The following is a 144,179-nucleotide window of genomic DNA, read 5'->3' as shown; positions in this document are numbered from 1 at the left end:
TCTCACAAAGTTGAAATAGTGGCACCAATGAAAGAGGAAGAAAAATAGTTTCACTCACTTGGTTTTGCACTTTGCATGAAGCTTACATATTCACAGCTTTCTGTGTGCTTTGCAGCAATTTTGTTTTAAACTGAAACTGTCTGGATTGGATTTGAAATGAAAAATGTCAACTCTCTAAAGAAAATGTCAGAGTTTGTGTAATGGGAGACCAGATTTTAAAATCATTTGGTTAATGGGTTGGAGAAATGCAGGACCCATATGGGTTCCTTTAATCCCAGAGTTGCTCTGCAGACCTGCTGGTTGACCAGATATTTCATATCCTCCAGCCTAAGTGACATGAGCAAGCCTCCATCGCTGGATCTAGTGCCTAGCTAGAGTATTAAAAATATTTGCAACATAAAATGTATGTTTTATTGCTCTCCAGAAGGTATCCATTCCCCCCCCCACACACACACACACATAATTGAGAAATCTGGATGTTCTGTGCTAGGGCCCTTGAAGTACACATCCACCACTGATCCTTGTTGAGGCCAGAGAGATATTACTGTAACCTCAGTCTGGGTGACCTTGTCATAGGAGCCTGCACAATGATAAAAGAAGTGAAACCCATAGAAGTCATCTCTGGTCTGGTGTCTAATGTAACCAGTCTGGGTGAGCTGATAGTGGTGTGAGGAACTCAGCTTGACAAATTCTTCAGTTTCTCTCCATGTGATTGCTGTCTATGAGGACATTAACAAGGGTGATTGTCTCTATGCCCTCTCCAGTTTACCCCAGATTGAGGGGTTTGGGACAGTACAAACCCAGGATATTTTGCTGCCTGCAGCAGAGCCCATAGAGTAGTCGCCCAGCTACCCTGCTCCACCAGGAACAACACATGGTAAAGTCTTGCTGCACCATACCTACGCCAATTCCTGCTACTTCTATCCCTGCCCTCCCTGCCAATAGTATCACTGCCTAAGTGGATTGCTTGGCATGACCAAGCAACCCATTGTCACATAGCATGACCAACACTGGTTTGTAAACTTGCCTTTGGTGGTGGTGTGGATCACCTCCTCCTCCCGTGTTATGGCTCGAGCGGCATTCTGGACCTCAGGCCAACTGGACAAATCTTTAGCAACTGGCTGCCCTGTTTCCCCAGGCTGGGCTTCTCCCTCTTATAGGTGGCACATTGCTTTTTCTTTCATGTTTTCTTAAATATTCGCCACAATCATTGGTCTATAAAGTGTTGTGGTAGTCGTTTTTAATTAAATTCAAAACCTCAGGATTCCAGCCAGAGTCTTCATAAGAAAAAAAGTGCTCCAGGGATTGTGTGTGGCTTATTTCTTCCCACTACTCCTGCAATCTAAACACCAGTTAATAACATTACTTTTCAGGTTCTTATATTTAGTACTTTATAATGAATTTTGCACCAGAGACCTCCTTGCTTACCAATCTCACCTATCCTTAAACAGCTGTATAACGAAGGTTCTCAGAATGGGCGTCCAGTTATTGTATTGGCATCTCCTTTCTAGCCTGCCTGGAGCAACCCCAGGTGGAAATTCTCCCTGCCCCAAGAACATTTTTACAAAGAAATCTGTCATTCTTTTGTATCGCTTGTCCTGCTCTTGGCTTGACCACATCCAGTGGCTAGCCATACTTTCCATAGGTCACTGGACTGACTCTCTTGAGGGCAGTGGTGCAGCTAGGAAATTTTGGACCTGGTCTTATGGGGACCCCCATTTAGATGGTCATTGGTATGACTTCATTTATGAAGTGCACAAATAACATTCTCTGCCTTGAAACCCCCCTGCCATTCTATGCTTCACAACTGCTTCTACAATCCTGATCATGTTAGAGAAAGAAAAAGAAAAAAATGTTTACCATCTCTGATTTAAAAATAATAATAATACTCTGAGGATCTGCAGTTTGGTATTGTAAATTCACATAAATTAGAGCACCATCATGAGTATAGGGTTTAAATGGAGTTTGCTTCAGCTGCCCTGATGCTAAACTCATCTAATTAAGAATAAGCACCAATTTGTTGAAGAAAGGAATAAGATATACTTAAACTAAAAATAATAAAATCATAGAATAGCAGAGTTGGAAGGGGCCTACAAGGCCATCGACTCTAACCCCCTGCTCAATGCAGGAATCCACCCTAAGGTGGATCTGTAACCATGTATGAGGATCTGTAACCCAGCCAGTCACTCCCAGACTAGAAAACTTTTTTTAAAAAAATGAAGGGGGAAATGATGCTGTCCCGACATGTTCATCGACTTCTATAATGAGCAATTTATAGCAAGTGGTTCCCGAGTCAAGGAGATAGGCTCATTGCCTGTTCTGGATGGGGTTGCACTCCCTCTGGAAGATCAGGTTTGTAGTTTGGGGGTACTCTTAGATCCATCTCTGTCGCTGGAGGCTCAAGTGGCCATGGTGGCTTGGAGTGCCTTTTACCAGCTTCAGCTGGTTTGCCAACTACGGCCTCTTCTGAACAGGGATAGCTTGGCCATGGTGGTATAGGCATGCCATCGGATGACCTGAAGATTGGATTACTGCAATGCATTTTATGTGGGGCTGCCCTTAAAGCTGCTCCGGAAGCTGGAGCTAGTGCAGAATGCTGCAGCTCAGCTGTTGTCTGGAACTGCCCCTTTTCAGGATGTAACTCCTCTGCTGAGGGAACTGCACTGGCTGCCTATTTGCTACCAGGCCAGGTTTAAGGCTCTTGTACTTGTGTACAAAGCCCTAAACAACTTGGGACCAGGATACTTGAGAGAGGGCCTTCTCCCTTACCAAGGTCATCCGAGGGCACACTCCTGGTGGTTCCACATAGACCCATCCTCCAATTGGAGTCCACCAGGGGAAGAGCCTTCAGAATGGTATCCCTCCTCCTATGGAATTCCCTGTCTCTGGAAGTCAGGCAGGTGCCAACTTTTTATTCCTTTCAACGCCTCCTGAAAATGTCATTATTCCAGGAAGCCTTTCCTTAATGACTAGCCATGGTTTACTGTACATTTTGCATCTTTTAAAATTATTTTAAATTGTTTTATTCTGTTTTTATTTTATTTTAACTTGTACACCACTCTGAAATTTTCAATGGGGAGTGGTATATAAATATTCTAAAGAAATAAATAAAATAATTAAGTTTGTGACTTGCCGCTCACAGAGATTTGTAGGTCGATTAAATGATGTTAGCAACAGCCAGGACATATCCTGCAGGTCCCCCCTCCCTTATCCAATTTTCAAAAAGATTAGACATAACCTAGAATAAACCCTGAATGGCACAAAACTGGCAGTATGTAAAGCTGGCGTTCCACTATGAACTTGCCAAGGAAGGACTTTCCTTGTCTGCGATCAGAGGGAGAAGAGGGTGAAATGCCTCCCTGCAACAAAGGGAGACAGATCTGATCCCCCACCCCACCAAGAGGATCCCTTTAAATTCAATGGGGCTTAATCCCGAGTAAAAGAGTTAGATTTTCAGTGTGATCTTATGTCTACGCTGAAGTAAGTCTCATTGTGTTCAATGGGGCTTACTCCCAAGTAGTAAATATGCCTAGAGTTGCAGACTTGCAGCACAATCTTACATCTACTCAGAAGTAAGTCCTTGATTTCCTGGGGGCTACAAGGAAACAGACAAAATAACAACCCTCCTTTACACACATGCCAGGGAGGGAAGGCGTCATTCCCTCGATTCAAACCATGTGTCTGCCATATTAAGGAGCCCATCCTAATACCGCAAGAATCAGAAAGCAAAAAGACACAGTGGGAATGTGGGGTTTTTACTTAATGTACAGACACCCTAAGTTGCCAGGCCTATTTGCCACTGCCCCAACCACTTGCCGCTTGCTGGGTAGTCATTTGAGTGGGTTGGAGGGGGCCAGGACTTTGGCCCCAATATCCACCCCCTTCTTGCACTACTACACAAAGGTCCAACAGGACATTGGGCCACTTGCTGAGTGGTGTATTTCTCCTGTAGTTCCACAACCCACATCGCTGCACTACGCATAGACTGGAGGGGGAGCAAATTCCATTTCCAATTAAAGTCAGCTCTTAAATGACAATGATTGCCATATTTACAAATATTACCAAAATGCAGCAAAACAGATTTCCTTTGGACTCCTTGAAATAAAATGCAACTCATTTCCACTGACATTTAGACATTTGCATTGCCATCGAACCATTTCTGTAGTTGGAGGGATATTTATTTATCAAGCATGTCAGAAATGGTATTTAAAGGAAAGATTTGTTTCCATAAATACTGATCATCTTGATGTTTTAATAGCCCCATGAAACGCTCTTAAAATTGGAATATGGGGGAAACTGTGAAAAGATGGTTGTGATTGTATTGTTTCAGAAAGCAAACCATACTCGGGCAAATAACTGTTACATATAAGTGCCAACCCCATAGTCTGAAGCCGATGAAAGAGATGTATTTGAATTAATATGTTTCCATTAAGACTCTGAAAGAGCAATGTTCTTATGCATCAATGCTTAAATGCATTCTCCTTCAGCAAAATGCTTAACCACATGTTTCCCTTTAAATACATGTAACTTTCCTCATCACCTGGAAGAACAAACTTTTTTTTCTGTCTACACTGGCATACTAAGAACATCACCCTTGCTTCTCTCACAGGATTTAGTTATTCCATACCCCAAAACTGGACATAGTAATGTTCCATGCCTTTGTGAGTCTGCATGTTGGATAAATTTTCCAAGCAGTTCTCCTTTAAATCTACAGGAGTGGTCCACGGAACTGACTGCTAGGTTCCATACTTTCCCTAGAATTTGACAGCTACTTCTACCATTTCTGTTCTATGTAAGGAGAAATATTGTCACCAACATATGAACCCACTAATAAATTCCCCTAATCTCATGCAGAATTACATTTGATGAAATGGCATTCTGCATTGATTTGTTATTTGCTATTTACTTAGAGAATTTACCTCACTATGCCACTTAAAAGTGTTCTCAAGCATTACAAACATTAAGACAACAAAAGTAACATACATACATAGACACTCTCTCTCTCTCACTCACACACACACACACACACACACACACACACTGCAGGCCAGGGCTGCCTTAAAGCCGCAGCTCTCCATTTCCTGCTCAGCAGTCTTCTGCTTGGGGCTCTTGGCAGATGCCGGGAAGCCTCTGAGGGCGCCTGGGTTGAAGGCCTGCACCTGCCTCGGCCTGTTCTTCGCACCATAAAAAGTGCTCCAGCAAGGAGGCTGTACTGAAGCACTGGGGACCGCAAGTGTGGCTGAGCTGGTCCACGCTGCACTTGGTCCCCATAGGTAGGCTATGAGGGAACCAGCCGGCTGATTGACTGACAGCTCAATCATTGCTGTTGGTGACAGGACCAGAGCTGCACCTCATGGAGCCTAGCAACTGAACCAGTCGGCCCCAGACACTCTCCCTTCAGGCCCAGGATGGTCAGCCACTTCCAGATGATGGCTGCCAAAGCCCGATTAATCTTCCCTCCCACCCATGTTATTCAGGGAGTTGTAGGCACAAGCCCCACCCTGCTTGTGGATTTCTTTTTCCCAGGCAGGCTTGCCTAGTGACTGCATTAATGGCTTTTAAATGCGAAGTGATTTTTTTTATTACTATTCTTATTTTCAAGGCCTTTTAACTTGATGAAACTTTTTATGCTGTTTTTTTCCTGTTGTAACTGAACCACAACATTCTAAGAAAGATGCAGGAATTACTGAATAAAGTTTATTATTTTCATGTAAAAGCCTGACTATACCATTGAACAGAAGAGTGAAGGGAGGAATGACTGATAGCTGAGGCTAGAATGGAATAGTGAGCAGTTGGAGAAAGTGAGGTAGAAGGAGAACAAAGACAGTGAGAGATCAGGAAACTGGGGGCTGAGTTAGAACTGAGAGATAGTGACGTGGCTTGCTAACACATGATTTAAAATCAGCCACTCTACATGCCAGTACTATACCTCCCAGCATGCCTTTGGCAGCCCGCAGGTGCCCACCTCCTCTGAGACCTCCTCTTACTGCCAATGCTGCTCCTCACTAGAGCATTGAGGAGTAGCATCACCAAGGAGGCAGCTGTCAGTGGATGCACCCAGCTCTGGCCAATCCTGCTGGGACTGCCTTGGCCTGCGCTTCTCACCCACCAAGTGCTTTCTCAAGAGCCTGTACTGGAGGGCTGGGCCCAGGCTGGGCACTTGCCACCCTTCATTGGGCCTATTTCTGGGCACGCGCAGAGTGCCTCCCGTTCCTCCCTCCCTCTTAAGGGCAAAGGCTGTGCACTTGTTTCCCCCCAGATTCTGAGAAAACAGCGATATCAGGACGGAGTGCCTTTGATCATGTTTCCCCTGTTGTATCTAGTTACAATTTTAAAACCATGCAGAAGGCAGGATGAGGCACTGCAAATGGACACAGCCCGTTTATGTAGGTTGTTTCCTTTTGTGTGGAATTGGGTTGACTGCTCAAGACCAACCTTAGGAGTCAGGGTTGTGAAAGACATGCAGTGACAACCCACCTATGCACTCACAATGGCTGTCAAAGACCAGTAAGTCTGGCCTCCTGCCCAAGGCATGCTGGGAATTCCACCCAAGGCATGCTGGGAGTTGTAGGCGTAAACCTAGATTTTTATTAAATTCTTTAAAAATACTTAAACCCCCAAATTCTGTGTTCTTAGAATTTCCTGGTAAAACCAGACCTATCAGCATGCCAAAGTCTATCTCATGTGAAAGTGGGTAAACATTTCCGGACATACTTCACACACACACATACTTTCCGCTTTATAGGTAAAGTTAACCTTGGGTGGCTGATGACGATCAGGAATAGGATTGGCTGAGTTATGCCAGGAGGTTGCCCTAGGATCTTCCCAAAGAACAAGATTATACAAGCAGCCAGACAATAGAAGGAGCTTTGGTGTCAGAGGCTGGAGTTTGCTATGGTGGAAGTTTAGGTAAAAGAAGTAATTAAGAAGCCTGCAGTAGCAACAGTGACTCTTGAGTCCTTAAAAATTGTTACTAAGCAGTCTTTTGAAAATTCCAAAGTAAATATTACTATTCCCTCATGCCCAAAATATCCTTTTAATAAATAAATAAATAAACTAGTTTAATAATCCATCTTGCCTCTGGTGTTTGTACCCATCTCATGCCTAGGCCTCTTACGCCAGCTACAAGGAGGTTTTTAAGTAGTCTATCAGAATTGGTAGCAGTGGAAAGGAGGCAGCTTTTGGAACTCTGATTTATTAGTGGCAGAGAGTTCCATAGGTCCTGAAATATAAGCATTTGTCCTAAAAAAAAAAAACATAGATGGGACTGCCCCAGTGAAGGAGCAGTTTCCCCATAGGTGGGGGGAGTGATGGGGAGAGGAAATCCCCCATAATATATCACAAAACCAACATCAGCTTAATATTCTTTCCTCAAAAAGAAAAGGCTGCTCTGGAACGCACTGGCATTCATGGAAGTGGGAAAACAAGGAACAATACTTAGGACAATATTAAAAAGAAAACTATTTTTCCCTTCTCACATTGATGTTCATAAAATATTTAATTTGAAAAATCAATTTATCCCACCCGATGCTAAAATCTTTCAGGATCAGCCAGCCAGGCAGAAAGAGAGGCAGCCTCAGCCTTTATTTCAAGTAGCAACTTAAACAAATAGTCGATAACTTTTATATATATATAAAGGCACACAGGAAGCTGAAGACGGCAGCCCAGAACAGCCGGTCCAACTTCCCAGTTGCACTTCTGCCATGAGACAAGGTTAAAGCTGAGCCCACTTGACTGTTATACAAATAGCTTTGCTTCAACATAGTAAGCAAATGAATAAAAGAGACTGTGTATGTATGGAGGAAATAAATGTGATGTTAATTATTAATTTTGACAAGCCTGAATTCCTTGATAATATTTTTTGTCAGTGCTGAGACTTTGGGGATGGGGGAGAGGGAGTGAGGAGAAACCCTGAAGCTGAATGTGTAGAACTTGTGGCTTGGACTCTCACTCCGCAGCATATAATCAAATGGGCTTCGCTAATAAAATGGGTTGTGACAGACCATGATGAGTGTGGTCTAGCTTGGTGTGTTTAATAAAAGGGTTTACAAATGCGGTATTAAAAGTGGGATTTACAAGTGCAAAATCAGTTTGAGAAGATATTAACTAAAGGTTTCTGCATCTTTACTAACCTCACAGACACGTGTAGGCTGACCATATGGAAAGGAGGACAGGGCTCCTGTATCTTTAACAGTTGTATAGAAAAGGGAATTTCAGCAGGTGTCATTGTTATGCACGCAGCACCTGGGGAAATTCCCTCTTCAGGAGCTCTGTCATCTTTTGTATCTGGTCAAGAGGGCAGGGCTCCTGCAGCTTTAACTGTTGTGATGAAGAGGGAATTTCCCTAGAGATGCCTGTGACAGAACCTGGAAGCTCTACCAGGAGGGTATAGTAGCAGGGCCCTGTGTTTACTTGGCAATGATTCTCAGAGCTGGAAATAGGTTGGAGGAAGGAAGTGGGAGGTTACCTCAATTCCACAGAAATTCTACAGAATGTATAGAGATACAAGTTTCATAAACTTGCAATGAAGTATTCTCAATATCCTAAGAATCCCGCAGGTTGTTTCTGTAGTTCAATATATATAGAAAAGCCTCCATACACAAATGATATTGTTACAAAAGAAGGTTCGCTCCACTTCTCTGATTGGTAGGGCATCCCTGGAGAGATCCCTTTACAGTAGAGATGAGTAAGTGTGGCCCTCCAGATGTTGCTGGACTGCAACTCCCAGCATCCCTCACCATTGGCTATGCTGGCTAGGGCTAATGAGAGTTGCAGTCCAACAACATCTGGAGGGCCACACATTCCCCCCACTGCTTTGTATGCTGAATCCGATCCTTTGTTGTGAGAGATCATTGGAGATCTACAGTTACTTGGTTCTCACAAAGAAAATAAGCCAGCGTGGCTTATTTAAGTTGCAGCACATACCATGCCTGATTTCCATAATGACAACCCAGGCACAGCTTATTGTGTGGTCCACATCCACCGTGGCTTGTTTTGATCATGTGAACTGGCTCAGTGGCTCTGTAAAATCTGTTTATTCACAAGGAGAGTGTTCAATTTACAAGCAGAATCTATTGAAAGCGATTAGACTCTTAAAGGAGGCAGAGCAACCCCTGCTCCTGCATCAGGGCAGAGAAACAACATGGACCTTCCGTCCCCTTCCCCCATGCTGCATTCCAGCTAAACTTCCAGCTCTCTGTGTCTCGGCCCATATTCAAACTGCTTCAAGCTGTCTTTCTGTTCCTTTTCCGAGCACTGATGGGTATACAATACCAAAGACTGGCAAGAAATTTCAAGTCATTGAAGATCTTTAAAGTCTTTGTCAACCATCAGTGCCAAGTTATGCAAAACTGTAGTGCTAGGCCCATTTACAATAAGTGAGAAAGACAACTAAATTCTTATATTAGTAGCGGGGTGGGGGAAGTAGTATAAATCTTTTTTGCAGATGAAATACTGTGAGACAAGCCCTGCTATCTGTAGTAATATGGAGATATATATATATATATCTTTAGAAAATATGTCAGTACTTCAGTTTTCCAGAAAAAACAAAAAAACAGAGAAAGCTAAAGGTTATAGACAGACACTTTATGTATCATTCATACCTTCTTCAATACAGTGGGCAGCCCACTATTAAAATTTCCCCAGCTTGTTAGTAGACCATCAAAACAAACCAATTTTGGCATCCCAACTATGGGAAGCTTTAAAGAATGCAACACACTCATAAGAACATAAGAAGAGCCATGCTGGATCAGACCAAGGGTCCATCTAGTTAGCATTCTATTTACACAGTGGCCAACCAGCTGTCAACCAGGAACCCACAAGCAGGAGACAAATGCAACAGCACCTTCCTGCCCATGTTCCCTAGCAACTGGTGTACATAAGCTTACTGCCTCTGATACTAGAGGTAGCACATAGCCATCAGGACTAGTAGCCACTGATAGCCGCCTCCTCTAGGAATTTAGCTAATCCCTTTTAAAGCCATTCAAAATGGTGGCCAAGTTAAAAAAAAACACCCACTCATAAATGGGTCAGACACAACTGAACACCTGACAGACCACCTAATATAAGCTAGGCTCTGTGCTACATCCAACATTGTTTGAATGGACTTCCACTTTTGCAACACAGCCTTCCCATCCTCTCCTCCCCTCTGGAGCTCCCCCCACCAGGTCCCCACCCCTCTAGAACAACCTTGGGGGGCAGGTGCATGTCAGGGAGAGGGGGAAATCTATTCCACTAACGGATGCTGTTTCATCAGCAGATGGATACAATTGGATGTTGCCTGCTGTGTGTCAACCTCATCGCTTCTGTGATGTCTGAAAAGCATTACATGATGTGCTTAAAAGCTTCAGACAATTGGAAATAGCATCTTCCAGACCACCCTTCCCCAACCCGGTGCCCCCCAGATGTTTTGGATTTCAACTCAAATCAGCCACAGTCAGCATGGACATTGGCCAGAAATCCTGGGAGTCATAGTCCAAAATATCTGGAAAACACCAGCTTGGAGAGGGCTGTTCCAGTCTCATTAAAAAGGTTTAAAATTGGAACAAAGTAAAAACTTCTCTTAGAAAATATGTTATTTTATATTTAGATGTGAGTGGGTGTTCAACGCAGACCCTCAAATCCTTACTACTTTAAAAATGGTCTGCAATATATGCACCAATTTTTCTGTGACCTACCACAGTTTCCTATACATTCCAATTCTCTCTTATACAAAGGAAATTGTCATTCAAGTGTGTTTGTGCACGCTCACACATTCAGTTAACAGCAATTGTTAATTCACAAATTAAGCTGTAGTTAGTTATTATAAAGACTCCCTAACAAAACAATTAATTTAAATGTGAATTTGTTTATTTATTTATGTATTTTCATTTTGGTCATAGCAATAACATTCTCAAACCCATCTGTGAAAAATACACTACAACTGAACTAGATGCATGTTCATCTTTCTTGAACAATGCAACATTCTTCTGATGTTTTCAATCATGCTTCAAACATGTCGTGTGGGGTGGGGCAAGGGGGGAGACTACTCACTCAATAAAATAAGAGTGGTTTTTTTTCTTTAAATATATTACATAAAGAAAAAGAAAAATGAAATCACAGCAGCCTGTGGTATACATTAAGTGACTCATATTCGATTGAATTATATCCCACACATGAAGAAAAATGGTCTCCACTTGTACATATGAACCACAGCTCACAAAATAGTAAATACTGCCTCAGATGGTAGATAAATGTGTTATCCATTACTATTACACATAGTGCTGTTACCATAGCGTCATATGAACTATGCCTCTTACCCCATGCTGTGAAGTACAAGAAATATCACCTCAGCTACCTGTCTAGCCTTTCGCCTCCTTTATATATATATATTAGTACAGTTGCCAATATCACTGACTTCTCTGAGTCTGTTATTTTGGTTCTTCTCTCACTGGAAACATCTTCTGAGTGGTTGCAATTATCTGAGGTATGCCATCAAAATGGTGAGATGGGGCAAAGAAGAGCCAAGATAAAGCCTTCTACTAATCTCATAACTGCTAGGTTGCACCCCTAAATTCCCAACTCTCTCCCAGCCCAATGTAAGTAGCCAGGACAGGTGGGCTACAGATGGCTCAGCTGTATGTCATGCCCTGCGCTTTGTCTATACCTTTTACAGGTGTTTCATTTTGTGCTGCAGTTGGCCAGCCGGAAATCCAATTACTCTGTTGGAAGGAGTCCCTACTTTCTCTTTGAAAATGAGAAGAGCATTTACTGATGCTCTTCCCTTTCCTCTCATCTCTCCCTTATTCAATTTCACTTTCTTCCTGCTCTGTAAGAAAAGTTTGACAGTTATTAAAATGGACAAGATGGGCAATCCAATCTAAAAATAGTAGAATGGGGACAGGGCCCACCCAAGTTTCTCATAGATAAGACCCACTATTGGTAAAGGGTTGTAGCACAGCTTCTTTCTTTTATCCTAAGGGTTTTTGGTTTTTTCTGCTGCCACTACAAGTGTTAAGGCTTCCAATATGCCACATCATTCTCAGGGCATTTTATAATTTATTTTGGTGGTGTTTTTGAGGTTACCTATTCACTGCAATGTGCTGAAGGGTGCTGTGTGCGTAATTTCTTTCTATTACACATCTCTCAATTGTTCTGCAGTTTCCCAAGCTGCCTGTGCTTGCTGGTGTGAAAAAGCCCTATGGGAGGAATTACCTCATGATGTCTTCCCTTGGGCTTTAATTGAAGAGTGGGAAGCCCGGGAGGCTGCAGGCTGCTGGAGAGATGATTGTACATTGAAAGACAGGACACTTGTGCCCACTTCTGGGCCAACCTTTTAAGTAAGGTAAGCACAAGAATTCTGAACCCAACCCATGAGAATTTCTCTGAAATTTCTTGTCCTTTGAATCTCTTTTCAAAAGCAATTTCTTTTCTGTAAATTGAATGAGAACGGTCAAAAAAAAAAATGGGAGAAATTTTTGGCACAGCATATGTGTTAGGGATGTGCAATCCACACTGGAAAGATCTGATAGCTGCAAACATCCGCAGAGCATTCAATCTTCCAGAGTGGAGATTAACCCTCCTAAACCCATAGAATAATTTCAGAGTGGAGCTTCTAATGTCTCTAAAATTATTCAGCCGTTTAATGTGTGTGTGTGGTGTGTCTAATTGAAAACCTCCCAACAAGGAACATGGGGTGATGGGGTGGGGTAGTTTTGATAATTGATATTGACATCTGTGGCTAACCAATTAGGAATAGCCACAGCACTGTCCATGACCTTGTTCTTCTCCAATCGCAGTGTTCAGGGGAAGGGATGCCAATCATTGTCCTCATGGTGTCCTTGATTCTGCACTCATTGGGGTTCTCAGACTGGTGGCATTCATTTCAGTCAGAGAGAGAGAGAGAGTGTGTGTAAAGATACTGTTTGTTTAGCATTTGTTGCAAATTGAATATATTTAGGAGGGGGAGAGAAGGACCTGTTTATTTTTTCCGTTTGGCTGTTTTTAATGCTTCGTACGTTTGAGATGTTCCACCCCCAGCATGTGCGCATCCAAAAAACTTGAGAAATCCTTTTTAAAAGACTTTTCTTTGAATTGTTCCTTCAAATATTCTTTTAAGTCCATTCAAGGCAGCTGTGTGCATGTCTCTGTTCTGTTCTTTAACTTAAAAATCAGGGGGTAAAGAAGCCATTTCAATTGAAATCCTGTCTGTGTGACTGTTGTTTGATTTACTTCCCCCATTACAAAAATCTTGTACTTGTATGTTTGTGTGTTTTAGGGTGGCACAGTGCACACAAACAGTACACAATTAATAAAGCACACTTTGATAACATTCCGTGAGGTGTGGGAAATACTGACTGCTGGTGGTGGTTCTGGCTGTGGGGGGAGAGGGGGAATGCAGGGCTGGTTGGTTGCATGTTTCTGCTTGGACTCATAGAAGTCATCCATAGTGTGAAAGTGCTGTTCAGCTGGCATCATCCGTGACTAAGCTTCTACACCTGAATCAGGAAGGCTCTTTATTTCAGTTCAACTATAACTCCTATTGGATGGCTGGGCTTCCAGTGCAGGGGGAGTCATCATCATTGCCATCCTCCTCCTCCTCCAAGTCATTGTTGCCTTGACTGGATTTGTTCCAATGTGCCCAACCAACAGTGTGTGTGAGGTGCCACCTCCTCTTTGTCCTCTCCAGTCATCTCTGAGAATGGGCAGGCTGTGTGCTGTTGTTGTGGCATTTATTAATTTAAATTTACTTATTTATTATTGTGGTAAGCACTTATCCCACTGCTTCATTTCCCTCTCCCTTGCCATGCAGATCAAGCCACAAGAGGTGCCTGAGAGGACATTTGAGTTCAGATTTTAAAATGTTCCTATAAATCACTGCATGAAGGGATCTGTTCCAAAATTGGTGTGCCTAAGGCCCTCTTTAAAAGCTGTCACTGCCAATTTTCACATGTTTGTCTTTAAAATTGAGGGAGCCGTAAGCATCTCTGTTAATTCCCATTGACAATAATGTAGCGGTTACTCAAAAATGGAATGGTTGTTCGACAGGTAATTCGACGGGGTGGAGAGAGGGACCCACTCTGGAAATTAGGGCAGAGAATCACCTCAACCAAGCTCCACCCTGAATTTCAGGGTAGAGAATACCCGCTCTGCACATCAGTATATATAACAGCAGAATAGGGGGCAGATGGTAGTTTGGGATCTACTGATAGATATCTGGGTGATTCACAGTAGCTTGGCAAGGGTCCAGCTTCCAAATTTTTAACAATAGCAACAAAAATATTTTTCTCACCTAAGTTAGGCTGCTGAAAGAAGAAATCTTAGGGGCACTAGGAGTGGGCTTCTGCGTGAAAGGCATGTGAGCTCAGTACAGTTCTAGCACTAAAAGCAAACTCCTAGGCTCAGAATGTGCTCAGAGTTCACCTGGTCTTTCATTCTAAGTGTATGTCTTTTGCTCCAAGCACTGGTTGGTGGAACTTGGGGTCCTAGTAAAATAACAAAGTAGATCCTACAAGCCTGACATCTGCCCACCCTTGATATATAACATCCACATTGATGAGGAACAAGATAATATTTCTGTGGTCCCCTGTGCATACAAATATGCCCTCGTGTGGGGAAAGGAAGATACAACAAAATGCCATGTTTGCTGTGGTGGTGTGGCACTGGATTTCACGTGGTTGGATTTTACCACATGTGGGTGCATTTATAAGAATGAGTCACCATGGAAGAATTGCAGGAGAGAATGAAATATGCTTAGGCTACCACAGCACATGGCATTCTTGTCCCATGGCCAAGAAGACAACCTTTTCCTCCATGGAGGTCTCTGAATCCATCACCTTTATAAGCAATGAACATAACTGAAAAATAATGACAATGAATCGAACTTAATAACTGGCACTCAGATAAGTACTTTCCAGCTGTATCACAGCCCCTGGAGGCTTGATGTGCATTTTGCTGGCAGAATTTGCAAACAAGCTCAGAATATTTGCTTATTATAGGGGGAAGAAATCAGATTTTCCAAATGCTAATATGTTGCCTGATGCAAACCAGAGTCTTGTTTCACAATGAATTAGCCAGCAGTCACTTAAACCTAAAGCTTGTTTCCACATTGCTTTGTTTATATTGACTGCATTTATGATGCTTCAGAAGTTGCCAGTAAAATATTTATTTAGCAGTTAAAGCGTTCTGCAAATGATTTTGCTGTCTCAAAAGATAAATATTCTCAGCACGCTAAAATGGGGCATTAGCGTGCTTGTTAAGGAAACTGCGTTTTGACAAAATCCGCTCAAATTGCAAATAGTCCGTTTCTTTGTATTTGAAGTGGCAGCACTGATTGTTAGTGATAGTTGTTGTAATTAGAAGTTACCCTAAGATGAGAAACATTAAAAGGTAGTGCAGAATATACAGTCCCAAAATCAAGCATAATAAAAGATTTTGAAACCAGTCTGTCAAAGGAAATGTTTGGCCTCAAGGAGGTAGTTCTAATAAATGTGCATAAAGGAGAGTACAGTAAGTAATACTGCATTACAAAGTCTATTTAAAAACACTAACTAGTTGAGCTTTGGCTAATGTGCTCCTCTCTTGCCAGACCAACCAGAGGGGGAAACATACAGCTGTAGCATTATGGTGACAGAAAAGGGCTGTGACCAGTGTCAATGGTGGAGATGTAGCAACACAACTAGCCATGATGCACAAGATCTGTATTCAGTATCTCCCTCATTAAAAAAAAACCAATTGCTATCAGCCACAAGAAGAGGAGAATTTATTTATTTATTTATTACATTTATATACCACCCCATAGCTGAAGCTCTGGATTAGGGTTAAGAACATGGTGTTGAGGAAGGGAGTTAATCCTTCCCCTCCACACACCTTTTTCCTAATTAAAATCTATGGGGGGTGGCATATGGCGACTTTTATCTTCATTCATTTTGGTCTCAGGATGACTTTTGTCATAACAATTATTGGGTAGATGGGTGTCCGTGTGTGTTATGGTGACAATTTCATTTGAATGAACCCCAGTGTAGAAAAATCTAGTATTTGCCACATGAGGAAAACCTATTAAAAACTAATGTATTGCTATAGTGAAACTATTGCCTGTCATCATTTGACTGCATAGTCAAACACAGTCTTCATTGTAGTAAAATAATGTGGCAAAACCTCCTAGAGATAAGTTTAGCCACATCAACAATAACTTTGACAGCAGTCATAATTATTTCTACTCAAAGATAGATCTGGATCATCGTCATCTTCTTTTCTTGCACATGGCAGTTTTTCTAGACAGACATGATGGCCTTCTTCTTCTTCTTCTTCTTCTTCTTCTTCTTCTTATTATTATTATTATTATTATTATTATTATTGGGTGTTGTATAGCCTGAATTAATTAGCTGCTGCAACTATAACTGTTATCCAGACCCTAGCCTAGTTAACATGATGTACATGGATATTAAGCTGCTTAGTTCAATTGGAGGATCTATTACTTAGCCACCCTTTCTGTAAGAGTGAGGGAAGATCATTAAGAGGCCAAATCTGCCTTACCTAAATTGGAGTATTTGTTCTATTTAGAGATAGGGAAATAAATATTTAGCCCTGTTACTGATCATATCTTGTTTAGAATTGACCTAAAGTTAGTATGCAGTAGTTATTAAAAGACCATAGGGCCCTGCCCACTGACATATAATCTTTTTTTTAAAAAATCCAAGCCAGGCTCCACTGCAGCTAAATAGTTCTAAATAGTACTGGGGGTGAATACACTTTGTCCCTATCATGCCAAACTATTTTGCTCAAACTTGGATAATAGCTCTATTTATTCAAAGCCCAATTCTGAGCCAAATTGGACCCCCAATGATGTAATCAGGAGCACAAGGGGACACACGCCACCTCTGGTGAGCCTCCAGTTCCTTTCCCTCCACACAGTCTCTTTACCTGTTTTACAGCTCCAGTAATGAGGTGGTAGAAGGGAGGAAGGGAAAGAGGAAGCATCCTTCCCACTTTGCCACTTGAGGTGGGTGGGACAGAGTCAGAGAGGAATGATTTAGGCTACAATCCTATACATATTTACCTGGAAGTAAGTCCCATTAAACTCACTCACAAGTAAATATCCATAGGATTGTGCTGTCCAGATCATCACCCACCTGAAGAAGAATTGGGGCAGGGGGTGGGCATAGTGCTTGTATTCTGTTTGAAGCAAGCATTATGAGCTACTGAGATGTGTATTTCCAAGCCAGGAAATATGAAATGCAATGACATCGCTAGTCCTAAATCTTAGATCACGAATAAAACCACTTGTGCTACTTCAGAAATGCAAGCATATCATTGGAATACTGCCCGCTTGATGACTGACAGCTGAATGGGTAAACTGGCTCCATTGAAAGCATTGCTGGTTGAGTTGATCCATGGGGATATGGGAGGTTTATTTCTGGCATTCTGCGAAGGCTCATTCCCACCACCTGATAGATACCGCAGTCATCAAGTGTTAAATGTGTGTATGAACCACTCCTAAAACAACCAGGATGTTGTTTCTGCCAAGTCGAAAATAGCTTCCTTTTCAGCAGTGGGAGGGGGGACAGCTTCAAAATACCCTCCCCCATCATTTACCCCAGTCATTTCAAAAAATATTTTGATATCTGGCTTTGCTGTGATTACTTAGGCACAAATGTCCTTTGGCAACAGTGAGATTTCTACATGAATAAGGATTTCATAGTTTGCTGCAAATTCTTCCCAAGAAATGTAGTGTCCTATTTCTGGTTTGTATCTGAAATGAGTCCCTTTGTATAGCATGATGACTTTTGGGCATGTATGCTGTTCTGTATGCCCCAAAATTGAATACAACCCTGTAGAATGTATAGTGGAGAGACTTTGTAGGACAGACAAGGTCATGTTTACCAAAAGCACACTAATAAAAATATCACTGGTGAAAGTGAGATATGTAAACAAAGGGTTGGAGAATGGGATCTTTGTCGATGGTGGATGGCTGAGCCCAGGGAAAACAGCTTTGTACATTTTAAAAGGAAGGAAACGCAGCAATGTGCCAATGTCTCTGGTGCAAAACTGGTGGCCTTGCATTTGAAGCTCTCTGGTTTAAAGGCCACATGGACCTAAGGAAAGCGCATACTGACAACATCTCTATCTTTTTCTCCAGATAGCATTGGGAAGGGAGAGAGAATGAACATTTCCCCCAGAAAAATTACCTTGATTTAAACAATGTTTAATAAAACTGGCTCTTGCAGGTAACAAAGTTGATTGAATGGCGTTATAAGCTAAAGGGGAAAACATGTTTCAAAATGCCCCTGCACGTTGCATTACTTCATTCTGGATTCAGGCACTAACTGGCTAGAGCAGGAGTAGGCTAAACTTTTGGGTTGTGGTCACATATGGGAATTTGAGAAAGTGTCCTGGGCACACACACCCCAAAACAGTTCCTATGGGCATGGGGATGGCAAAGCATAAGAAACCTGTCAGTCCCAAAGACAGAGTACAAGACACAGGTAGGACCTGAGGCCCCAAGTTTTGAATCCACAGTTTTCAGCACCAACAGAAACCTATTTCACAGTCATCTCAGCTGCTGGTAAGAAAATGTATTACATTTTTCAAAAAAATGGGAGGAGGACACATTGGCAGGTGCCAAGAAAAATGCCCAGGGGCACAGTGCTGTCTACCCCCTGGCTTAGAGCCTTAGAGTCTAAATTATTGTGTACTTCCAAAATGGTTTCACATGTGTGTGTAAACTTGGCTGCTTGCAACTGAAAGTGAAAACTTCTGTTGGTGTCTGATGCTTGACACATACATCCTGCCAGTGGTGTATTGATGCTGGATGGTTGTTTTACAAGTAACACAAGTAAATTGTCTGATATTGCAGTCACCAGGTGATGGACATGAATATAAGAACATCTTGAGGTACTATCTCTTGGGTGTCCAGGCACATTTATTTAAATGCACATCAGTCACTTTCCACCTGAAGTCTATATACAACATATATTTATTTATTTATTACATTTTTATACATTTTATATATCGACGCCTGTCACAATTATGTAGAGTATCTGGTCTGACAGAGATACATGGAATCAGGGCTGTTTGCAAGACCTTCAAAGCCCAGTGTTGTGTGGTGTAGCAGAGCCAGGACTTGCAGGGACTCCTCAGCAGGCACTTATTGATTAGCAGCACCACTCTTCCAATGTCCTTGTTCCCTTTGACCTGAACTGCATTTCTTACAACAGCTGGGGGATATGAATTTTCCCAGCAACAATATAATGTTCCATGTTGTAATGTAAAGTATTTGGGGGTGGTTCAGTCTTGAATGGGCAATTAAGACCCATTAGCTTTACAAAATACCTGCTCCAGAGGGGTATAAACCTGCTAGAACTGGTTTGTTGATATGAATCTACCCAGCAACATGAAGTTTTGGGGGGGTGGCTATGGCGACTGTCATGATGAGCGCCTGCATCTCGCAATTTACCATTACACCACTGCTTGTATTCTTTTTTGGATTCCAGCCAGTGGTGGCCACTGAGTCATTTAAAGGCAAGAATCACCTCCACAACTGTGGGGCAATAAAAGCGGAAGCAGAAGAACACTCTTGCCAGAAGCTGATGGGAGGCAGCCAGGGAGGCAGCGCAGTTCCGTCTACAAGTCCATGGCTGCTGACTAGCTAGGAGTCCCTGTTGCCATCAGTGGGGCTTCTCTAGCCAGTCATCAGCCATGTGATTTCACTTATCTTCCTTCCTGGGTTGCCTGCTATTTCCCAGTAGGGATGTAATTCCCCCACCCCCTTTGACCATCTTGCAGCAGTCTTGAGCAATTCCTTCCAGTGAACTGTGTCAACTGCTACAGCTCATTCTCACCTTTCTCTTGGGAGCTTGGCAATGCAACCAGCTTTGGACAGGTGAGCAGTAGTTTTGTTCAGCTTCCTTCTCCCCCCCCCCCCATCTGTGGCCCTATGACCCATTAAGCCAATTGCCATCACAGACAAGCTTTTCCTAAACTGGGATGGGCAACTTCCAGGGTTGGGGGGCACAATGCCCCTGAACCATTGAGGGTTGCTCACACTCCAGTGATTCCACCCCCACCAAAACTGCTGCTGCTCCCAAAAATTAACACTGAATTTGTTATTATTTTATTTATTTATTTATTTATTTATTACATTTCTATACCGCCCAATAGCCGGAGCTCTCTGGGCGGTTCACAAAATAATTTAGGAAGCATTCAGCACCAACAAATAGAAATAGTTTGATCCAGGATAGACTAGGAAGTGATTTTGCTGAACATGTAGGGTCACGAGGTTATGAATTAAGCTTGCTATTGACAAATGCTGCAGGAAATTATTTTGAATGACTTCACCCATTTTCAAATCTAAAGAAAAGATGGGTAACCAGACCTAGAGATCTCATTGAAAGGGAAAAACCAGAGTGCCATCTCTTCCACTTATACCAGCCAGCTTTGTTCAGAAAGCCATCTAAATGGGACAAAACGCAAAAGTCAATTTTGCAGACGTCTGCTCTCCGGGAAGCCTTCAAAGCTTAGCAGCCTAGCCAAGGATCCACACGATTCTTCCGCATTATTGTGCCCCCCTCCCCCACCAAGTGGCAATTTTACAAGGCAACATTGCACAGGCTTCCAAGAGTGTGATTTTGCTTGCAAATGAGAGCTGTGCTTCCACATATCTTGTTTCTTCACAAAATTGCTGTTGTGTGGTTTTGCCGTTGCATATGTGGGAGCAGCTCCCCTGCAAAAACAGCCACGGGGCATGTTGCTCACTGCTGTCCTAAAGGATCCATTAGAAGACAGACATAATTGTTCATCTTCACAATAATGAAATGGCACAGATGCAACAGATTCATGCTGGAAATTTTGGAAAGCAGTACTGAACCCATTTCCCAACCAAATGTGAACCAGGTGCTTCACCCTTTCAGCCATAAAGAATAGATGAGTGTGCAGGATGGCTTTCAGGGTGAATTATCACCTCAGTTCCCTTTTACCTGATTTGCAGCATCAGAAGGCAGGAGGAGGTATGCAACTCATTTTATTGTTCCATTTGAATAACTACTGATCTGGTTCTAAGAAATACCAAGGTAAGAAGAGAGCCATTGGGATGTGTATAAAAACGTGGAAGTTATTTTAAACAATTTGGTATGCCAATAAGTCATTTATCTGAAGGCCTTGGCAGAGATGAATTGGAAGAAATCTTTTATCAGGAGCAAGAGGGGAACTAGAAATAAGAGACACAAAAGTCATAGGAACACAGAAAAGCTGCCTTATACACAATCAGCCCCTTGGTCCATCTGGCCCAGTATTGTTGACACTGACTGGCAGCATCTCTCCAGAGCTTCAGGCAGGAGTCTTTCCAGCCCTACCTGGAGATGTTGGGGATCAGTTCTGTGACCTTCTCCATGCAAAGCATCTGCTCTACCATTGAGATGGAGTCCTCCAGACTATATGTTCAAAAGGAGCGACAGCTTTTAGCTTTCCCAGCTTTCTCCAAATGAACTGGGATTTTTGAGACTGAAGAAGGCAAGTAATTTCCTTACTCTACAATTCACCCATATTTTTCATCTAGATCTGACCCTCTCTCTGATTTATATGCAGCCTACATACACTTGCACATCTAAAGATGTGTATTATTGGGGAAACTGAAGACTTTGAGATACATAATTCATGCAAAAAGGTTGTGGTCATAAAAGCCTTTCAATTAAATTGTGAGGCATTTGGGAATACAAGTTACGTGCCTGGAAGAAAGAAGAAAACCTAGACGTTTAATGAAGCATTCTAATAGGGTGACTCACTGAGTACTTACAATGGTGTAAGGCTATGGAAGTCAATGGGACCGTGTCTGCATACATGGTTAGTGAATCAGCCCTGAGGTTTTGTACTTTGTGAATAAGTATTAGTCATCTGAACTTTCCTTGATCAGCTTTGTTTACTTTTGTTTCTTTTTATCTTGGCGGAATGCGTATGAGGTTTGGGACACTGCACCGAGCATATTTTAGACCTGGTGTGTGCAGTCAGAATGGAAACAATTTGGGGAGAAATTAATTTTTGACATTGAATCCATAATTCTTCACATAAGTGGTGCTTAGAGATCCCTTGTGGGAGGGGTGGGGAAACCAAGATAAAGTTACAAGTCTCTGTTTCAACCATCTCTGTTATGGGCTCCTTAATGGTGTTCCCAAAAGTATCCTCAGGATACATGAGTGCTCCATATAAATTAAAGCTGTCCAGGGATAGTAACATTTTGGTGTACATATAATTATTTGAATAAATTACCTACTGCCCTACACTTTCTGCTATCAAGTCAGACAACAATGGTGCAATTGTTTATGGAATTGCTAATTAAATGTTTTTTAATGATGCCCTTCTTCAAAGGTGTTTATGCTGAGTCCCACCCATTATACCCTCACAACAATCCTGCAAGACAGGTCAGACTGAGAAATGCTTTCTGCACGTACTCAAAGACACTGTGTCTAGTACTTCTTCCCATGTTTCAAGGCTGCACCCTGGCACGGGAAACAGGCTGAGGATTATGCTCTGATGCACCCTGGCACAAACAAGCATGGCTGGAGGGGTGGGGGGAGAGCCATGGCGGTTGTGCAGTTATGCCTTTCCCTCCTGTTTTTGCTCACACGTGAATGTTCGCTATGTACACCTATAAAAACTAAAACGAACAACTGGTGCCTGAGTTTTGCTTTTCTCACCCTCCCTCCCAATCCCTTTTCCTTTAGTGTCCTGTCTTTTAGATTGTAAGCCTGAGGGCAGAGACCTTATTAAGGTTTGTAACCAGCTTTGGGAGCCTTTTTTAGGGAGGAGAAGGAGAATCCAAGTGGCCTTCTTCTACTTTCTCTTTGGTAGAAGAGAAACATCATTCGCTTTCAGGAACCTTGCAAAGCATAGACCAATCCTACCTTTACTCAGGCGTCAAGCCCCCTGAGCTGCAATCCCACATCAGGATTGCAGCCTGAAACCTAAAAAGGAAAACAAAAGGGAGTGGGGAAGTTCTTGCAGATTCTCTGAGTTTTCCCTGCAGGCGGGAAATATGGAAATGTAGGATGCGATTTTGTCGACAGCCCGGATTCTAACATTCTAAGTAGGGTTATTTTTTTCTTTTTCTTTACTTTCCCCTTTCTTCTCTCTCTCTCTCTCTCTCTCTCTCTCGTGGCAGTAGGTATTTGTTTTTGTACCATCAGTTAGGGCTCAGAGAAGTCGCGTCTGAAGCTGTTTGGAACTTACCTGTCCATTTCTGTTCAAGCCGGATGTGGTTTTGTTTTGTTTTTTGGTTTGGGGTGTGTGTGTGCGTGTGCGTGCGTGCGTGTTTGTGTGTGCTTGGGTGTTGTTGTTGTTGTTTTGGCATTTCAAAGATGTCCCCAAACCGAAAGCGGAATCCTTCGCGTGGGCCACGACCCCGCTCCAGCCGCACTCGGCCAAGAGGGAGGGCGAGGTGAGAGTAGCCGTGGTTCTGAACGTCTCTCTCGCAGAGTTTACGCTCAGGAACCCTAGAGAGGATTCCCTGGACTGCGGTGCGCCCTTACCATATTAGGGTGCATATTCCGGGTTCTAGATGGAATGTCAGTAGGGTATTTGCAGGAACCGACGCCCAAGGCTACGGCAGCCAGGAGATAAGATCGGTCGATCCCGTGCATTGCAGGCGACCATCCCAAGCACATTTACTTGGACGCAAGTTCTCCTTTACTTCTGAGCAAACCTGCACAGGACTGCACTGTCAAGTCTGCAATCTCATACTCAATGACCATGAACTCAAGGGAACTTACTTCCGAACAAGCAGAATAGGATCGGGTTGCGGGGCTGCATTTCTGGGCATCCTCCCTTGAAAGTAAGTCTCACTGAACTCGATGGGCGTTGTTTCCGAGTAGCAGCTCCCGGCTGCATTGGGTGAACTCTGCCTGGGGAGTAAGTGCCATTAAAGCCAGCGGCATCTACCTCCGGGTAAACATCCATAGGATTGGGCCGCACAAATTCTACCAGGGGAAAAGACACCCTGGGAGAGAGGCGAGAAAGGATCGCGGGGCTGCAGTTGCTCCCGGTCTACGAAAGAGACCGAAAGAATTCGGCGCCCCCATCAGCCACTTGCGCTTCCGTTCTTGGTTTCGGCTCTATTTTTGTTGGTCTTTTCTCTTAGACAAGGAAGATAATTGCCTGCTTCCTCAGCCACTCTATAATTTGATATCGAAACAGGAAAGAACGAAATGAGAAGGGGGGAGACATAGCATAAATCCACACCTCCCCCAAAAAGTCGAAGTTGAAATACCTTCACAGATAGCTGCAGATTTCATCTGTAACTACCCGATTGTTGGAAAGAGAGCTAAAGGTGCTGGCGTTCTCCAGGCATCCTGCCTCACGCTATACTGTAATACTCCAGTATCAGAGGCAGTAAGCCTGTATACACTAATGGTTGGGGAAGATGGGTGGGAGGGTGCTCTTGCACCCTCTCCTGCTTGTGAGTCCCTGGTCGACAGCTGGTTGGCCACTGTGTGAAGAGAGGACTGGATTAGATGGACCCTTGGTCGGATCCAGCAGGGCTCTCCTGACGTTCTTACTCATTTGGGGTTTTTTTCTCCCTGACGCCTCTGGTCAAACAGATTTTGCAGGGTTTGGGGTGTGTTTGCACTTCGAAAACTTGCCTTACCTCTTTGACCAGAACAGTTGGCAGGATGGGCATGAGAACAACAAGCCCGCTTTCATGCCACCTTCGGGCGTGGAGGGTGGGGAGAAGAAAGGGAGAAAAAGAAAACACGCAGGCAACGCACATCCAAGCGCAGACAGCCATTCGTCCCCAGGCCGAGAAGTGTAGGAGTTCGATTCGCAAGATCTCTCTCCACAAATGAGTGGTTTGTTGGATGTCAGCGAACCCCCCTGGGCCACCGGCCAAGGCAGACTGAAGTCTCTGCTGCTTTGTGGCCATGCCTTGGAAGTCGATGCCATTGATACCATGTGTGTTTTGGAGGAGGTGCAAAGCGGATTAATCTGGGTGGTGGATCAGGCAGATTGAAATAATATAGGTGCGTTGATAGCGCCAAAGTGCAATTCCAGATTTTAAACGGCCGGCTGGGTTTATTTTTTTTATTATTATTTTATTCCTTTAGTTTCTTTTTCTTTTTTTAAGGCTCCGATTGCGAAGCTCAGTTCTCATTATCCGTGAATAACAAGGGGCCTCGCCTGCCAAACCATGCCATCCAATGAGGTGGACGAGGTCTCTCCCGTTGGGAATGCAAAGGGGACCCAAACTTGCGGGAAGGCAGGTCCCGATTGCTCGCAGGGGTTTTAAGGAGCCTGGGAATTATGGGGCGACCAACAAAATAAAGCCAACATGCTTCCCAAGTAGGATCGAAAAACAGCACCAGATTGTTCTTCCCGGAAAATCGGGGGGGGGGGGCCGTTACTCAGCTGTGTGAAAATGCACTCTGTACATGCTCACCAGCAGATTAAGTGTTCCGGGACTAGGGTCTGGTTCGGAAAAGACATTCCAGAGCTCGTAGCAGCTTGCTTGGCTTGATGTTTCAGGTTGCTTTCTCATAGCCTTCAAGGATAAGGTGAGTTTAAAATTTCAGAGGAAATATGAGTCTTAAATATCAGTGAGCTCTGGCTATCTACCACCTCTCCTCCCCTCCTCTGCATTTTAATTTTCTAGGTTTGGGAATTTTGAAACTTGCCTGTTGGGTTCTTCTGGACTTTTGTTAAAACTATATTGTTCTTCTTAACGTATTTAATATATTTTCCAGCTCAGGAAAGCCACCAAATGGGTGGGGTCTTCTGGATGGCTCATGTAAAGGCTGGGGTTTAAGCGCCCCACTCTACCCCAGTTTCCAGGGAAAAGGTGCTGGGGCAAGTAAGTTCCCATTGATAAAACAGCAAGTAGGCAGTGTGTATTTTTGCCCATTCGCCTCGCTGAAACTGGTGTGTCTCGAGATCCATTACCAGCAAAATAAGCTTCCAGGAGGGTGAGCTGTATGAAAATGAACGGCAGGAATGCCCGCTGAAAACCACGGCAGCTTTTCTGAAGGCCCCATAAGAAACCATGGGAGCTTCGAATGCCCCTTGACAAGACTGGGCTGCACTGAAAGAAATGCAAGCTGCAGGTAAACTACAAAGAAAGCAGGGAATGGATTCCCAGAGGGAATGGAATGGCTAGGAGGTACGGCTTAATTGAGCCAAATAAAATTGCAAGAGAGGAGTTTTATGAAAGCCGACAAGACTTCCAGTAAACGTGTTTCGGCCAAGGTGCCAAAATATAGCTAATAGACCTGCCCTACGGTTCCGTCCGTCAACAGCTGGTGCAAATATTCCACTGAGTTCATGGAAGAGTTCGTGGGGATCGCTTTTCAACTGTGCAGCTAACTGTTTCAAAGTTTGCTGTACAACTCAAGTCCAGGAAGGAACTTACTGCTAATAAGAACTGCCAAAGGCCCTCGCAGTGTAATCTGCTCGGAAATAGGCCCCATTGAATTAAACGGGGGGCTTACTCCCAGGTAAATGCGTATAGGATTGCACTGTCGGTTACTCCTTCCCTCCTCCAGCAAGAAAGGGGTATCGGGTCTTTCTAAGGAATGCTGGAGTGGGGCGCGCATTGGAAATAGATAGCCTGGAACAGGGTTCCAGAGCAGGAATAACTGTTTAGAAACACGAAGTCGTGATCGTTTCTGATGTAGCGCAACAGAAGTAATTGGTGCAAGTAGGTTTTGCTGCAACTCACCTCGACCAGGAGTTCACATACACACCCTGATTCATTCGGAGGCACAGTCTCTGATCTCTTTCCTCAATAAAATCCACATTCTGTTTATCCCCTCTTATTTAAAATGAACCAAGGCAGGATCTACACTACCGCTTTGAAACGGTTTAAAACAGTTTTGACAGGACACACTCCATATACAGTTTCCAAAGCGTTTCCAAAGTGTTTCATCCTGTTTGGTGTAGATCTGGTTTTGTCAGCCCAAAGAGGCAACTTAAATCCGACTCTTCCTTTTCATAAACATGGCTTGTAGGAGACAGGCAGGCAAAAAAGGGGCTTCCACTAACAATCTTTGCTAAGTGATCTTAAGCATGCACCTTCAAGTCAACTGCCGGGACTTTTCCCTGAGTTAGGGAGAAAATCCTTAACCTTCCCCCACCCCGATATGCTCCCACCAAGGCCACAGCTAGACCTAAGGTTTATCCTGGGATCATCCAGGGTTCGCCCCTGCCTGAGCACTGGATCCCCTGTGTGTCCCCTGGATGAACAGGTTTGACCCTGGACGATCCAGGGATAAACCTTAGGTCTAGCTATGGCCCAAGTTTTTCAACAGTCCTGTACCGAGATCGAAAACTTAGGGAACCGTGTTGGTCCATTGAGAACAAACAATTCAAAAACGACAGCAGGAGCACAATACTTTGCTAAGAATCAGTTTCAAGGTCACAAAGGAACGAGCAAGCGTGCTAGCTTCACGTAATTCTTTCTTAGGGTGGATATGAACAGAAGTGGGGAAGAGTTCTGTGAAACTCGAAATCTAGCACTTTTTGCACGCCTACTTTGGGACTTCAGTTGATTGTAATAAGCTATTCTGCTACAACTGTCCTTTAGATTCCTCCATGCACCAAGATGGTACAAAACTGCGTTTTCCCCTCTGCTTTGGAGAATACCAAATTTAACCATCCAGCATGAGAAGAGTACTTTCTACCACCTTATGATGGGGCTTTGTCTAAGGGTTAAACCAGGGGAGGGGGATGTACTCCAGCCTCTAAGTATTACTCCCCAGTTTGATTTCTTTTAAGACTGTACCTGATGTTTCCTCAAAAACGAATCTCCAGCTTTACGACTATAAGGGCTACCACATTTTTCTCTACTTCTGCTCTCGTCTTTTCGAGGAGACCTGCAGTTTTATTACTTTATTTATGTAGTGCTTTAAAACACTGCCCTATACATGTTTAGACAGAAAAAGTCCTACGACTCCCAGCATCCCCCGTGCTAGGCATTGTAGAGCTTTGTTCTGTCTAAATAGGTATAAGATTGAGCCTTTAATTACTAGTCCTCTAGAAGCTTCCTGGATCACTTCCTTAAGGGCACAAGCCAATGCCTGTTTAGGCCGTGGGAGGGGGGGGGAGTCCCACAACTCCCAGCATGCCCCAGCCAGCCTTGCTCCCTAAATCTGTTAACATATTGCAAGACCTCACCATCACCAGCCCTTTACCAGCAACTGCTTTTACTCCTCTTCTCTCACCCAAACCCCTTTCTGGTTCAATATCCAGTTGTGAGAAAGCGTTCTGTGAAACCCGAAAGCTAGTTAGAAAGCTACTACAGTTGTTTCTAATAAAGCTGTTATATTGCTGCTGCTGTGTGGATTTTTTTTTAACCTTAAGCAAGATTAGAAATGTCTTGCTTAAACTCCATGCTTCCACCTCTTCTGCTCAGACTGAGCTCCCTCGAAAACTTTGATTTGATTTGATTTATTACATTTATATAACGCCCCATACCTGAAGCTCTCTGGACAGTTTACCCATTCTGCTCAGAAGTCCCTGTCTTTCGCAGGAGGCAATCGCATCTTTATTTTCCTTCAAAGTTACAGGAATTCAGTGTCCGTTGTGCTCAGCAACAAACTGTCTCCATTAAAACCAAAGTCCCTGGATTCAAATTGAATTCCATCACAATTTTAATCCATGGAATTCATATTAGTGGTCACCGGCAAGCGGTATTTCGCTTTTCAGCAAACGTGTGCTCACCTGGGATGCCAGTTCAATTGAAATCTACGTGAGGAGTGTCCTAATTCTAGAAGCACTGATTTCCCAGTAAGCCTTTATCTTAAGTGCACTTCATAGGCAGTAAGTTTCAAAGGGCTCAAGGGAGCTTTATTCCGAGGACATACTTAGGGGACCAAGCTGCGGGTTCACTGAAGGGAGCCCCATGCAGCATAACAAAACTTCCATGTAAAACTGCCTTAAAGCCAAGTATCTCGATTTAACTCATTAGCCTGTGACCCTATGCACACTTACTTAGGAATCAGACCCATCAAACTTAGTGGAAACATGCATAATCAGAATGCAATTTATGGTGCTCCAAATAAAACGAGATCACTAGCAGTTAACCATTCTACCACAGCAACTACCAAATTGCCATTGTAGGCCCCGATCCAACACGAGAAGGAGGAATGGAATGGAATGACTGAAATTCTCAACAGCAGCACTTTGTGCTGCAACATTTTGTTGCAGGGCCCACTTGTTAGTTATGCACCTCCACTCATCTAATGAAAAGTTCTGGCTTCAAAGGCACAATCCTTTGCATGTTTAGACAGAAGTAAGTCCTGCAATGCCCAGCATACCCCAGGCAGCAGGACTGGCCCAATCATTCAGGGAGTTTTAGGACTTTTCCTGTGTAAACATGCATAGGATTGCACCCGAAGGCTAGGCTAAGAAGTAGAGCCAGAGTGGTGTAATTCACCATGCAGCTCACTGGGTGATCTTGGGCAGGTCACTATCTCTTAGGCAAACGAACCTCAAAGGGGTAGCCATATGGGTCTGCTGCAGCAAAGGGTCTTGTGGCACTTTAAGGACTAACATCCATTTCCAGCATAAGCTTTGGTGAACATCATGCACTTCATCTGGGGCACCAAAGCTCAGCCCAGAATAAACGTGTCTTGAAGGTGCCACATGGTGGGGGTAAGGAGAACTATCTAGGCTGCCTTCAGCTCCTTAGAGGAAACCTGGGATAAAAAGAATACTTAAAATAAAATAAAAGTGTTTAGGATCGGACTGTAAGTCAAAATAATGCAGCTATGGCAGCCCGATCTCATGCACTGGTTTCAACAGGGCTTACTCGCAAGTAAGTATGTTTAGGAATTCAGCCTTATGGTTACACACCGGCTGCTAACTTTCTGCAGTGCTAGAAATCCCAACTTCCTTCAGAACTGGAATGAGTCACATGGTGTCAGTCTATTTCTTGGGTATCAGCTACAGGGCACAAGCGACACAGAGACAGGGTTCTAACTTCCAAACCTGCCCTGCTTGGAGCTTCAGAAGATAGCTGGCGGGTGGCTGCCCTGGAAGACATGGCTGGACTAGGTCTGACTCAGCCAAAGACTTCACACGATCCTTCCATTCCACCGAGTGCTGCCTTTGCCACACAAAACTGATACGGGGCCGGGCAACTCAAGAATAATATACACTTCAGAAGTGATATATGAACGACTCGATTTGGGGAAGCTCAGAACCAGCCAAGGGTACTAGAACTCCCCAGGCACATCCCAACCACAATTCCTTGGAAAGAAGCCTCACACTGTCCCAGTAGAGCTGGGTAGAGCTTCACGCAGTCTGGTGCCTTTCAGACTTGTTCAATAATCTTGTTCAGACTTCCATCATCCCCAGACAGAAGATTTTAGTCCAACATGTCCGGAAGGCACCAGGTTGAGCACAAGTACAAATATCACTTGAACAGAAATAGTGCATCTTTAAGACAGACAGACCACTAGGATCACAACACTCCTACAGACTCAATGCTAAATATAATTCAGGATCATAGATTTCAATGAGGAAAAAATTAGGCGGACTTAAGGCGAAATCCTATGCATGTTTAGACACACAAAAAAGTCCGACAACTACCAGCATGCACTAGCCATGGCTGGGGCATGCTGGGAGTTATTAGACAAAGCAAAAGGTCCTACATATATAAGACTGCCTTTTTAGAACTCTTTTGACTCTGGTTCATGATGTGGAAGTCAATTCCACCAATTAACAAACGTTTACAAAACACTCCAAAAAACTACTAAGAGGGTAGCTTTGTCATTGGGCTCCCTTTTTCCTTGAAATCAGAGAGCCTTTCCCAACACGGTATCTTCCAGATATGTTTGACTACAATACCCAGCATCCTCCAGCCTGTGGTACTACAGAAAAACTAAAATGGTAACCGCTTCTCGTTTGGAGAGACTTGGCCCCTTGCTCATGCTGAGGGAGGAATACTGGAAGTTGTAGCCCCACACAACTGGAGGGCCCCAGGGTGGGGAAAATTGCTATAAGGGTATGCCAGTCTTAGAGTGGCACAGAAGTCTGCAGCAGGTCTTCCCCTTGAAAGTGTGCATAACCATGCGTTACAGAAAAGACCCAACCACAGACATCGCTGGGGAGGTATTTTGTGTCTCTATATTTAGTCAAGCTTAGTGCTAGAACCACTTGACTTGTTTGCTAGCATTTAGAAGTTCCGAAACTCAAGCTGGAGAACTGGGAGACAAAAGCTGGTGTGAGCAATAAGAACTCATCTCTTCAACCGGCCCGATGTACCACAAGGACCGTTCAATTCTGCATTGTGCTGGGTTGCAACATTCTCAGTAATTTGAAGAGCACAGAAAAGCAGCAATACACTGGCCCGGGATGGGAGGCATATATACCTAAACAAGGAACAGTCTTATGGCACCTGAAACATTAAGGCTTAAAATCTCAAAGAGATTGGTTGTGTGGCAGAAGCTATTGTGGACTAGAGCCCATTTCACCAGAGATTTATACCGCAATAAATCTGAGGGTCCCCATCCTGAGGCCTCACAAGACTTGTGCAGCACAGTCCAATGTAAGTACACATGGTAACAGGTTCCTTTGTGTAGCATCCAAAGTTAGTCCTGCATAGAGTAGACCCATTGAAATGAATGGGACTTAAGTTAATTGTATTCATTTCAGTGGGTCTACTCCATGTAGGACTAAAACTAGATACTACCCATTCAAATCAATGAAGGTAACTTAAGTACTATCCATTTCAATGAGTCTACTCTGCATAAGACTGAGTTTATATACCACCTACTGTGTTTAAAGGTATTTATTTACTTCCACATAGGTGGGCATAGAATTTAAATTTTGTGTGTGTTTTTCTAAGAAAGGTGTCTATGAAATTTAAATAGCAGCAACAATAACTTGTGCTTCTGTCCTATATATGCACTTCAATCTTTACCTGAGAAGTCGTCCTATTGAACTCAATAGGATTTACTTCTCAGTAGACATGCATGGAATTGTACTGAAACAGTACGGTATGCACATGTACTCAGAAATAAGACCCGTTGAATTCTATGAGACTTACTTCAAGGTAGGTTTAGGGTTTAGGCACAATCCTATTCACGTTTAAACAGAAAAATGTCCACCAATTCCCAGCATCCACCAGCCAGCCATGCTGGAAATTTTAGGACATTGCTCTGTCTAAACATACGTAGGATTGCGTGGGTTGCTGCTTTCTGCAACAGGCTAATTCAGCGGTCACTCTGAAGCTGTTACTGTATAAGGCTAGTAAGTTCGCACGAAATGCTGACTTCGTGCGTTCGTGTAGGTTCTACAAAATCTAAGAGCAAATCTCTTATCTTTTAAGAGCTGTCTTTATTTTATTTTATTTAAGTCTTGTTATTAATAGTAACAAAGGGCTTTTTCACTTGGCTTGTGCGCCTTGCCTACAGAACAAAGGGACCCCAAAGAATGTGGGAGCTGAAAGATCAACTCTGACGGAGGCGGATTCCACGGGGAGAGGTGCAGTCGCGACCGCAAGATCGGACGAAGCTGCCCGGGTAGGTTTCGGTTTCAGGCCGAATTGAACCGACCCAGGTCCACTGCAACGCTTCTCCGTGCGTAAACGTTACGGCCAGCTCGAACGACTTCCCCTCGCGCCCGCTCCGAAAACCACCAATCGCAACGCAAAGAAAACCAGCCGCTTTTTACTCCTGTGGAATCCGTGGTGGCACCTTCCCACGACGCCCTTGACCCACTGATTTTAGTGGGGCTTGAAGGCGTCCGGGCCGGGACCATGCAAAGGAGCATTTCTTACTTGTGGCTAGGCGGTTTCATTTAACTCAATAGGACTTACTTCCGGCTGAATCTGGAGAAGGTGATCAACTTTGCAAGAACAATTAAAAATATATATCAAATTACACTACTGCCCAATGGTCACTTTTAACACTCTAATCTCGCAGTGCAGCGAGGTCAAGGGAACAGGCGTAAAGGGCAGGTTCTGAGCTGATCACTTTTCATCCCAATTTTTCAGTGGGAGAGGCTTTAAAATAAGGGACGGACTCCCACACCGAAGTCAACCTCATGTAAAAAGAATCTCCTTCCGGGTTTAACATCCACGAGTTTAACATGAAGTTTGGCTAGATCTCGCCTAGTGTGTTTAGGAGAGGGAAATACCAAACATTAATATAGTGAATTAGTTTAAGGCACAATCTTATATGCGTTTAGACAGAGGAGGAGGGAAATCCTACAACTTCCAGCAGATTTTCCTCCGTCTAAACAGACATAGGACTACACTCGTAATGTTTTGGTTTTCTTCTTTTTCTTTCATTTCTCCGCAGTCACAAGCCGTTCAGCCCCTCGGTGTAGTTGCAGCTTAATACCCTCGCAGTCTGAGCCTGGAAGGCAAAAACCCATTGCATGCTTACCTGAGGGTAAGCTCCATTAAGCACAGCAGGGCTTACTTCCGAGTAGACACGCCTAGGATCGCGCTGCTATAATGGATCATTAGGCTGGACTGCTAGGTGGTCTGCGGAAATGAACGCATTGCACCGCTCAGGCCAATCTCATTCATAAAATACTTTATTGAAATAAAATCGTTATCTTCATGTTAATAAAAACCGATTGTAAAATGCGTTTGTCGAATAATCTGGGGTGGGAGCGGGGGACTCCCGGATCTTAGACAGCAAAAGAACAGCCAGAACTCTCTTCTGCCCTGCCAGGCCAAACAAGAAACAATCAAACAAGGGGGGGGGCAAAACCTCATCCTTCACAATCCACGCCCACCCAGAGAGAAGAGGGGGCGACGTTTGACTTAAGTATGTACACGGAGGGGGGTCGGGGTAGTTCAAACGCATAGTAAATACAACGGAATCAAGTGGGAATAATAGTCCACTAACCATTTTGCCACCCATCTTCTTCCTCTTCCACTTTGCAGTTTCTCAAAAACAAAACCAGCCTCACGGCCCCTCGTATGGGTTTACGCCTGCTCCTCTTTACGTGCACAAATGCAATCCACGTGGTGGGAATCGAGAGAGGGCCTCAGCGAGGTCTAGTCGATTAGCGAGCCTGGAGGTTAGTCCTAACGGCCAGAGGTCCCAACAGTGCGTAGCGTGAAGGGTGGTGGTTGGGGTGGGGGAGATAATTTTGAAGGATTCTTTATTTCCTCGCGAATCCAGCCTCTAGTCTGGCAATAGAAAAGGCACTTCGGTCGACGCGGTCTTTGCAGTACCGTAAGTCTCCGCCTTCAAGGGCACTCCCGCGAGGCCTCGGGCCTGGGCCGCTTTGTTATTCCTCCTGGCTGACTTGACAGGGGGAACCGAGGCTTTCCGCTTGTTTCTCGGCTTCCTTCGCCCGCTCTTGCTCTGTCAGCTGTTCGCTGGTAGGAATTGAGTTCTTCTTCGGGCGACCTTTGGGCTTGGTGGGAGATTCCAGCCCTCCGCCTTGCAGGACCTGCAAAAATCCAAAGGCCTGAATGTTCAGGAAAACGCAAACAGGCCGAACGCATTTACCCAGCTGGAGAAACTACAGGCAGACAGAAAACCCATTTAAAATCATAAGGTTTTTTTTTTTAAAAAAATAAAAGCTCACAATAATAACGATCAAGAAAACATCGGCTCTTCCTTGAAATTTCAACAGCAAGCCTGCGGGGGCGGCCAACGAAAATACCTTGCAGCTGCTCTGGTGCTCCACCTGCATTTTTCCTGGCATCGCTTCTGTGCTTTTAACGTGACAAGCAGAAATCTAACAGGTAACCCTTCTTCCAGCAATGTGTCTACATGCGGAGGAAACCTCACCTGTTGAATTCTTACCTTTCATAATGCTAGTTAAGAGCACTTGAGGTCTATCAGAAATAGGGGAGGTAGCCCTATTGCCAACTTTTTACCCAGGGAACAAGGCCTTGGGTGGCAACCGTCTTGCAGGGGAGCGAGCTGGAAGCGGATCTCTTTGGTTGCTGGATCTCTACAGTCAAGAAAACAAGCGCTCTTCTAAAGATTGATTCTGGCTGGTGTTGCCCCTGGTGCCGTTTGTGCTCCTATTCATTAACGCGGTTTAGAAGCTCCATTTCACCCATAGGCCTCACTGAAAGAGTAAAAGCACTTATAACGACCCGCTTGAATGCGGTCCATTAAGCTGGCTAATGGTGCGATCCTATACACTGTGTAGGACTGCACTGTTGGTTACCTTAATGCGTAGACAGGTCTACTCAGAAGTAAATCCCATCGAGTTCAACGGGGCTTACTCCCAGGCAAGGGGCCATAAGCTGGCAGCCTCAAGGATGTAAGAGGGCCCCACTGTCTTTATTCAATCATCTCGGACAGATGCTGGATTTGGGTAAGGAAGAGATCCTGAGTTGAGTTCATAAAAGTATATTGCAGCGCAATCCTATACATGCCAACTTAGAACTAAGTGGCAGTTGAACTCGCTTAAGGGAATATAGAATTGCAGCCTTACTAGAACTATCAGAATTGCCAATCCCCCACCCCAAGCCAGCGCCTAGTTACATTATGTTCCTAAACACTTACTTGGAAGGAATTCTCATTAGTTTCAACAAGTCTGGCTTGGAAGCAATTTCCTGAAATGGAGTCTACATAACTGCGTTTAGGCATATTCCTGCCTCTCCTTTCCTCTAGTGTCTCCCCAACTTATTTACTGCTGCTTTGTAAAGCTCAGAACTCATTTGATGCACCCTCATCTTCTGGTCGTTAAACACGCAATAATCCTGACTGTGTGTCAGGTCCCACTCATTTCAACGAAGTTTGCTTCCAGGTACCGTGATTAGAGTTGTGGCAAGTAAATGATTGCGTTACTTCCAAGTAAATGTGGTTACGATCAGCATATAAGGGACTGGCTTTAACGAACCAAAATAAACATTACATCATCTCATTAAGGTTAACAAGTCCTATTTAAGGACGATTACAGTCTCTCCCTCCCCTGAATACCCCAGGAAAATCATTGCATTGTTTTGGAAAAATCAGCTTCACATCGCCTGAATCAAGTGGAACACGTTGAAGGAATTCGTATAAACAAGCCACACAGATCAACATCCCTTTAAAACTCCACATATAAACCTGCCATTAATTAATGGATGTGCAGCAAGCCCAAAGGCTGGGTCCAGACCAGTTAGGCAGTCCGATTGAAATCCATGAGACTTAGGTTAGGTATAACGCACTTGTTGCCTTATTGAACTCAATGGGACTGAAGCATGACTAATTTACCGTGCATCCCTATACATGCCAACTCACAAGGTGGTGGCAAGGAGTGCATTTGCACAATAATGCTTAATGCACTAGCTGCGACCATCCTGTCGGTCTGACATGGTAAATGCCTTGATTACACCAGATTAGACTACTGGCCACTTCCCTGAAGGGAAATTGTATTTCTGTTAGTGGGGAATGCAGCAGCTCAGCTGTTAACCAGTGAACGGTGTTTAGACTATATTATACATGTCTTGAAAGAACTTCAGTGGTGTTTTCCATGCTCAGTTCAAGGTGGTGGATTTAACCTTTAAAACATGAATTGGCTTAGCACCTGGCTATCTAAGGGGCTACCTGTCTCTTTATGAACCTGTCTGGTTCTTAAGATCTCTCCAGGGCACCATTTGCCTGCACTGGTCCATTTATCTGGGACCCTGAAAGGGCTTTTCTCCTGTCTTCTAAAAAGGGGGTGAAGACATGTCTTCTTAATATAGACTTTTAAATTAGATAATTAATACTTTAATATTTTCACTGATTTTAATGTTCTTGGTTTGTTTACTGTTTTAAAGTTTTACTGTTTAAAATTGTGCATTATCTTGATGGCTTTTTTTTTTTTAGCAAATAGGGTGTATATAAATGATAATGATAATGGTAATAATAAATTACACTGAGTTCAATAGGATTTACTCCCAGGTAACTGTGTTTAAGGTTGTAAGCTTAGACTGGATCTCCTATCTCTATTTATTTATTTATTAAATTTATATACCACCCCATAGCCGAAGCTCTCTGAGTGGTTTACAAAAGTTAAAAACAATGAAGATTAAAAATTATACAAAACTTAAAACCGTCAGAAATATAAAAACAACAGTATAAAACAGTACTTCTTCATGGTAGCTGAAATCTTAAATTAAATTCACTTAAATCTTGATCCAAATCCACAGGATGAGTATTCCAGCCCAGTCCATGCCACAGGACAGGTGGAGTGGTTTTCTCTACAATGGATTAACTCCACACTTGACTCAACCACAGGCTTTCTGCCAGCCCCAGAAACAAGGCTCCTTGGCTTCAGTGGAGGATCCTATTTAACTCCAATGCTCTAGTCCAACCTGGTGCCCTCCAAGTGTTTTGGACTACAATTCCCATGATCCCCAATCATTGTCCATACTGATTGGGGCTGGTGGGAATTCTACATCATCAACTGGATGTTCATGAGATGAGCTTGTTATCACCCGACTTTTCCTGTGGTTGCCTGTGTAAATATGGGGTGGAAGAAAAACATGATATAAGTTAAAGTCCATACTTACTATTTTCTTCCATTTCATTCGCCTATTTTGGTACCAGGTTTTCACCTGCAATTGACTCAGGCCCAGTGACTCTGCCAGGTCTATCCTGCAGGGAAGAGAAGGCCGTTGATGGTTGTCTCTCCATTCTCCCTCCCGCTGCTGTCTCACCCTGAGTGTCCCTCTGGATGCTTACCACCACCCTACCTGCTTAAAATTGTTCCTTCTCTTGTTTTTGTAGCCCAGAATCTTTCACACAAAATGGGTAGTATCCAATGTTAGTCCTACTTAGAACAGACCCCATGAAATGAGTGGGACTTGTTAGCCATGACTAACTTAAGTCCCGTTCATTTCAAGGGGTCTACTCTAAGTAGGACTACCATTGGATACAACCTGAATGAATTTTTGTTCTCAGATATCCTTTTCATTGCTTAATGAGCTCCATGGCTGTGTATTTCAGTTGTTGTTTAAAAGTAGAGATGTCTGGGGAGTAAGAATTTGACACAGGTAAACCTGGGATTTTCCCAAAAGAAAAAATGGCACAAAAAACATTTGCGCCTGATTTCACAAATTAGGGGGAACTCCTGTGTCTCTCTGCACCCAAAGAATGGTCTTCTGCAGAAAGGATGGATTGCATGGAAATGGGCAAGCTGTGCCCGATTCCCAGTTTGGATTCTCACTGGGGGGGGGGGGGTCAGTAAGGCCAAGTGGCTCACTCTGGCAGGGTGCCGCCAGTCAAAGTGCATCCTACCCAAGGCCAGCCAATTTTGGTACCTGAAGCAGAAAACGCCTCAAACACCTTTCCCCCTCCGAGGCAGTAAAATAGAGTAAGGGCTCGATCTTATGCTTGTTTAGACTGGGGGAGGAAATCCCCTGGCTGGCTGGGGAGTGCTAGGAGTTGTAGGGGTTCCCCCCCCCTAAACATGCCTAGAATCCCCCCATCTAAGAATGCCTAAGAATATATTACCTGTGCAATTTTAGGCATGTCTACACAGAAGCTCCACTGACTTACTCCTGGGTAAGTTTGTGTAGAGGCTTGCAGTCTAAGGGCTCAGTCCTATACATGTTGAGGCAGAAAGAAGTCCTACAACTCTCAGCAATTCCCAGCTAGCCTGGGGGATGCATGGCCTGCTTGGAGTTGTAGGACTTTTTTTCTGCCACAGCATGCATAGGATTGAGACCTAAATCACTAGCTGCTGCCTGAGGCGGCTGCCATGCTGGAACAGGCCAAGGTTCCATCTAGTCCAGCACTCTGTTCACCTAGTGGCCAGCCAGACCAACAAAGCAGGACATGATGCAACAGCACCCTCCCACCCATGTTCCCCAGCAAATAGTGCATACAGGCTTACTGGAAGCAGCCATTGACAGCTTTCTCCTCCAAGAATTGATCCAACCCCCTTTTAAAGCCATCAGAATTGCATGTCCAGGGCAACTCAGGGTCAGGGAATAGTCTGCCGAACTTTGGGAGCTTGAGCCCCGAGGGGAGAAGGCTTGTGAGCAGGACCAAGAGTTGGCAAGGAGGATGTCCGAGGCTGCCCTCTCTGACCCCCTTCCCTAGGGAGAGCTGGCCGGTGGGCTGGCGGATGACGGCCCCTCCACCTCGGCGTGCTCTCGCCCTGGGCCGCCGCCGCCCTCCCGCTCTTCTCCGCGTGGCCCCACCTGTCGGGCGTGGAGAGGTATTTCTGCTTCTCGAAGCGCTTCTCCAGGCCCATCAGCTGCAGCTCGGTGAAGACGGTGCGGCTCCGACGGCCCTTCTTGGCTTTGCTGCCGGCCTCGGGCCCTCCCGGCTCCAGCTTCCCGCGGAGGTGCAGCTCGAGCGGCAGGTGAGGGGGCCCCGCGCCGCCTGGGAGCCCCGAGCCGGCCGCCAGCAGCGCCGAGCTCAGGCCCGAGCAGCCCAGCGGCGCCAGCGGGAACTTGAAGACGGCCGCCTGCTCGGCCTTCAGCACCGCTGCGGGAGAAAGAGACACACAGGCACAGGCGGTGACCGAGCGAAGGGACGGAGGGAAGCCGTCCCCCAGCTGCCCCGCCTCGGGGCTCCCCGCCCTCGCCTCGCCGTCGAGCTCGGAAGCAAAGCCGAGCAGGCCCGCAGCCAGCCTCGACGTTGTGGGATGGGGGGGGGCAGAGGTTCCAAAACCCGGAGGGGGGCAGTTCATCTGGTTTGCAGGCCTTTTAAGTACAAAATGGTGGTACGTTTTTTAATTGTTTGTAAAAATAAATAAAATGGGGGGGGGGGAGGCAGAGAAAATTAGGGGGACAGGCCCAGCCCTCCCCGCCCGGCTCTGACCTGAGGCAGAGCCCTGCAAATACATTCAGAAAGTTCACCAGGATACAAGGTCGTTCAGGAAGGAAACTTGTTGGCACCTTGGCCCTTCTCAGGCCGCCAGAGGTCCCTCTTTGGGTGTGTGTGTGTGTGTGTGTGTGTGTGTGTCAGTTAGAAATACAGGCGGAAGGAATCTTGGGGCACCTCAAGGGCGAGCAGATAGATCAACATCGTCGTTTATTTTATTTATTTTATTTGTAGGCTGCTTTTCTGCAGAGTTGCGCCCAAAGCGGCTCACATTACAAATGATTGAAGTGAACAGCAGCCAAATGACATCCTTCGTCCCATCATCATCATCATCATCATCATCATCATCATCTGCATCTGCTTTTAACACAACTGGGGTCCTAGGTTGAGTACACCCATTCTGCAATGAATGAAATTTAAGTTAAGTCATAACTATTCATTTCAATGGATCTTCTCTACCTAGGACCAGCGCTGGATACTGCCCTTTAAGGTGTATCAACAAGACTCCCACACAACCCTGGGACACAAAGATGGAGTCCCCTGCCCACTGCGATCCAAATAGGCTAAGGAAGCAATCCTATGCATATTTAGACAGAAAGAAGTCCCGCATTTCCCTTCCAGAGTTGCTGGATTTTTCTCCCTGTCTAAACATGCAAAGGATTGGGCCCTAACATACTTGGTCATTTGTGTCTTACCCTTTCTACCAGGATGGCATCATACATGGCCTTTGCTCCCCTATCTCCCAATTTAACCCCACAATGATCCTGTGAAGCAAATGACTTCAGTATACAATGTAATCCTACATAAACTAGGGCCATTCACGTCAATGGGTCTACTCTGAGTAGGACTACCATCGGATACTGTCCAAAATCTCTGAGGAAGCCTCCGGCTTGAGGAGGGATTTGAGTCTGGGACTCTACGGTGTAAGGCTGCGCTTCTACACGCAGTTCCCTGGAAATCTGTCTGCCTGAACAAAGCTGTCAGCTCAATACTCGGTTCGCTCCAGGGGCTCTTTTGGCTACCACAGTGCCAGGAGGTGGCAGAGAGAGAGAGAGCTCTCCTAACAGCTAGGGGATAGGGAATCTGAAACGCGTTTTCCTTGGCAATGATTCTCACTAAAATAAATAGGACTTACTTCCGAGTAAACGTGGTTGGGATTAGGCTGCAGAAGTTATCGAGGCACGATCCTGTGCATGTTTACGCGGAAGTCAGACCCGCTTGGACTTCTTCCCAAATCAGCCTGCGAGGGAAGGCTGTACATGGGGGAAAGCGCCATCGAAGTCTATGGGCTTTAGTTCTGAGTAAACATGCCGGGGTTGCGAGGATCGAGGGTCCTCTGAAGGAAACCAGAAGAGAAAGCTGCGCGAGGATCCGAAGCAATCGCTAGTGGGAACAGGAGGCGAAGAAACCTCCTGGTCTTTTGGGAAAGATTCCTTTCCTACACCCCTCCTCAACCTTCCTGCTGATATTAAAACAAAAAACAAAAAAACTAACAGCGCAGTTTAATGGATGCCTACTTAGAAGTAAGTCCTACTGAGTTCCATTGGATTGATTCCAAGGAAAGTGTGAGTATAGGATTGCTGTCTTGAAGGATTTAAACTGCGATCCTAACTAGTCATTGGGAAACAACTTCTCCGTAAATCAATCGGTGGGAGGGACATCTCAGGCTTAAATAAATTATAACAAATATGAATTGGACCTTTTCGGTGAGGTAAATATGTCTTGATGACGCTAGTAGAACTTTGGTCCTGTCCTAAGTTACTGGCGTTACAGAACCTTACTCTTTTCGTAAGGCGTGTGCGGTGGGGGGCGGGGGGGGGGAGAGAGAGACAGTGCCTCCTTAACCCTTTAAAAACAGCAACAAAAATTGGCTATTTAAAAGTGCAGCTATGTTATTAATCTACTCCAAGTGATCACATTTTATATTTTGTCCGGGATACAAAAGATCAAATCTCGCACTTTTGGAAAGCAAATAAATACATAAATCATTTTAAACTTCCCTTTTACTTGTACTAAAATAGCTGCAAACGAAAATATTTTCAAATCATATGGGTAATCTGTTAAGAATTTTTAAAAATTCATTAAAATTTGGGAAATACTCTAGCTTGGTTCCAGGTTTAGACATTTAGAACCATGACTAACTTGTGTCCCATTGATTGTAATGGGTTTACTCGAAGTATAACTAAATCTGGAACCAACCCACTTTGACAATTAGGCAGAAATAGTTCCTTCGATTTCACAGGAAAGGAATGTTTTTAGGAAATGGGTATTAACTTATTTTCAATCAAGACTCTATATGCAACCTCTAGAAATTGCCCTGATTCAAAACCAGTTTTAATGTTTGTGGAAATCTACTACTGAAGCATTGACAATTTTTGCAGGGAATGCAGAATAAATATAAGAAAATGTACAGTGTAATACTATGATTTTTGGACAGACTTTTCTGGTGAGCATGCTTTTAAAATGGAGTTTAATTTTCAGCCCTATTTCATAGACTGATCCACAGTGTAATGGAATTGTAATGTAATATTTCGATTAAATGAATGATAAATCTGTTTCTGTGTATATACTCAGATGTACCAGGGTGTGTGGAGTGAGCCCCAAAGGGAATGGGAGCAGCATGTATTTCCCTCCTAATTAAAAAAAGAAAAGAAAATTGATTTAGATTTACTTCTGTGTAAGCATGTATAGGATTGGGCTGTAATTTTCAAACTCCATTATTCTAGTAAACAGCATTTGTTCGTTTTGAGCCATCCATTGCTTGATCTCAAAACATCACTGCAAACAAAACAAAGCAAAACAAAAAGCCAAGGACAAGATCCAGTCAAAATTAGCAATGTAAAGTCCCACTGGTTGGAGAGAATTCAACATATACTTAGCATATACTTGGATCTTGGACTTAGAAAGCATCCAACCCAAACTCTTTGCCCTATACCTATCTCTCTGGAAAGCCCCATCTTAAGCAAGTTTACTAAGAAACGAGACTGAGTTCAATAGAGATGACTCCCTAAGAAGTCATGCGGAGGATCGCAGACTCCGACTATAGGATGAAGTTGCAAACTGTGGAGGAATCCTCACATGTTTCATCCAGGTAGGAAAGAAATATTAATCTCGGTGAGGAATTCACACCGGCTTGCACATAAAAAGCTCCTTCGGACAACTCCAGAACATTTGTAAGGGAGGAGGGAGAATCTGATGGAAGCACCCGAGAGCCAAAATCTACTTGCTAAAATAAAATTAAAAAGTGTGGGGGGGGAGTCACTTAAAACGCAAACTGCTTATTATTTCAGGTCTTTCTCTCTGGCAGACAGATGGTAAAGTCCAGCGCGAATGTTATGAGCGACGATGCTTTCTTCCTTTTTCTTTTTGTGGTTTCTGGCTCCAGTTTAGGAATATCTCATGTTGAATACTGGGTCCAACCGTTGTCCCCTTCCTTGTCCAGGCAAATATCGCCTCGAAAGCCCAGTTCCTTGGTGGCGCATCCAAGAGGAACTGACACGCCGGCTGAAACGCACGGCGTGGGGCATCGGCCCGGCCGCTTTCCGTGGAGTTTCTTTCCGAGTGCTCTGGGGTCGAGGGCGGGGTGGTGCTGAGTAACCCCGCGCAGAAACCTCTCTAGACTCGGGATGAGAGTGCGAGTTGAGAGCCCATCGCCCCGCATGGCTCGCCCAGAAAGAGGCAGAATCTCCATCCGGAGTGCCCGTAGCCTCTGCTCCGGGCCTCTTCCCGACCTGGGCAAACAGAATCCGTTCCATTTCTTCTGGCCAACCTCCAGCAGGTCGTTACTGCTAGGAGAGAGGCTGGATGATGGGCCCCGACCGCAAACTGATGGGACGGCGATCCAATCTCACGTCCTTGTTTTTTCTGGCCAACGCTCGCCGGCCGTAGATTCCGAAGAGCTCCTGGAAAGGTCTTCCTCGACTAGAAGAGGCCCCTCTCAAAACGCACGGCCCGTCGCCCACCGGCAGAAATCCAGGGGAAACCTGCGATCTGCTTGGAGCCACAGGGCCGTGCAGATCCAAGGTACGGCCTGGGATGGCAGCCCGACTCTAGGCTGGAGTTTCCTGCATCGCGAAGGCTAGGCAAAGCCAGGCGCCCTCCGGAGCGCCCTGCTGCTCTTCCAGAGCCAGAGGAAAAACTCCCGCGTGGAGTCGACATGCAAACAGAAAGGCAGAAGGGAGCACACCTACTGTTAGCGCTGGACGATGCTTTCGAAATTGTGTGTCCAATATTTATTTATTTATTTATTTATTTATTTATTTATTAAATCTGGTTTAAAGCAATCGTGTAAACCTTTGACCGTGGTGTTTCTTCTGAGTCCCGATCTTTTGAAGGCTCCTCGTTTATGGTTTCGTTCCCCGCCCCTTCCAAACAAGCGTAGCTACACTGAATCTGCTTTACATGCCCCCAAGGTCATTCCCCAAATATTTTGGGAGAGAAAATCCCACCGATGGCAGCCGGGAGGAAAAAAACACACCAACAACCTGCCCTGCCCGTTCAACCCCATGTTAATTCGGATTCTAAGTAAAACGGAGGCTAGAACAAAGAAAGGACCATGTGAAACGCTTTGAAAGAGATGTGGTTTGTTCTAGCCTCAAACGTTGTTAAAACTTCTTCCGTGTAAACGGGGCATCGTTTACACGGAAGTCGGGAGGCAAAGGCTTTCTCCCTCTCCGCTGCCTGTCGGGCTTGAGAACTGCGGGTAGGCCTCAGGCCCACACGCGCCACCGAGCTTGCAAGCAAGACGGCCAAGGAATCCCAAGGCGAGGTCCTTCCTCGCCCGCCGGGGCACTGCGCTTGGGGCACAGCGGAGGGGCTCCTGCGAGCACAATGCGCGCACGGCCCTTTCCCACAGGGGCGCCGCTCCAAGGGTCGGAAGCGGGGTGGGGGGGGGAGAGGAAAGATTTCGGGAAGGTGGGGGCAAAAGGTTCCCCGCCCGGCTCTCGGGTTCTTGAGCGAAGCTTTTAAGCGTTTGATGGGCTCCTTTTGACGCGGCTCCTGATTTGATGGGGCTCCTCCCCCCCCATTTCTTTTTAAAACGGGATTCCCCTTTTCCCCTTTAACGGGGCTCTTACTTTGTTTTTAAGCGTTTGGTGGGGCTCCTAGTCTCCTTACACAGGCTTCGAGGCCCTTTGGCTCCAAGCAAGGGAGAAAGGCCGTTTTGCCCCTCTTCGCCCCTCCTCCAGTCCCTGACCCACACCGGACCAGTCTTTTCGGGAGCAGCGCCCTGCCTTCTGGGCCCCTTTCTTCCTTGGAGGCTCTGAAGGCTCATCAACTGCCAAAACCGGAAAGCCCGAAAATCGGAGTTTAAACAGGCAAAGGGACATTGCAAAACACACGCGCACCCCCCCACCCCGAAAACCCCTCAGCCACCAAAAAACGGTCTCTCGGGAGGAAGAGGTCCGAGAGGAAAGGCGTGAGAACGCCCTCGTTAGTGAGGCGCAAATGAGTGGGGGGAACACCTTCCCCGCTCCCCCTCGCCCTCTTGGAGCTCAGGCCTGGGAACTCTGGGTCCGAGGCTCTGGCAGCGTTTCGTCCGTCGTCTGGGGGATCTCTCCCTTCCGGCAGGTCCCGTCAACAGAAAGCACCGGTCTCCTTGCCTGCACTAGACTCGTCTACGTCTCCATTCAGCTCAAGACAGCAAGGAAGCCGAAGGACGGCTTGCCCCCTGTGCAGTCCGAGCCTGGGCGACGATACTCGCGAGTAAGCCCCGCCGAGGCTTCTCTCCTCCCCCCCCCCCCCACCTTCGGGCCCCAGAGGACGATCGCAGCCCTGAACTCTGTTTGGCTTCTTTGCTGCCAAAGCGGAAGCGAACTCTTAGGCTGAAGGCGTCGGGTGAAATGGGTGCTGATCGGGCTCTGCCTTGGCCTTGCAGGCACCACACACGGAATACCTCCACGACACAAATGCAATCCTGAAATCATTCATTCCGGCAGATGATGATGATGATGATGATGATGATGATGATGATGATTTATTTATATAGCACCATCAATGTACATGGTGCTGTACAGATAACACAGTAATTAGCAAGACCCTGCCGCATAGGCTTACAATCTAATAAGTTGTAGTAAACAATAAAGAGGGAAGGAGAATGCAAACAGGATGGGACTACCCCCAACTTGTATTAAGGCTATGAGGGAATATGGTATTCACGCTGTCCCAAGGCCTCATCTTCTGGAGCCTAACGTTATTTTCCAATGTACAAGATCACGCTCGCACGATCAATTTAATCCAGTTTGCTAAGGAGTCACTCCCGTTCAGTACTCGGCGGCTCGCGGGCTCCCCGCGAAAGAGTAGGGGCTGCTGCCTGCCGCAGGGCCGGATTGCCCAGCACCCAAAAGGCGCACTCGACGGCGGGCCGGAGGCGCGGACGCACAGCCCGCGGGCACCACCCGACGCCTACCCAAGGGCGGGTCGGGGAGACCCAGGACCGGCGGAGGCCAAGCGGAGCTGCCGCGCCACTGTCTGCAGGGAGAGGCGGATTCCCCGTGCAGAAGCGGCCACCGCCACCCGAGGAAGGAAGACAGAACATGAATGGAATTGCCCCGTGGGGGGTTGGGCCTGGAGGGAGGGAAGCTCTTTGCCAGCAGACCCAAATGGATAAATGAAACCACAACGCCCCTCAGGAATTCCTTTCCGCTTGAGCTGCACCCCACCCCCACCCCTGTCCGGTTCCAGGGAGGGACTCGGCGCTGCCCCCTCCCCGGCCCACCCCTGGAAGAGCAGGCGGCACAGAGCGCCCCCTCGCCGCCGCGCCTCGGGAAGACGTACCTAGGGGGCTGTGGTAGGGCCGGGCCGAGAGCAGCGCCTTCACGCCGAACTTGAGCAGCTCCCCGGCCGGTGCCGCGCTCTTGGCGTCCGGGTGATCCGTCAGGATCTCCTCGATCATAAAGCTCCGGTAGCGATGCGATCGGTGGTCGGCGAAGGGGTCGGCGGGGAAATAGTGGGCGGCGGCGCCCAGGTCCAGCGGGTGCTGCATGGTGCCTGGCGGCCGGAGGGACGCCCCGCACCCACCCCGACCCCGCCCGGCTCCGCTGCCCGAAGCTCAGAGCGGCTTCTCGTCGGGCGCGGGGGCCAGGGCGCGGGGAGGCCTCCGCGAGGCCGGGGCCATGGCCGCGGCCTCTGGGCGCCGCTCCCTCGCCGAGCTGCCTTCGGCGGCGGCAGGCGGGGCTGGCTGGATCCCGGCCGATCTCCCGCCCGCCCGCTCGCCGGCCGCTCCCCTCCTCGCGGCCGCTGAAGCGCTCCCCGCGGAGTGAGGCCAGGCGGCGGCGCGGTGTGGCGCGACCTCCGGCTGCTCGAAGGGGCGGCCTCGGAGGAGTCCGTCTGCTGCTGCTGCTTTCTCCGCCCCAGCGCCGCTGCAGACAACAGCCTATTATAGGGCTGACGCTGGCCTGAGCACGGGGGGCTCGCCATGCCGGCGGGGAGGGAGGGAGGGAGCGAGCGAGCGAGCGAGCGAGGGGGAGCGGCGTGGGGCGGGCAGGGGCGGAGTACCTGGGAAGGGGCGCGGGATCCGGCGCCGGAGCCAGCCAATGGGCCTCCGCCCGGGCCGGCTTCAGCGAGGCAACACGCGCACGCCCGCGCACGCGCGTCACCCCCGAGAAAGGCCCAGCTGCCCGACCTCCGGGCCCGCCTGGAGCCAAGACCGACGGGGGGAACCACCAGCTGACATCCACCCGGGAGGAAGGAGACGGGGATGGTCCGGCAGCCTGGCGCCCACGTCTCCGCCTCCGCCTCCCCCTTAATCTGAAGTCAGCACAACACCGAATCTTCTTCTTGGGGCACCTTAAAGACAGAGACGTTCATCCGGGGAGAAGCTCTCGTGGATGTAGTCCACTTGGTCAGATGAGGATGCTGTGGCACTCACGCCCTGCTTGTGGGTCTCCCGCAGGCAGCTGGCTGGCCACTGTGAGAACAGTGGTGTGATCCAGCAAGGCCCTTCTGATGTTCTTATGATGTGAGCCCCCGTTTCTGATGGGCAATCGGGGCAGGACCTCACGGGCAGCAAAGCTTGTGAACGTAGTAGTCGTCGCTATACAAGGAATCCTTCCTTCCTTCCTTCCTTCCTTCCTTCCTTCCTTCCTTCCTTCCTTTCTGTTGTATCCCATGGGCTGTATCCAATACTAGTCTGCTGCTTTAAGTCCCATTCGTTTCAATGGGCCTTCTAGACCGTGCTCTTCCACTCGTTTCCTAGTTGTAGGCTTCCCACTGGGGCATCTGGCTGGCCACTGGGTGGACAGAACGCTGGATGATATCGACCCTTGGTTGGATCCAGCATGGCTCTTCTTAGGTCCTTAACCTTCCTTCCTTCCTACGTACCTACCTTCCTACCTACCTACCTTCCTTCCTTCCTTCCTTCCCGAAGCAGCTAAGGAATCTTCCGAGCCCCAACTGCCTTTATCACCCCCGAGGGCCAAACCTTCTACTCACACCTTTCCCTGAAACCGGAGAGCGGCCCTTCCTCCCTTCATTTCTAGTGTGCACACGAGCACACGCAGGGGCTTGAAATGAATTAACTCGGATGAGCAATTTTGGATGATCGCGAATTCGAAAGAAAATGTAGCTCCTTGGAGTTATTTTTTCATTTTGTTTAAAACATTTCTCTCCCCCTCTTTCCGTCCAGAGTCCCCCTCCTCCCGCAACACAAAGAACTCTCATTTTAAACTAAATGCAACATTTGATTTTTTGCAATCTCTTCTACTTCTACTCTCTACTCTACCTTGGGTGATAATTCAGGCAATGTGCATCCAAGGTAGGGGGATTTGGGGGAAATCACCCCACCCCCCAAAAGAAGGGGGGAAGCAAGAGCCTTTTGCGGTGTCCTTGATTTTAAAAACAAACACATCCTGGCATTCAAATTAAGTGACACGGAAATAATAATGTAGGCCTATTCTTGCCCCCTGTATGCTCTTTCTTTCTTTTTTGTATCCTGTTCGTTTATGTAAGAGATTCAGGCTGCAGTCCCATGCACATTTACTTAGAGTAAGCCCTATTGAACTCTGGGGCTTACCTCTGTGCAAACATACAGAGGTTTGCACTGCCAGTCTTGCCAAAAGCAAAACGAGTAGTCTGGCAAAATGAAACAGTTCAAGTCACGATCGAGTTCAACGGGAGAGAATTAAGCAGATGCGTGAAACCCTTTCCCGTTGCAATCGAGGAAAACGTAAGGAATCGAGGACATGTTAGGCTACAGTTCTCTGTACTCTTGGCGGGGGGCGGGGGAAGCGCCATTGGATCAACCGGGCCTTAACCATGCATAGAATCCGAGCAGGGTGAACAAGTGCTTAATTTAAATGAGATCCTGCAAAATAAAGCACATAATTAAGCATCTATCGAACTATCTTCAGGGCAGCATACAATGAATTTAAAAATTCATTTTACGTGGCCCAAAGTGTTTTTACTGAAAAGGAGAATATACGTTTTTTGAAAGAGGAAGGAAGGAAGGAAGGAAAGGAAAGGAAAGGAAAGGAAAGGAAAGGAAAGGAAAGGAAAGGAAAGGAAAGGAAAGGAACCACTCAGTTGCTGGCCCTGCCAACACTTGTTGAGCCTGGCATTGAATTTCCAAGTTTTTTTGGGGGGAGGGGGAATTACCCCACTCATGGACGCACAGAGTTCTTTAGTAATAGAAGATTTGAAAGCATATTTTTTAAAAGAAAAAATGGAAACATTTAGCACAGGATCCACCAGTTAACCAATTTACAGTGCAATCCTGTGCATGTCTAAATTAAATAGGGCTTACTGCCAGGGCAGTGGCCTATAATCAGGTACTCGCTTTCCTAAAAGTAAATGCCACTGAATTCAACAGGGCTTACTTCTGAGTAGACATGTACATGATTGTTTGGCTAAGCTCTTATTGGTTCTAACTGGGGATTTCAGCTGGAACTCTTTCTTTCCGTATTAATATTTCTTCCCCACTATATGGTTTCCACAGTACTATAAGTTGGAAATGAATAACAAATACCAACGAAATGGCAATACCGTGTGTGTGTGTGTGTGTGTGTGTGATTATATTTATATCCCACCTTTTTTTCTCTTGCAAGGAACACAGGGTTCTTACATGGTCCTCCTCTCCATTTGTATCCTCACAACAGCCCTGTGAGGTAGGTTGGGCTGAGAGTTAGCGATTGGCCCAAAGTCACCCAGTGAGCTTCATGGCCGAGTGGGGACTAAACCCGGGTCTCCCAAGCTCTAACCTCCAATCAGGTACTGAATGGTACCAATGATGTAACTAATAACGTCTCACCACTCTAATTGAAAATGGCAGTCCCAGTTTCTGCAAAATCCAAGACGCAATGAAGCGGCAGGCTTGGAGTGGGGGGGGGGGGGGAGGTGCAATGGGCGTGGCCTAAGCTTGAGAAGGGAAGGATATCAGGAATTCTATTCCTATCTGGCTCAAAGTCCTGGGGGAAAGCCTCTCCTCTGGGTGTCCTGGGGCTGGTTCACACCTAAATGCTCAGTACTGGGTGCCTGCGACTTCCATATTTGCCTTAATACCTAAAGGTGCGATCCTATGCATGTTTAGACAGAAAAAGTCCTTCAGCATAGCTGGGGGGGGGGAAGCTGGGAGTTGTAGGAGGGGTGTGTGTGTGTGTGTGTGTGTGTGTGTGTAGGCTGGCTGGCTGGCTGGCTGGCTGGCTGGCTGGCTGGCTGGCTGCGGGATGTAGGACTTTTTCTGTCTAGACATGAATAGCATGTCTGGCTGGTGGATGCTGGTAGGGCTTTTTTCCTGTCTAAACATGTATAGGACTGCGCCCTAAGTGGATGGGCCCTAGCAGGTGCAACGGGGCAAGCCATGCCCGCCTTTTCAGCACAATCCGTTCCCACCTTGGGCCGCCAGTCACTTAAGCAGCACCCAGAGGCTTCAGCCACACTGGCTCTGTTCGGAGGTCAACAAAGGCATAATGAAACAACCCATCCACCCCTCCCCTGCCAGCCTCCAGGCTTCGAAGGACAAGAGGTGCACCTGGAATTTCTCCAGCACAAACTCCCCCGCTTTGTTCCTTTCTCTTCTGAGGCGGGGTTACTCGGTGGTATTTTAAACTGGGGGTGGGTGAACCTCTTCCACAGAAGGCTCCGTGGCACTCCCAACCAAGGGTGATTTAAAGTGTGGGGTTTGTATTGTTCTTATGGGTGCTCTGCTCATCCTTCCACCGCGGGTTCAAAAGTTGAAGCAGAGGCTCGCAGCTCGCGATTGCGAGGTAGAACCAACCTCGGGATTAATTAACGCGGAGCACGAAGCTGGTCTATGCGGAGTGGGAGATGTACAATTGCAGGCCTCTGCAAATCTCTTTTCGAGTAACAAATCTTCCCCAGCAAACTACGGAAGAACCACATGTCTATTCTTATGTACCTCTGTTCTTGCACAAGAAGGACCTAATCCTCAAGCGATTTGCTACTCCTGACAACTGTGGCTATTTAGTCATTGGGAAGTGGGGGCGGGGGAGCCAGACAACTATTTGGGTTGTGTGGTCAGAGATCATCCAGCGTTAGACTGGACAAGCTAGATCAGAAAGGAAGGAAGGAAGGAAGGAAGGAAGGAAGGAAGGAAGGAAGGGCTAGATAGAAAGATGAAATCATGTTGGATATAGATGAAAATTGTTGATACCTCTGTGGCTGCAACTCTGCCTGTCCCTCCTTCCTCCTGAACAAAGCGTCTCGTGTAACCTGTCCTTGAAGGGACTCTTCTTAACATTTACACTGCTGTAGTCTTACTGAGATTCATGAAGTCTTACTGAATGGCTCCTTGGAACCACGATTCATTAACTACCATAGTCCACAACCATCATATTTTGGCCTAGATCCACTGACTTGAATAGGACTACTTTGGGGAAACTGGATTGCTGTGCACAGCCGAGCATCTGGGAGTCGGTTCCAAGGATTTCCTCGGAAGGTAGAACCGGGATCGCACCAGAAACACACTTGTCTGGAAGTCAAAAGCTTAACCCTAAAGCTTTTAAAACTTGATGTTGTGCAGACTTCTACTGTTACTTTCTACTGTTAGTTTTTCCCTACCCTGTGCCTGCTTACCCTTCCCTGTACCTGTTTGCATTCTCTTCCCCTCCTTATTGTTTTACTATGATTTTATTAGATTGTAAGCCTATGCGGCAGGGTCTTGCTATTTACTGTTTTACTCTGTACAGCACCATGTACATTGATGGTGCTATATAAATAAATAAATAATAATAATAATAATAATAATAATAATAATAATAATAAGTCGAATCCATTGCCCTCAGCGGGACTTGGTGTGAATACAAACGACCATTTTAGAAAGTGCATTTGTATGCCCATTGCACACGTTGGTAAATTACTACCTGGCAGGCCTGAAGCTAGGGTTGGGGGGCTTCCTCCCCTAATTTATTTATTTGTTTGTTACAAATAAACAATTAAAAACAGTTTACTATTTTGTCTTTGAAAGGCCTGCAAACCAGATGATCTCCCCCCTAATTTTTGGTTCCCCCCCGCCCCCCCCCCAAAATCCCTTTAGGACCTGCCACTTGCAAATGACCATGATTCATCAAACCAAGGAACTGTGTTTAGGAGTCGTGGAGTGTCAGATGCGGGCTGAAGGTTACTAAATTTTGCCTGAAATCGATCTTGGCTCCTCAAAAATCACATCTCAGCGAGGGCTGCGATGAACTCCATGTAAGACATTTCTGCACCTGCCTTTTTCCCAGGGATCATCCCAGGATCATCCCTGTGCATGCAAATGACACACAGGCGATCTCGGGAGCAGGCATGGAAGATCCCTCCATTTTCCTGGGATAATCCTTAGGTGTAGAAAGAGCCGCAGTGTAGACTAACCCGCGACGACAACTACCCAAATTGCCTCAAGCCCAAATCGCCTCAAAATGAAGCATACTTCTGGTTTCAGGACTGTGGTTTTCCCCACAGGCAAATGTAAATTGCTGGCTCGGCTAAAACTGATACAATTAATCGACTACATTTGTGCATTATGCAACACAACCGTCCCAGCTCCTGTGTGTGTGTGGGGAATAATACTGGGACGGCGAGGTGTACCTCCATAGCGATGGGCATGTGGCTAATTAGCCTGGGATGAGGAAAGCTGACCACAGATTTCCCGAGTTTCGGGGGACACAAACAATCCTCTTTAAGTTGTCCTACCCGGAATGGAGAGCACGCCCTCGTTCCTCCGCCTTCCGTCTGGAGACTCGTCCTAGAGTAGCGAGCCAGCCCAGAAGTCCCTTAGTCCTTGGAAGGTGCCAGGGCCACTAGAGCGATTCGGCAATGGCCTACAGATGTCCTGCAGTTCAAAATGATAAGGCTCATCTGGACCTCGATGGGATTTACGAGAGGGTCATCCAAAGATGCCCGTTTGGCTGGCCTGGGCATCTGGGGTGAAAGTCCAACATCACTTCTACTCAGAGTAGACCCACGGAAATGAATGGAGTTTTTGTTAGTCGTGATTAATTTATTTCCTATACATTTCAGTAGGTCTACTCTACGTAGGACTGGTGTTGGACTTTACCCGTGGTCTCAGTATTAGCCAAGAGAAAGACAGAAGAGGCGAAATACAGATGGAGCAACCTCGGCTCTCGGCCTTACCTATACTAATAGCTGGCAAGCAATACGCTGCGCCCCCCATTTATTACTCGAGGGAGATCCTCAGCCTGCACGTTCTCCATCTCCTTTAATAATCTGCGGAACCGTTTTCAAAATATATCGCTGAGAACAATGACATTCTTTGATTCTGCTCCCCCCACTGACAAGACTTTCCACAAGACAGCATATCATTAATAGGAGATTTATACACAGGGATTCAGGGCGAGATTCTTGCCCCGGGGAAGTCAAAAGCCAGACGCTGAGAACTTGGGTTTGTTTTTGTTTATTACAGATAAGATCAGCAACAGTTTTTCTCTGGCAAATCCTTGGATGGCAAAGCCCCTTCTTACCTAATTCGAATCCTGCCCCCCCCCCCGCTAGTCCCGATCAGGATTCTAGGGGGCAAAGAGGCGGGGTGAGGGGTGGGGTGGGGAGAATGGGATTATGAGTATATCAAAGAATCCATCTCTGCTAACAAGCTGTTTGGATGCAGTAAGAAGCTTTGAAGTGAGCCACTTCGCTGTAGAGTAAAAGAGGGTGGGACTTGATAGGTACCATCCTAGAGAACTTCGGCTACTGGGCGCTAGAGAAATGTCCAATAAATAAATTGGTTCCGAAAACTTTTTTTAAAAATCAAAACAATCCCTTAGCTGCGGTGGTAAAATTTGAAGTTCAAGAGTTCAGCATGACAGCCCTGTAATTACTGGACGGGATATACCTATAACCAGGATCTCTCTCTCTCTCTCTCTCTCTCTCAAGATAGGAACATAGAAAGCTGCCCTATACTGAGTCAGACCATTGGTCTGTCTAGACCAGAATGGTTGAAGCAGAACTGGGGACCTTCTGTGTGCAAAGCACGTGTTCCATCACACCGAGCTATGGACTCTAATTTTCTATATTCAAAGGAGTTAAGCCTCTGGTCTAAAGCGTCATCATAAAACACAAACAACCAAAACAAGCAACCACTACTAGGGGCATGGTTGTAATCCTAGAAATAGTAACCTGGGAGTAACCCCCATTGAGCTCAGTGGTGCTTAATTCTGGCAGCATCCTTTCATTTTATAAAACTCAGGAACTTTAACCATAGACGTTCAACTGGCTGCAAAGTATCCCTTTAGAAATGCAAACAATCTTGCAAAGAAGTGTTACCGTTCAAAATGCTTGAGCGGAGTAGGAACTCTATCAGTGAAAAGAGAGGTATCCAGTTTGATTATTTTCTTTATTCTCCGACTTCCTCTGTGCTAATCTGTCACAGCAATGGGGGAGGGGGAATGGTAAGCCCCGTTATCACCCCATTCACTTTCCAGCGCAAGGAAGGCCCGCCAGTTACCGTGGCGTTCTGGCAGATGATGTCACGGCTCCTGCTCTGGAAAAAGTCCTGGCGCTGCTCTCCCCTGCGTTTCCCTTCCATTACACCAGTTTCCTGCATATAAAACATACAGGCACTCCACGAAGCACCCAAAGGGCAAACCCTGACATGTAAGAAGAGATACAGAGCTCAGCTTGGTTATCAGCACCAGTAACAGGGAGGGGAATTGACTAGAATGTCAGTTTCCTAGTTGTGTTTATTTATGGTTAGCGAGGAGTATGCACATTTTCTTGGAAGTAAGGGGAACGGAAATACGTGCCACTTACTTCTTATTAAAGTGGTCGCTCTAAACTATAATATAAGGACGCACAAGATCTTCTTGAGATCTGATGATAGGCAAAGAAGCAGAGATTCTACTTAGAAGCAACTTCCACTGATTCCGGTGGACTTTCTCTACGGTGTTCTAGGGTTACTAGGGCTCTAAGATTACCAGGTAAGCCTGTTTAAAATCCGGAAGTCCCATTGATTTTGATGGAAATGGTTATTTTTCAATAAAGGCGCAGATTTGTGTGGCGCATTAGGAGTGTGGAACTAATTTGTTTAGGGCAGATTAGAGAAAGTTCCTTTGAAATCAATCTCCTGAACGTGTTGACGATCGGAATGCAGCGAGAAAACTTGCTTGGATTTTCAACAACCACTCTCTGATTTAATTGGAATTAAGCCCTAGTGAACTTGAACTCATTCCCAAATAATTATCCTTGTTTAGGATCCCGCTCTACAGAGGACCTGCGTGGCATGTGGCTTCATGAGCCTCCAAATCAACGAGCGAAGCACCCCCCACCCGGATGAATTGACTTAGAACTTAAGTCCCGTTGGTTGTCAGAATATTTACTTTCAAAGCAGAGTGCTAAAGATCACAGCAGCAGGATAATAGGAAGCAACAGCGTCGAGTCCAAGGAAACTCCTAGTCTGAAGTGGGAAAACAAACACCCACACAAATGATTTACGAAAAATAATTGTTTCTTTGTTTGATGGGGACTGAAACAGTCGGATTCACCCTTAACAGGATAGTGTGCTTAGGATGGTCGTCTTTAAGTACAGCTTAATAAAAAGTAAAATTGAATCGTCCAAACACGAACTTGACTTCACGTAGGGCTATTTTCTTAGCAACGGTTTCATTTCCCCATATAACAGTGGAAGGCACCTTGTGAGCTTGTTGAACTCCAGTTCCCACCAGTCCCAAACAGAATAGCCAGTGCTGATGGGCATTGCAGTCCAACAACATCTGGACGGCCAAAAACTGCCCCCCCCCCAATTGAAATAAATGAGAAACGCGGCAGGTTTTCTTTAGGGAAAAAGCAGAGCAGCCTTTGCCAAGGAAAGGCTTCCCCCCTGCTTGTGCTTTGGGAACGAAAAAGTGGTCGTGTGAATGTCACTTCCCCGGCTGAGGCTGCTATCCCCTCTGTGCTCCCTTACCTACGAGATAGCGCCCCACTGAACTAAATGGGGCTTACTTCTAGGTAAGCCAGTTTAGGATTGCACTAGATTGTCTTCTAGTGTACAGAAAGGATCTTACACTGGGCACATGTCCAGGCAGAAGAAGGACAGGTGACGGGGGTGAAATAAGTAGGTCAGGTGGGGCTCCACCACCTTTTCTGCTGCTTGGAGGGAGAATCTCACAGGCACAACGAAGTGGGGAGAGAGATGAAAGGGCAAAGGGATCACCACCACCTCCGGAAAAGGCGCCCGACAGCAGAAAATGTTCAGGGGCGCTGCGGGGCACCCAGAACCGAGCAAGCCTCTAGGAAGCGAAAGCCGCGAAGTGGGAGAAGTTCGCCCATGTACTCTTCCCGCCTGTGAACAGGTGCTGGTTAAACTAGCCCCGTTTCTCCAAAAACTGGTTGATATAGTCGCCTTGGGCGAATGCTAGTGGAAAAGAGGGGTGCAAATTTAGTGATGTGTCCAAAGTTAGTCTAACTTAAGTTCCACATTTAAAGGGGTCTACTCTAAGTAGGGCTAAGACTGGATTCAATCCTTAATAAATAGTGGTCTATTTAAGCAAATGTACATAGAAGGAAGTTCCACTGAGATCAACGAGAATTTTAAAATTACCTAAGGACACTGAAAAGTAGTGATGCTAAATAATGTTAATTCGAGTATGAGTAAATATGTGTTTTTTATTAATAATTTTAAAGCTGTCACTTTTTTAAAAAAGACCCATTGAGATCTTTTTAAGGTATGCTGGAATTGTTTATGCTGCACTGGATTTTATTGATTTGGTTTTTTTTTTGTAGCAATTATATTGATTTTAACTGAACTGTACAATGCCTGGAGAATTTATTTCATGAGGCTTATAATAAATGAAATTAAAGAATGATTTAAAATACTAATAAGTGGATAAATTAGGCTGTCCTATCCAGACTCACAAGGGAGTGAGTCCCATGGAACACAGTGAAATGTATTTTCGGGTAAACGTGCATAGGATCCTGTTGCATGTGTGCTTAGGACAGCCGTGGGCAATGTGAAGCCCTCAAGAAGTTTTGGCCTACAATTGCCCTCTACCTTAGTCAGCATAGCCAATGGTGACGGTGGGAGGAATATATATATATATTCTCAAAAAACGTTTTAATATGATTACCAGTATCTCACTCCACTGTAGACCAGTAAATCAACAGTTCCAAATACCCAACACTATATAAATAAATACAGAGGCTGCATTTATTCACAATATTAATATCCCAGACAGGTTCTGATCTCTCTAGTGAGATATTAGTATTCATACGAATACCTTTTTATATTTTTTGGATACAGATGTTCCCCCCTCCTTTAATCTCTTTTGTTTTTGAGGTTTTGTAAGTGGTTTAGGACAAGAACTGTTAGACTGCTTGAGGGGGGAGCTGAGTCTCTCCAAATATTTCAGCCTATAAATTGGCTATGCCAGCTTAAGATATCAACTATTTGCTGTAACCCAATAATATCCATATTTCCCTGGAAGTAATGCCTCCCTGCGCTCTCTTACTCCCCAGTAAGGATCTGCGTATAGGGCCACAGCTTTAGCCTTGCTCTGTCGAGACTTCCAGCTCTCTGCAGTAGGAGGAATAGTCTACAAACGGTACGATTATCCTGCCTACATCACAAACATCTCATCATATTCCACCCCCCCCCGGTCAGTCTTGTATTTTGCATGGCATTGCTGTTGTCGCCATATATATATATATATATATATATATATATATATATATATATATATATATCCTATACATTAAAAAAATAAATTACTGAATGCCTGGACTAACACATGTAGGGAGGCAGGAGGAGGAAAATAATAAATTTTAAAAAATAAAAAGGGGGAAAAGAAAACTTTAACACTTGGGGTGTTAAAATAAAAGAAGCAGAACCAAGAAATCTACAGTCCTGAATACACTAATCGGTCGGGAGCAAGCCCTATTGAACTCAGTGGGACTTGCTTCCGAGTAAATGTGCCTGCTATCGAGGTACACGAGTTTTCTTCGCAACTCCACACAGTGGACAGACCGATCCGAAGCATGATGACAAAAGCAAGTCCCATTCCTTAACGACTTCCCATTCCTTAGACTCCCCAAGTTAGGGACCAATCCTAGGCACATTTACTTGGAAATAAGCTTTATGGAACTAGCGCAGGGCTTGGAACTCAGCGGCGTTCTGCACTTCGGTGCTGATTTCCACCTGGGTTTTAGGAACAGAGAGGGAGGGAGGGAGGGTACGATCGATATGTCCGAGACAAGACCGGTTTGAGTCCAAGAACTTAAAGTGCAAATGAACTTGGCCGAAATGTGCCCCAAAGCCAGAGAAAGCATTTTTTCTTTAATTCAAAAATACATAAAACTCGAAATGTCACTCGGTTCCCTCCCCTTTCTTCTCCATTCCAGTCATCTGAGCTACTGGGCGCTAAACTGGTTTGCAGAATGGAGACATTAGAAGATGCAGAAGTTTACAGGGTGTGGTTTGATGTCCAGGACTGGTGAAACCGATACATCTTTATCCGATGTCTTCCTTTTAAGAAAATATCTCCCAATTCCCTTCGTCCACCATTCGCCAGCTGTTTTAATTTGCTTCCCAGAGCAAAAGTTTAAATAAAAGTCCGTCTGAGTTTAAAGACCCGACAACCCCGAAGGCGTTCTGCAAGTCAGAAGGTTTCATAGCATTCCTCTTCTAAGCAAGGGTTTTAAAAAAACTAAAACTAAAACCCACCCACCCAAAACAATGCATTTAAGGCTGCAATTCTACTTACATTTACCTGCAAATAAGTCCCACTGAAAAAGGGCTTACTTCCGAGTAAACACGCAGAGGATTGCTCTACTAGAGGCAGAATTCCTTCTCTTTTGTTACAGGGGGCTAACTTGGGGGAGGGGTGTTAATGAATCTCTAGCACAATAGCCCCCCCTTCAACTTTCTCTTTTTCTGTGAAAAATATTTCAAGCTTTTAACTACAAACTCAGGAGGCAACAAAAAGTAAACTCTCAGCCCTGCTGTGTAGAATTTTGGAACTGAGAAAAAATGTGGGCGCATCTCCCCCTCCCCCCCCCACTATCCGGATCTGTCGGTTTCTTGCCAAGGAGATGTGTAATTGCGTGTGGTTTTCTCATTTTAAACGACCTAAATATTCTGCAGTTTTGTTTTATCCACCCACCCCCAAAAGCACCAAGTATAGGGCTAGAAAGGAATCCGGAGCGATTTCCAACAGAGGATCCGAGTGGGACTCCTCTTTTCGCCCCTGAGACAGAGCAGAGGATCGGGCCTTTCCTGAGGCGAGCTGGCCAAGGCGGTTGCCGATGTCTTTCCGCCCTTGTCAATTTCACTGCAGCTGCTGCCTGAGCGGAGGATGCCGCCCATCCAGGCTCATTTCTGCTGCTTGTGAACAACACAATCCCCCCCCCCCAAAAAAAACACGTTCGCGATTGCGCCCCCTTTTTCTGCCTGTCTTTCTGCTTGATGAGGAGGCGTGGGGGACGCCTTCTCAAGAGGACATCCGCCCTTTGGCTCGCCCCAAACTGCTTCCCAATGACAGTCGGTGCCTGATGAAAACGGCCCATTTGGAACAAAAGGTAGCAATTTGCAGCCTTCCTGAAAATCCTTTGCAGATGGCCAGGCCCGCTCCGCCCCGCCCCGTCCCCCCGCCCCGTCTCGAGCGAGCAGCGCACGCTGCGGAGCCCCGGCGCGCTTGGCCAGGACGCGACGAGGCCGCCAGCCTCCGCCCGCGCCCTTCCTATGAAGGAAGCAGCAGCGCCGGGGATCGGAGCCCGTGGAAATGGCTGCTGAGTAACGTGCTCGGGATCGGGGCGCGGGTCACGGGCGGGGGAAGCTGGCCTAGGCCTTGAGCGGGGTAATTGCTCGCAGAGGGGGCCCCACGATCCCCCGAGCCTTTAATGATGGGAACCTGGGTGAACTCGTGTCAGTTTCAGTTTCTATAAAGGCCCTTTTGGATGGCTGTTGAGGAAGGATGAAGTAATTGACAAATGCGAGGGGGAAATTGTGTTAATGGTCCCCGCCGAGACGCGCCAGCCGCGTTTGTAGCGCCCTTGAGCACGACCGATCCGGCCAAAATTAACCACACGCCCCTACGCATTTCTACTCAGAAGTAAGCCCCGTTGAATTACTCCACACGGTTGCAGCCTAAGCCATGAAAGCTCTGCTGAGTTCGGCCTAAGAGTCAGCCACGGATGTAATTCTCTCCGCTCGAAATCGGTGGGTCTTAGATGTGCTGAACTTCGGCCTCTTGTTATCGTTCCTTCAAACCTGTCTGGAAAATCAGAGATCTGAGCCCAATTTCGATTCCTTTTCTCACTGTATATATTCATAGTTGTATGTGCTCAATTAACACAAATAAATATCACATCACACATATGCACTGTATGTGTGAGATATCTATTTGTTTTGTGGAGGAAAACAAACAAAAAACCGTATGTATCCTTGGTTTGCACTGTACATTTACCGGCCTTTTTATAACTGGTGTCCCTGGAGAAGAGAGCAGAACTCCGTAAGACGAACGCTATATAATGATGGTGTTAATTATAGATGTAACATTTTGATTATCATCATTATTACATGAGTTACATTGTGGTTAACAACATCATTACACAGAACTCATCACCAGGGCCCATACAGGCATCTGATGTGTCTCATATCCGGAGACAGTTCTAAAAAGACTGTAAAGTTGTTGTTGTTGTTTAAAACACACACACACACACACACACACACACACACACACACACACACACACACACCCCTGAAGGGCTGAAACCCCTCTTTTCCAATGCACGTTTACTCGGAAGGTATCCCTTCGGATTTCAGAGGGACCTGGCCGCAGTCTACAGCTTCTCTTTCAGCCCAAGAAACCGGGTTTCGTTGGACCCCTTCGCGCCCTCCCGGTGATCCTTTGCATAGTCAGCCTGGATTGGGGAGGGATGGGATCCCAGGGTGGGCACTTCCACGTTGTTTCCGTGCAAGCTTAGAAGTGGGTGGGTGGTTCTAAAGCAAAGGCAAACTCAGGCGTAGTAGTCATTCCGCCTGCACTGAATCCGAATTACAAGGATTTGATAGTGGGTGGTCATATTAGCGAGACGTCTAGAAAATGAACTGATGAGTCGTCTCTCTCTCCCCCGCCCCCGCCCGCTCTTACAGAAAGAGGGGGAGGGAGACTTATTCCAAACCCCCCTCCTGCCTTTTCCCAGACGCAATCATCTTATTACCCAGGGATTCCTCAAGGAAGAAACCAGAAGACGGCAGGAATGCTTTCGCCTCCTCCGAAGCTAGACTTGGCTCCTTGAAAGCTAAGCCGTGTCATTTGCAGTTGGACAGGAATGGCCAGCTGGTTGCGAGACAGACCCCAAAGTGGACAATTGTTGAAAATCAAATCATTTTACATTAACTCCCCCCTCCCGTTTCCTGTGTAGCGCACAAATAGCGCACTCTTCGCCCAGGGAAAGGGGGGCTGCAGCAGCGGAGAAAGCGGCAATAGCCTCGATCACCTTGCGTTGCAACTCGTCCTCCACTGGAGTCGCCTCCCCGGGAAAGAGAAGGTAGAAACTAGCGAGGGCAGTCTGAGCATTCATGAAAACATCAGACGAGCCCTGCTGGATCAGACCATGGGTCCATCTAGTCCAGGACACAGTGGACCCATGTGGACCCACAGTAGCCAACCGGCTGTCGACCAGGGACCCAACAAGCAGGACACGGTGCAATATCACCCTCCTGCCCATGTTCCCCAGCAACTGGGGTATATAGATTTACAGCCCCTATTCAAAAGCAGACAGCAACAACATTGTGGATCTTAAAAACAACAACAAAAACTACAGGCTAAGCCAATCTGACTGGCATCCCTGATCTTGAGATGGAAATAATTTCCACTAAAGTTACTTCCAAGCAAAAGTGTTGTTGCTTCTCGGAGCTTGAAAGAAAGGCCTCCTTTAGATGAATTCCTGACAGCCCCAATTCACAATTAACTAATCTACAATAGAACTACTTAGATTGGATAAGGACTGAAGGCTACAATCCTATTGTTACGACCTGGGAGGGAGGGAATAGCTTTCCCTACTGGGGGACCACCTTCTTTACAAGCCCCCTTCCCCAAGAATTACTGATAGGCTGCCACCAGTCAGGCTGAATCTCACAACGGACTCTAGTTTGTCCAGGTGCTTGGGGAGTCTTGGAGTCAGGACCCCTCCCTCCCTTCAGACCAACTCTAGGGGAGGGGAGAAAAGAAAAGAAAATGTGCTTTGGGGGTTTCTTGCTCCAAAGCCCAGAAACACAGGATGCAATGAAACCTTGTGAAAATCCAAAGAATAGAAATGGTAGTTTTGTACCCACGCAGTCCCTTTGCACGAGGAAGAGTTTAGTGACAAATTCCCCTTTAAAACAAATTCCCCTACATGGCTTGGGACCGCCTCCTCTCCTGACATGAACCTACCTGTACACTGCGTTCAACATCTAAGGTCCTCCTCCAAGTGCCTACTCCAAGGGAAGCTCGAGTGCCTACTCCGAGGGCAACAAGGGAGAGGGCCTTTTCGGTGGTGGCCCCCTGATCTCCCTGATGAGGCTCGCCAGGCACCAACACGGTTATCTTTCAGGCACCAGATCAAGACTTTTCTCTTCTCCCAGGCATTTAACAGCATTTAACAACGCTAAGTTTGTTTTCTAACGGCCCCCAGAACTGTTGTTTTTAAATGGATACTGGTTTTTTTTATACTGTTGTTTTTATGTTTCTGATGGTTTTAAAATTTTGTATACTTTTTTAATGTTTACTGTTTTTAACTTTTGTAAACCGCCCTGAGAGCTTCAGCTATGGGGCGGTATATAAATGTAATAAATAAATAAATAAATAAATAAATAAATATGCAGAGTTCATTGTAGAGGATGGACAGAGAGAGAGAGAGAGAGAGAGAGAGAGAGAGAGAGAATCTTGGCCTCCAATTAGATGGTATGGGGAAGGCTGTCAAGAAGTGAGCTTTTGCTCTGAGTTGAGTGTAAGCCATTCCCTTAGTAGAGCCTGATTATTATTTTGCCCGGTCATACAATAGCCTCCACTTCTGATGTCACAGATTAACCAACAAATAAGAAAATTACTTAGTGGCTTGACCCACCTCCCCAGCATCTCTAAACTTACATCTCAAAAGGCCCAGCTGGTTTGAACCAGTTAGACTCCTATTATATAAGAGAGCTGACATTTTTGGATATGTATAAGGAAAGAAAAAGATGAGATAAGCCTGGTGCTAACTTACCAAATGCTCAAGGGGGCATGGTCAAGCTGCAACAGAATGTAGTGGTTGGTCACACTATACTCATTGCCTACCTTCCTGTTGAACTCAGTGGACTTTACTTCTGAAGTAAATACATCTGGGATAGCAGTACACATCTCACTGTCTTCCATAGGACATTCTTCCAAATAATGCTTGATTTAGGGAGGGTGCTGTTGCACCATGTCCTGCCTTGTGGGTTCCTGGTTGACAGCTGGTTGGCTACTGTGTGAACAGAATGCTGGACTAGATGGACCCTTGGTCTGATCCAGCAGGGCTCTTCTTATGTTCTTAAGAAGGGGATGCAACTGTGATTAGCATTCCTTAGGCTGCAATCCTACACACACTTTCTGGGAGTAAGTCTCATTAAATTCAGTGGGGAATTACTTCTAAATAGACCTGTATAGGATTGCACTGTCATAGATCTAAGGCGATTTCAATATTCCTCAGATGAGCTCAATGGATTGTAAATGAGCCACCAATGTGGTATAGGTTGGAACAGTAGTCTTGGACTAGCAGACCTGAATTCAAATCTTCAGTGACCTATCAAACTGTCATTTTTGAAACTACACTTTAGCTATTCTTACCAGAGCAAGAGCAGACATGCAGGCAGGTATTGTGTGTGCATGCACACACACACACACACACACACACACACACACACACACACACACTGCAGAAAATCCATGTGGAAAGACTGGCCTTTCCACTTTCATTCTATCCATCTTGATTGGTTTGGGAAATACTGCAAAATATAGTCTAAGTGGTATAAATCCAGATCTTTTGCAGACAGTCAAGATGCATTCAAGGTTTGTAATCCTGAATAAGGGAGTGTGCCTGTCTAGTATTTTACCAAACCCAGAGTTCCAGTGTGCCATGTGAACCTTTTGAAATGACTCCAGAACTCCATACATAGGGTAGTCCTCTTTAAGAGAATGGGACTGCATTAGCATGAAGCATAGAGTCTTTCTACATGAGGCTTTTCTTGCACACTCATGATTGCTCACTCATGGTAGTTTACAAGTCCTTTACATGACATTGTCATCCTTCAGGGCCTCTCCTGCCCTTTGCAATAATTTCCCAGGATTTTTTTTTAATTGAGAAAAGTTTGGTATTAGAAATGTCTGAATGAGCCTCTCCTGTATTTTTGCAATTCCACTGTACCACAGTGCCACCTGTAGGTTGTGTAATGAAACATATGGAAAGGCAGAGAAAGAATCCCCCAATTGGGGGGGGGGCAGGAGTGTAAATGAGCTAACTGCAATCCTACAAAGAATCTGAAAGCAGAAACCTCAGTAAAGATGTGGGTTAACAGCCTCATGTCGAACAGCCCATAGGCCAATGCAGAGAGAGGGAGGGTGATTGTGGTGTTTCTCTGCCCCTCTTCTCCGTCACCTATTTGACCTTCCCATTCTACAGGAAGGAGATGTTTTGTGAACTGTCATGCACTTTGGATAGCTCCTTCAGATTCACCACTCCCCTGACTTTGGAGCCATCAGCCTCCACTGCTTCTTGCAACCCAGGTTGCTTCTCCTCACTACTGGCATAATAGACTGTGCCATTGGAACAGTAATATTTGGACCAGCTGAACTGCTTGGCAATCCTAGGAAGCCACTCAAGAAAATACTTGCATAGAAAGCAGCTGAAAGGGACTCTCCCCTCCCCTCCTGGCTCAAATGAGTTTTTGCTTCCCAGGACCAGCAACATGGAGGGTAGGAAGAAGAGTCTCCAATTAGCCTGGCTGTGAGGGGTGGGAGGTGCAGCAGCTTGACTCTTGGTGCCCAAGGCCCACTGAGGCTGGATCCAGCTAGACCCAGCCAGAGCTCCCAGCATGGAATAGCTAACGGGTGCAGCCATGAGAGGAGACAGAGAAAGAAAAATATGAGGGCTGCAACTGAATTGGCCATTAGCCAACTAAAAAGGTGCCCCCAAAATCCAGAGAAATGCCTTTAAAAAAATCAATCAAGTCAACTGTCAATGGATATAAAGATGTCTATTTGGGGGAAAAGGAAGCGGGGAAGGAGGGCAATGAATCATACATGCAGTCCATGTGCTACATCCAGACTTAGGCAGAGTAGATCCATTGAAATCCATGAGACTTGTTAGTCAGGACTAATTTAAATCCCATTGTTTTAGATGGGTTCTATTCTAAATATAACAAGAACCTAGATCCAATCCTTTCAAATGAAACAAGAAAACTCATTCTAACTTAGGCTGTACCCTAATGGACAGAACTCGGGTTAATTAAAGGGTTCCATTACCTTTGTATTAATTCTCATAAAAAAACAAAAGTTGCAAAGCAAGAAGCCTCTTCTCCTCTTTTCTAAGATTATGCCAGCATCAGGACATCCTCTTAGAAGAGGCATCCCTCCCCCCTGCTTCTTTTAACATGATGCCTGCCTGCTGCAGTTTATCTAAGTGCTCCTATTAAATTGCTGCCCTGGACAGTGGCCACCTAGAAGTGCCAGGGGTCTAATCCTGGACACATGCTCTGCATCATTCCAATGGCCATCATGGCTGGGAATGAAGGGTGTTGAAGTCCAACTCATCTGCAGAGCACCAGGTTGGGGAATGCTGTTTTAGGTGAGTTTCCACTGCCTGACATTGGGAGGGACCTTCATGACTTTTGAAGGTCATCATCACCTCTGACTTATTTTCCTCTCCTTCTGCTGCAGTGTCAGTGAAAAGGGGAATTGGCCATTCTGATCTCCACAAAAAGGGAGAGACATCTCGGCACTATAGAAAGGTTTATTATACATAAGCTTTTCTATAATAAACCTTTCTTTAGCATCCTGAGACGTGTCTGCCTCTTTGTGTACATCTTGGATGCTCACCCGCCTTGCACCTTCATTCTGATCTCCAGCTGACTTGCTCTTTATGGTGCTCAGGCAGTCCAGAAAGTCATCACGTGTTCTGGAACATGCGACGATGTCACGCTCTCCTTCATATGAAGCATCAGAGCTGCTGAAGGCATAATTTGGGCCTGAGTCATTTGTTACATTTCACGGTTGAGTCACATTTCGTCAGCACTGAGACACGCATCCTTCCCCAAAATGATTTTCCTGCAAGCACCTGGCCTTTGCAGGCCCACGGCTCATGCAGCTATCTTTCAGAATGTGCAGTGAGAGCACGGAACTGGCATCCCATGGGTGCTACATCCGACTGCACTCTGATCCCGTGATTTCCTCTCAAATTAAAGTGGGTCACCTTTTCACCGCCATGTTCCTTTCCAGACACAAATAAAAGGGATCAATTTCTTCAGCAGATTTCCTCATCCATGAAAGGCCACATACACCCAGAGCCACCCACGTCTGCAAGCTTTTACAATGTTAACGCTGGATTTAGAAAAACAAGCACATTATGAAACAGTGAAGACTGGTGGCTCCAATGTGAGTGGGGCAGTAAATCTGCTCCAGGTTTCAGTCAGAACCAGTTCACATCTTGGAGAGCTCCTTTAGAGTTTTGACTGGTTCTGACTGAAACCCTGGAGCGGATTCACTGCCCCACTCACATTGGAGCCACCAGCTTCCACCGATTATGAGTAGAGTCCATATGTTGCAGTTTCATACCATGCTCCAGCCTAGCCCAATCTGGTGGCCTCCAGATGTGTTGGACTACAGCTCCCATCATCCACAGCCAGGGGACACCAGGTTGGGAAAGGCTGCCCCATACCCCATGATCCCCCTCCCTTTTTCAGAGCGTGCACCATCTTTTACAAAACACAGTGATGCAACAAAAATCTCTAAGGGGCTATGGTGGGAGAGGTTGTGGTACCACACAGGGCAATAGACTCTTGCTCTTCAATGCTGGAGAAAGTGAGTGGCCATTTCCTGGTATATTTCCCAAGCAAGAGCATTTGGGCTGCAGATCCAAGTTGAATTTTCACTACACGCTTACAGTCAGAATTCCACATGCAAAGGTCCACTGGAGATGGACAGCCCAGATCATATAAATGCCACAAAAACAACACAAAACCATGTGCAGCAAGTGGAGAAGATTCCACAAGAAATGAACCATACAGTCTAAGTTGGATGCACTCTGTAGAAACAACGATACATAACTGATCTTAGCAGATTGTGCTGGCTTTGTTTGGATCAAATATTTGGAACAAAATGTGCCATGTTGGATGAAAGGATCTGCTGTTTGGCAATGTCCTTCCTAGCAGGATTTGCAGCTCAGGGCACACAGCTTTCAGAATATTAAAATCACCTGGTAAGCAGAGCAGAGCTGCTACTAAATTGCTCAGTACGTCCAGATGCAGATGAGATGCCATGTCATAGAAGCATTTACAGATTTCTACCTGATCACAGTCCAAGTTCAGGATCTGAGCTAAGGATGGGAAATTTCAACAGAGAGAAAAAAATCCCTCTTGCCAGAAAATTGTGTTTTCCTAGCAGTTACTTATTGCCTGCTTGGAGTTTCTGTGTCCTCTTCTACAAGAAGGTTTAGAATTCATAGTCTACAGTCCTGACCAGTGACTAGTTTTCCTAAAGCCTTATCTTCCTAAAACAAATTACCAGCAAGTCCCTTTAGGAAGACACCAGTGGAACCTGGTGGCTTGGACTTTGGTGGGGCTGTGAATCCGCTTCAAGTTTCAGTCAGAATCAACCAGAACTCTAAAGGAGCTATCCAAGGTGCTGAACCTATTTTGGGGGATAGGGTTCAGCACCTTGAATAGCTCCTTTAGAGGTCTGGCTGGTTCTGAGTGAAACCCAGAATGGATTCATAGCCCCACCGAACTCTGAGCCACCAGCCTTGACTAGAGAGTCCATGGGACAGTGGTAAGGCACATGATTTGCATGCAGAACATCCCAGGTTCAGTCCCTTGCATCTCCTGGTAAAAATGATCCAATGGCAGGTCATGGAAAGACTTTCTGCCCCTGAGGGCATGGAGAGCAGCTGCCAGTTAGCATAGGCAATACTGGCCTAGAGGGACAAATAATCTGACCTGACATGAGGCCACTTCCTGTGCTCTATGGCTATTTTCATAATGTTATTCATTGCTGATCATTTGATTGCTGGGCTCCCTTTCCTGCTGTTTTAGCTTTCTTTCTGTATTTGTTTTACAAGGGGCTGCCTACATGCTTTGAATGCCCCGCAGTGGCTGCGCAGTGGTGTTGCGTCAGTTATACAATGCAGCAGCCACCTCACAGCCATTGTGGGGCTTTCCTGTGAAGCTGCGATTTTTAAAAAGTCGGGGATTTACCTTGAATTTTTTTCGGTGGAGCCAGGAGAGTACTGTGCATCTGCCATCCAACCTCACTTCTGGGCAGATGGCAACCCCTGATTGGTTGCCGTCTGTCTGGGCAGAGGGTGGGCCTGGAAAGCCTGTGCCCTCCCTCTGCATCGGGATTAGCTGCCACCACTCTGCAGCAGAGCATGCGCGGGGTTTCCTTTAACGTGGCAGCAACCCGGCCCCATCAAGGCAGGGCCCACGTGTTGCTTTCATTTTTGTTATGAACCACCTGAGAAGTTGTTTTTTTCTGAAACATGGGACAGAAATATTTTAAATAACAAAAAGAAGTCAAGTAAGGACTAGCCAGCCCTTGTTATTTATCCCTAGAACCTAACTTTCTAAAATCTGGATTTGAATTATTTGCTCTAGAAGTGCATGCAGATGGTGAGTGCTGACAGAAACGGAGCCCAAACAGGGCCTGGGCAGGATAACAGTTTTGACAACTGTTTGGGCACAGGACACATTGCATGTACTGTTTTCAAATTGTTATATCCTGCTTGGTGTAGATCTGGCCCAGGAGAATTAAGAGGATGGTATCAGCATGCTCAGAGGGACCCCAAGGTTTGCAAAAGTACAAAAAGATATTATTAAAAAAGACCCAAGTTCTTAACATTTAGGAGGTGAGGAAGTATTAGAGGAGATATATATCTTTTCCCAAGGGACATTTTACCTAGTTTACTCTTGTCAGGGTTTATCCCAATTGTTGTGTAAACACATGTGTAGAAGTCACACTTTACAATTTTAGGTGGACAGCTGTACACACACACACACACACACACACACACACACATATGTATATTCATGCATCTAATGATGAATTTTAAGTATCATTATTATCACTTAGGTGTACATTTAGTAACAAATCTGTGAAGGTACCCCTAAATAAATAAATAAATAAAATATATTTGGCAATGTGATAGCAGAGGCACAAAAGAGTGCTGCAGCAAATTTATAAAAAGGCCTTTTCATTATTTCTGTTATTATGCAGATTCTTAAAGCCCACTCTAATTTGTAGCAAGCTACTCCTGCCGTTACAGGACTGGCAGAAGGTGCATCTGATCTTTTTCATAGGCAAGAGCACCCTCTGCTGGTGTTGAGATGCTATAGCACCAGAGTTGCAGAATGCTGGTAAGTAATGTAGTCCTCCCTTCCTTCCTTCTTTCCTAAATTTGTCACCTTTCATCCCAAATACAGCCCCAAGGTGACATATAATTAAAACTTAAAACAATGCAAAACTTTTTAATATATTAAAATCAATTTAGAACGTTAACAACAACTTAAAAACTTAAGAGCTTCATCAACAGCAGTATTAAGAGCAGGAGAGAACCTTAAAACCGTTATTTTTTTTTGCATTTTTCCAGTCTCCATTACTTCTTCAGTAGCGCTCAAAGCATAGCTATCTATCTACATTTATATTCTAAATTTTCAATTAGATTGCACTCCCGAAATGCCTTAAAATGAGCACAATCCAATCAAAGGTAAATACATTTCCTGTTGAAACTAATGGAATTCAAATGTGATTAATATTAGCTGGAGTTTGCCTCTTGCTGATATTAAAAGTAGCTGTCAGAATTTTTAAAACAGAACTATAGAAAATACAGAGTAAAAGAAACCTTGCCTTGTAAAGCTTACAATGCATTATATAATGAACAAACTTGATAGAAGGTAGAAGTGCAGGAGAAAACAAGACTGGGAAAAGAACAGAGATTCCCCTTGTTGTAGGACAGGGCCAACATTCTTGCGGGTGGCAAAACTGTGGGTGCCATTTTTCTGAATAACTGCTGAAAAGAGGCAGCTTAAAAGAGGCAGCATATAACTCCTTTGCTGAGGGAACTGCACTGGCTGTGTATTGGCTACTGGGGCCAGGTTTAAGGTTTTGGTACTAGTGTACAAAGCCCTAAAACAACTTGGGACCAGGTTACCTGAGAGAGCACTTTCTCCCTTACCAACCTGCCCAATCACTGAGGTCGTCAGAGGGCATGCTCCTGGTGGTTCCACATGGACCTGTGGCCTGATTGGAATCCACCAGGAGAAGGGCCTTTAGTGTAGTGGCCCCTTCTCTGTGGAACTCTCTGCCCCTGGAGGTCAGGCAGGTGCCAACACTAGGCTGCTTCTGGCACCTTCTGAAAACAACCATTTCCAGGAAGCATTCCTTAACTCACCAGCCACTGTTTTTATTGGCCCTTTGTTTTAAATTGAACCATTTTAATTTTCTTTTTCTAATCTTCTTTCTTTTTACTGTTTCATTCCTATGTGCACTGCTCCAGAACCTATTTTAGATATGGAGTGTTATATAAATATTGTAAATAAATAAATAATAAAAGATCATCCTTTATAGTCAAGCTGATTCAGCACATCCAATCATACTTATTTATTGAATTACAAATGGTTTTTAAAAGCCTTTCGGAAGAGATGAAGATGTTAGTGGTGACATGTACTTCCTCTTCCTCTCCAGCTCACAGGGCAGGTGGGTTGGAATGGCCTCTGTGAGGTGAGGAGGGGGCCAGACCCTACTTTATAAAGCAGCAGGAGCAGGTGAAAAGGCAATAAGGACTGTCAGCACTTCAGTCACCACAGTGCACAGGTATGTGATGCTTCAGCGTTATGCCCCAGCATAATTTTTGACATGGATCATTGTGGGACAAACGAAAGGTTGTGCGGGGTCTGTAGGCTCCTCAGAGTTGGCCAGGCAAAGTCAGCGGTGGGGAACCTGTGGCCTTCCAGATGTTATTGGACTCCGGATACCATCAGTCCAACAACATCTAAAGGGCACCAGGTTCCCTATCCTTGTTTCATATAATAATTTCCCCAACATCATCTGAAATCAAGATTGCTATATTGATCTAGGACTGGATCTTCATCTTTTGATTGTTCAGTTGCATTCATTGACAGTAGCTTGTATATAGCAACAGTAATTATTCTGTTCTAGTTGTTCAGCGACCATGGACAAACTCAGTGCAGTGAACTGTATTGCAGCTCGACATGGGTAGAAGTCAGCAAGAATGCTGTTTAGTATGTTTCCTCAATTGACCCCGTTCTGATGACACGCTAAGCCATAGCGGTTAAGCATTTTGAACTAAACATTATGGCTAAGTTGTGTAAACCATGACTAAGCATGTCATGTGAACCATTTCTAACCATGGAGGCTACATAACCACACACTCACTAGCCATTTGCTGCAAAAGGGCTAGTGGCCTATCCATGGCTCAGTGTCGTCTGAACAAGGCCAATATGTCTACAAGTTCAGGGTAGGAACTACAGTACTGCTGTATAACACATTCCATATACCGTTTTCAAATAATAATAATAATAATAATAATAATAATAATAATAATAATAATAATAATAATAATTTATTGCTCGCCTCTCCCTCTGGATTGAGGCAGGAAACAACACCAAATAAAATATAATACATAAAATTACTAAAAAGAGAGCATATAAAACAAATACAATATTAAAATAACAATAACAGCATCTTAAAATTCTTAGGTTTAAAATTCATCTGGTAGGCCTGCCAGAAGAGACTAGCCTTTACGGCTGTCTTGAACTCAGAGAGAGCTTTTAAGATGACGAATCTCTTCCAGCAGGCCATTCCACATTCTGGGGGCGGCAGAAGAAAAGGTCCTCTGGGTAACAATTGCCAGCCTAGTTGTGGCTGACTGGAGTAAACCCTTCCCAGAGGACCTGAGTGTGTGGGGCAGATTGTATGGGAGAAGGCGATCCCGCAGGTTTTCAGTGTTATATCCTGCTTGGTATAGATCCAGTCTATGATTAAGGATCAGGCTTTGTGGGGTACTATAAAGGAATGCAGTTGATACTTTGTCTCTTGCTATCAGTTGGTACGTTCTAAAGCACAAAGTAGTAGAAAATTGTTTGAAAATGTAATGTCAACATGATTGGGTGCATTTTCCCCACACTCAAATAAAGCTACATGTACACAAGCTTTTAAAAATAAATAAATAAATCCCCAATACCTGGACATGTTGTGATTTAAGAAGGTATGAGTAGATATAGGATAGAAAACTAGGATGGGCAGACGAGTTAGCAGAGAGTTGGGGTTATGTGGGTTTGGGACATGATGGATGTTCTGAGCATACCAGTTGGGTGGGAAAAGAAGCCACAGTGGTTAGCCCCATCCTCATTTTTGGACTGTTCCAGCCTTCCCCAACAACCGAGCACTCTCCAAATGTGTTAGACCACAACTCCCATAATCCCAGCCAGCACAGCAAATGGTTGTACTGGCTGGGAATGATGGGACTTGTAGTCCAACATATCTGAAGGCCACCACGTTGGGGAAGAAGGCTGGTTTATTCATATACATATCTCAAGGACATCACAACATGGGGAAATGAATCCCATGCAGGTTGGAGGGAGCCTGAGAGAACCAAATATTCAGCAGATTCCTTTTTCCTGAGAGAGCAAGGGAAGTGGTCACCAGCCCCAAGGCTGGTAGTACAAGAGCCTAAGAGGTGATCCTCATGTCAGAGGGATGGATGAAGGCAAAATATTTTTGTAATTCTGACAGTGAGTCCTTGGGAGATAGCCTTTCTAATTGTATGAAACTGATCTCCCATGAGACCTTGGAATAGGGTGGGGTATAACAATGGATGGTGGCTTGCACAACTTTTAAACTGTGGTTTGAGTGGGTTGGATCCATAGGTGAGATCAGATTTTCCCCTCTGAGCTCAGAGACAGATCTCAGATCCTCCCTCCCAGCCCCTGTGCGTATTTTCTTGGCTGTTCCCTCTCAGAAGTCAGAGCTCTGAGATTAGTAAGGAAAAACAATGGGAGAATTTGGGGCATGGTATGGGTGGGTGGGTGGATAGGAAAGCTTATTATCAAAGAAAGAAAGAAAGAAAGAAAGAAAGAAAGAAAGAAAGAAAGAAAGAAAGAAAGAAAGAAAGCTAGCTAGCTAGCTAGCTAGCTAGCTGGAGGGAGAGTGGGAAATTCTGCTCCTCCCTCACTTCCCCCAGGCCTGCTAGAGGTCTGCATGGCGTACGAAATGTTGGAATGATCCGACACGGCAATAGGATTTTCCGGCCTATTAGTCACTTTTGGGTCCATCAGTGGAACTTAGGTTACTCATAGCCAACTTGTCTCGTTGAATTCAATGGGTCCCAGGAGCAACTAACTTAGTCTGGATCCAACCTACTGTGTGCTGCTATTTTGTAACCCTCCTGAAAATTTCCCGTTTTATTTGATTTTAGTATGGTCCGTTGTTGTTGTTGTTGTTGTTGTTATAATGTGTTTCTTTTAATTTGAGCCACTTTGGAAAATTAATGTGAAAAGTGCTATATATATATATAAGTTGCATATAAATAAATAAATAAATAAATAAATGCCCATTTTCAGCTGGAGAACATAAGCTGACCATAAGCTTGTAGAATTTCGCATTATAAACTCATTTAAATCATCTCATGACTACGGGAATCAAATGGAGTTTGCTTCTGTTTCCCTGGTGCCCTCTTCACCTCCTGGTCTCTCAGTGGTCATTTGGGGGACTTAGGTCCCAAGGTCTAGGCCTAGCTGCACCACTGGGTGCAGCCAGTTACACAGAGAAACACCAGAAAGGGCACGATCCTATGCATGTTGCAAAGAAGTCCTACAACTCCCTGCATTCCCCAGCTGGCTGGTGAACACTGGGAGTTATAGGGCCTTTTTCTGTCTAAACATACATTGTATTGTGCCCAAAGCCTTTCAAGCTGCATCAAACAGCTGTGGCCAGAAGAGGGCTATAGAATGCAATGGAACAGCAAGGCCATGCAAATAAAGTGATCCACTCTCCCCCCCTCCCCGCTATCCCATTTAAGCCACCTAGGAGTCAATATTGTTCAGAGAGGGGTCCTCTTGCTACAGCAGACAAGTAATTATTTATCTGCCCCCTTCCTTTTTATCCCTCTTTCCCTTTCATGAAGAAGCCCAGCAGGCATTCCTTACAACACACAAAGAGAGGGATGGGCACAGGCCACCCAGTGAGCTTAGGGGCTGAGGACAGACTTGATTCTGGGCCTTGCTGGTCTGTGTCCAGATTTATGGCCACTATACCAAACCAGTAAATATTTACTTACAGTATAAACTAAATTAGAAAGAAGTCTAAGCTCTTAAGGAACTGAAGTGTCTTCCTGGATGGGACCCGGCTGGCCCAATGGAAGCAACTATAGATGCTCTACTAACTAAGCCCAACATCTCCCTTTCCTTCACACCTCCACAAAGATCCTCCAGTCCTTATGCTTTGCTCTCAGGATCCAAACATGATTAGACCACAAAAAGAACCATGCTGGATCAGACACAGAGTCCATCTAGCCCAGCACTGTTCACACAGCCAACCAGCTAACAACCAGGGAACCACAAGCAGGACACGGTGCAACAGCACCTCCCACCCATGTTCCCCAGCAACTGGTGTATACAGACTTACTGCCTCTGATACTGGAGGTTGCACTTAGCCATCATAACTAGTAGCCACTGATAGCCTTCTCCAGGATTTATCCAATCCCTTTTTAAAGCCATCCAAATTGGTGACCATCACTATGTACCACTACATCTTGTGGTAATGGATTCCATAATTTAACTATGCGCTGTGTGAAGAAGTACTTCCTGTTATTTGTCCTGAATCTCCCACCAATCAGCTTCATGGGATGACCCCGGGCTCTAGAATCATGGGAAAGGGAGAAAAATGTCTCCCTATCCACAATCTCCACACCATGCATAGTTTTATACACCTCTATCATTTTTATTTATTTATTTATTTATTACATTTTTATACCGCCCAATAGCCGAAGCTCTCTGGGCGGTTCACAAAAATTAATGTCTCCCTTTAGCCTTTTTTTTTTTACAAGCTAAACAATCCCAGCTGTTGTAACCTTCCCTCATAGGGGAGATGTTCCAAGCCAAACACCCAGCTTCCTCAGCCACTCATCAGACATCTTTTACCTCTGCTGTTCACAGCTCCCCCACCCCTATATTTTGTACCATGTTAGCATCACGACAGGAGAAAGCATGTCTGATTGACCATTTGCTGTGCCTGGAACTGGTGAGCTGCAGTGTAGAAGCAGCAAAATATATTCTTTTCATTGATGCTAGTCTCCTCCCCACTCCAGCAACCCAAAACCCAGTGGTAAAGCAGCCATCCAGGCAGCTTTGGAGTCACTGGGGGAGGGAGGAGGTGAAAGCCTCCTGGCTGCAGCAACCATGGTTTATGATATTTATATTAGGGGTGTGCATGGACCCCCCGCTCCGCTTCACTTCCAGATCCGCGATTTTCGGATCGGGCCGCTTCGCCCCGCCCCCGCTCCGCCCATTTCCGCTCCGCTCCACTCGGAGCTCCGGATCCGGATCGGAGCTCCGTTTCCCCCCCCCCCCATAGGGTTGCATTGAAAGCTAAAAAACTAAACAACTTTTTTCGATTCAAGTTAGAAACCTCACGTTTGGCACCATGACACCTCATGGACGTATACACACGCACGCCAAGTTTCAAGGCAATCCCATCATCCCCTGATTTTTGGGGAATTTATGAAAATCGGACACCCCATTCAGACCCCTTTCCATAGCTCCGTCAATTTGCACGTTAGAAACCTCAAACTCACCACCATGACAGCTTATCCATGTGTCCACATGGACGCCCAGACTCAAGGCAGTCCCATCATCCCCTGATTTTTGGCGGGGCTCTAACCTCTAACGCACCACCCATAACCCTAAGTCACACCCCTTTCGATAGCTCTGTCAATTTGCACGTTAGAAACCTCAAACTTAGCACCATGATAGCTTATCCATGTGTCCACATGGACACCAAGTTTCAAGGAAATCCCAACATCCCCTGATTTTTGGGGAATTTTTGAAAACCGGGCACCCCATTCAGACCCCTTTCGATAGCTCCGTCAATTTGCACTTTAGAAACCTCAAACTCGCCACCATGAAAGCTTATCCAGGGATACATATGCACGCCGAGACTCAAGGCAGTCCCATCATCCTCTGATTTTGGGGGAATTTATGAAAATCCAACACCCATTCACACCCCTTTCCAATAGCTCCGTCAATTTGCACGTAAAAAAAACCCTCAAACTCACCACCATGACAGCTTATCCAGGGATACATACGCCACACGCCGAGACTCAAGGCAGTCTCATCATCCCCTGTTTTTTGGCAGGGCTTAAACCTGCAGACAGCTCAATGGGGCCATTTCAAAGGAAATCCCAACATGCCATGAATTGGGGAGTAGAGATCAACCTATATGAATCTTCTTCCACACTTGAAAAATGGATTTGGAACTTCCAAAACTCCAAGTGAGCGCAGGAAGGACTTCTCCCCTGAGTCAAAGCCAGACACACACGACATCCCTGCAAGGCGGGCAGGGGAGGAGAGAGGGAAGGCAGGCAGGCAGGCAGCAGACATTTCTGGGGGCATAAGGAAGTGAGCCAAGGATATAAGCCAGTAATGCATATAAAATGGAATAAATAAATAAATAAACAAAGGAGGGGTGGAATTAAAAGCAGCAGTGTTGCTGAATAAACAGCAAGAAGAACTTTTTTAAAAAGGCTATATCTGTCTTTTACCAGCAATAGGGGGACGTGCCCAGGGGAGGGGGAAGCAGCAGCTGCCAATTTGACTGGTGGTCAACCAGTCTTTTAAGAAGCAAGGCTGTCAGTTCAACTCATGAAAGCCATTGTTCCACCGCTAAGAAGTAGAACTGTCACTTCAACTCATGATAGGCATCGCTCCACCACTAAGAGAAGTAGACCGCTCACTTCAACTCATGATAGGCATTGCTCCACCGGGTTACTCTCTTTGGAAGGCTCTGATGGCCTTCCAAGTACAGGAGAGAGTGGGGGCACATCCACATGGGATGCCCTAGGGGAGCTCATCCACACCACATCTCTTATTATTGGCTTAGTATATGATTTCACAGGTTGTGTTTGTGCATTTGGTGGGGCTACTGTTTTAAAAAACACTGGGAAAAGTCCGTTCAGACTAAGAAAGAGAAGTTCCCAGAATCCCAAGTTACCCGTTTTGCCTATTCCCTCCTCCAACTTTGGGATCATGTGATCATGACCGGGAGTTGACTCTGCCCCTCAGCAATCGAAAAGGTAATCTTTTTCCCGCCTTTACCCTACTTTTTTAAAAATTCTAGCGCATGACCCGCACCATGCAGAGAGGTGAGAGTAGTCTCAAAATGACCCCCATCCACGACTGTCTAAGCACAAGAATTTTCAGAACGATAGCTTAAAAAACAACCCAGTTATCCCCGATTCTTTTCCGCAATGCAATCCTATGGGCGAAAACCGCCGTTTGACCCGCACTGTCCGTTTGTTGACCCGATTTTTTAAAAAATATAGCACACGACCCGCACGACACAGAGAGGTGAGAGTAGTCTCAAAATGACCCCCATCCACGACTGTCTAAGCACAAGAATTTTCAGAACGATAGCTTCAAAAACAACCCAGTTATCTATGGGTGAAATGTTTCAAGATGGCGATCGGAGAGCTCCGCGGAAAGAGAAGAGCTCCGAAAATGGTCGCTTCTCTTCACCTTGCTTCTAGGGGTCCGCGGTCCGCTTCTACTCCGCCTCTGGGCAAGGCGGAGCAGGCCAATTCGCTCCTGCTTCTGCGCTTCTAATAGGAGCGGAGCACATGCCTAATTTATATCCTGCCTTTTCTCCTGCAAGAAACCAAAGCAGCTTACATAATCCTCTTCCTCCTCTCCATTTTAGCCTCACAACAACCCTGTGAGGCAGTTTAGGCTAAGAGTCAGTGACTGGCCCAAAGTCACCCAATGAGCTTCATAGCCAAGTGGGGATTTGAACCTGTGTCTCCTGAGTCCCAGTCCAATACTCTAACCACTGTGACACACAGGCACTCTGGTTACAGCCTTGCTGCCTCCATTAGAGACACAGTGCTGTGGGGGATGTTGGGCGGCAGCAGTTTTTCTACAAGATGCTGGGTGTCTCAGGAGACCACACAATGGGGCTTGAGGGACCACCTGCAGCCCACAGGCCGTACACTCCTGTGGTACATAGGAGGTGGGCATTGAGGTGGAGGACAGATGGAAGCTGCCTCTGGATCTTCTTTCACTTTTGTGAAGCATTTGAAGGCACAGCGTCAAACCAGACATGATGTTAAATGTTTTTTTAATTGTGAATATCAACAAAACAGAAAATACATCCAATGCTCTATAATTCCAGTGTGAATATTGTGTGTGGTTTTTCCCACATATAATAATTGGCATGGGCAAATGATAATGTAAATCACTTGTTCAGTAGTACATGTTGAAAAATGTCATAGTTGAAAAACAGATCCCGTGGTAGGATGATAAAAGCACTTGGTCTGTAATGCCTGATGACACATCAAGCACCCACTGCACTTGTAGTGCCCTGAAATGTTGATCCGTAGTCTGGGTGGATCAATATTTTAATGAGATAATCCCTGAAGTTTCTAGTTCTTTTCCATCCAACGTGTGGTGGACTGGCACAGCCTGGTATATGGCTGATGATGTGCCAGTTTCTCCAAATAGAATGACTGATGGCTCATGCAGCTGATGTATATTCAAAAGCACAGGTGATTATCCTGTGCCGGCTTTTGCTTCACAGCTAGTAAAGTGCTTCTTGGGATTGCATCTGCTTGTTGCTCTGCTTGGTTGATTATTGACATTAAATATTCCCTCTTAATTAAAGACTCACGAAGTCTCCACTTTTGCTTGATGTAATCAGATGTCTGTGTGAAGTTCCTTTTAAATCTCAACAGTTGGGCAAATGGCAGATTACTTCACTATTTTGGTGGATGAAAAGAAGTGTAGTGTAAAATAGAATTCCAATCTGTTGGTTTTTTAAAAGTTGATTATTTCCCCTGTATACTGTAGTATCCAAAAATGATAGATTTGGTATTACTATGTACAGTAAATTTAATTTGATGATGACATGCATTGATCCAACATGTAAAGTCTTGAAAAGACTCAGGATGAGTATATATAAGAAAGATGTCATCTATGAATCATTTACTGTATACAAGGCTGTGTGTTTGTAATAAGGATTGATCTGTGGATGGCAGATGCATGCCTGTTCCAGAGTTGCCATGATCTAGAATTATAGAGCATCGGTCCAAAATAAAAAATAAGATTGAGGAAGCACCTCTAGTTTCACATTTTCCTCAACTGAATCATCGCTATGACAATTTTCAATTTCTGGTGATTGACCGGGTTTATGCCTCTCACCATGAGTGTCAGGACATCAACAGGTTACTTCTATGCAAAGAAGCTGAGTGGATCTATCGCCTACAGACAATACATCCATTAGGACTTAATAATCAATTAGAGCTGTCAGCATTCCTCACCTAGAGTAATTAACTAGCTCTATTAATTGCAGTATAAAACAACTGATGTTACTAATCAGCCCCCAGCTATATCCAGTAGCCTTAAGATTTGGCTAGAAACAGATCAGGTATGTTAAAAATGGACTTAAGTTTATATACTAAAGATAATGAGATGGTGTTACTTGACAATAATAACAATTGTATAACTTATTTTTCAGAGATTGTATATAATGGGAGACTGTATGAATGGTCTTGGCTATTAGTCCTAAATAAGGTAGGGAATAACGCCTGATACTTCTGTTAGTTCACTTGTTTTCAATAAGAATATTAAGGAGAATTGCTGGTCTTAAATACTATGTAAGTAATGGTTATTCTATATGTTTTTATGTTCTATATAGCATGTCCTGAGGAAGCATTCCCAGCGAAACAGGTTATGTGTACCGGACTTCTGTTACTGAATTACTACACGCTGCATAATTGCTTTCATTACATGAATGTCATGTTATTACCAAACGCTGTATAATTGTTTTCATTATATTAATGAACTTTATTTTTATTGTGAGCATTACTAATGTATATGTTACATGCCACCAATACATATATATATATACTTTTGAAATAGAATAATTGGCTATAAGTACTTTGTTTAAATTGGAGATAGGACATGCAATTGTATATTGATGTGATAGGTTATGATTTATAAACAATATGTTTACATGGTCTGAGGCAGTGTAACTTAACTTGCCAATAAGAAGAATATATATATATATATATATATATATATATATATATATATATATACACACACACACAGACACACACAGACACACACACACACACACACACACATCTATTCAAACAGTTTTTATAATTATTTGGCTTTTCTTATTTGTGGTTGGTGGGTGTTTCACCCCAGCTTTTGTCGCTACATACAATAGCTCCAGATGGAGAGCTAGCAAAAAGTAATCATTGTAATAAAAGCAATAACTAATAACATTGACTAGCCTAATATATAACTATTTAAAAAGGCACTTAAGAGTCTGGCAAGTTAGTCTCCAAAACTTACCACGAGTGAGCACAGTTGGCACAATGAAATCTAGAGTTTTATATACTGAAGATCTTCAGCAACATTATAAACTGTTTAGAGGAATTTTACACAAATATCCATAAATCAAAAGTTCTGTTTTAAGAACGGATTCTGTCAAGAACTGATCACTAATCCCTTTGGTTCAAGAGGTTTTGGGGAGCATCCAAGAAATTAATATAATTAGTACTGTTAAATGGGCATTTTGCCTTAGGAAGACTACACTGAAGTAGATCTGTATGGGAAATAGTTATAACGTTTAGGTAATTAAGGTTAAAAAACTGTAAAGAGTTAGGCTGTATTTGAAATGTAAACATGATTCTGTAACGATTCTGTTTAAAAATAATTTGGGATGACATTTAAGTAAATGTGCAAGTGCACTACATCGAGACAAAGGCTTCATGCAGCTACCCACCTCCGTAAAGCATGCTGAGTGATAACATAATTAACTGTTGACAGTGTTGCCTTGCAACACGAAACAGAAATTACATGCAGCCACTGAAGCCTCAAAGAGGTTGATTGGCTTGGTATTCACCTTCAGTAGAGTGAAACAGGATGGATGAACTGTTTTCAGACCGCAGCAGCTGGTTTGTACTGTGCCAGTTGTTTTTCATGGGATATGTTCTAGGTCAGTCTTCCCCGACCTGGAGCCCCTCCAGATGTGTTGGCCTGCAATTCCAAGTATGGTCATGCTGGCTGGGGTGATGGGAGTTGTTGTCCCACTTTACATTAAAGACACATTACAAATTACATTAAACACACTGCCACTACCTCAAACAAGAACCACACATTGATTTTCATTTCTGCTTCCATAACATCTAGGCCAGGCCTGCAGAACCTGAGACCCATGAAGCCAAACTCAACCTACCACTCATATATGGTAGCCCTCCATGAACTTCCTGTTTTGCTACCTGACTGTCTAGTGGATATGCAGACCATGGTTATTTTGAGGAGTTAGTGATGCATGGATCGCTCCTTCTCATGTCTAGATTTCCCACTGGGCCTGTTGATTTTAGTGATTAGCTATACTTCTTCCCATGAATTCCCAGGGCCTTATCTGATTGAGACCATACAGCTCAAGATTGGCAACTTAGCTTCTGGTGAGATCTCAAGGTTAGGCCATTTGTTGTTAGCGAAGTAGCTGTGGTGGGAGTCAGTTATCTATGTTGGTTTACTGTCAAACATTCTTGAATTTAGTGGAATAGAGCCAGAAACGGAGGCATCAATGGAATAGTATAGGCATCCCTGTGGCCCTCCCAATTCACCGGATGATCTGAAATATGTACCAGGCTCATTAGGGTGCTCTCATTGCTGATTCTAAGGGGGATCCCAGTGACTAAAAGGGCATAAGCTTATGACCTTGCTCTGTAGTTGCTCACTGCAATTATTATATTGCAGTGATGCGCTTTAATCTTCGGCTTTGTTAAGAACATAAGAACCATGCTGGATCAGATCAAGAGTCCATCTAATCCAGCATTCTATTTACACAGTGATCAACTAGCAGTTGACCAGGAAACCACAAGCAGGAGACAATGGCAGCAACACCCTTGTTAATTTGCTCTTGCTTAATAAAACCTTTCCTTCTCCCATTAGTGTGTTCTGAATCCTAAAGAAGATTGCTTCTTGGCAATATAGTCTGAGTCTTCAAAAACAAGTTACAGCACATGACTGGTGGGCTGAATTGAGCTTGATGGTTCTTACAATATATGGTCTAGGACAACTTACCCTGACCTCACAAGTCCTATTCAGGTGATGTCTCTCCACATAAGCCATGTGGAAAGACAGTGGGGCTGTGCATGCTAGCCCCAACCTACTGACATATTCCCTGCTAGCCCCACTTTCATATACATCTCTATCATGCCCCTTCTTACTCACCTTTTTCTAAGCCACAAACGTTGTAGCCTTTTTTCTAAAACATTTAACCTTTTCTCATAGGTTAACCCGCCCAGAGAGCTTCGGCTATGGGTATATATAAATTTTAATAAATAATAATAGGGAAGTTGCTTCAGCCTTGTGATCATGTGGTTGCCCTTTCCTAGACCCTTTCCAGCTCTACAATAGCAATTTTGCTGTGTGGTGACCAGAAGTATATACAATAACCCAAGTGCCCCAAAATAGTGTCCGCAGCAATGTAGGAACAAAGCCAGACTATAAAGCACATGGTCTTCGATGTCTATATACTAATGCCCAGAGCATGGGAAACAAACAGAATGAATCTGAACTCTTATTACATGTAGGAAAATACGACTTGATAGGTATAACTGAAACTTGGTGGGATGACTCCCATGACTGGAATATAGCAATTGAAGAATATAACTTGTTCAAAAAGAACAGAAGAAATAGAAAGGGAGGTGGAGTTGCACTATATGTTAAAAATACCTATCCCTGCACAGAAATACAGGCGGATCAGACTGGGAGCCCCATCGAGAGAATCTGGATTAAAATAAATGGGGCAAGGAATAAAAAGAACATGATAATCGGAGTCTACTACCGACCACCCAATCAAGGAGATGACGAGGACGAAACTTTTGAGAAACAAATTGCCAGTGCTTCAAGGAAGTGTGATGTAGTAGTGATGGGGGACTTCAATTACCCTGATATCTGTTGGGAGACCAATACTGCCAAAAGTGGCCCTTCCAAGAAATTCCTGACATGTGTGGGTGATAACTTTCTCCTACAGAAAGTGGAGGAAGGAACTAGAGGATCGGCAATCCTTGACTTGATATTGACCAATAGGGATGACTTAGTGGATAAAGTGGCAGTTACGGGAACTCTGGGGGAAAGTGACCACGTCATACTTGAATTCTTGATTATGAAGGAGACAAAAGTTGAGTGTAGCCATACACGTACTCTGGATTTTAGGAAATCTTATTTTAATAAACTCAGAACTATGATAAGTAGGGTCCCGTGGCAAGGGAGCCTAATGAGAAAAGGAGTGCAGGATGGGTGGGAGTATTTAAAAAAGGAAATTTTAAAGGCACAGTTACAAACAATTCCAACAAGGAGAAAAGATAGAAGACAACAGAGGAAACCAATGTGGCTCCACAAAAAGTTTAGAGATGACCTGAAAACAAAAAAGGATACATATAGGAAGTGGAAGGAAGGCCAGGCTACAAAAGAAGAGTACAGACAGGTGTCGCAGAAGTGCCAAAATGGCGTCAGGAAGGCTAAAGCTCAGAATGAGCTGAGATTAGCGATGGATGCTAAAAGCAATAAAAAGGCTTTCTTCAGATACGTGAATAGTAAAAGACAGAGGAAAGAAATGGTGGTTCAACTGCTTAATGAGGATGGCAAATTGATAACAGATGACAAAGAAAAGGCTGAAGTGCTCAATTCCTACTTTGCCTCAGTCTTCTCCCAAAAGCGGGTCTATGACCCCCCTGGAAGAGGTGAAGCAGAAGTTGAGGGAGCAGGATTGCAGTTTGAGATTGATAAACAAATGGTCAAAGAACATCTAATTTCCTTGAATGAGTTCAGATTGCCAGGGCCCGATGAACTGCATCCTAGAGTAATGAAGGAGCTAGCAGAAGAACTCTCGGAACCTTTGTCTATTATCTTTGCAAAATCATGGAAGACAGGTGAGGTGCCGGACGACTGGAGGAAGGCTAACGTTGTCCCTATCTTCAAAAAGGGCAAAAAGGAGGAATCTGGAAACTACAGACCAGTCAGTCTGACATCCATCCCTGGGAAAATTCTGGAGCAAATTATAAAGAAGTCAATCTGTAAACACCTTGAAATCAATGCGGTGAACACTAGAAGCCAACATGGATTTGTCAAGAACAAGTCCTGTCAGACAAATTTGATCTCATTTTTTGATAGGGTAACCTCCCTTGTGGACTGTGGGAATGCTGTGGACGTCATATATCTTGACTTCAGCAAAGCTTTCGACAAAGTGCCCCATGATATTCTGATTAACAAACTAGCTAAAAGTGGGCTAGGTGGAACAACGATTAGGTGGATTCACAGTTGGCTACAGAATCCGACTCAAAGAGTACTTATCAATGGAACCTTCTCAAACTGGGGAGAGGCAACGAGTGGGGTACCTCAGGGCTCAGTCCTGGGCCCAGTGCTCTTCAACATTTTTATTAATGATTTGGACGAGGAGGTGCAGGGAACGCTGATCAAATTTGCAGATGACACAAAATTGGGTGGGATAGCTAACACCCCGGAAGACAGAAACAAACTTCAAAGTGATCTTGATAGGCTGGAGTGCTGGGCTGAAAACAACAGAATGAAATTTAATAGGGATAAATGCCAAGTTTTACATTTGGGAAATAGAAACCAAATGCACAATTACAAGATGGGGGATACTTGGCTCAGCAATACTACAAACGAGAAGGATCTTGGAATTGTTGTAGATCGCAAGCTGAATATGAGCCAACAGTGCGATATGGCTGCAAGAGAGGCAAATACTATTTGGGCTGCATTAATAGAAGTATAGCTTCCAAATCACGTGAGGTATTGGTTCCTCTCTATTCGGCCCTGGTTAGGCCTCATCGAGAGTATTGCGTTCAGTTCTGGGCTCCACAGTTCAAGAAGGACACAGACAAGCTGGAGCGTGTTCAGAGGGCAGCAACCAGGATGATCAGGGGTCTGGAAACAAAGCCCTATGAAGAGAGACTGAAAGAACTGGGCATGTTTAGCCTGGAGAAGAGAAGATTAAGGGGGAGACATGATAGCACTCTTCAAATACTTAAAAGGTTGTCACACAGAGGAGGGCCAGGATCTCTTCTTGGTCCTCCCAGAGGGCAGGACACGGAATAATGGGCTCAAGATAAAGGAAGCCAGATTCCAGCTGGACATCAGGAAAAAACTTCCTGACTGTTAGAGCAGTACGACAATGGAATCTGTTACCTAGGAAGGTTGTGGGCTCTCCCACACTAGAGGCCTTCAAGAGGCAGCTGGACAACCATCTGTCAGGGATGCTTTAGGGTGGATTCCTGCATTGAGCAGGGGGTTGGACTCGATGGCCTTGTAGGCCCCTTCCAACTCTGCTATTCTATGATTCTATGTATTATGATATATAATGGCAGTTTTATTTTCAGTTCTTCTTAATGATCCCAAACATGGAATTCGCCTTTTTCACAGCAGCTGTATTTTCGTCATTGCAGGGCAACATTTTCGTCAAGCTCTCCACCACAACTCAAAGATCTTTTTCTTGGCTAGTCACTGCCAGATCACACTTGATAGACAAAATAGCTAGGTCGCTTAATTCATCTTGCTGTGTGTGTGAACTAGACATTTACTTACATGTACTTTGTCAGGTATTTGATTTGAAAGTGTTCATATCCAAGTGGAGGCTTTTCTGGAACTGAAGAACAAAGTGAATAATCTTTGAGATAGCCATCTCAAGGTCTTTGAGAGCGGCCAGGATGTGCACCTGGATGGCTCTCTGACCAAGGCCATTTGCCCATGTTTTTTTTTTTTCTTGAGGCATAGCAACACAATCCCGGTGATGCAATCCGGTGTTCATATTGCATGTGGACACTATGATTGGCTCACAAGGCTATTAATATGTGACATGTGATTGAAGAGTGTGGAGAGTTTGTGTGAAGAGCTATTGTGTAAAGTTCCTCAAATATGTTATGCTCTATGTAAATATTTGTAAAGTAAACTTAGGTTAGTAGTCCAAAACGCTGTGTCGGCGTATTCCTTCACTTTGTGAACATCTGGCTGCTGCCAGTGACCTCTGTCTCTGCTGACGTGTACTTGCACTCTGTGCATGCTCTGAGGGAGTGCAATACATCAGACTCCTAACATACTTTGGGTCTGTAAATCCTACCAGCAGCATTGCTGTTCCCAAGTATTCCCTAATATAGCACAAATGTATATAGAATCAGAAATATATTATACAACTGTTATTTCAGTTCATAAACAGTCTGTGTTGCTATCTTGTCATAAGCAGTGTCTTCTTGTATCTGTTGACTGGTCTTTTCTTTTTGTTCCATTCTGTTTTGTCACAAACAAGACAGCTATTGTATAATGCGTCTATGTAAACAGGCTAACTGAGAGGTCTCTAGTGAGAAATAATGTTGTCTCTGGGAAGACTGAATTCACTTAGGTAAAGAGCAAAGATATAAGTGTCCTTAGTGGTAAAATTAAAGGAGAAACAGATGGAAAAGGATATAAAAAATTGTCATACCTAGAGCCAGAATGAATTATTAATGTATGATTATATAGTTGACATAAGGGTACATTGATATTTGTACATCCTGCTTACTTTATTTCCCAGGTAGTGATAATATCACAGATACACTTCTTTTAATTATCACTCCCTCTAATAGCAAAATCAGCAGGTGATGCTGGCAGCATTTGTAGCCAAACAGTGCCAATAATAGCACATAGGAACATTGTTAGCAGAAGTACAAAAAATCTTTAGGGTGGGGAGGAAATGAAAGGACAAAAATCTCTCAACACCTCAATGAGGACTGAGCACGCTGAGTGGTCACAGAATGCTGAGTGTCTGTTGGTGAGGGTGAGGAAATAGCAAACTGGGAGAGGGCATGGAATAGAGTATCCTTGAAGAGAGCATAGCTGGCAGAATGGCTGGCCCTGCACACACTCATCAAACCACCTGCATGTATTATCTCATGCTGTTCTGACTTCAAGGCTGGAGCAGAACTCTTGCCAATTAGACTGAATGAGTTTAGCTATGCTTCTGTGAAAACCTTTCACACACTCATGCCCACCCACAAAAGGCTGGGGAAACTATTTAGTCAGCTAGTGATTGGCTAGGGAGGTTCACCTCACATTTGTAAAACACTCTTGATTATAAAGTCAGGGGGCAGGGTACTCCTGCTCTTTGCCTTTGTTAGATTTGGTTTTGCGTCCATCTAGATTTGGATTGTCAGTATTGCAGAGTGGGTTCTGTCCATTTTGAAGACCTGTGCTTTGATATGTAAAAGACAAGTTTAGGTAACATTTGTTATTTTCCGTCTTGAAGTATTGTTTCCAAAGATTGTTCTATTCCCTGTATGCTATTCCCCTTTTTGTAAATAAATTTACCTGCCATTCTAACTGAATGTGTATGTTTTATTCCAATTAAGCTTTGGTATTAAGTCTTCTTAGTATTTAGCCTTCTGCTTGGTTACTGCTCCTGTTTAAAGTTTCAGGCTTAGGGTTTTGAAATAGAGGATCATAGAATCATAGAATAGCAGAGTTGGAAGGGGCCTACAAGGCCATCGAGTCCAACCCCCTGCTCAATGCAGGAATCCACCCTAAAGCATCCCTGACAGATGGTTGTCCAGCTGCCTCTTGAATGCCTCTAGTGTGGGACAGCCCACAACCTCCCTAGGTAGCTGATTCCATTGTCGCACTGCTCTAACAGTCAGGAAGTTTTTCCTGATGTCCAGCCGGAATCTGGCTTCCTTTAACTTGAGCCCGTTATTCCGTGTCCTGCACTCTGGGAGGATCAAGAAGAGATCCTGGCCCTCCTCTGTGTGACAACCTTTTAAGTATTTGAAGAGTGCTATCATGTCTCCCCTCAATCTTCTCTTCTCCAGGCTAAACATGCCCAGTTCTTTCAGTCTCTCTTCATAGGGCTTTGTTTCTAGACCTCTGATCATCCTGGTTGCCCTCTTCTGAACACGCTCCAGCTTGTCTGCGTCCTTCTTGAATTGTGGAGCCCAGAACTGGACGCAATACTCTAGATGAGGCCTAACCAGGGCCGAATAGAGAGGAACCAATACCTCACGTGATTTGGAAGCTATACTTCTATTAATGCAGCCCAAAATAGCATTTGCCTTTCTTGCAGCCATATCGCACTGTTGGCTCATATTCAGCTTGTGATCTACAACAATTCCAAGATCTTTCTCGTTTGTAGTATTGCTGAGCCAAGTGTCCCCCATCTTGTAACTGTGTATTTGGTTTCTATTCCCTAAATGCTGGCTTGGACTGTTATTTCTTAAGCCCTAGGAGTGTCCTGTAAAGTCTGTGATCCCTCTGGCTGAGGTGGATGTAAGCGATTGGGCAGCCTACTTTGGTAACAGTTTGTTTCTTCCTACACTGCTGGGAGCTAGGGAAACCACCTCCCTCCCTTCACAATGCCCATCTCAAATGGGTTGAAAGGCCATATCCTCCAAGCAGCAGATGCCTAGAAATGACATTTTCATCTAAAAATGTTGATTCCATTTAAACTAGACACTAAGACATTGATTCCTCCTGAATTACACACTAAGCTTGGAAAATTTAAAAACCATTCCTGCATTGCTCACAAGTTACATATTCTTAAACATTTATAATATGAATATAAGAAACACATACTATGCATACACATTTTACGTTCCTTGGGAATGCTCCCACAGATCTCCAAAGCCCGAAAAAATGTATCTTCCTCACAATCCACTTGGGCTTTGTGGGCATCCACTGTTTATTTCTGGCATAAATTGGGCCAAGAGACAGAGTATCATCTGAGTTGGATGTGATAAAGCAGTGTTCTTTTTTCACCTCTTGTGCTGACTGGCATTGCAGAGGAACAATGGAGCAATTCAGTATTTCTACATTTTGTGTCCTTAGAAGACCTTAAAGCCTAGCATAGTACAGTGTGACACTGCTCCCCCACTTTTGACCTGTTTGCTCTTGTGCTGAAGACAAAAATAAGGAATACTCTGGGACGAAGGAGGAGAAGCTTGTCATTCTTTGCATACTTGGAGTGTGTTGGATTTCTTTGTGCTCTACCAGTCATTTCCTTGGCTTGGAGGCACTCACCATTAGTAGTAGTATTTTATTATATCTATTTATTCCATTTCTCAGACAAATATTGTTTCCCAGAACATCTTCCATCAATCAAAAAAAACAAGAAAAAAAACAGACAGGCCTTGTCCTCAGGCTTACAAAATGAAAAGGCAAAACACACAAGGGGAGAGGAGGGGAAAGGGAGAGCAGATCGACAATGCCAGAAACAACTGTGTTGAAAGCAGACATTTATAATCCCATCGAGGCTAGGCTGCTCTTCCCTTGCTGGTGCTGTTACTTGGACAGAAGTGGTACAACCACTCTGGCCAGTGGGAGAGGCCAGAGGGTCCTTCTGCCCACTCCTGCAGGCCCAGGACAAGAGGCAGCTGGAGCCCATGGTTGTATTTTTTTTGTTTTTTGGTCAGGGCAAAGTGGGAAGCAATGCAATCTCCTTGCAGTTTATTTTTGATGGGCATGGGCTGACTTTTCTCTTGCCATGAGATTCTTCCTGGGAGGGAGAGGTGTGCAACATTCTTGCAGCATCCCTTCTTCCTCCAACCAGAGTGTCTTCCCCACTCACTTCTGCAGTTCTAGGGCAAAATAACTAATATGTGAAATAAAATAACCCAAGAAGAGACCTGCTGGATCCCACCAGAGGGGCTCGTCTAGTTCAACCAAACTGCCCCCCCCCCCACCGGCAACTTGATGCTTCTAGGAAGCTCACAAGCAGGGTCTTAAGGTAACCACCCTCACCTATAGCTTGTATTAAAAAATATCCATAATCAGGAAAGGTGCTTTCCCATTCAGCTCACTTGATTTTGGGCACAATCCCACGTATACACAGAAAAAATCCATACAAATGCTAGGAATTGTAGGACTTTTTTTCTGTTTAGACATGCATAGGATTGTGGCTTTAATATCTGTGGATTTCTTCTATAATGAATTTGTCTACTCCTGTTAAGGCCATCAAAACTAGCAGATGTCATATCTTATCTTGCTGTGACAGCAACACCTAACGTCCTCTGAGACAAGCCTCCCTCAACCTCACACCCTCCAAATCCATTGCACTACAACTCCCGTTATCCCTAAGAAGATGTGAAATGAAGCCCCAAATGATAGCTTGGCTAAGGTTGCCCTGGGACAGACTTCCCCAGTCTGGTACCCTCCAGGCGTTTTGGACTACGACTCCCAATATTCCCGACCGTTGGCCATACGGGTCAGGGCTGATGGGAGCTGAAGTCCAAAAACTCTGCAACACACCAGGCTGAGGAAGACTGCCCATGGGCGAACGAGGCCGCGCCCATCAAACGTTACCTACTGAGGTGGTGGTAGGGTGGCATTTGGCTGGGAACACAGAGCGACATCTGGGCAAAGCGGAGAACGTGCAACTCAAACGGAAAGGGGTTGCCAGCCGTTTGCTCAACAGAACACCCAACCGGTTGCGTTGCTGTCGTTGAGGGGCAGCGTCAGGCGCGGTCGGACAAACAGCCTGAGGAGGAGACGACGACGACCCCTCCGCCCCAGCTCCGTCCTCCCTCGTTCTCTTGTTTCCCGCCCGGCGGCCGCCTCAGCCACGGAACCCCGCCCAACCTTGTCTCCTGCTCCGCGCAGGCGCAGCCGTGGCGCTCTTTCTCCGGCAAGCGGCCGGCGTTTCCCCCCCTCACACCCCCAGCCACTGCCCGGAAGGCGGGACGACCCCGCCCCTCCCTCGGGCCTTCCCCAATGCCGGCTGGGCCCGGCTTCGAGAGGAGGCGCCGGATGGGTTCGTTCAGGAGGCGGCCAGTGACGAGGTGGGTTAGTTTCCGCTGCTTCCGAGGAGTGTGCTGCGGCCGCCTCCCTTTTGTCCCCCGCGCATCCCGGGGACTCTGCTCGGAAACCTGCCCCCGCAGTGCCCAGGCTTAATCATTCCCGCCCGCCTCTCCGCTTCCCTCCTCAAGGTCTTTTTTCGGCATTCAGGGCCCTCCGCCGCCTCCTCCTCTTCCTCTCCCCAATTCCCTTAGCAACCCCCCCCCCGCCCATAATTATCCCACAAACGGCTGCCTTTCCTTCCCCTCTGCGCTGAGAGAAGGTGGCCCGTGGGGGGACGCCGTAGGGTGGGTCATTCACGCCCTCCGAGTGGCCGTTCATCTTTGAGGCACCTCACGGGCCCAGATAGCCAGCAAGTGTGTAGCCAGCTCGGGTGATGGTCAGAGCTTCACATAGGGAGTGTCTCTCAGAATTGGGGCGGCGAGGGGGAGGTGTGAATAAGAGGCTGCTTTAACAGATGAAGAAAATAAGAAAAAATGAGAGAGGGATGAGATTTTTTTCCTTCAGAGAGTTGAAGGCAGGTGGTGCGTTTTCTCATCCCACTTCACCTCTGGCAAATAGGTGTGGCAGGCTTTTAAACTATTGCAAAAACAACAACACCCCACAACATCTTGTAGAGGTTCTTTGTCCAGGGAAATAGAAACTTGTATATACGACGGAAAACGAAAACCCCTTTCAAATCGCAATCAATATTTTTAAAAATACAAGCTCTCTCTCCAGCCTCAAATATCTGATCAGAGTATACTTCAGGTATCTCTTGATACTACACTCTGTTGTCAATGTGCAAAGGATGCTGTCATCAATTTTGTTGATAAGGCAAAAGCCATCAATAGGTTCAGGTTAATTCTCCAATAGGATAATGGTTACATTGGTGGGGTGTAGCAGCACTGAAATACTGTGCTTACTCAAGTAGTTGTGACTTGAGACATGGAGTATATATATCTCTTGAAGCAGATGTAGTCCCTTTGCATAATCTCCATGTTCCATTCTTATTTTGTACTGAAATCAACTATTTCATATAAAGATATTGTTATTTCTGGGATTTGAGCTCTGGTTGCTTACCATTCTGCTTATTTTTACCCAGTTTTCTTTAGCTGTGCTTCTTAAAATGACTGCTTCAAATAATAAAAAAGTGCCCACATTTTAAATTTTGTTCTTAATTTATATACATTGTGTATAGATGTTTTTGTTTTCTGATTTAGTTTTCCGCTATGATGCATATACCACTTTTTGTGTTAACTGAACAAACAACAAACACTTGCATGCTGATTATGTGAAGGTAATTATTTATTTGCACTGTTCCCTTTACTCTTTGTTGTTAGGATGCACAACTTGTTTCTAGCAGGCATACATCCCAGTTAATAAAAATTGGGTGTGAGGCCTGTGGGGTAATTAATCCCAAGGTAATATATACAAATAATGAAGCGCTTAAAATTGCTTTTGAAGCAATTTTCTTTCCCTCCTTTTCTCATCAACAGTTTCTGTAAAGTTCTCTGTGGTAATCTCACATATTAGGTAACAAGGGAATATATAAGTGAATGAGGTAATACTTAAGTTTTCAGTATTGGCTATCATTCATTAAGGTATGTGGAACTCAGTTCTAAAATGCATTGTTAGGATTTTTTTTACATTTTTTAAAAGTTGCATCCTATTCGTATAGTCTGTTTAATTTTAACACGCACAATTTGCATAGTTGATTCCTTAAGGAATTACTGCTTTTCTCTTCCAATTGCTGTGTGCTCTTTTAGCCTGAGGGCCAAATCCCCTTTCAGAGAAGTTCTTGGGGACTGCATTCCAGTTGTGGGTAAGGGGGGTACGACAAGAAATATCAGCATATTTTAGCTCAAAGCTCTTTCTGCCAGTAACTAAGCCCAGGGAGAGGCATTTCAACATTTTAGGATGGGGCAAAAATTGCAAAAAGGCTGGGAGAGCATAAATGATTGACATTTGGTGCTTTCTGGGAAATCCTGGAGGGCTGGATTTGGCCCCTGGGCTTGACGTTCTGCAGACCTATATACATTGGTACAAACAAGTTTGCCTGATTATTCAGCACTGAAAATGACTTGCCCTGTGCTATCTAGCCAATGTTGTGCAAGTGCCTTTATTTATTATTATTGTTATTGTTATTATGAATTAGTTTATGAATTGTCCTATAGTGAAAGCCCTTGGGGTGATGTATATAATAAAATGGAACACAGGATGCAATAAAAGTTAATGAATCAAATTAAATACGAGTCAAAGGCACACTTTCAAAAGATCTAAAAATGTACAACCAAGGAGAAGAACAGTACTAAAACACATCTATAAAACAGTGAACTGGCAGTAAAACACTTAACTTAAAAGTTTTGGAGAATAAAAAAGGTTTGCTTGGTACTGAAAAATCAACAACATAGGTGGACCTCTCATAGGCAGGTATTTCATAACTAAAAATATCTGTTCACAAATAGTAACCCACCAAATCTCTGTGCAGTGGCACTTGAAGTAGAGTTTCTGATGATCATCTCAGGGCACAGGCAGGCACATATGGGATGAGGCAGTCCTTAAACTGGCCCCAAGCTGAGAAGGGCTTTTGGTTGAATTGAGCCCAGAAGCAGACTGGGAGCCAATGAATGTGATATGATATTGGTATAATATGATTATAATGCCTGGTTCCAGTCAGTACTCTTGCTGCTATGTTTTCTACCAACTGATGTTTCTGGACCAAACGCTAGTGCCATGTACAATGCATTGCAATAATCTAAATAGGTGTTTCCTTGTTTACATACCATTACTCCACATGAGAAATATTGGGTATTTTCTGGTCCAATAATCAGCTGATGCTGCGCCTGATTTAGGATTGGCTGTTACTACATCATATCATAAGTAGTGCTGCTATTATTCTCTCCTAAGAGAGTCCAGTGGTGGGGCACCCATTAATATCACAAAGCATTGTTACTTATGAACCAGAGAAAGGTGGTTTTCAGATAGAAAACACTGTCAATTAATTAAAGCAAGCTCACAAAGCCATCAAAATTTGCTTTGCCTGGGCTGGAAGGATGTTATCACTTCCATTGTCCCTTGAGCCTCTGATGCGTGAGCTGTCCTTTGCTCCAGTTCAAGCAAGGCTGGGGCACAAAAGAAAAACCATCAAGCCTGAAGTACTGCTCCAAGTTAAGCGTAAGTGGGAAAGAAAGGAAAACTGGCATTAATATTTATACAATGTATTCTTTATGCAAAGGTGCCTGAAGTGAAGAACAAACTTTAAAACTACAAGTACTGTTCATTAATTTAGGGCAGAATCTTACGTATAGACAGAAAAAAATCCTACAGCTCCCAGCATTGCCCACCCAGCCATTCTGGTTAGAGAATTCTTGGAGCTGTAGGACTTTCTTCTGTCTCAACATTCACTATTCTCTGAAGGTTCATTTCCTCTTGCTACTATGTAAAACTACCCAATTTGGCTTCTATTGACTCCTTTTTTAAAAAAAAAATTAGTGCACCATCTAAATTTATCAACAGCCTCGTTAACATAAAGGCTGCCTAGTTAATTTCTATTTCTGTTTCCTGCCAACCAGGGAACCTGTCTGGTTTGCTCTGAATGGAGACAGTTTGAGTTAACAGCTGGATTTTATACTTTCATAGATGGAGAGTCTACAATTGTCTGAGATTTTCTTCTATCCATTGGTCCTAGGGATACTAAAATCAAACCATCACATCAGCTGGCAGAACCCAATTTGAATATCTGGAACCACTTTTTCTCCATATCATCTTAAGACACTAACCATGCAGATATCCTGGCTACAACAACTAGTCAATCTTCCCCCGCCCCCACACCATCATTCCCCTCCTTCCTTTGTAAACCTGCTTTTGTAACATCTTGCTTGATGAATTGATGTGGAGATCTCTTAAAGTTTGCAGAATTTTTGTGATCTTTCAGTTGGTCTAATAAAGGTATTAAGCTATATGGATTTTAAAATCTAATTAAGACAACATAAATATTAAAACATAATAGCAACAACAGATAGTTACTTATGGATCAACAGAAAACATACACTTAAAGATAATATAAAACAAAAAGGAAGTTGCTTTGGATCCAAGCCTAAATATTTTAGATTCTACTAACTATGCATTTCAGACATCTCTGAATGCAACTGCAGGTAGTCCAAGGCCACAGCTAGACCTAAGGTTTATCCTGGGATCATCCAGGGTTCGCCCCTGCCTGAGCACTGGATCCCCTGTGTGTCACCTAGATGAACAGGTTTGACCCCTGGATGATCCAGGGATAAACCTTAGGTCTAGCTATAGCCTTAGAATGAGCCAACAATTTAGCCTTATTACAACCCAAGTGTTTTTGTTGGTTACTCAAAGACAAGTTCTTAGCTGACACTGGCCCCGTTCAGAAGACACCTTAAACCATGGCTTTAATCATGGTGAATAAAGCAAAAAGTCTTCTTCACCGTGGTTAAAGCCGAGGTTTAAGGTGACTTCTGAGCGGGGCCTGTTCAGATGACAGTTCAGGCTCTGCGGTTAGCAAAACTCTGGTACTTTGGGGTTAGCACTAACCACAAGCTGTGCTGTTGCACACAACACTTTAAGCCACAGTTAGAGCCGCTAACCCTGCTGCAGATGGTCCGACTGTGGTTAGTGAGTGAGCAGGGTTTAGCAAAATGTATCACACAAGACACCTTAAACCCTGCTGCTTAACCAAAAGCCTTAACCAGCAGAGTTTAAGGGGTCTTCTGAACAGGCCCAATATTATTCAGGCTTAATTAGGTTGCAGGCAAAGTTGTTCCTAAAATCTTCTTGCTTGCAAAAATAGAATCCATCCTCTCACTAAAATCCTGTGAATTTAGGTTATTATATTCCAAAGGGATTAGGCATACTGAATAAAACGATAAATATATGCAGCGGTATAAAAGGAGCAATCAGAAGGTCAAGTAAAACTATAGAAAAGTTTGTTTCTATATTTTTGTGACTAAAATTGTAAGTTTAGAATGCTCCACATGTTGTTTACTAGGTGAGTTTTGATAAATTGCCCAAAATGATTTCTTATAATCCTGCTCTATCAGCTACATTTATTTTAATCTTTTACTATGCTTAAGCTACATAAAAAATTATTTGACCTAATTAATTTAAATTACCTATATGTCCCAGTCTCTTATGTTCGTTAAGAAAGCCACATCAGGAAGTCAAATCTATCAGAAAGAAGTGCTGTGAAAATGTAATCATTATTTCAAAATTCACATCTATATATAATTACATCTTTAAATGGATTAATTTCATTTACCTTTTTATTAACTTTATACATAATGGGTTGTATCCAGTTAAGTTAATTGCACTGAAGTCCCATTGAAATCAATGGGGTTAAGTCATGACTAACTTAATTCATGACCCACTAAATTAGGCTGTAATGCTCTGCACACTTAGCAAGGAATAAAGATGGGGCTTACTTCTGAGTAGATGCCTATAGGATTGTGCTGTCAGTCTGGATTCAATTTAAGGATTTATAAAGAAATGCTTGCTAGTCAAAGAAAATTATGAAGTAAGGCTTTTGTTTTAATTCACAATTTTGAATGAGTTGGGTTAAAAAAGCAAGAAAGAATATTTTATTGCATCTGTTTATTTAAAAACAATCCTTAAAATATAAACTAGTCAGATGAAAGCCTTACTTGAGATACTTTTATTTATTCTTATGCTGCCCCATAACATAAAGGTCTCTGAATGGCTTACAATAAATAAGAATAAAAACAATGTACATATAAAATAAAATAAAATACAAAATCATAAAATCAAAACCAGCACAAACCCAATAAAAAGCATAAACCCACATACAGAAAATAAAACTGACAGCAACCTCAGAATTAGAAACAGAGATAGTTATCTGCATTTCCCATTTAGTATTGCACATGTAGGCCGAGAAGAAAAAAATAGGCTGTTAGTGGCTCCTCCCAGATTACCTTTTACAAATCCAATTACGCACAGCAAAAACTGCTGCAACACCATTTGAAACCCAGTTCTGTAAGCAGGTATTTCTACATAGTGCAGTTCTTGTGTTGGTCAGAACTGATAGAAATGAAAGGATCCGCTGTTACCAGTTCCTTTTACTGGGTTACTGGTAAGTGTAGCAACTTGAAATTACTGTGAATTGTTTGTTAAGCAGATTTAAAGTGGTTAACTCTATTCTGAGCATTTAAAATGTACAATTGAATAAAGGTAAAAAATATTGTCTGCTTTGTTTTTGTAACTATTAATGTATTCTGTTTTTCTCTGTTTCTTTATAGTTTTCTGTGTGTTTGCAAATTGTTTTGCTGGACTGTGTCATAATGACATTTTGACAGTGGATTTCTTGTAGGTAATTAATTTTGGTAGTTTAGCATTCAGGTTCTTGGTGCTAAATGCATGTTAGTTTGAAATGCTGATTTGACATAGAACATCATGTATCCCTAGTTCTGCTGAATTGTATGTCTTTATTTGTTTTGTATGTATTTGATGCAACATAAGTGAATGCTTAATGTTTAAGTCAGCAGTGCTGTGATTAAAACAGATGGTAAATGCCTTCCAGTGAAGAAAAGGCAATTTTTACTATTCTGATCCTAGTCTTGCACCTAGGAAATCTTTTTCTGTTCTCTCAGTTTCTCTCTTATGTTATTAACCTAGATTTAGTCTTCTATCTTAGGACATGGATTGTACCATAACTAAAATTTTCCTTTTAAAAAAGTTAGGTATATAGGTTTCAAAAGTAGCAATTTATGTACATAATGTGGAATTTGTTTTTCTGAGGGTCTATAACATCTTTATGTATATAAAAAGTTTCCACTCCAGAGATGGTTGTCTCTGACATGTGGCATGTTAGCAAACTAGGAAAAGGGTTGAGGAAGTTCATCATGTCCCATTTACGTGCTGTCCTAGTGACCCTTGGCTAGTGTTGAGCCAGCTATGCCTCTGAGCTAATTTCAGTTGCTGGCAGGCAGAATTGCAGGATGGACTGCAACCTTCTTCTCTACTGCAACCTTCTTCTCACTGGCCTTCCTTCTCACATCAGTCCGTTAGTTTCTGTTCACCACTCTGCTGCTAAGATCATATTATTATTATTATTATTATTATTATTATTATTATTATTATTTATTTATATAGCACCATCAATGTACATGGTGCTGTGGCTCGCCGCTCTGACCATGTAACTCCACTTCTGAAATCTCTTCATTGGCTTCCAATTCACTTCAGAATCCAATATAAACTTCTCCTGTTGACCTACAAAGCTTTTCACTGTCTAGCTCCTTCCTATCTCTCCTCTCTCATCTCACACTATTGCCCCGCTCGTGCTCGTCGCTCCTCTGACGCCATGTTTCTCGCCTGCCCAAGGGTCTCTACTTCCCTTGCTCGGCTTCGTCCATTTTCTTCTGCTGCCCCTTATGCCTGGAACGCTCTTCCAGAACATTTGAGAACTACAAGTTCAACCACAGCTTTTAAAGCTCAGCTAAAAACTTTTCTTTTTCGTAAAGCTTTTAAAACTTGATTTTGTTCTGACTTTATACTGTTAGTTTTACCCTACCCAGTGCCTGTTTACCCTACCCTGTGCCTGTTTGCATTCTCTTCCCCTCCTTATTGCTTTACTATGATTTTATTAGAATGTAAGCCTATGCGGCAGGGTCTTGCTATTTACTATTTTACTCTGTACAGCACCATGTACATTGATGGTGCTATATAAATAATAATAATAATAATAATAATAATAATAATAATAATGGACCTTTCCACTTGCCTTACTTGAGATGCTGCTAGCATAGCTGTTTCATTTTAGTTGTAGCTGTATGAATCATTCAACTAGGAAGTACTTTGCATGGTGTCCCGCTTGTGGGCTTTTCAGCTAAACCCATACTGCAGCAGAGTTCTCTGTTCCCTGAACAGCCTCCTTCCCAGAATAGCATGAGTGATATCTGTCAAAAAGAAAACTCAGTTTCTGAGAGAGGATACACTGCACTTAAGTACTCACCATCAGCCAACTATGAGGGAAGGGTTGTGGTTGTCTGGATTCCCATTTCCTAAAACTTCTTGCTGACAACTTGAAGGACCTCAGAAAAGGCAATCTGTTGGCATGTAATTTCAATATGTACCCTCCCAAAGTCAAACCTGGGGGTGCTTCTCCTCAGCTCTTTGCTGTACTATCCTTAAATAGCACAGGCCTCTTTTGTGTCTTCTCTCACCAAGAAATCCTACAAGACATCTGATCTTTCAGGCCTTCGGTACTCTGTCAACAGAGCTGCAATGGCTCTATCACCCACTCTTGCTCATTTTGGTAGGGATTGCTAAGGCAGCATGTCCTTCAGGATGGATTGCCCCCACAGATTTATCAATCCAGTTTTTTGCCCACACAGATTTATCAATCCAGGTTGTTGCAAAACACTCCGAAGTATGTTCACACAAGATTGCAGCTGAAAACTTTATTAAAAAAACTTTTTGCCACCTTCTGTCTTGCTTTGACCTTGAAGAAAAACTTGTTTCTTTATGGACACACTGGAGTAAAATTTGTATTCAGATTTTTTTTAAAAAATGAACTTTTCTACAGTACTTTTAGGATGACATGAATTGCTGGCTTGGAAGCTATACGTGAGGTTTTGTTGAGTATTTCACATGCAGGTTGATTATGTGTGTGTCAGGTTACTTCATGTAGTAAAATTAGAAATTCTACTCAGTTTCACTGTTGACCCTATGAAGTACACGAGTGAAAATTCTCTTGGGTGAGGGTTGAAGAAGTAGATTCTTAGGACGCAATCCTGTGTGGGTACCTGGCAGCCTCTGAACTCAGAGGTTGCCAAGTGTCCCGTGCGGGTCGGGAGGACAGCAAAAGCGATCTTTGCTTATTTGTGTTCTAGAATGGAGAGCCTCTGAACTTTACCATAATTCCTACGCTGGCAGTTGAATTGACACAACTGAAACAAATATGAACTGTTAGTTTCTCCTCCTAAATCTTGCTTTCCTCAGTTAGTCTCCATAATTTTTGACGACATTGGTAACCACCCCCCACATATTATTGACTGTTTATATAGTCTGTGACACCTCTCTTTCCTTTGCTCTCTGTATTCAGTATGTTATCAAGTTATGTTCCTTCTCCATCTTTTCTATTCCCTTAGTTAAAACTGATGCTTTGACGTTAGGTACTGTACAAAATATCAAAAGACAATATAAAACAGGTAGGCAACCTTTTTGGTCGTGAGCACATTTGTCAATTTGAGAAACTGACCTGGGCACCACTATGAATTTGATGCCATGAAAGGTGTGACAAAGGACAAGTAAACTGTCCAAAAGACTGAGTACGAGGCAGAGGTAGTGTCTGAGCTCTAATACACTAAACTTCTTTCAACCGCCCAGAGAGCTTCGGCTATTGGGTGGTGTAAAAATGTAATAAATAAAATAAATAAACCCACACTTTTCAACAAAAACTGAAACCTATTTCATAGCAATCTGTGCTACTGGTAAGAAAATATGTTAATATTTTAAAAAAAAAACAGTGGGAGGGATATAGGACACTTGGGTGGATGCCAAGGAAGGTATCCAGTTGTGCACTGGCACCAATAGACACCATTTTGCCTATCCTTGATCTAAAAAAACCCTGACTACTGCAGTCTTTCTCTCTTGGGTCTTCCCCTTTTCACACCTCAGACAGTCATTCATTTCACTTCTCCATATTATGGCACCTCTTCTTAAAATGTTACATTGATTTCCTGTGCCCTTCCACATCTAGCACAGCCCTAAAGTGTTCCATAAGCTTAATACTTCTGCCTTCATTATTCTGTCATCTGCCCGTGGCTGTTAGGAAGGTGGGTGCACCCCTTGACCACTTCACTGCCAGGTCACAGAGGCATGCCCAGGGTTTAATGCAGAGGGAAGGGGCATACTGCAGAGGAACCACCTTGGAGCTGCTTTTAAGTAAAAAGGATGGAGTAAAAGGACTTTCAGGAAATGTGGCTTTTCAAGATGGAAGCAGCTGATTGGCAACAATGTAGTGTAGCAAAACAGCTCAAACTACTTTCACGTTGCACCAAATCGCTCCTGTAGATTGCCCTCTGATTAAGTCATACTATTCAACTGCCTAGTTACTTTAACAGCAGATATATTGCTTTGTAGTGTTTGTGTTTTCAAACAAAAATCCATATCTACTTTCCTGTACTAGATTTCTATAGCACCCCGTATGTCCTGTTTTGAATTCTAAGACTGAATACAAATGCCTTCTTGATATAGTCTATATGCTAGATTTAAACACTGAGAGGATATGGTGGCTGCATTCAGGTGACACAGTAGTCAATCCTGTGTTAGTCCACTCCACAGATGACTATTAACGTGTCACATTGGGGTACCCCCAATGTGTCATGCTAATAGTCATCTGTGGAGTAGACTATTAACACAGGGTTGACTATTAGTCTCTCCCTGCTCCGCACTCCCCACCGAATGGTGGCACTGGTTCCCGCTTTCTATTATTTTCTCCAGGGCACCCACCCATCTTCAATATCAGGAGGTAATTATACTTCCTAATTTACAGTATTGTAAAGTTTGCAACTACATAATGAATATGGTGTGCTTTGAACACTTGAAAGCACTCCGCAAATGCTAAGTATTGTCATAGGCTCAAACTGTTCCATTTCATGTACTTGTGCATTTAGTTCTGGCTTCTGTATGCAGCATTTTTGTGTGTGCTGAATTTCATGTTCATAGAGAGCTGGTTCAGTCCTCATAATAAAACATGGCTTATTGTGATGGGAACTAGCTGTAGTGAAATTATGAAATTGTTTATTTGTTATTTCAACCATCATGATCATATCAACTTTACAAATGCATACACCAGTAGTACAGGTAAGCACACAAAAACTTTACAATAAAAAGAAGTAAAATACAAAAAGATACTAAAAAGGTTTTCATTAGAAGGTGCCCACAAATAGGTAAAAGTTAGTTTTAATGCAAAGGATTAAAATAATAGACACTAAGAATTTACATTTAAAGGTCCATAAATGTATAAAAGTTAATACTGCTATGTTAAAACTCCACGTTAAATTTCATCATTAGAGTTCACCATATTGACCTCTATGAATCTTCTCAACTTTTGGGCAGCCACTGCGAATCTCGCAACTCTGTCATGAATTTGTCAGCATCAGAGAGCAAATATATAACTTTAATTTGATCATCACTATCAAATATATCCTGGAACAGATTCAAAATAAATTTTGTGCTGGGTTCAGAATACAGAGAACAATATAATAAATAGTAGTAATGGTCCTCTACTACTTGAGTACCACATATACAGAACCTTTGTTCTACGGCCCTCTTAAGTATTGCAAAGGCATAGTTTGAAAACACAATGCCCGAAATGCCTTTCTAAAGGATACTACTGATAACTCCTATAGATAGTGCTCAAATGCATGAGTTAATTCTAGAAGATACAGATGTGGAGAAAATGATGATTTTTTAAAGTACTTCAAGATCATGTTGGGAATAAAACTCGCCCACATTATGTGTCTCTGAATTATTATTATTATTATTATTATTATTATTATTATTATTTATTTATTTATTTATATAGCACCATCAATGTACATGGTGCTGTACAGAGTAAAACAGTAAATAGCAAGACCCTGCCGCATAGGCTTACAATCTAATAAAATCATAGTAAAACAATAAGGAGGGGAAGAGAATGCAAACAGGTACAGGGTAGGGTAAGCAGGCACAGGGTAGGGAAAAACTAACAGTAGAAAGTAACAGTAGAAGTCTGCACAACATCAAGTTTTAAAAGCTTTAGGAAAAAGAAAAGTTTTTAGTTGAGCTTTAAAAGCTGTGGTTGAACTTGTAGTTCTCAAATGTTCTGGAAGAGCGTTCCAGGCGTAAGGGGCAGCAGACGAAAATGGACGAAGCCGAGCAAGGGAAGTAGAGGCCCTTGGGCAGGCGAGAAACATGGCATCAGAGGAGCGAAGAGCACGAGCGGGGCAATAGTGTGAGAGGAGAGAGGAGAGATAGGAAGGAGCTAGACCGTGAAAAGCTTTGAAGGTTAACAGGAGAAGTTTATATTGGATTCTGAAGTGAATTGGAAGCCAATGAAGAGATTTCAGAAGCGGAGTAACATGGTCGGAGCGGCGAGCTAAGAAGATGATCTTTGCGGCAGAGTGGTGAACAGAAACCAACGGACTGATGTGAGAAGAAGGAAGGCCAGAGAGAAGAAGGTTGCAGTAGTCCAACCGTGAAATAACCAGTGCATGAACAAGCGTCTTGGCAGAAGAGACAGACAAAAATGATCGAATCCTGGCAATATTATACAGGAAAAATCGACAAGATTTAGCTACTGCCTCAATATGAGGAATAAAGGAGAGCGAGGAGTCAAAGATAAAGCCAAGGCTACGAGCTTCCTTGACCGGAGTAAGCGTAACATCATTGACAGTAAGAGAGAATGAGAGATGAGGAGAAGGTTTAGGAGGAAAAACAAGCAATTCAGTCTTTGCCATGTTAAGCTTCAAGCGACGATGAAGCAGCCAAGCTGAGATATCTGAAAGACATGCCGAGATACGATCGTGAACATCAGGAGAAAGTTCCGGAGATGACAGATATAGTTGTGTATCATCGGCGTACAGATGATATTGGAGACCATGAGATTGAATAAGCTTGCCCAAGGGCAACATATATAAGGAAAACAACAACGGGCCAAGCACCGAGCCTTGCGGAACCCCTACTGAAAGGGGAAAGGAGGAAGACGAGCTGCCATTAGTCAACACGCTGAAAGAGCGACCCGCTAGATAGGAGGCAAACCAGTTATAGACAGAGCCACAAAATCCAAGGTCATGAAGGGAATCTAAGAGAAGATCATGATCAACCGTGTCAAAGGCTGCAGTTAGATCAAGGAGAATAAGAACGGAATAATGGCCTTTAGACTTGGCAATAAGGAGATCATTGGTGATCTTAGTAAGGGCTGTTTCGGTGGAATGCAGAGGACGGAATCCAGATTGAAATGGATCCAAAGCAGAGTTACTAGAAAGAAAGTCAAGACAGCGAGAGTAGACCGCACGCTCCAGGATCTTTGAAACAAACGGCAACAAAGAGACAGGTCGGTAGTTAGACAGAGATAGCCTATCAAGAGTAGGTTTCTTGAGAATGGGAGAGACTGTAGCATGTTTAAAAGCAGAAGGAAATGAACCAGAGGACAGAGAAAGATTAATAATATGTAGCAAGGAAGGGAGGATAGCAGGAATAAGATTAATAAAGACACGAGAAGGAATCGGATCACGAGAACAAGTGGAAGGCTTCGAAGAGCGCAGTATTGTAGACTGATCTCGGGGCCATTCCTTGAGAACCTGGGGTATTAAATCAAAAGCTAACATTTGCTGTTCACAGTTTGTTACTCAGGTGGTCTGTCGGTGAGATTTCGACTGTTCTAAAAAACATTTTTTAGGTATCCTAAAATCATCCATATAAAGAAGTTTAAAATAAAACATAAACATGGCTACCAGAATATAAAACTGTACTGGCATAGTCCTGGTCTCAGCTCTAATGCTGCCTGCTGGAGTAGAAGAGGGTAAGCCAAGCAATGTTTTAAGAAATTTATTCTGGGTGATTTCCAAATGGGTTATTTTTGTCAAACCCCAAATCTCTCTCACATAGGTCAGCTGTGCGAGCACTTTGCCTCTAAATATTCTCAAAGCAGGGGCAATCATGTTACCCCCTTTAGTTCTGGTAAAGCACAAAACTGCTTGTGAGGATCTTGATGCCTTCAAAACAGAGGTCATCATATGATGGGACCAATTACCCCTGTCAGTAAACCAAACCCCCAGGTAATTAAAATGCCTGATTTGCTCTATTATTTGTCCATTAAGGTACCATTTATGCTTTGGAGGGCATGCCCCAAACACTACAACTTTAGTCTTGTTATAATTTATACTAAGATGCTCATTACGACAAATTGCGTCAAATTCTTTTAGTAAATGCCTCATACCAATTTGAGTATATGATAGCAAAACCAAATCATTTGCAAAAACCAGCCATTGGCGTGCAGACAACAGGTTCAAGGGGTTCAACTGAACACCCTAATCCACCACTACCATGTTTGCCCCGCCCACGCTGTGAGCAGCTTGAGGTTGAGTTCTGGCACAGGCTCTGGCATTCAGGGCTTTGCTATCATTAAATCTCCCCCACTTCCTTCCCGGAGATCGGTACTTCTCTTGGCTGTTTTCTGCTGCGTTCGTTCGTTTCTTTCGTTCTCTCTCTCTCTCTCTCTCTCTCTCTCTCTCTCTCTCTCACACACACACACACACACACACACACACACACACACACACACACGGAAGAAAAACTATTTAATTTCATGTATGAATTTGGTCTCTCTAAAACGGAGGAGATAGGAGTCCTGTGCAAGGAAAGGTTAATGCATAGCTCACTTAACCCTTGCTTGCCTGGCCAGCTCCTTCTGAGCAGGTGCAGTTTGCGTCCATGGCGGGAGCAGCAGCAGCAGCAACATGTCCTGTCCCCTTGAGGTGCATTGTGTTTGGTGGGAGGGCTCCAGAGACAGTTTCAAAAGTATCAGCAGCAACAGGAGCCTGGTGTGTTCTTATTGCTATTTTTGTTTGTTTGTTCGTGGTTGCTGGTCTCCTCTGTTCACTTTTGTTTCAGCAAAATCCATTCCCATCATAGTCCCATCTTTTCATGGGGTTGTTTGCACTGCCATGTTGGGTACAAATGTATTGGGGTTTGGTGTGTGTGTGTGTGTGTGTGTGTGTGTGTGATTTGTAGACTGAGAAATTCATATATGTGTGTGTGTGTATGTGAGTGAGAGAGAGCGCGCGATGAGGTATATTCAGAAATCCTGTGTAGGTCTGCTCAAAAGTAAGTTTCATTAAATTCAGTGGGACTTACTCCCATGTAAACTCGCATGTGTATGAGAGAAATGGGTGTTTTCCATCCCCCCACCCTCTGCTTTAAATGTTGCAAGTTGCTGGGTTGAACTCTTCTTAAATTTGGGCTTAAAATCCATTTTGTTTTGCTTTGTAAAGCATCTCAGTCATATTGTGAACATGTGGTTTTTTTAAAAAACCTTTCTTTCCTTTTTGTAGTGCAACACATAGACCTCGTTAAATTCCTCCTGTTTGTTGGGCCACAGTTAAAACACACACACCTGTGATTGTATGTAATCCAAACTGTCTCACTTGCATTAACACTTACTTGCCTACTGCCTCAGTTTGCCTATGTGTGAAATGGGTTGCTTCCTTTCCCATTGCTTTCAATAAGTAGGCTCTGCCACAAACTGCTTTCTCTGTGTTATTCTGGAGAAATTTCTGGGAGGAGGGGTGACTCCCTCAGCTCTTGCCGCCAGTGACCTCACTTTCCGCCCCACCACTTAGGCAACTAAGGTTTGGGGTATGTGAAGTGGGGGCCCTCATAACTGTATCCCCCTTCAAACCCGATGCCTAAACTTATTTTTGGCAGTTTTCCAACCTATACTTCAGCACCAGCAGTCAGAGCTAGCTAGATCACCCCCCTATTGCCTTCCCACAATTTCCAATGCAGAAAGGGAAAATAGGGCCATAGCATAGCAATACACCAGATCCCCAGTAAGTGTTTTTAGGATAGGTGCAATTTTGTGTTTTACAGTGCAGGGGGTAGTGGAGAAATTTTATAGCAAAAAAATAGTATTCAGAGTCTCTGTTTTTAAATGTGTATTTTTAAAGTACAGATTACTTGTTAATTAAAAAAATACAGTTTACTTCAGTTTTCATTTATTTCGTTTGATGAATGAAAAAAAAGTCCTTTATTACTGCATGTTCAATCAATGTTTACCTTAAAAAAAATCCCTGGCCGAACCACCTAATGAAATGTGCTGAGCACGCCTATGCAACTAGCTGTAGTGAGCCTTGCTCATCGCTCAAACCTGAGAAATTATGGTTAATCTTAGCTGGTTTCCAAGAAATCATCATTATCATAAAACTTTCGATTATAAAGATGGCTTATTTCAACAAATGATAATATTAAGCACAGTTTGGGGTTGGTACATAATACTAAACTGTGGTTAATAAAAAAGTGATTTCCTACTTGCATCTGTGCCACAGAAGGAGACAGGAAGGTTGGAACACATGAACACGACTCTTGTTCCGACTTGTTCCCATCATGATAAACCATGATTTATCATGCTGTCCAAACTGGCTCAATTGTTCTTGTTTAGAGAACTCAACAGGTTCATATTTCTTTACAATATTGTCATATCCTACAGGGAAGTATATACTCCCTCCTATTATTACTTGCATATGCTAGCAGCAGTAGTCTGTTTATTTGGAGGCCTCTTTGTTACATTATGCTGTGATTGGGTTGTGGCTCCTCCCCATGCCGGCATCACTCATTGGGGAAATGGACAATGCTAGTATGGTGAAGAACAGCTCTGTAGACTTCTTCCATGTGGTCCAGGGCAGGATTAGTGTCAGAGGCAGGCATCATTAGGGACCTGCCAAGACTATCAACCCTGTAGGACCCCCTGTTGACCATCAGAGCTTCCTGGCCTCTCTGGACTGTTGTACAGATTGGGTGGGGATAGCAGCAAGGAGTGGGTCCATTCAGGGAGGGATCCCACTGAGGATATATTATTGATTGATTACAGTTCTGTAGCCGAAGCTCTCTTACCTAAGGATCCCCCAAAATCTGGAACCAGGATTAGGCAACGGCTTCTCACATTAGCTTAGCAACATGGCAGCACAGTGTAGTAGTTTCCATTCTGCCAGAGTAATGGAAGAAGATTTGCAGAGAGAATTTTGCCAGAGTTAAATTTCAACTTAAAATTAATGTTGTTGTACAGTGTTTTCCATAAGGGAAAAATAGTCATCAGAAAAACTGTAGTCTGGTGGACATTATCAAATGATGGAAGATTATCCCTGAAAAGTAGATTAAGTAATTGACATGTGCAAAAGCTGTAAAGTCTCTGAAGATGAATTAACAACACACACACACACACACACACTCGAAAGAAACAAAGAAAAATATATGCACAATTCTGTGAATGACTACAGTGGGAAAGCCCTGTCTACATTTATAGGCCACAGTGCTCACTACTATTTTACTTGTTGTTTAGCTTACAAGTTATATCTTCAATATAATTTCTCTTTTCTTTGCTCTTCTGAGACCTCACATGTTCTTTGCAAGTTCTCAAAGATAACAATGAGTGTAATAGTTTTTCAACCAGTTCCTTTTAAATTGTCGTTAGGATTAGGACAACCTATGTTGGATTAGAGCTCAGCTTCAAGACAGCTTCAGTGAGTGCAAAACTCCTGTTGACTTTGATAGAGAAGGATTGCAGCCTTGGTTAAATTATCTATCCGAGCATTTCCCAACCTGGGCTTTCCAGATGTCTGAAGTACAACTCTGGTCAAGGATGACGGGAATTTTTTTTAAATCAAAAACACCTGGAGGACAACAGGTTGGGGAATGCTGATCTAGAGATGTAAATTTTCCAGAAATTTTGAAGCTATGAGGGGAAAAAGGGGGGGGGGTCGGGGAAAATGGAATTTTTTGGAAAAATTGGGAAAAAATGCAGTATTAGCACTCTTTACAGATTGAAAGACACTTTGTTACTTTAAGAACATACAATATAATTATGTACAAGTTGGTTTGGTGTAAAATTATCACATTTATTATATTAAAAGTAAGGTGTATTCAAACAATTATTACACATTGAATTTACTTTTTGAATTTTTTACTTTTGTGTGTGTAACAAATGAAGCTACAAGCTCCAGAACTGTATGGAACCTCTTTGGTTTTGCCAGTTTATGAGGAGCAGGCAAAAAACAATTAAAAACAAACAAACAGAAGAAATCAACATTAGTAACAAAGAAAAGTATGTATCCACTATTCCTCCACAGTGTCAAGCAAGACATAAAGCACCCATTCCCATAAAAAGAACTTAGGGAAAAAAAAAGGGGGGGACACCAAGATTCAATGAATATGTATGAAATTTAAGCAGATTCATTTTCTGAGCTATAGCTATCACTATCAGTCTCTGCTTCATTGGCAGTGCCCCCTAGAGGCAGAAATCCATCGTGCTTTTGCATTTGAGAGTTGTAGTCTCAGTTTGCAAACTAGGACCTGCTTGTCCTCAGTGCACAGAAATTGTAATAATCTGATACTGTACATATTTTTTTAAAAATCATTTGGAGAAGTCAATGTATGAACACCTTGTCTTAAACATTTTATTAATCATGCTAAAGTAAAACATTCCATAATGCATTTTTCTTCATTTCCCCCATTTTTTCAATTTTTCAGGAAACCCCCCCCCAAAAGGCTTTGGAAAAACACACACGCCCCCCCATTTTCCAGTTTTTTTTGGGGGGGGGGCTTCACATCTCTAGGCTGATCTGTCCCATTTATGAAGACTGAAGCAAAGTAAAGTATCCATTGAACAATTCACTCTTGTATTTTACTTTTGTAACTAGCTGCTCTTTTTAAAGAGTAAAGTCAATGTTCTCTAAATGGATGAGGGTAAAGAAGGAAGTGCCATGAGCAAGGAAGTGGGATTAAAACTCTTGACCACTTATGCCCCTGCTCAGAGCCTATTGCCTTATATAGGAATCTCTCAGCACTGTTCCCCACAGAAACAGGGGTAATCTGGGATTTAACCTGTAACCTCCTGAACTCTATGTGAGAAACATGCGCTCAGCCTAATAAGCCATGTGAAACTAGGAAATTAGTTAAGCAATAAAGTTTGAACCCAGTGCTTAGAACCAAAACACAGAAGAAGTACTGAAAGGAGTATGTTGCTAGGCACTGAGATGAAGCAATAAGAGCATCACCAGTCTGTACTCCTTTATCTTGCTTGGATAATGGTTAAAACGATGTAAATAATCTCAGTATCATCAGTCGGTCCTGAGGAAGAGACTAGCAGTTTAATGAAATATCTACTGAATGGTAGCTAGGTACAAGCAGTACAAACGTTTCCTGATACAAAGCTTTTGATATTATTTTTCTTCTCAGTCTAATGCTTTCTAGGAAAAGGGGCAGATTAGAGAGTAGATCTCTGGGCAATAAATGATGAACATTTTCATGAGGTAATGAGTAACACATATTTTCTTGTTTATTTACATGTTACATTAACAAACTGGGTGAGGGGTGTGGATCATTGTGAAGTAATGAAACATTGCCTATGCCATATTTCCATTTAGCCATGTTTCCGAGATTATGGATCTGTTTCTTAGCTGTCATGGCAATTCAGGTACATGTTACATGGATAAATGTAGTTGATCTGATTAGGCCAGTAGCCTGACTATCCAAAGACATGTGGCCTTATTAGCTCTGCAGGAGAATTAAGAACATGGCCTGAAATAACATGTAGCATTTGTTGTGTGATTATCTATATTGTGTGTAAATTATGAACATTGTGTGTAAAATACACACACACACACATACTCAGAGAGAGATTGGTGTAAAGCGGCACAACAGCAAAGCAACAAGGAGGCTTGGATCCAATGTAGAAGCAGTCTTAAGGTTAAACATATAAGAAAGATAGAAAGACCAACAGTTTTTAAAAAAACATGTTTTAAGCTAAACATTTCGACTTTCGCCCTCATCAGTAGCCACGCTGTTAAATGAGTATCTGGAATGGCAATTTGGACTGTCTGGAGATGAAAGTTCCTTAGGAGAGAAAAAAAAGAGGTATGATTGGAATAATGTTTAGGATATCCTCAAATCATACCTCTGTTTTCTCCTAAGGAATTTTGATTTTCATGTATTCCAGACTGCCATTTCTGATACTCATTTAACAGCACAACTACTAATGAGAGAGGAAGCTGAAATGTTAACTTATATTTTTAAAACTGTTGCTAGTCGTTCTGTCTTTAATACCACACACACACACACACACTCATTGATGTGTCTTCCTATTAAATATCAATCATAGTTTAATTTTCCATTTACTTTTTGGTGATGAAAAAAATATAACATTTTATGCGTCGTGATACTTTATTTTCTGTTAGTAAATAAATACAACTTGCTTTCACTTTCTGCAAGGATACCTTCCTGGCTTCTGCTAGAAATTCCTATTTAGAAGCTGGGCTGGCAAACCCCCACAGTCCAGTGTTCTATCCAGCTTATACTGAGTCAGACCATTGGCCTATCCCGGTATTTTGTGTGTAGAAAAACCACAGCAATTTTGAAATCCCTGTTAGTGAGTGAGGATGAAAAATCTTTATATATAGATAATAATTGTGTAGTGCTGCATGGGGTGGGGGGATGTGTTTCCTGTCACTTTTTGATGTGGATACGCAAGTGAAGTTCTAAAGCGCTCGTTTTCCATTGAGGTTAGTCATCCCGCTTGCCTTTCTAATACAAGTGCAGAGGCTGAGCATTACTCATAGTACAGAAATCTGTACAAGTGATTGACAGTAAGTAAGTTCATCTGTAGATACTTTTCAAAAACAAATTTTGGTTGTGCTTTTATCATGTATTTTATATCATGTTTTTATACTGTTTGTTTTATACTTTCAATGGTTTTAATTTTTGTGAACTGCCCAAGGAGCTTCGGCTAGTGTGCAGTATATAAAAATGCAATAAATAAATAGGCTTCCAGAAGCAAATTAAATATTAATAGCAGTGTGTGCATGAAATATTTATTTATTTATTTATTTATTACATTTCTATACCGCCCAATAGCCGGAGCTCTCTGGGCAGTTCATAAAATAAAACACATAGGAGTGGGGGTAGGAGAAAAAGAGTTCTGTTTTTCTCTGAATATTTGTAAAATTATACCATGCCTTTCCATGTAAAATGCCGAAGGAGTTTAACAATAAAATGCTTAGTAAAATATGCAATGACCATACTAACATATTAGGGAGCAAACTTACTAAAAAATTTTTTTTAAAAAATAATGTAATTGTCTGCAATGTATTTTTTCATGCCATTAGTAATTTTGACAACCAGAAATACAAATTAAATGCAATTGGGGGTATTCTCTATTATGTGCATTTTAAATCCAAGTTAGACAGATGTAATGTAAACTTCTTTGGTTTAGTCATCTTTTTATGCAGAAATGTTTTGTAAATGGCTAAATAAAAAAAGAAATTAAAAAATATATACCAACCACTAAGGCCATTGCAATCTTTAGAGGAGGTCTTATTGTCCCTGCCACAGCCTATGGATTTACGTTTAGTTGCAACATGGAGATCAGCCTTCTCTGCAGTGGCATGACCCTGTGGAATGATCTCCTCTCTGAAATGCATCAGGCCTCAACATTGGCATGTTTTGGCAAAGCTGAAACAATCTCATGATACTATTGTGCAAGTGCGTGTCTAGCTCTTGTTTGTTTTTCTTTTGTAAGCTGCTTCAAGATTAGTTTCAAATGAAGTGGTATAAAAATATTGCTAATACATTAATTAATAAATAAAACATGCTTAAATATATTTGGAAGTTAAAAATCCATATAAATTGGCAGCATCTGCTTCTGCATCAGCTTTTGCTTGTAATATGTTTTACCCTGACTTCTGGTTACTTTTGAAGTTCCTATACTGGTGATGTGCAACAAATTTACAAAACACAACCAAAGCTACTGTTATAAATGTTCTGTTTCGACAGGTACTGCAATGGCTGCAGGAGTCTTGTTGCAAAATGAATTACCTTATTGTTCTCTGGTAACGAGCAGTGCATATCTTGCAACCATGAGTTCAGGTAATTGCTTTTTAATACTATTTTTTAGCACATGAAAATTAAAAAATAGGGTCATTAGGGGACAAAAAAATAAAAGACACTTAATCTGTAAACATGCATAGGATTTCACTGCCAGCCTTACCCGGTGATGGGCACATGCAAAATGTGTTATGGCTAACACAGGTCTAAGGGTGGCGTTTTACCAGAATTGTGGTGTGCTTGCAACATATTTATGCATTATGCTCTTACTATAATTACTATTTCCGTATTGGGGTAGTTAACTCAAACACTCATTCATAGTCCAAAAACATAAACTTGATTATTACAGGTTTTTTTGTTCTCAAAACTATATTCAAAACTATATTGTTATGAAAGAGAAAATGTCTTAATTAGTATACCCACCCCTTTGGACGTGGGGCCAGTATTTTAATTCTAGTAGGCCTAACTTGAAAAGATAAAGAACATGATTGGAAAATTAAAGTTTGCCAAATGAGGGGCGAATGGTACTATGAAAATTGCAGAGCAGGAGTTTAGAATGCTTTGGTGCTGGTGGCAATGTTGGACCCTAAGGACTTCACTTCCTGGTTGGTTGCAAGAAGTTAGAAAAATACTGTGGGCACAGACTACCCTCAGTTTATTCGCTTTAATTCCAAATTCAAAAATGGAGCAATAGCCTCGCTGCTCTGCCCTTGTTGACAACAAGTGGCAGCACATTATCCACAGACATCCAAAGCAAAGGCTTTGGGATGGGTGATGTTGAAGAGACTGAATTGAAGTCAGACCAATATTAGGGACTCCGGAACCACCACAATTCAGTTTGAGACTTTTTGGTAGTTGCTTCCCAATATCATAGGCCAGGCGTTGGCAACTATAATTAGGTGGGCGCCTGATGAGCCCCACCTGGCCCTCTACTGCAAAAGAGTCATGAGGAATGATATTGAAGCCAATTGGACCCTTGGTTATTCTCAGACCTGAGATACACTAGTGTGATGGATGCCCAAGGAAAAAGAATGAATAATGAATGCTTGGACTCCAAGGCAGTTATGGGGTTCGAAAAAAATTGAAAAAAATGTTTGATGGCTCAGAGGCTGGATCCTGGATGGGTTAAAACAAAGGTAATAATAATTTAACTCTGGCAGCTGAATAGAAAGGTCAGGCAAGTTCCATGCCTCTTGATAAATTTTATATCTAGCTGATTATCAGAATGGCATAGCACAATATTCAAATCAAGGTGGCATCAAGGTGCTAGAATTTGCTGTCTTGTTTGGCAGGTGTGGGCACATTAGGATTCCACCACTTTTCCTGTCAGGTTGTTTGATTGTCCGGTTCAAAGGCATCCTCATGGGTTAATAAGGTGTCAGGGTAATGCCAATTAAATCCATTGCACATGATATGTGTGTCAGAGTCAGTGTGTCTGAAACTCCTCTGTAAGACAGTGGATATATATTGGGATCCCATGCCTATTATATTGCCTTTATGGACACTGCTCTTCTTGGGTATTGAAAGCTTATGTGTAAAGAAAGTGCTCCATTGTGCCCCTTCCAGGAACTAGCATTTCTGCTAGTTTCGGCACTTGCCCACAGAAGTGCTAATTGCAAGTTGTAAGGGCCATGTGTGCACTGGCAATGGCAGGGACAGCCGCGTGCATACCAGGACTGGCATGGGCTGGCTCTGTGCAGGAGGCCCCCATTGGATACTACCATCAGGCTTTACAGGACAGTGTTAGGGCTTGTGAAATAAGAGCCCAACCTGGCACTCCCTATTCCCACAGCTGTAGGCCTGAAACTAAACTGTAGCAATAACCAAGCTGAAGGCTCTGAATTTAGTGTCAAGGCTTACACTAAAGCACACACAAAGCTTGAAATAGGTGTTAAGTTTATTTACAATTGGGGAGGGGGGGATAAAAGGCAAACAAGAACCAGAGTACATTTGGAAATAATACTTGAGGCAGAAAATAACAAACGTTATCTACACTTGTCTATACATACCTAAATGTGGGTCCAAACTGTGATAATAAGAGTCACAAGCCAAAAGCTAGATAGAGTCAAAACGAAATGAAGGCAAAGACAAAGGTCAGCTGTGCCTGCTGCCCTGCTTTATACCCATAAGCCTTCGACAAACATGAGATGAGCCTCCCTAGCCAATTACTAGCTGGCTGAATAGTTTTCTGAGGCCTTGAAGCCAGAACAGCATAAAATAACACATGTAGGTGGTTTAATGAGTGTGCAGGCCCATCTTCACAAAATGGAGTTTTTGCAGGTAACTAGATCACAAAAAGAACATGGATTTCTTGACAATATGCACTGTGTTAGATGTGGAAAAGCCAAGTCTTTTTCACTTGGTGTTGAAGGAGCAGACATCTATCCTAGTTAGGCATCCACTTAAGTAGCCTAATAGTAAAACCAGTCCTGCTTCAACCACCAATTTACTGTGGAAGCAGAGCTGCAACAAAAATTAGGTTGTGTGGAGAGAGTATCACCGTCTTCCACAACAGGATAAGTTCCTCTTCTGTTACTCCTTAGATATTCTTGCACACATGAGATGAGGGTGGGAGATAGGCAGCTGCATCAGAAGCAGTGATGGAATAATAGCACTATATAACAGTAGGATGATACTGACAACACAGGATAACAAATGACCATTGTCGTGACTTGTAATTATGACTCACCATTTTGGCAGAGTACTTTTCAGGTCACTGAAGACCAGATTTTTGTTCAATGTGGTTGAGTCGTTCTCTCCTTGGCTGCATTCAGATATATTACGATCATCCAAACAATGATTTGGTGGATTGGGAACATGCTCTCTCATCTCTTCAAATGTTCATCTTAACAGAACAGTCCTTGTTTATAATCCTGGTTTGGAAGCATGCTCAAACCACAATTTGCTGGTTTGCCAGTTCTGACCTAATGGCAAACTTTAGTTTGATCAAACCAAGAAGTGTGGTTGCATTTAATTGGGCATGCAAGGGGAAGAGGGAGCCCATGAGTACATAATTTAGAATAATGAATATAATATCTGAATTCAGCCTCTCTGTTTGCTGCTAATCAGTTATTGCTTTTCTGCTTTACTGGAATTAGTCAATAATTCCATCTCCTTAAAAATGTTGGCATTTGTCTCCCATATTGTTAATATTGTAAAATGAACAATATATGTATCAACACATGTCAGTTTTGGCCAATGAGTAGGGTTTTTTTTTCAGTCTTGAAAGTTAGATGAAAAAGCTGTTTTAATTTTTTTCTATGCTAACACCTGCTTTGAGTGACTAAAATGGTGCTGTGAATCGAGTACTTTAACATTTCTATAATACCTGCTCAACCTATATTTTCGTAAATAAACATTACAAAGACACCATATCTTGTTAGTCCTCTCTTTTCCAAAGCAATCTTTCGCTGTGAAGTTTGTCCTGAATTCCCCCCAGCAAGCACCTTCATTTTAAAATTCCCTGCACAAAGTGACCTTATCATCTCAGCTATACGGGGAAAAATCCAGTCTGATCTGGGATATCTGCTCCTCTCTGATCTTGCAGAAGCCATGTTCATGTGATTTCTGTTGTTCAGAAAGGGATGGGAAGGGAGAAATTGCTTAAGGGTAACTTCCTGAGGACTGAGTATCAGCAGGACTACTCCAGCTCATACATGTCTTCTCCATATGGCTGTGCTGACAGGGCATTCCCCTTTGCTTGCGGAATTTTTCAATTTATGGACTAGGAGCTTATACAAAGAGGAAGCTCAAAAAGAAAGAAAAAAGCGTAATGGCACAGCTACTAGATTTCCAGTAACTCATTTCTTTCTATATGTGATGTAGTCTGACAGCTTCTAAGGCTTGCCATATTTTGCCATTAGATTAGATTTAAGAGCTTAAGCTCTTCTTCTTTTAAAAAAGAAAGAATATGAGTGACTTCTAGCAGTTTCAGATAGAAATTAAAGTGAATTCACAGAACTGCCCTTCAGTGGTGTGGTATGGTAGGTACATTCTTAATAGTGCAGTCTGTCATTTTGTGTGGTGTGACCTTATAATGTAGAAGCCTGTGCTAGAGAGGAGGTAAGTGGATTTGCTAAGTGAGATCGCCTAATTACACTTTTTGGTATTAAATGATTCCAGATACTGTCAAGTCTACTTTGTTCTTCAGATCAAGCTATGAAAATTAATTTATCTTCCACCTTTTTCTACTTCACTCTTCAAGAGGTATCCATACATTCTTTTACAGGTCTCATAAAACAGTATGATAAATTGTTTTTCAGTAGGATTTTGCCCTTTCTGGCTGCTGATAAAATGCAAATGAATGATTGGATACTTTTCAGAACTCTGCTGTACTGTTTCTATGCTACTGCTAAAAGTAAAGTTTATGATACTTGATTTGCTTAGAAAGTATAATTTCTCCCAGAGAAAAGTTTGTTTTCCTTTTTACCCATTTATAGATTCTTCATACATGTCTGATTTTCATCTGCAGAGGATGCCTGTTGCCTCTCTTGATATCTTAGTTGAGATTTGTTGAGAAGTATTTATTTTTAATGGTATTCTGTAGAAACTGCCTCTTACCTAATATCTCAGAATCAGTGCTTCAGATTCCAGAAATATTGTCTGTTCATAGGAAACTATTTGGGAGTTCCTGATCCATTTCAGAATTATCTGCTTCAAGTGATTCTAATCAGCACTGGAACGGTTTGTCCCACACAGAATCAATGTATATAGAATTTAGCTGCCACCAGTGAGTTCATTGTTGGTTGCTATGGAGACAGAGCAGCCTATCCTGAACAGCTATTAGATCATACAGAAAGATGCATGCCTCTGTAAGTTCAGTACTGAGCAAGTCAGATTTCTCATTCAGTTCGACTTCCTGCAGCATATCAAAACTGCTACAAGTGGTGAGTGACCATGCAAGGTTCACCCAGAAGACGCTTGGCAGTGAATGTTTTTAGCAACTTTTTTCAGGGCCGGAGACATTCTTCCTCTGATCCTCTTCTCCGCATACTTCAGAGGCGACGGAGCTCAGTTGTAGAGGTCCTCTCGACTTCTACACACAGGGTTATGGTGGCCATTTCCTCTATCAGCCCCGAGGAGCTAAATGCTGCTTTTCATGAGAGAAAAAGTAAAGTATTTCAATATCCTTTATATAAGTCATAATTGGGTTTTTATGGCTCTGTATTAATGTGTCTGTGATTTTGCCTAGACAATTAAACCTAAATGAATGTTTGACTTTTTCCTTATCACTTTATATTATAATAAAAACTGTGTATTATTTTCCCAGCAGTTTTGTTGATTACTTTTCTGATTTTGTTCACAATGTGAAAGAAAGAAAAGAAGCACTCAGTGCTTTAAGCGGTTTATGACACTTATTTGATTAGAAAGATGCTACATGCAACTTTTCCTTCTTTATATTTTTGTACAAGAAACGAATTTCCAGCAAGTATTTTCATGAGCTTGTTGATTTTCATCTACATATATTTATTTTTGTGAATCTGATACACACACGTTTAGGTTAATAACTGCAGCTTTTTGAAAGATTTTATTTTGTCTTGCGTTGTGTGTTGCAGGAAGATCTCGGCGTCCAACTGCAAAATATACGAAAGTTGGAGAACGCCTTCGCCATGTCATTCCCGGTCATATGCAGTGTTCCATGGCATGTGGTGGCCGTGCTTGCAAGTATGAAAATCCAACTCGGTGGACTGACCAAGAACAGGCTGTTAAAGGGCTTTACTCTTCGTGGTAATGTGGAGCATTTGTTTCTACAAATATTGCTTTTAAATGACTAAGACTGCACTCCATGCACAACTGAACTCTGTTGAACTTACTTCTGAGTAAATATGCTTGGGATCAGACAACACATTCAGTGAAAGGGAACCAGTTTTAAAACGATTTAGACACGTTTAATGCAATGCCAGATTAAATGCAGTGCCAGGAGCAACTAGCAATATACACAAAGTATGTGTATGTAACATGTAAGCTTACTTTTGAATTCTGTGGGTGTTGGGATAATTCTCAAAATGTATGTTCAAAACATTTTGGATGCACACTAACTCCTATTGATTTCAATAGGATTTAAGTTAAGTTATGTTTAAGGTCCCATTGATTTCAATGGATCCTCAGCTAACTTAATCTGGATACAACTCACTGGCTGTAGTTCAATTCTTGGTTTTCATTTCAGGAATATCACTAAATTAAATGTAACTAAATTTGAAATGTATTCATATGTTAATTGAATTGAAGTTTTAAGATAGAATAATAAGATTTGAATGTAAAGAAAGCATTATCAAGCTTTTACTGGTTTTTTTTGCTTTATAGGGGCGTTTTATACAGCTGTTACAAGGACAATTGAAAGAAATGTGCAATTATTTTGTACAGGGATATAGAACTATATGCATATCCAGTGTTATCTACATTCTTGTTATCAAAGTATCTTGGCAACCTATTATGACAAGTCTTTCAATTACATAGGGATAAAAGGCATTTAATGGTTTGAAAGCACATAGTTATTTAAAGTGGTATGGTTCATTAACTAGAAAATTACCTATGAAAACCAACTGTGAACTGTTTTAACCTGTAACATTTCACTTTTTCTCCCACTCCCTCAGGATTACAGATAACGTATTAGCCATGTCTCGACCCTCAACAGAACTTATTGAAAAGTATAATATTATTGAGCAGTTCCAAAGGTAAAATAAATACATATCAGTAATGAATCACTGTAGTTCTTATGGTTGTAAAGCTGATCTATTTCTTACCTGCATTGATTTGGATTCTTTGTAACAATTTATTCTGAAGTAAGAAGGAACATGGGGGGTGTTGTTGGAGAGAAGACTGTGAAAGCATGCATAGTTCAATAATGCATTGTCTTTTTCTTTACATAAGATGTGGCATAAAAACAGTAATTAACCTTCAGCGTCCTGGGGAACATGCTAGCTGCGGGAATCCACTGGAACAAGAGAGTGGTTTCACCTACCTTCCTGAAGCTTTCATGGAGGCGGGAAGTAAGTTTGCTCCTGCTGTTGTTCCTTGTTAATTATAAAGTATGGTACTGCAGGCTGTTTCTGCCACCTACTTCTTAGGTTAAAAGCTGCCAGTTGAGGGAGGTTTGCCAAAGTAAATAAGCTGCAGCTAACAAGAGAGTTGGAAAAATGCAGATCCACTGTAGAGGCGTTATAGTAAATGTCATAAAAATCAGTAGAATTGACAGCAGAGAATGGATAGCTGTGCTTGGAAATACCCTTAACTTTCAAACTATGACAGCTATATTCCTGTAAAATATTAATCTGTATTCCACACATTGACAATACAATAGATTTGCATGTGAATTTTATTGTCTTCTGCTTCCACCCACCACCTCCCTGCCAAATAAATTCCACCTTTTTTGCTTATTTTGATGAGATAGACAACTGTTCGATAAAGAGATTTAGAGATGCACACACAAACACTCTACGACTTACTCTGTTGTGTTCTAGGTTTTACTTGCCAGGTATGTGGCTCATATCTTTTCTAACTTGCAACATGGCATTTGAAATTCTCACAGAAATCCAGGACAAGACATTATTGCTAGTAAATCAGATCAGGTCTTCTTATTACAGATATTAACAATATTTTTGTTGAAGTAAGAATGCATTGAATTGCCTTTGGTGTTCTGATAATAATAATGTTTTAAAATGTTTTTTCTAGTTTATTTTTATAACTTTGGATGGAAGGATTATGGTGTGGCTTCTCTCACTACTATCCTCGATATGGTAAAAGTGATGACTTTTGCCTTACAGGAAGGGAGAGTAGCTATTCATTGTCATGCAGGACTTGGCAGAACAGGTAAAAATATTCAACTACAAATTCGAGAATGTATTTTTATGACTTGCAAAATAGTGCCAATTAATGAACCTATGTAGATCTTTTGATATACATGTGTATAACAGAGTCTGTTCTGATAGAAAGTTAGCACAAAGTATTCATTGTTCAGGGCTGTTAACATGCCTGCATTTTTCAAATTTTCTTCTCAGGACAGGCCACACAACTCCCAAACTGCTCTTTGAGTTGTTGGCATGAGAGCTTTTGTAAAGGGGAAAGAGCAGGGGAGGGGTAGCAGTACTGCTGGCACTTGCTGTATGATCCTCAAATCCCTGTACCTTCACTCAGTACTCCACAACAGAACTACTGTAGAGGCTTGCTTTCCCCCCAAAGTATCACTCTTGGCATGGGAATGTTCATCTAGCCCTTAAATATATATGAGCAAGGCTGCCACCCCCACCCCCAGATATCTCTGTGTTACCAGTTTTGCCATTTTTTTGCTTAATTATTGTTTCATTTAGTTCTTTGAGAGTGGTTTACTCCCACCCCCGCAAAGCAGGAGAAGCACTATTTGAATAGCTCATCATGTGCCTTCCCTGACCTCATTCCCTTAGCAAGTACAGATCTGTTTGTTTCAAAATGCTTCCATTTTTTTATCTCCAATTTTATTGCTGATGCATTCTACACATCAGTTTGTTCCTGCTTATTTAATCTAGTTATTTCAGTGCTGTTGTCTTTTAATGATTCTTATTTTGGAAGTTACTCTGACTATAGTTTTATGGAAAATGAATGCATTTATCTTTATATAAATAAATAAGCATGGCACAGCGTGGGGAAAATCTGGAAGGATTCCTACAAGGATTATCTCATTCTCACAACTAGTGGAAGCTTACGATTTTTTAAAAAAATAGATAGTAGCTTACTATTATATAAAGGACATGAATATGCACCTATACTCTCGAAGTTACTTTCGTTATTTTATTTTGGTTTTCACCTGTTTATCCATTTTTGTCTTTTCCTTTCCAGGTGTTTTAATAGCTTGTTACTTAGTGTTTGCAACAAGAATGACTGCAGACCAAGCAATCCTTTTTGTCAGGGCGAAAAGGCCTAACTCCATTCAAACCAGAGGACAACTGTTGTGCATAAGGGAGTTTTCACAGTTCTTAATTCCGCTAAGGAATGTTTTTGCATCCTGCGAGCCCAAAGCACATGCAGTAACTCTTTCCCAGTACCTGATCCGGCAGCGGCATTTGCTCCATGGTTATGAAAGTAGGCATCTGAAGCATGTGCCAAAGCTTATTCATCTGGTTTGCAAGCTGCTCTTGGATTTGGCTGAAAACCGGCAGGTTATAGAGGAGGAACTAGTAGATGTGCCAGACCTGTCCGCTGAAATTGAGGAGACTGTTTCTCAGTTAGCTTCTACACAGCTTGATAAAGAATTAGCAAGGCAAGACAGTAGTACATCAGAGCCATTCTCCCTCTCAGGATCAAATCCTTTTCATCCCAGCGAACATGAATGTGATCCTCTGTGGAAAAGGAGGAACGTTGATTACCTTCAGCCTCTGAGTCGAGCAAAACGGCGCCTAAGCTATAGTGACTCAGATTTGAGAAGAGTTGTATTTGTCTCTGAGCAGGGAGAGACACCATGGTCAGTGCCTGTGCATGTGCCATTGTGTAACAAAACAAACTTGCCAAGCAAAGCAGACAATTGTCAAACTCTTAAGGTTGAGTTAAACCAAGAACTGTTAATTCGTAGTACGTTTACTTTTAATCTAGACAGAAAAGAAAGTAATTCTCCAGTTTGCCATCAAAGCCAATATCCCAAAGAAGTACGGCGTAGTAAAACCTTTTCTTCAGGCCTTGCAAGCGATCGGAAAGAAGAAAAAGAGGAGGAGGAAGATGATGAGGAGCTAAGAGCACTAAACTATCACTGTGGCAGAAAAACAAATCTCTATGGTAACAGAATGTGGTCCTCTGAGGATTCGGACTCTTCTAAAGCAGAGCGTGAGATCGGTGTTATGCCTGATACGATCCCCCATATTGTTGTGCAGTCAGAACTAAGTCTGGAGGCACGACAAATTTTGGCAGCTAAAGCCCTGGCGGATCTAAATGAATTTATTGGAGCAGAAGAAGTGAAGCATAAAGTGGAGATGTGGCAGGTATTTTCATTTTGTATCTTCACCCTTGTGTACTTGTCTAGTCTAGAAAGGAGCCTCTAGAAAGAAAGAAAAATCCTATGACACTTTTGGTTTCAGTGTGCATCAGGTATACTTCAGTGTCAGTAGGCTTCTGTTTTAATGGCAAAGAGGCAATTCCTCATACTGAGCCTGAAATTATGCTACAAATAAACTAAATAAACATATAAGGAGAAGAATGCACTTAATCAGGGATGATTACTATGCCCTACTTCACAGCCTTCAGTGAGGAGAATCTAAGGCAACTACCCTTATTGTGTTTAATATGGGGATGACATATCTCATTAAATGGGTATGGTTCTCCTGATGCTTGAACAGATACTGTGTGGAACATTAGATCTGCTCTTGACCAAAGCCTTTAGCAGATCTACTGGTTGGGAACAGAATAATTTCAACGAGGAGGCTAGACTCCTTCAGTTTATCAATAAGCACCCTAGTCTGATGGAAGTCTGTTGGTGTACTGCGCCACTCACCACCCTCATCCCTGCTGCCCAACAGTCTCCCTTACTGAACTAGCTGGGGTGGTCTCAGAGTTGGTGCTGAAGTCTCCTTGGCTTGTTGTGCTGGGGGAACTTTAACATACATGCTGAGGAGTGGCTCAGGACTCCATGGACAATCATGGGAATGAATCCACCTCACTTATTCAGCAGGGCACACTTTGGGATGGGGTGATAGTGATCTGGGGGTGGAGGAACTTCCTATAGATCCATTGTCATGGTCAGATCACTACTTGGTGGGGTTTAGACTTGCTGGGACTTGGAGCTCTGCAGGGTGGAGGCATGATAAAAATGGTCTAACCCAGGATCTGGATGGTTTTCTGATGGCTCTGGGGAATTTCCTGTCCCCTTAGTTGGCAATTCTGTTGAAGCCCTGGTTAACCTTTGGAAAGGGGAAATGGACCAGGTTTTGACGCGATCACTCCTGAATATCCCCTCCCATGGAGTGGAGCAAAAAGAGCTCCCTGGTTTTCCAGGGAGCTGCAGGTGATGAAATGATGGAACATTGACTAGAGTGACATGCACAGAAAACTTCAAATGAGTCTGATGAAACTGGCTCTAGAGCTCATTTAAAAATGTATTTTGTGGCAGTGCAGGCAGCAAAGAAATTACTCCACCACCACCATTGTGTCTTCACAGAGTTGCCCAATGGAGCTTTTCAGGTAGTCAAAGGCCTTTTAAGCTCTGGCCAACAAGAAAAATAGGTGTATTGCTCGATAGCCTGCTGTGACCAATTTGCACAGGAGTTTGTAACTTGGATGCCATAGTTGGTACAGATAAGGTAGTTGCCCCTGCTTGTCCGGTTATAATGGATACTTTTCAATCTGTACAGCTGAAGGATGTAGACAGGATCTTTGGAGATGTGAGGCCCACCACTTGTGTGCTGGACCTTTATGCTTCTTGTCTTATAAAAGTGGCCTGGGGTGGGGGGCTAGCTGAGTAAGGGTAGTGTTGAACACCTCTTTGCAGCCATGTGTGATTCCTTCTTGCCTAAAAAGGTGGTGGTAAGGCCTCCCTGAACCCAACTGTATTAGATAATTTCTGGCCAGTCTCCAATATTCCATTCTTGGGCAAGTTGCTAGAGTATGTGGTGGCTTCCCAGCTCCAGAGTTTCTGGATGAGGCAGTTTATCTAGATCTGTTTCAATCTGGCTTCAGGCCTGGTAATGGAACAGGGACTGCTTTCATCACTTTGGTGGACAATCTACGCTGGGAACTGGATAAAGAGAGTGTGTTCCTGTTGGTTCCACTAGAACTCTCAGTAGCTTTCAGTATCATCAACCATTGTATCTGAGGCATCTGTCTGAGATGGAACTGGAAGGCACTGTTATATGGAGGTTCTGGTCCTTCTTGGAAGGGTGATTTCAGAAGGTGGTGCTGGGGAATTCCTGTTTGACACCATTGGCCTGTGGTGTCCCATCAGGGTTCCATCTTCTCTCCCCTAATATTTAACATATAAAGGAAACAACTAGGATAATTTGTCCAGAGTTTGGGGGCTCATTGCCACTGGTATGCCCATGACACCCAACTTTACCTCTCCTTTCCATCTAAATCCAAGGAAGCTGTTCTCATTCTAAATTGGTGTCTCATGCCAGTAAAGATGAAGTGGACACAAATTGAAGCTTAATCCAGATAAGAAATAGGTGCTCCTGGTTAGCTGAAAGGCGGATCAGGGAATAGGGACTCAACGTGTGCTCGATGGAGTTACACTCTAAAGGCTCAGGCTCACAGTTTAGATGTATTTCTGGGCTCAGACCTGGATTCCCAGGTGTTGCTGGTGACCAGGAGAGTGTTTACATAGCTGAGGCTAACTTGCCAACTGAGCCCATTCCTAGAAATGTCTCATCTGGCCACAGTCACACATGCTTAAGTTGAATTCCATTTGGACTATTATAATTATTTTTTGTGAACCGCCCAGAGAGCTTCGGCTATTGGGTGGTATAAAAATGTAATAAATAAATAAATAATATGCTATATGTGGGGTTTCTTTTAAGAATGTAAGAAGAGCCATGCTGGATCAGACCAAGGATCCATCTAGTCTAGCACTCTGTTCACACAGTGGCCAACCAGCTGTCAACCAAGGACACACAAGCAGGACACAGGTGCAACAGCACCCTCTCACCCATCTTCCCCAGCAACTGCTGTATATAGGCTTACTGCCTCTGATGCTGGAGGTAGCACATAGCCATCAGGACTACCAGCCATTGACAGCCTTCTCCTCCAGGAATTTGTTAAGCCATCCAAGGTGGTGGCCATCACAACTTGTGGTAGTGAATTCCATAATTTCACTATGCATTATGTGAAGAAGTACTTCCTTTTATTTGTCCTGAATCTCCCACCATTCAGCTTCATGGGATGACTCCGGGTTGTAGTATTATGGGAAAGGGAAAAAAGAAGTCTCCCTATCCACATTTTCCACACCATGCATAATTTTGTGAAACTCTATCAGGTCTCCCCTTAGCCTCCTTTTTTCTAAGCTAAACAATTCCAGCTGTTGTAACCCTCATATGGGAGATGCCCCAGTCCCTTGATCATTTTAGTTGCCCTTTTCTGCACTTTTTCCAGCTCTGCAATATCTTTTTTTAGGTATGGTGACCAGAACTGTGCACAGTATTCTAAGTGTAGTCACACCATAAATTTGTATAAAGGCAGTATGATACTGGCCATTTTATTCTCAATTCCTTTTCTGATAAGGCCTAACATGGATTTTGGCTTCTATACAGTAGCCACACATTGGGTTGACATTTTCATTGAACTGTCCACCACAGCCCCAAGATCGCTTTCTTGGTTGGTAACCACCAGCTCAATTCCCATCAAGTTATACTTGAAGATGGGATTTTTGTCCCAACGTGTATCACATTATATTTGCTTATATTGAACTGCATCTGTCATTTGGATGCCCACTCTCCCAGCTTGGAGAGATCCTTTTGGAGCTCCTCACAATCCCTTTTTGTTTTAACCACTTTAACTTGGTGTCATCAGCATGCATTGCCTGAGGGGCTTCCAAATCCTACAACTGGCACTGCAAATGTACCCAGGCATGTTTAACGTTTGCTTCCCAACTGGGCCCAGAAACAGGAAATCTGCGTTGCTGAAGAGGCATTTCTCGAGTAGAATCTGTGGGTTAGGAAAGGGTGAAGCATCCCATGCTCATTGATTCTCTCCAAGAAATGAATACTACCCCTGTATTTCCATTAACTTGGCACACACAAGTCTGGAAATGCAGGTGTGATACCCCACATGGAGGAAGAGAGTGGGGCTGCTCTCTTTGTCACACACTCCACTGTCTATGTGTTGGGGAATGTCTGAAGAGGGGAGTCTGTTTTATATACATAAGGCTCCCCCATCATTTCAAACTCTTAGGTAGGGCTCTAAATCATAGAGGCTGCTATGTGTGTAGGGCAGGTTCTCCTCTTCAGACATACCATCCTCAATGTGCAGATGGCAAGGATGTGGAAGTGGGAGGGCAGCAGGCATATCCTCACTCTCTTCCTCTACTTGATTGATTGCATTGAGGGTAAATCCTGAAAGGTGCTAAGTTTGTCAAGGTTTTGCCTAAATGTTAGTACAGCAAAAGCAATTAACAGAAAACTGACTTAGATTTCTTTCTTCTGATAGAAAGAACTGAATTCTCAGAATGGAGCCTGGGATAAGATATGTGCTGAGAGAGATCCTTTTATCCTCAGTAATTTGATGTGGTCTTGGATAGAACAACTTAAAGAACCTCTTCTAAACAAAAATGATGTTGATGTGTTAGCAAAAAATAACATAGACTCTCAAGAAGCACTTAAATTATTAGAAAAGGTAAGTATTGTCCTTGTCATTTTTCCCTGCATGCATATATGAGGAAATGTGTGTTTTGTGCATACATTTGCACATACACGTGTATGTACAACAACATGCTGCTCTGCTGTGGTATGGTGGGGAAGCAATATGCTGTCATACATACAAAATACGTACAGCCTTAGGAATGATTTGGGGTAGAGATATACAGTACATCCAATTGCCTCAATTATTCTACTTTTAAAAAGAGGGGTTGAAGTATAGTAGGAATTGAGTATTCATTACATTGTATACATAGTAGAAAGCATAAGCAGACAACTCACTGTGCTTACTCTACTTTCTACTAGGGCTGTGTGCTTCGCACCAAAAATCCAAGGGTTCGACGGTGCTCCAACGGAGCTCCAAACTTCCGGTGCATTTAGGGGACATTTTAAAAACCGTCAGATACCTGCGGTATTGAGCAAAGGTTGTTCGGATTCTGAAAATATCTGATCCATTGTAGTCTAAGTCTATGACAATTAACAAAAATGCTTACATTTTTGTCATTTTTAAAGATAAAGAGATGAAACTTGGCACGATGATAGCTCTTAACCAGGGCTTTAGACATGCCAAGTTTAAAGCAGATCTGCTCATCCCTTGATTTTTAGGAATTTTAAAAGTAATTTCCCCCTCAAACCACCCCCACCCCCGCGCATACACCTCTGAAATGCGCAGGACCTTTTATCCTTTACAGTTGTGCATCTTCAGTTTATGAAAATAGAGATTTGCATTCCTAACCGTTTGCTCTAATAGAGTGAAATGGAGTGTGTGCTCTCCCTATGACAATAGATAAAAGACACAGTCCATTGCCATTGGGTTGAATCCAGACCTGCCCCTCAATGAAAGGAAGGGCTCCCATTTGCAGAGTAGTCTGGGATCCAGTGGAGGCTTCTTGCTGGGAGAATGGGGCAGGTTGGCAATTCTCTTCAATGTTCCTTTCTCCCTGCAGCCCACACTGTTCCAGTGGTTTGAGGGACCTTCTGGAATAGCATGGGAAGTGGCACTGGTGGCTGGGGAGGGGGATTTGGAGAAAGCCTCTTTCCCCCATTCCTCCAGCAGGAGCAGAACTCAGCTCAGCGCTAGTCCGGATTTTAAATCATGGGTGTAGAACCTCAGCCCCGGAGGCCAAATCTGACCCTCTGCGATTCCCTGGATGGCTGTGTTGCTTTTCCCTAACCACAGAGCACTGGGTGGTTTCCTGGCTTTGATGCAGTTTTTCCCCATCCTGAAAGGTTGGAATGCCTCTCTTAAGGCTTAGTTACTGGCAATAAAAGCTTTAAGCCACAATATGCTGGTATTTTGGTCCTGCCTACCACTGGAATGCAGCCCCGAAGAGCTTCTTTGAAATGGAATTTGGCCCATAGGCTGAAAGAAGTTCAGCACCTAACTTGGTATTGGGTTGTGGCCCATATGCCTTCAGTGTTACATTCTGAAAAATATTTCCTACCTAATGATCTGTTTTGTGCCTCATCAGGGAAAATATCACACTATACTGTGTATTTTAAATTGCGTGGTAAATTTGCAGACCATACCAACAGATGTGGAGGAGCTCCTTCTTAATCGTGCCATTAAAGCATTCACGAAGGCAAGTAGCATATGTGATAGTGATCTTTTGTTAGGGTTGAATCAGCTGTTGAAGAGCAGCCTAGCACATTAACCATAACCATCCTAATGATGCACTATTTCAAAACAATATTCCTTGCAAGGAATCTGTAGCACATGTACGTCACGCTGGAACCAGTTTTAATGTATGGTTACCCAACTGTGGAGGGCCATGGAACAACACTTGTTTCAACCAGCATGCAGACCCAGATGGGGCTTGCTTACTGTTTTAATGCCCAGGATTAATATATCACTTTGTGGAATGGTGTCAGGGTTTACTATGGGGCAAGTTTACTATGGAGGATAACCTAGGCAGGTATTGTAAGAGAGTGCTCCCATACTGTGGCACAGTGTACTTACAATTTTAAAATTTCTTAATAGGAGATTGGGAATGAGCTGCAGAACTGCATGTTATCTCCTTGTAGCCTTTCTTTGGAGCAACCCTCCTATTAACCATAATTAAATCACAGAACCTGGCTTTAACCACAGTTAAGATATTAGCCCCTTGCCATATGTAGGTGCCTGTGTTAATGGGGCTATAAGTTTGCAGGGAACACCTGAAATCTACCTGAGCCATAAGAATGTATAAACTTTTGTGGAGAGTTCTGTGCTCAGCCTGGAAAACCCTGTGCTTGCACTGGCTGGTGATTATTTCTATGCTCTCTGTATACCAGAACTTTTTGCAGAAGTCTCCAACACAGTGCCCACTGGTGTCATTGCTCCCACAAAGCTATTTCACCCTCTGCAAGTGAATGGAGCAATTTGTCCATTCTTTTAATAGGGAAGGAAATGCGGAAAAATAGCTGGAGAAGGGGTGAAGTCCAAACCCCACCTAGAACCCTTGAAGCAACAGGGTCCTTAGTGTGTGTGTGGGTGACCCTTGACTCCTTCCAGCTGTTTTTTGGTAGGGTTTTTCCCCTCACCCTATTGAAACCAATGGACGAATCACTATTTTAATGAGTAGGTGAGTTAAAGAGGAGTCAGAGAGAGAGAGAGAGAGAGAGAAAAGAGAAGCCAGAGGAAAGGAAAGGAGGAAGAGGAGGAAGAGAGAAAGAAGATGAACCAGAGACAGAAGCCACACAGAGTGCACATTCATGCATATGCACAAATGCAGATAAGTTGGAGAGATGCTTCCAACATTTTTTGATTGATCTCCCACCTCCCTACACAAGTTAATTTGTGGTGTTATCCAGGGCACTTTTTCAAAATGCCAAACATTCCCTGGGCCCAAAAATGTTGGAGACCCCTGGCTTAGAGTGTCTAGAAGGTCCAATTCTTTGCTCTGGCAGACTTTCACAGGAAGCTTGTACCCATGACAACAGTCCTCAGTGGTTGGGTCTGAGGTCAGCTAAGTCTAGCCTTGGTTTGGGAAAGCCCATCCATATTTGTTGTCCTGCGTAAGGATGCTGATGAAGGCATTGCATTGGAAAGATGTGCATGTGACTCAATATGCAAATGAACATCAGTTATTCTTCACTGTTTGTTGGTCAGTTTACCCAGACAGCTCAAGGCAAAGGTTTTAATTTTTCCTTTTCCTTCACATGAGCATTCAGTGTAGGTTTATAGAATAGTTGTTCCACATACACATTTCCACTCTGCACAAAAACCAACTCCTTTTATCTGGCTGTGAGAAAAAATGTAAATTGTAATTCTAAACATTTGCTTTAATATAGCTGGAATATCTGAAACAATTTGAAGAGAAGGAAATGTGACTCACAGTTTAAAATAGCTTTGAACAGCTGATTCAGAAGCAAAGTTTTACATTTAGCACTTAATACTCAATTTTTGTAAGCCTTTGTCTTTGTAAGCCAAACTGTAAAGTGGTAAATTTTTTTTAAAAAAATTCACATAATATATACTAGACCATCTGAAATATCTCACATATGAATTTGACTTCTACTTTTATTTTACTTTGATAAAGCCTAACATTTATGTATTATACATTTAATAAGGCAACTTTAAATTTGTTTTCAGCAGATGAGTTCTGATTCTGAAGGTGGATCATTTGTTTACAGCACTCTGAAGAATGTTTTCAAACAGATACTGGAACACCAAAGACAATACTCCAATGAAGGAAAAGAAACGCTCTTATGATGTTTACAATTCTAAGCTATAGTTCCCTGTAGCCATCCAAAACTACCATTCATTTAACTTTCATTTACTAGCTATTTTGAATCCCTTGGTTTGTGTTAACTAAATTTCCATTAATGTTGGATATTAAATAACTACAAGTTATTTTATCTACATACGTATGAGTTGATATTGAATGACTTCCCATTCTGTGTTCGTACCGTGGCATCTTGTTTTGACTGCATTGTTATAAATAAATTATTTATTTAGAAAGTTTCTCGTTAATAAGCTATGGATTGGATTCAGGTTCTGTCTGCAGGAGGCTTCTCACCCCACAGAGGAATCCAGCTGGCAGAAGGGGAGAGGTAATCTTTGTTGATCCCACCACCACCCTCCACTCCCCATGCCCATCCTACCAATCTGCTCTGGGCGTTGGGGTTGCTCAGGGCTGAAGAGGGAGGAGGAATTCAGCACAGATCACCTCCCGTCGCTTCCACCTGTAGGAGCATTCTGAGCAGACCACCACTGCGTCTGCAGGGAGAATAAAAGCTGGATCCAACCCACTGTTTTTCATATTGAGCTGTTGCCATAAATTCAGTGCCATGTTATGCAATGGTTTATTCAGTTAAATGTCTGTATTAGCACTCTTAAGTATACATGATGATGATAAAATCAATGGTATTATGTTTTACTTAGTGGTGAGTAAACATTGACTGATATTAATGACTGTTGCACAACTGCATGGCTTTCCTTGGGAATCATAAACGGACTATGATGCCAAATCAGAATTGTAGGGGGAAATATAATTTATAGCACAGAGGTGAACAATGACTAGCCCTCATTAGAAAATTGAGGATTTTGACCCTTTTTTAGCACAGTAAATCAGGGGTAAGCAACATGCAGCCCCTGGTACCCCAAGTGAGTAGTTTGCCACTGAAATTCAGTGGTAGACCAGCAATTTTGACCCTTTGGGGGGAGCATCTTGCAGACTACAGCAAGGGTCCAGGGGGCAAAAACAGTTCCTGGACCTCTGGAAGTTGCCCACCCCTGCTGTAAGTTAAAACTTTCATGCATGTTGAGAAACCAAAGTATGAAACCTGTATTATGTCTTGGAGACCAGAACATGAATAAAAAGAAACACTATCTTATTTCCTACCCAAGTTATTGGCCAGGGAGGGGAGGGGTATGACTTGACCTGGGATTGTTTGGAGCCTTTAAACTGGAATATTCCAAAAGATAAATCACATTAAGATGAAGCAGAATAAGATGTTCATGCTTTAGGTGTTCTAATTGCTGTTTTCCCATATGTTTTACTTCTGCAATCCAATTTCATCCTATCCCAGTTAATTGGTTGAAGTCATTCTGAAAAGTGCCATTTGGTTACAGTTGTAGTAGAATGTGTACAAAAGATATCAGTGGAAAAATTTATACTGACTTGAGACCAGGCCCAGTCTCTATGCTCATGAAAATAGCAGTGGTCTTCTGTCTCATAACATGTTTCCAAGAGACCTTCTGTGCCAAATGCTTTGTCCATCCATAGTATAGCATCTTCCCAGAGGAAAGACTCACAGCAGGACCCATGGCAGTGACATGATGGAACCTCCCTCTGCAGACATCCTTCCAAGAAGTTTCTGGTATCACTAGCAGTAACATCTGAGACAACCGTGAGACTTGGAGATCATAAAGGGACTTGATCTGGCTTTTAGCAAATTAAACCGCCCCACTCAGCTCATTGAACAACCTTAGGACAGTCACTCTCTTTCAGTCTAACCTACCTCACAGGATCATTGTGAAGGCAACATGGGGCAGGGTGAGGGAGACCCAGCATCACCACCTGACATACTGGGTATTTGCTGGAGACTACATGGCCTAGGGCTGATGCCTTGCCTGCCCCCTCCCCCACCAGCTACTGCCTATCTCCCCTCGCATTCACTCCCCTTGCACTTACTGGATGCACTGCAATGGGAAGTAACTGAGTAGCTGCGGGCTCAATTGGCCACTGCAGTGCTAAAGTGGGACCTACATAACCGCTTCAAAACAGTGTTACCAGGTGAGCCTATTAGAACATGAGGGGGAGGCCACATTTGGCAGCTGCAGGAGCACTGTTGTTGCGAAGGGAGGGTGTATTGGTGGGCATTGGTATTGGGTCAGTCAATTCTGGGAAGAGCACTGACAACAGTCTGCCCAGTGGACCCCACCCCCCAAAAAAATTGGAGCCAGACTTCAGGAGAGGAAAGTGGAATATAAATATATTAGAACTGCCACAAAATCATCTGAAATCAGTTTGAGTAGAGCCCACGGGTGAGCTACTTGAAGCCTGTCCAAAAAAATCTGCACTACAAGGCTCTACTCCTGGTGCTTACCATAAAAGAGTAATTCAATGGCCCCTAGACATTGTCTGAGGAGCCATAGGATACTGGGGATTACCCACTCTGACCTTGGAAGGGAGAGTCGGAGATCCAAGCCCCTTCCCCCTCACACCAGCATGGAAAGAACCATATTAGCTGTCCTCCAAGGTTGGAAAAGTAACCTCAGAGTGGGGGGAAAGGAAGATTTTAAAGGGGAGCAGAGGAAACCAGAGAGGCCAGGATATGAACTATTCTGAGCCTCTGCCAACCTCCTCTCCCCAATCTGAAATGTAGTCAATAGAAGGCCACTCCTCCAGTCCTGCTTTGGATGATCAGAAGACTCTGAGTTTGGGAGCTTCTGATCATTAAGGGTGCAATCAATAGGATTCCAATCTTACTGATTGCACCATCATATTTTGAGTAGACCCATTAAAATCAATGGGACTTAAATATGAGTAAGTTTGGTTCCAACCCATTGTCTACATTTGTCATTATATAACTAAATTATTATATAGTGCCTTTAATTTTCCAAATAAGTGTTGGGTACTGAATTTGAATTTTAGTTCAGAATTCATGAGATCCTACTTCTGCAAGAGTTGAGGATGAAACTGTTGCCTTTGTTGCTATGGAGCTACTGTGACAACCTCTTGGAAGCCATTCTGTGCCATTCTAGAATGTAAGTGTGAATGCCACTAGAAAAAAAAGATAGGATTGGTTTTCATCCTTTTGGGTGCAGCAATGCTATGGAGGCTTTGGGACAAGTGCTTTCGTGCCCAGTGTGTTTAGAGTTATTTACTCCCCCAGTGCTGGTCTTGCCTTGCACTCACAACTTCTGCAAGAAATGCTTGGAAAAGATCCTTATTCGTCAAAATTGTAGTCATGTTAATGGGCAGTTCTCCTGCCCTATGTGCAGAAAAGTAAGTAGAGTTACAAAGTTTTCTTTATATTCGTAATCATGATTGTTCCCAAAAGGCTAGCTCAAATGTTACTCAGTGATTAGCTTCAGGAACTAATTTTTATACCACTGAATGGGCAATTACATCAAGGCATTTCTGATTGGAAAGCCACAGTCCTGAGCCTACAGGTCATGCAAAGAAGCAAACATGCACTCTGGGATGTAAACATTCTTACTATAATAACTAGTTTTGAAGACCTTATAAGAATTTTCAAACATGACTTTGAAGACAGACACAGATCCAAATCATTAATTACACGAAACCCCAAACTCCCTATGTAACCAACATATAGATAATCTTGTATGATGAATGTACAGCACAAGTGGATTTTCCACTGCACATAAACACAAAGTTCTGCAATTTCAGTTTGTTCATTTGTAAAAATGCCATGTGAGAAGATAATGTGTTGTTAAAGGTGCCGTGATATTTTTAAATTAATGAACTTAACATTTCAAAAGGAAGAGTCCCTTTGAAGGAGCAATCTTACAAATTGATATTCTAGGAACAATCGAAACCAGCTTCCAAAGTCTCTCATCAAAGGCTCCTCAGCAATCTTAGCTGTTATGGAGTAAGATGAAAATCCTCTTATGGATCAGTAACATTAAAGAACAAAAAGCAGAGTAGGAATAAATGATTAAATCTCTCAATAGAGAGACGTAATCAGCAGGACAGTCTGTACTGGGACCTGCTTCTTAATTAGCTCATAAATGATCTGGAATTAAGAGAACAGTGAGGTGGTCAAGTTTACTGATGGAACCACATTTTTTAGGGGGGCTAAAACAAAAGAGATTGTGAAGAGCTCCAAAAGGATCTCTCCAAATTGAGAGAATGGGCATTAAAATGGCAAATGAAGTTAATGGGATGTGAGCTGGCAGTGACTGACCAAGAAAGAGATCTTGGTATTGTAATGGATAGCAGTTGCATTTATGTCGTGCTTGAGGGCTTCCTATAGGCAGCTGGTTGGCCACAGTGTGAACAGAATGTTAGACTAGCCTTTGGTCTTATTCAGCATGGTACTTACGCTATGTTCAATTATTATTATTGAAAAATAGATTTATATACCACTGAACATCTTAAAATATCTCTAAGTGGTTCACAAAATACATTATAATATACATTAAAAGTACATAAAATATTAATATAAAACATTAAAATCAATTAAAACACCATAATTACAAATAGGCTTGGCAGCACATTCACTCAGGGAAGGCATGGGTAAAGGAATTAGTCTTAAACTGGTGCCTCAAGCATGATACATTTGGTGCCTCCTGAATACCAGGGGCGCCCACCATGGAGAAGGCCTGCTTCCTTGTTACTGTGAGATGGCAGTCTGCAGGTCATGGTGCCATCAGCAAGATCTCTTCCAATGTTGTTGTTAATAATCACATAGGTCTGTATCGGGGAGGCGATCTGCCAGGTAGTCTGGTCCCAAGCTGTTCAGGGTTTTATATGCTAACAGCAAGACCTTGTGCATGGCTCAGTAGCTAATAGGTAACTAGTGCAGTTGCCTTAACTCCGGTATACTATGTGAACAGCCAGGCACTCCTTGCAGCATCCTGGCTGCCATATTCTACACCAACTGCAGCTTCTGAACCAAGCACAAGGGTAGCCCCAATAAAATGCATACAGTAATCTAAATGTGAGATTATCAAGGCTATCCCTATCAAGGAAAGGACACAGCTGATATACCAACCTGAGTTGGTAATAGGTGTGCCTCGCCACCGAAGCCATTTGGGCCTCTAATGTCAAACTATGTCTTTCTGAGGGAGTGCAACCCCATCTAGAACAGGCTTTCCCCAATTCCTGTACCTGTGAACCACCCACTCATAGAGTCTTTGTCTTGTCAGGACTCAGCCTGTTTGCTGCCCCTCAACCAACCCATTATTGCATCCAGGCATCAGTTCAAAACATATATGACCTCTCTTTATTCAGATGTTACAGAGAAATAGAGCTGAGTATCATCAGCATACTGATGAGACCTTGTCCCAAGACTCATAATGATGTCCCCTAACGGCTTTATATGGATGTTGTTAAATAGCATGGGGAATAAGGTGGCACTCAGAATTGCCGGTGAGCCAAGGCACAGTCCTCCAATGCTACTTTCCAGGATTGTCTCTGAAAGTAGTAGCAGAACCACTGTAGCACAGTGCTTCCAATTCCCAACTCATGGAGATGATCCAAAACAATACCGTGGTCAATGGTATAAAAAGCTGCTGAAAGATCAAGCAGGATCAATAGTGTCCCACTCCCTCTCTCTCCCACAACAGGTCATCCATCCAGGTGACCAAAACCGGGCCTGAACCCAGACTAAAATGGATCAAGATAATCCGTTTCTTCCAAGAACATCTGCAATTGCCCAGCCACCAACTTCTCAAACCCCTTGCCCAGAAAAGAGATATTAGAAACTGGGCACTAGTTGCTATAAACCAACTAGAGCCAGGGAGAGCTTTTTCGGGAGCGGAGGCATGCAGAGATGTATTCACCACTTCCTGGATCCACCCAGCCAACCTCTTCCTGCTAACTCAAATAAGCCAGGATGGGCAAGCATCAAGAGAGGAGGTTGCAGGCCAAAATGTTATAAGTGTCTTGTCTACATCCTCAAGCCTCAAAAAGTGAAACCAGTCCCATACAGCTGAACCAGATAGTGAATTAGATATTGCAATCAAGTTGGCATGAAGCCAATGATTTTATCCTCAAAGTGCCTCACAAAATCATCACAGCAGGCCTTTAGCTGACAAGTCGCATCCCTGAAAGATAACATATATTCAAAAAAAACTGCTGTGTGTACCACGTAGCTGCATCATTGACTTTTAGAGCATGCGAATAGAGAATTTGGATATGGAAGAATAGTGTCCCTTGTAACACCTTAGAAGCAGTGTTCCAAGGGGTCCCCAATATTGTGCGAAAGTGTTGGCATTATCAAAATAGGCCCCTGAAATCAATTTAAACTAAATTCATTATCCAAACCAATTCCTGTTCAATTAATTCAGTCCACTCATTTACCCTCTGCCAGCCAACTCCCTGCTGCCTGCCACTTTCATTTCCTAAGAATGCCTCTGGGGCAACATGGGGCCACGGGACATTTTGGGAAATAAAGATGGTGAGCAGCTAAAGGCCAGCACTTCATGCATGGCTGTGCCTGGTTTATTTTTAAAAATAAAAAAATGGAGCAGGAGGCCTTGGAGGCACCAATGAAGGTGCCCATGAGAATGTATATAATGAATTTATCTCACTTTTAGATCATACACTTGAGAGGAAGAGGAATAATTGGATTGCCAAGAAATATTCTGGTGGAGAGTATCCTGGAAAAATTTAAGTATGAACTTGAAAATCTGCATGCCAAAGAACAAAATCAGTTGTCTCAAATATGTGAAGAACATGGGGAAAGTATGAATTTGGTATAACTCCATTAATTTTTTTCTATCTAGTTAGTAAAACGCTAATTTAACTATGTAGTATTTACGTGATTAAAAGGCAGCTTTGGTCTGAATTCTAGGGCTCCCCACCCTCTCCATCTATTGTGGTTCAATCTAATGAAAGTTTATAACATGGTTCTCTAATCTAGGCTTGTTAGAACATTACGTCAAATGCATGGGGATGGGAAAGTGCCCCCTATGCAGCAGCATCCACCATTATCCTTCAAGGAAGTGCTTATGCTGTGGGTCTATTGCATTTGCGCGGCTAAATGTAGTCACTGCTTCATCAAGTGATGTTGCAAAGTTCTCAAAGTGTCATACTGCACCTATTGGACACTGCTTGTGATACAACTCCTTGCTGCTATGACCACACAATTTTATTACCTTTTGCATAGATTTTGCTATCGTTTTAAAGGCCAAGTATTCCTCATAGCATCCTAGCAGAAGATAAGCTCTTTACCTAGCCCCTTTTTAAAATAATAATAAAAAAATGTAGCAAGTGCCAGCAGTATCCACTCCCTTCCCTTGTGGCAAGCCCAATAATTTAGGAACCCATTCAGTGGAAAATGTATTTTAGTTAGTTCTTTGAAGTGTATGTGTTCCCATCTCCAGCCATGGAGTACACATTGGACCATTTAAAACCCTCCTCCATTCATTAGCTGTGATACGGATACCAAAATGGTGCTAGTTAAGGTACAGTGGGGGGGGGGGAGATCTGACAATTTTAACTGTCCTAAATCTGGGCTGGAGACTCTGTGGCCCTGGGCATCATCTAACTCTCTGGACAATGCAGGCCTACCTTTGCTCTTTGAACCATACCTCTGGGAACCACTTCCTTTTTCACTCCTCGTGTGTGTGTACATATGTGTGCATTTGTGCAAAAAGTAGAGAAGGAATAGGGTAGTATAACAAAAGAAAGAACCTGTAAACTAAACCCACAATCAGCTCTGGCTTTACCCACCATTGGTTGCAGTCCCTGACTGATGGTTCTCCGTAAGAAAAAGTTTCCCCATTCTTGTCTTAAATGATCCTTAGCTAAAAGAACTCCTAGCTCTTTAAGGCAATGTTATAGACACTGAGGTAGTGCTGTGAAATTATTGCTCTATCAGGCAATGACGTGCCATTTTCACTCAGGTGTGTCTAACTGATGATAAACCGATTTGTGCAATCTGCAAACTCTTTGGAGACCATGAGACCCACAATGTAGCAAAAATATCCGAAGTTTATGTAGAGAGGAAAAAGAGATTCACCCAAGATTTAGATTGGATGTTCCGACAATCTGAACATGCTGAACAAGCAAGGAAGGTACAGTACAAGAAACTTGATTTTTTTTTACCCTACATGCATTAACAAAAACATAAACTTCTATTTGGTTCTGTACATTATCAATAAGAGATTAAGGATTTGATGGCTTTACTCTGAGTAATAGGTTGTTCAGTCTTAGTATGCTCCTGTTCTTTTCCACACATTTGATGTTTCTGAACTGTTTCTCTTTAGAGGGTTCAGGCTGGTAAATTAATTTTAGTATGGCAGGGGAAACTGTCACAGCCATTTTAAAAGAACAGAGTAAAATTTGAGCAGAGATTCCTGGAGAATGTACAGCTCATGCACCCATCCCTTTTGAAATCCTTGTTTTCATGACAACCCTTATAGCAAAGCCCTCAAGGCACATCTACATTCGCCCCCATAGTTCATATCCAATCCATTACTGACCTCTATCCAGAACTTCCAGCACCTCACCTGACTCCAATAAAAAGGAGAAATAGAGCTGATACTGATGACACTTCTCTTGTCAGCCCCATGCCATACATCATTTCTATGTGCTCAGAGTACTAATTCCATATCACTCTAACTTGTGATAATTTCCTTACATAACAAAATGTTGCCTTTTCAGTAGCAGAACTGCATGAATATAGAGTGCTAGAGAGAGCCATCCTATGGTCCCTGGACGAGATAGGTGTTATTCTGAGATTCTTCCAGCCTTCTTCCCCTCTGTCCTTCTGAAGCTTCCTCGTTAGACAGGCTAAAAAGCTCCTAGTGAAACCTGCAAGACAGGAGGATGGGGGGTGGGGGGGAATCACCTCTGCTGCTCCTCTCACCCTGCATTGGTTGATCCAACATCTCCGAGTTTGGAGGCTGCCAATCACCAAGATTGCAAACAATAAATTCGCACATAACAATAACCCAGAATATGGGTTGTTGTTAAATTATGGGTTGTCATTACATGCGAGCCCTGCACTACTGTTTAACTATGGGTTGTTAATCATGAAAACAACAAACTATGGGTTCTCTTCCTGGGTTGATTGTAGTTAACCTATAGTGTAGGGTTTGCATGTAAAGACAACTCATGTTTCAATTAGGGGTGTGCACGGACCCCCCCGCTCCGCTTCTCTTCCAGATCCGCGATTTGCGGATCGGCCCGCTCCGCCCTGCCCCCGCTCCGCCTATGTCCACTCCGCTCCGCTCGGAGCTCCGGATCCGGATCAGAGCTCCATTTCCCCCCCCACATAGGCTTGCATTAAGCTAAAAAAGTATACAACTTTTTCTGTGAAAGTTAGAAACCTCAAGTTTGGCATCATGACACCTCATGGGGGTATACACACGCATGCCAAGTTTCAAGGCAATCCCATCATCCCCTGATTTTTGGGGAATTTATGAAAATTGGGCACCCCATTCACACCCCTTTCCATAGCTCCGTCAATTTGCACGTTAGAAACCTCAAACTCACCACCATGAAAGCTTATCCAGGGATACATACGCATGCCGAGACTCAAGGCAGTCCCATCATCCCCTGATTTTTGGGGAATTTAGGAAAATCCAACACCCCATTCACACCCCTTTCCATAGCTCCGTCAATTTGCACGTTAGAAACCTCAAACTCACCACCATGAAAGCTTATCCAGGGATACACGCACGCCAAGACTCAAGGCAGTCCCATTATCCCCTGATTTTTGGCGGGGCTTAAACCTGCAGACATCTCAATGTGGGTATAAATTTCAAAGGAAATCCCAACATGCCATGAATTGGGGAGTAGAGATCAACCTAAATGAATCTTCTTCCACACTTGAAAAATGGATTTGGAACTTCTAAAACTCCAAGTGAGCGCAGGAAGGACTTCTCCCCTGAGTCAAAGCCAGACACACACAACATCCCTGCGAGGTGGGCAGGGGAGGAGGGAGGGAAGGCAGGCAGGCAGCAGACATTTCTGGGGGCATAAGGAAGTGAGCCAAGGATAAGCCAGTAATGCATATAAAATGGAATAAATAAATAAACAAAGGAGGGGTGGAATTAAAAGCAGCAGTGTTGCTGAATAAACAACAAGAAGAACTTATAAAAAAAGGCTATATCTGTCTTTTACCAGCAATAGGGGGACTTGCCCAGGGGAGGGGGAAGCAGCTGCCAGTTCAATTCATGAAAGCCATTGCTTCACCAACAGCTCTGAGGAGTAAACACTCACTTCAACTCATGATAGGCATTGCTCCACCACTAAGAGAAGTAGACCGCTCACTTCAACTCATGATAGGCATTGCTCCACCACTAAGAGAAGTAGACCGCTCACTTCAACTCATGATAGGCATTGCTCCACCGGGTTACTCTCTTTGGCTCTGATGGCCTTCCAAGTACAGGAGAGAGTGGGGGCACATCCACATGGGATGCCCTAGGGGAGCTCATCCCCTTGCACCACATCTTTTCAGTTGTTCCCCAAAGTTAGGGTGGGTAGCAGTGCTCTCTTATTATTGGCTTAGTATATGATTTCAGGTTGTGTTTGTGCATTTGGTGGGGCTACTGTTTTAAAAAACACTGGGAAAAGTCCATTCAGATTAAGAAAGAGAAGTTTCCCAGAATCCCAAGTTACCCGTTTTGCCTATTTCCTCCTCCAACTTTGGGATCATGTGATCATGACCGGGAGTTGACTCTGCCCCTCAGCCCTTCGAAAAAGGTATTTTTCCCGCCGGTTTTTTAACAAATTCTAGCGCGCGACCCGCACCACACAGAGGTGAGAGTAGTCTCAAAATGACCCCCATCCACGACTCTCTGAGCACAAGAATTTTCAGAACGATAGCTTCAAAAACAACCCAGTTATCTGCGATTCTTTTCCGCAATGCAATCCTATGGGCGAAATGTTTCAAAATGGCGATCGGAGCGGTCCGCCTGAAAGAGGAGCTCCGAAAAATGGGCGCTTCTCTTCGCCTTGCTTCTAGGGGTCCGCGGTCCGCTTCTACTCTGCCTCTTGGCAAGGCGGAGCAGGCCAATTTGCTCCTGCTTCTGCGCTTCTAATCGGAGCGGAGCACATGCCTAGTTTCAATGACAATCCACAGACCTGGTTCAGATGACACAACAGCCCATCATGAGTTAATTTACCCACGAGGAGCTACAGTGTATGCTGTCCACCATTATGAATATGTTAATTCCTGGCCAGGCATTACCATGGCTTGTCATTTTAACTGAATTCGGATGGCAGAGGTTACTTGAGGGTTAAACAACTCTCGTATAACCCATGATGTTATAAGTTCATGCATGATAGGCTGTCAATTAATATTTATTTATCTATTTATTACATTTTTATACCGCCCAATAGCCGAAGCTCTCTGGCTCATACTCTGGATTGTTGTTACGAGTGAACCAGGCCATAGATTCTTACCCCTCAAAAAGATTATTATGACCTGATTCGCGTATAACACCAATCCATAGTTTATTTACTTTGTTGCCCTATGCAGGGTATGTCAGGCAGAGGACTGAACAAACTCCAGTGTTTTTTCTGAATTCCTGGGCTGTATGTTTCCTTCCTCCTTCATCCGTTGCCTTCCTTTATCCTAAATGCCTTTGTGGTGCTATAGTACTGGCATGTAGGGTGGTTGTTTCTTTTGCCCACTGCCTCTATAGCCTGGCAAAACAATACATGAAACACCCACAGTTTCACAACCCAAAAACAAGACATCTGTTGCGTTTCTGGGTTGTTCATGGTTAATAAACAATGGCTTATTACCATGGCTGGGTTTGCACAAGTTAACAACCCAGAATTCAACAACCCATAGCAATAGTTAGCATTAGGTGCAAATCCAGCCATTATATCTTTAATGATCAGAGCTGCCTTTGCAACATAGCTGGTGTTCAAAATTATTTACCAGTAATTGCTTTGAATAGCAAAGCTGAAAGTTTAGAATACACGAAATTTTTTTTAGAATGTTTACATTGTTCCAAATAGCGTTCTGGACATTACAAAGAAATTCTGTGTCTCACTTCAACAGGAAATTGAAACCAAAATCAATGAACTTACATATACCATTGCTGATGTCAGGGTTATGATTGAAGCTGTTGGTGCTAGCTTACTGAAAGGGATCAGATGGAGAATGGCTGAACTAAAAGCAAAATTAGGCAAAGACTATTCTACAAAAGTAGAAAAGCTGCAGCTAGCGGCAAGTGAGCTTCAAGTCCCTAGACACCTTTATCACCAAATGAAAACACTTTTGGAACAGCATTCAAATTCAGTGCATTTTCTTCAAGAGGATAAACTATTCAGAAGCAAGGTAGAGAAACTTATGGATGGAAATTCCTTACACCAAGAAACAAAAGATTATCATATTTCAGTTGGGCAATATTTTAAAGACTTGATTAAAGGCATCCATATTAACAATTATATCTCCTCTAATTCTGATGAAATACTTGCAAGTTCCAATGAGCTCCCTGAAGTTTTCAGGCCAGAATGCCCTGCATTTTCTTTTTCTGGTGGAATTCCTAATGAACCTTTCTGCCAAAAAGTACTGGACTTTTTTCAGAAATCAAATGAAATAAAGCAAGATCCGATTCAAAAAGTCTCCCATAGTGATGGCAATAATACACCAAGCAGGATGGACATCTCAGTGGAAGCAGACTCAGCATCAAGGCAAGCCATAGTATAGTTTACGCATGAGAAACTAAATCAAAACCAAAATAAATGTCCTTGTAACAGGTGTTCACTATTATCAAATAAAATATTTATAAATGCAACCATATGATATGGCATTTGACACATACCGTGCCAGTCCTTGTTAATTAATTATCACCTCACAGGGTACAAAATTATTTGAAAGACAGCACTAATGAAAAAGACAAAAGAGAGGACAATAACATAGGGAAAGTTGTGGTAGAAATTAAAGAGAAGGATTCTGCAACACCAAAAAATGAATATGGGATCGTTATTGTCCTTTTATAGTTTTGTTATTGTTTGGGCTCACTGTTTATGGGGAGATTTTCTGAAACTGTATTCCTCTGCAACTCAAGCTTACATTGTTTAGAATAGGGCTGTGCACCACCTCAGGCTGAGGCCCTGAATTTGAGGCGAGGGGGGCTGATTAAGCCCACCTCGCCTTGGTTCCGGCTCAGCCTGAGGCACCCCGAAGCCGATTGCCTCTGAAGCTTCGGGGCACGTCAGGCCACTTTGGAGAGGCACTAGGTGGTCCTCATTACCTGCTGCCATCGCCACCTCG

The 144,179-nt window shown here is 43.4% G+C and overlaps 3 protein-coding genes across 3 annotated transcripts; 2 read left to right on the top strand and 1 right to left on the bottom strand.

The window, feature by feature from the left end:
• Nucleotides 1-34,142: 34,142 nt before the first annotated feature.
• BARX1 (BARX homeobox 1) lies at nucleotides 34,143-46,682 on the bottom strand. The gene is made up of 4 exons (XM_063123386.1): nucleotides 46,458-46,682; nucleotides 39,056-39,344; nucleotides 37,421-37,505; nucleotides 34,143-34,371 (listed from the first exon to the last, which is right to left on the bottom strand). Exons 1-4 carry the CDS (start codon nucleotides 46,663-46,665, stop codon nucleotides 34,207-34,209), a joined length of 747 nt encoding a protein of 248 aa, XP_062979456.1. The 5' UTR covers nucleotides 46,666-46,682; the 3' UTR covers nucleotides 34,143-34,206.
• A 44,654-nt stretch (nucleotides 46,683-91,336) lies between these two features.
• On the top strand, nucleotides 91,337-131,297 carry PTPDC1 (protein tyrosine phosphatase domain containing 1). The gene is made up of 10 exons (XM_063123384.1): nucleotides 91,337-91,406; nucleotides 112,972-113,064; nucleotides 118,578-118,749; nucleotides 119,616-119,696; nucleotides 119,893-120,011; nucleotides 120,694-120,831; nucleotides 121,834-122,966; nucleotides 127,117-127,302; nucleotides 128,795-128,905; nucleotides 130,900-131,297. The coding sequence occupies exons 2-10, from the start codon at nucleotides 112,980-112,982 to the stop codon at nucleotides 131,014-131,016; spliced, it is 2,142 nt and encodes a 713-aa protein (XP_062979454.1). The 5' UTR covers nucleotides 91,337-91,406; nucleotides 112,972-112,979; the 3' UTR covers nucleotides 131,017-131,297.
• A 2,786-nt stretch (nucleotides 131,298-134,083) lies between these two features.
• Nucleotides 134,084-143,612, top strand: LOC134395443 (tripartite motif-containing protein 54-like). Its single transcript, XM_063121606.1, has 4 exons — nucleotides 134,084-134,257; nucleotides 137,536-137,694; nucleotides 138,847-139,017; nucleotides 142,962-143,612. Exons 1-4 carry the CDS (start codon nucleotides 134,084-134,086, stop codon nucleotides 143,610-143,612), a joined length of 1,155 nt encoding a protein of 384 aa, XP_062977676.1.
• Nucleotides 143,613-144,179: the final 567 nt, after the last annotated feature.

This window comes from Elgaria multicarinata, chromosome 3 (genome assembly GCF_023053635.1).
Source record: "Elgaria multicarinata webbii isolate HBS135686 ecotype San Diego chromosome 3, rElgMul1.1.pri, whole genome shotgun sequence".
NCBI lineage: Eukaryota > Metazoa > Chordata > Lepidosauria > Squamata > Anguidae > Elgaria > Elgaria multicarinata.
The sequence above is the reverse complement of the archived record's forward strand: the minus strand, read 5'-3'. Positions and strand labels throughout refer to the sequence as shown.

Excerpts from the sequence above, each read along its gene's own strand:
- BARX1 (XM_063123386.1), bottom strand. The coding sequence starts at position 46,665 with ATGCAGCACCCGCTGGACCTGGGCGCCGCCGCCCACTATTTCCCCGCC. Across the intron at positions 39,345-46,457 it reads GCCCTACCACAGCCCCCTAG|CGGTGCTGAAGGCCGAGCAG; the intron begins GTACGTCTTCCC and ends TTTCTCCCGCAG. Across the intron at positions 34,372-37,420 it reads GAATGAAATGGAAGAAAATA|GTCCTGCAAGGCGGAGGGCT; the intron begins GTAAGTATGGAC and ends GGATTTTTGCAG.
- PTPDC1 (XM_063123384.1), top strand. The coding sequence starts at position 112,980 with ATGGCTGCAGGAGTCTTGTTGCAAAATGAATTACCTTATTGTTCTCTG. Across the intron at positions 118,750-119,615 it reads AAAGGGCTTTACTCTTCGTG|GATTACAGATAACGTATTAG; the intron begins GTAATGTGGAGC and ends CCACTCCCTCAG. Across the intron at positions 120,012-120,693 it reads AGCTTTCATGGAGGCGGGAA|TTTATTTTTATAACTTTGGA; the intron begins GTAAGTTTGCTC and ends TGTTTTTTCTAG.
- LOC134395443 (XM_063121606.1), top strand. The coding sequence starts at position 134,084 with ATGGAGGCTTTGGGACAAGTGCTTTCGTGCCCAGTGTGTTTAGAGTTA. Across the intron at positions 137,695-138,846 it reads ATGGGGAAAGTATGAATTTG|GTGTGTCTAACTGATGATAA; the intron begins GTATAACTCCAT and ends ATTTTCACTCAG. Across the intron at positions 139,018-142,961 it reads ATGCTGAACAAGCAAGGAAG|GAAATTGAAACCAAAATCAA; the intron begins GTACAGTACAAG and ends TCACTTCAACAG.